The sequence below is a fragment of the Nuphar pumila genome, chromosome 4 (genome assembly GCF_984573655.1).
Source record: "Nuphar pumila chromosome 4, dmNupPumi1.hap1.1, whole genome shotgun sequence".
Classification (NCBI taxonomy): Eukaryota; Viridiplantae; Streptophyta; class Magnoliopsida; order Nymphaeales; family Nymphaeaceae; genus Nuphar; species Nuphar pumila.
Window position 1 is genome coordinate 35,884,747 of NC_143252.1, and position 119,214 is coordinate 36,003,960.

General features: G+C 37.4%; 6 protein-coding genes across 7 annotated transcripts; 4 read left to right on the forward strand and 2 right to left on the reverse strand.

The window, feature by feature from the left end:
* The first annotated feature begins 11,789 nt into the window (after positions 1 to 11,789).
* On the forward strand, positions 11,790 to 14,748 carry LOC149839984 (uncharacterized). Its single transcript, XM_090004303.1, has 5 exons — positions 11,790 to 12,063; positions 12,148 to 12,472; positions 12,556 to 12,659; positions 12,758 to 13,111; positions 14,175 to 14,748. The coding sequence occupies exons 4-5, from the start codon at positions 12,776 to 12,778 to the stop codon at positions 14,259 to 14,261; spliced, it is 423 nt and encodes a 140-aa protein (XP_089860429.1). The 5' UTR covers positions 11,790 to 12,063; positions 12,148 to 12,472; positions 12,556 to 12,659; positions 12,758 to 12,775; the 3' UTR covers positions 14,262 to 14,748.
* Positions 14,749 to 29,113: 14,365 nt separating this feature from the next.
* Positions 29,114 to 40,467, forward strand: LOC149839985 (uncharacterized). Its single transcript, XM_090002955.1, has 4 exons — positions 29,114 to 29,210; positions 30,448 to 30,629; positions 39,062 to 39,219; positions 39,880 to 40,467. Exons 2-4 carry the CDS (start codon positions 30,473 to 30,475, stop codon positions 39,985 to 39,987), a joined length of 423 nt encoding a protein of 140 aa, XP_089859081.1. The 5' UTR covers positions 29,114 to 29,210; positions 30,448 to 30,472; the 3' UTR covers positions 39,988 to 40,467.
* Positions 40,468 to 49,329: 8,862 nt separating this feature from the next.
* On the reverse strand, positions 49,330 to 50,613 carry LOC149839986 (uncharacterized). The gene has a single exon (XM_090004304.1). The coding sequence runs from the start codon at positions 50,542 to 50,544 to the stop codon at positions 49,591 to 49,593; it is 954 nt and encodes a 317-aa protein (XP_089860430.1). The 5' UTR covers positions 50,545 to 50,613; the 3' UTR covers positions 49,330 to 49,590.
* Positions 50,614 to 53,011: 2,398 nt separating this feature from the next.
* Positions 53,012 to 64,161, forward strand: PXN (Mitochondrial substrate carrier family protein). The gene is made up of 11 exons (XM_090002956.1): positions 53,012 to 53,356; positions 54,254 to 54,370; positions 54,497 to 54,571; positions 55,341 to 55,471; positions 55,723 to 55,777; positions 55,964 to 56,074; positions 62,160 to 62,228; positions 62,308 to 62,415; positions 62,500 to 62,568; positions 63,311 to 63,365; positions 63,770 to 64,161. The coding sequence occupies exons 1-11, from the start codon at positions 53,276 to 53,278 to the stop codon at positions 63,967 to 63,969; spliced, it is 1,071 nt and encodes a 356-aa protein (XP_089859082.1). The 5' UTR covers positions 53,012 to 53,275; the 3' UTR covers positions 63,970 to 64,161.
* Positions 64,162 to 69,489: 5,328 nt separating this feature from the next.
* On the forward strand, positions 69,490 to 72,241 carry LOC149839988 (large ribosomal subunit protein uL4c-like). Its single transcript, XM_090002948.1, has 2 exons — positions 69,490 to 70,351; positions 72,032 to 72,241. The coding sequence occupies exons 1-2, from the start codon at positions 69,502 to 69,504 to the stop codon at positions 72,067 to 72,069; spliced, it is 888 nt and encodes a 295-aa protein (XP_089859074.1). The 5' UTR covers positions 69,490 to 69,501; the 3' UTR covers positions 72,070 to 72,241.
* Positions 72,242 to 73,798: 1,557 nt separating this feature from the next.
* On the reverse strand, positions 73,799 to 92,464 carry LOC149839989 (serrate RNA effector molecule-like). Of its 2 annotated transcripts, none has more exons than XM_090002958.1 (12): positions 91,768 to 92,464; positions 89,542 to 89,651; positions 85,902 to 85,956; positions 77,810 to 77,879; positions 77,616 to 77,690; positions 77,494 to 77,541; positions 76,850 to 76,918; positions 75,955 to 76,761; positions 75,818 to 75,866; positions 74,604 to 74,878; positions 74,312 to 74,506; positions 73,799 to 74,131 (listed from the first exon to the last, which is right to left on the reverse strand). In XM_090002958.1, exons 1-12 carry the CDS (start codon positions 91,826 to 91,828, stop codon positions 74,071 to 74,073), a joined length of 1,875 nt encoding a protein of 624 aa, XP_089859084.1. In that variant the 5' UTR covers positions 91,829 to 92,464; the 3' UTR covers positions 73,799 to 74,070. The 2 variants fall into 2 exon arrangements, with proteins under 2 accessions (XP_089859084.1, XP_089859083.1); XM_090002957.1 differs by having other exon boundaries at positions 77,810 to 77,884.
* Positions 92,465 to 119,214: the final 26,750 nt, after the last annotated feature.

Below are 119,214 nucleotides of genomic sequence, written 5' to 3' on the forward strand. Positions count from 1 at the left end.
AATAATTGATATATTAGGCGACCTTTTGTAAATGTTGAAATGTGGTGAGGCTGGAAACAAAGCCAGCCAAAGAAAGTGACAATCGGACCAGGACAAATTAAGGTAGTATTTTTTATAGGCTCTCAACCGAATGAAGCAAAAAGAAACACGCCAAGCCATGTGCAGCGATTGTGTATCTAGTTTTCTTCAAAAATTTTCAATTTTTCTTAGATCAAATGTGACGGATGTGATCTACATGGTTTGATTAGTAAGAAACGTATTTTAAATCATGTGATTATGACAAGTAATTAGGTTTTTAAAGGGGTTAAAAAATCAACGGCCCACAATATACCAAAATTTCATAACTCAAAAGATCACATTCACAATCCAAAGCTTGATTCTTAGAAAACAAACCATGTTGAACACATTTATGCAGTTAAATTGTGAGTGGATACAACTTGCATCTATAATTTCTAGCTCATTAGTTTCATACCTTGATTAGCAGCCAATATTAACCCATTAAATGACATGCACATGCACATGTTTGAGTGTTAGAGGGTTCAAATAGTTTGTAAGCAAAATGTGACTTTCTAAACCTTCCAATGTACTTTTGCAAATTGTATTTTGTAAGCTTTGTTAAGTGGATGAAAAATGACAGAAATAAACTTTAAAAACATCAAAAGATACCCTTTTATTATAGTGTCTACATAGTACCATGAGAGGGTGTTGGGTGTTCTCCCCGGAACATGCACTGTAGCTCCCAACTGAGCGCCGCGTGGTGCTCAGTCGGGTGTACGGTCATGCCGTACATCACGCAGGTGGGTGTACGACCTGCCCATACACCCGATTGAGCGCCACGCGATGCTCAGTCGGGACCCAGACCATGCACTGTAGCTAAAGTGCATGTTTCGGGGAGGAACATATAACCTGCCCCCTAGTACTATCCATGTGTCAAGACTACAAGCAGATAGGGTAGTCAGTCTTAGATTCAAGTTTCTTATGGACTTTTTTTTTTAAATATTTATGTGGAGACACCGCCAAGAGATACCTAACTGTGTTGGCTCTGCCTGCCATACTTACTATCATTGTTCTGGCAGCGTAAAACTCTGCGAGCTTACACCTTTCCCAAGAGACTCTCCACAAGGAGGACACCCATGAGATTTGAACCTAGACAGCCTGCCTAGCAGCTTAGGTCTCGTCCCACTATGCCAACCCCCTTTGGGGAAGTTTCTTATGAACTTGAATGTGCTGATAATATATGCTTTGGGATTAGGAACTTGTATGGTAGAGATAAATATATGCTTAAGAACTTGCTGTGGTCACATTGATATCTTATTGAAGAAGTCAATGGTTGAATGTGTTTCCCTTAGGTGATAATCTTAACCATCAATTAAATCATTCAGTAGGACAACCTTGACGGTTAGATGGCAAAGATGAAAGATCATGAGGCACCTTGAGCAGCCCACGGTATGAAACATAGTAACAAATATCACCAATATTTTGAAAAAAAAATGATTTTAATGTGATTATTTTCAATGGCCAATATTATACCGAAAAAACAATGTGATACTTTTGGAAAAAATCCTATTAATTTTTTTTTCATTTTAATGTAATTTTCACATGATATTGTCTTAAAAATGTCGTTTGCAGTTTTTTTTGGTTATGTGTTCACTATATTTAATTATGTATATTTTACATTTTTATATATACCAATTTTTTTTAGGACTTTCTAGAGAAAAACTAGACTTTTTCTTAAAAATGTCGTTTGCATTTTTTTTTTGGGGTCATGTGTTCACTATATTTAATTATGTATATTTTACATTTTTATATATACCAATATTTTTTAGCACTTTCTTGAGAAAAAATAGACTTTTGAAAATAGCATGGAATTTTTTCTCACAGATTTTTTCGATAACCAAGATTTGTGACTAAGTTTGAAACCCTTCTCAAGGTAGTGAGTTCGACGCTTTCCTTGACAATATAGTAGTCTATCTCACAATGATTCATGGACTAGAGGAAGCGAGATTGATTCGACTCACATTTTGATTTTTTTTTTAAAATAAGACATGATGACCATTTTTTTAATTGTTGTAATCAATAAAATTTATTTTTTGAATAGTTTAACATTAAAAATGAGTTTTTATTAAAACATAATAAAATATCATTTAAAAATATTAAAATAATGTGGTACGTGTCAGTGTCCGACTCTGCACATATCACCAGAGAAACAAAACCAAAACTAGCGTGTCCATGTGATATAAACAGTAGTTTTTGATATGATAAATGTGTTATTTAAAAGTTAACCTGAACGGTGGGACCCATGCATTTCTTTCTAGCAAGCATGAAAAAACTTTAACCTCAACTTTATAGTCAATTTTGGTTCGTTTATTCAGAAAAAAAGTTGGATACAAGGACATCCGATTTTTTTTACAATAAAAGTAATATATATATTTTTCTTCCAATCATTTTTCCAACATGCAAACGGGGGCCTCAAGGATATCTCGATAGAGAGAGACTTCTTTTGTTTGTTTGTTTGTTTGATTGAAAGGCAAGCTGGGGTTAGGCAGACCCCACCAGTTATTCAATGTACCACTGGGTTTTGAACCTGCAACGCCCCTACAACAAGGAGACATTTACTGACAGCTCCTACCAACCACGCGTGGTGATAGAGAGAGACTTCTCTTGGGCTTAGGTTTTGCAATTCTTTTAGGGTGTATTTGAATCGCGGATGCATGTGGACAGGATGCACCGGGATGTCCATGCATGTCCGCAAACAGGACAAGACACACTGTCCTACCCTGTCTATGCATCCCAAAAAAATATTTTTGTTGTTTTGTTTTTGTCTAAGGGTGTCCGTTCGCCACTGTTCTGTGGGGGGCACGAAGCAATGGCAGGTACCAAATAAGCATCCATGGAACACACCAATATTGTGTTTGTGGATCCCGAATTTATGTTGGCGCACGGATGAACGTGGGTGGGGCCTGTACTTGGTGCATCCTGCAGTTGGGCGTGGACGGCCATTCAAACGTGCCCTTAGGGAGAGGTTGTTATACTCCCACCCAAAATAGGGACACTTCTGAGGGAAAGTGCTTGACGATGGGAGGAGGTATGAACCTATTTTGACAGAAAACCTGTTTTTTTTTTGCATTTATTATTGGGGTCTCACCACATATTTCTCATGGAAAAGTTAGAGTAAAGGCAGAATTTCCAAGAAAGAGGCTCTATTTCCTTTGAAAGAAAGCCTATTTCATAGGAAAGGACATGAAACAAACCCAGTGTACAACAGTACAAGTAAAAAGCAAGTCTAATTGATTTGGTTGGGCTTTTAACTGCATAATTTCATTTACAATTTTTGGGTTTTCAACTTAATCAAATGAACGAACAGTTTGCTTTCACTTTCATGACAATGTGAGTAAAGTCAGAATTTCCAATATTTATCAAATATTAGAGTGGTACATGATTTAAGGTGTTTGCCTAAAAAAAGTCTTTTTAAGTAATGAAACCGAGTTGTTAACAATTAACAAATGAGATTTGTTATTTTTAAAATAATAATTGAATGAAACCATGCAATTGATACTAAAAAGTTTGAACTATAACAAGTTGTAGACATAATAAAATTATGGAATATGAAGGCCAAGCTCCTACCACATGATGTTGATACAAAAAAGTATGTATTAGGTTTTTAATGAACTAGACCAATAATTATATAGAGTTTTGATTTAAGGTACACTTGAATCATACAAAATTAGGGTTGTAAATGGGTCGGATTCAGGAAGCCAAATTTGGAAAAATTTGACTGTCCTGGATCCGAATTGATCTGTCTTCCCAATGTATTTTGAGATCCGCGATCCGATCTGTTTGCAACCCTATATAAAACAAGTAACCACATTCATTGAGCTAAGGAAACTGATTCTCTAGGCGTTCTGGTGAGAACCCAGGAAGCAAAAAAGCTGGTTACTACCTTTTGCTCATTAAGTTTTTTTTTTGTTTTGTTTTTTTAAAGGGAAGCTGGGGTTAGCCAGACCCTACCATTTATACAACTATACAATTGGGTTTTGAACCTGCAACGTCCCGATACAAGGTGAAGTGCACTAGCTGCTCCTACCAGACAAGTGTCTAAATCTACTATGGTTCCTTTTGCACCTTTTACATGTGAATAGATATGCAAATGGGTCGGATCCAGTTTGGGGTTTTGTCATTTTTGGCTGTTCCGACACTATCTAAATCTGACTCTTCCATGTATTTTAGCTGATCCGAATCTAATCCGTTTGCATCCAACTTGTGAAGCACTGGGATTCATTTTTTTTACAGGATCCATCGTTTCCATAGAACATTAGGATTCGAATAAACTCTACTGAAACTACAATGGGTCTTGCTAGGGTCCGATTTGGGGCTTGTTGCTTAGAATCTGGACTCGGATCAATGTAGCCAATACCAAATCCCACTAATTAGTTATTGGTTAATCGGGCTCGGACCAGTGGGAAAAAGCTAATATCGAATCTGAAAAGATACATGTAATTGGACTCTGTCATGAAATTCCTATGCTGAACATGAATCCACTTACTAATCGGATCCAGTTTTCTTAACCAAATCCGACTAATCTAAATCGGGTGGAATATCTGATATATCCGACCCGTTGACATACCACCGCCCCACTTGGACCCACCCAAGAATCCAAGTTACCCGCCGGACACGAAACCTGGCGCCTCGAGCAATTTAATAGCGAGATTCGGGTCCGGTGCCATAAACGCAATCAACGGGATTTGAAGGTAGTTTGGCCCCTCTGCCTGTCCGGCGTACGTTCGCTTTTCGTGCTCCTTCTGTTTGTGGTTCTTAAGAATTCTTCCTGAAATCTGAGTCTGAGGGGGCGTCATCATCGGCTTGATATGGTATTTTTTCGATCTTTTTGTTGACGAAGCGATCCATTTTGGTTTCCCTGTTTGGGTTTTTTACGTCTCCGGATGCGTTGATATGATGGTTCTTCCGGCGAGAAATTAGGTTTTCTTATGATTTTGTTCTTCTTTTTCCCTTGTGCATGTGTTAAGATCGTCGGTTTCTATCTTATTTAGGGTCAGATGACTCAGATTTCGTAGTATCTTTCTCTATTATTGATAACAAAAGGTTTTATCTTGTTTTTGTATATTTCTTTTAATTTCTTCTGGTCAAAAGTGATTTTTGTAGCCATTGTCCGGGTTTTCCTCGTGGATTGTTTCATTCTATGGGTTAGTATTGTGCGAATCAGGTTTTTCTTTGAAATTTTGTGTTAATAAAGAATTGATCGGAATTTTTATTGCCGCGCTAGCCTTTTTTTTATTTTTATTTTTTAAATTTCTTCAGATCAAAAGTGTTTTTTGTAGCCATAGTCCAGGTTTTCCTTGCGGATTGTTTCATTCTATGGGTTATTGTAGTGCGAATAAGGTTTTTCTTTGAATTTTAGTGTTTTTAAAGAATTTATTGGAAAAGTTATTGTCGCGCTGGTTTCTGCCAGCTCGTTAATATTGTTATTTGTTGTTGATGGAGCGAATTTGCCTGTTATTGTTATTGTGTTTACAATTTTTTATTTTATATAAAACTTTAAATTTTGTTTGATCGTGAGGTTATTGCCAATCTGCTTTAAAGGAGTTTGAGCTCGCAGAATCAGTTTTACAGATAGTTTTATTGCTTTTCTCTTAGCTTTCTGGAATGATTCTTTTGTTTGTTGATCCTGGTTGTGCTTTTATGGCTATTATGAAAATTGATTTTTTTATGTTAATCAATTAGATCTCTTTTAGATTTAAAAGCGTTTTTTCTTATACACCAGGTTTTTTACATTTAATTGATGGTTTGTTTCTGTATATTTATTTTAATTTATTCATATCAAAAGTGATTTTTTTGCCATAGTCTGGGTTTTCCTCGTGGATTGTTTTATTCTATGGGTTATTGTTGTGCGAACCAGTTTTTTCCCTGCTGTTCCTCCCTGTGGCTGCTGCCGGGAGGTGTTGTCTCCCCTTCGGTCGCCGGCGACTCGCAACCGGCATCCTCAGCCGTCGACGACCGACGATCCTCCCTTCAGCCACCTCTTCGCCTCCGCTCTGAGTTCCGGCGACCCAGTGGCCCCCGAGCTTCGCTCCAGGTCTCCCCCTCTCTGCTGTCGACTGCGCCGGCCACCGGCGACCTCGCCAGCCGCCGCTCCCCGTGCTTTCCGGCAGGGGGGGTCGACCCCCTGCGTTTCCGGCAGGGGGTCGGGGGTCGACCCCCTGCGTTTCCGGCAGGGGTGGTCGACCCCCTGCCGGAAACGCAGGGGGTTAAACCCCCTGCCGTAAAGGCACGACAAGGGGTCAACCCCCCATGCCGAAACTGCCTTTCCGGCAGGGGGTTTAACCCCCTTCCCTGCCGGAAAGGCAGGGGGTTTAACCCCCTGTCGTGCTTTCAAACTAACAAATTGAAAACAAACTAACAAATTGAAAACAAATTGTTGTATTTGAAAATCATGTCGATAAAAGTAGAACTATTCTTAAATTTTTTTGGAAATCAAAATCCACTACTGAACTATGATAAATCAAGCTACTGATTTGCAATTTGTCAAACTGCTGTGAAAAGATTGAATCAAACTACTGGAAATTATAATAAATATGCTGTCATAAAATCAACTGCTAAAAAGAATGTCTAACTGCTGATATATATATAAAAAATTGACTATTTGCTGATAAAAATTTACTATTCCTTTGCTAAGTAGTTCAGATTAAAAATTGTCTATGGCTTTATGTTAGTCGACTGGTTCAACATGTTATAGCTGGTTTGTTAAATTAGCATCTTCTAGTTAGATTTGACTTAACATATATACTATTTTTCTTTTCTCTTCTTTCAATTAGTTAGAGTTGTTTTAATTTGTTTTAATTTTTTTAGTTAGTGTTTCATCTTGTTTCATGATTAGTTAGTTTGTTACTTAATTTGTTTTGTTTTTGTGCAGATTTTTCAACGGAACCAACTCGTGCTCGGCCACCTGTGGTAAGTAAATGACAAAAACAATGCAAATCGGGTAAATACCCGTGGTGAGTAAGTGATGCAAACGTATCACATGTTATTTAATTTATTGAATGCATCACTTTATTGTTCACACACTCACTTAGTTGTTGATATCTAGGACTGCTTTGTTGGAGTTCGGAGATCATGCTGAGCATGATTTTAATGTAGAAATATGGAAGTGTTCTTATTTTTGGAGTACGGAGTCCATACTAAGCATGGTAGTAGTTAGTGAGATATTGAAGTGTGTTTGCTGCAGGTACATGTTTGCCATTTATTTGATATGAATGATTATGATGTATTGCAATGTTTGATGTAATTGTATCCATGCTTGCATGTAGTTACTTTCAATTTGATTTTGACTTCCATGTGAAATTTTATAATAAAAGCATGCTTCAAATTATTGTATCATGTCATTAATAGTTTGCACATGAAAATATTAAGTTATCAATACATGCATCAAAATTCTTGTTATTGTTTGACATAGTATATTGCATGATAAATTTAATATTTTCTTCATCGTAGCATTCTGATTGTTTTTTTCTTAATTCGTTAGGATATTATTCGTAACATCATACGACAGAATGACTGCAAACCGTGAATGGATGTACCGTAGGATAGTGGACAATGAGTTATCGCATGAATATATGGATGGTGTCGATAGTTTTATTGAATTTGCAACGGCGAGTGTCAGTACGGTAGATCCCACAGGTCGGTTTAGGTGTCCCTGCAAGATTTGTAAGAATAATCGATTTGTAGAACCTCATGGCGTTAGACATCACCTATACAGGAAGGGTTTTGTGAGTGATTATCAGAACTGGACGTTTCATGGAGAAGAATTTAGAAACGATTTTGATGCACGGGTGAATGTGGTGCACGATAATCCATATACGAATTTGATATTTGATGCTGCAGGAACAAAACTGGGTTCTGCTATGAGTTCTAGTGATGTAAGAACTGCCGTAGATGAAGAATCATCAAACGATGCAGCTAGTAGATTTTATGATTTACTTAAAGATGCTGATGAGCCACTTTGGAACGGTTGTGAGAGTCACACTATCTTGTCTGCAGTTCTTCAACTAATGAATTTGAAGTCCGAGTATAATTTGAGTCAATCATGTTTTGACCGTTTGTGCATGATTGTGAAGAGTATGTTGCCTAAAGATGAGAAATTGCCACAAAATTTCTATCGTGCGAAAGTTATGGTCAACGCTCTAGGTATGGGTTACAAAAAGATTGATGCTTGTCCAAATCACTGCATGTTGTATTTCAAGGAGCAGGAAAATGACATATCATGCCTGTCATGTGGGCATCTTCGGTTCATGCCAAAGACAAGAGGCAATGGTAGCACGAGATCAAAGGAAGTTTCATACAAGTCGCTCCGCTACTTTCCTATCACTCCTAGATTGCAGCGATTGTATATGTCTTCAAAGACAGCTAAACACATGAGATGACATGCAAATAAAGTTTGACACGATGAAAACAAGATCACGCATTCTGTTGACGCTGAAGCTTGGAAGCACTTTGATCGTACTCATCAGAACTTCGCAATGGAAGTGCGAAATGTTAGACTCGGTCTATGTACAGATGAATTTAATCCATTTGGGGGTAGATCAACTCCATACTCATGCTGGCCAGTATTTGTAACTCCATACAACCTTCCACCAAGCTTGTGTATGAAACGTCCAAATCTTTTCCGACCTCACCTAGCCAAAATCTTGATGTATATCTAAGGCCATTGATTGATGAATTAAAAGTACTGTGGGATGACGGTGTTACCACGTATGATGCCCACAAAAAACAAAATTTCAACATGAAGGCCGTTGTTCTATGGACAATCAGTGACTTCCCTGCATATGATATGTTATCTGGTTGGAGCACACATGGGAGGTTGGCTTGTCCGTACTGCATGGAGGATTCCAAAGCTTTTAGATTGAGGCATGGAAGGAAGCCTTGCTGGTTTGATTGCCATCGTCGATTTCTACCCAGCGATCATCCATTCCGACGTCAAAAGAATGCATTTACAGCAGGCACAACTGAAACAGAAGGTCCATCCTCAAGATTGTCTGGCATAGAGATTTTAAGAAGATTGCGATACTTTCCAGATGTATTAACAGATGCCCGCAGTCCTACACCCTTCCGTGGATTTGGGAAGGAACACAATTGGACGAAAAAATCTATTTTTTGGGAACTACCGTATTGGCCGACCCTATTGATACGACATAATTTGAATGTGATGCATGTAGAGAAAAATGTGTTTGATAATGTGTTTAATACAGTAATGAATATTAAAGGAAAAACGAAGGATAATCCGAAGGCCCGTATGGATTTAAAATTAATATGTAAAAGACCAGAATTGAAACTCAAAGAGTATAATGGCAAAGTACTGAAACCAAAGGCGAAGTACGTGCTCGGACCTGATCAAATAAAACATGTATGTCAATGGTTGAGACAACTGAGATTTCCAGATGGATATGTTTCTAACATTGCTCGGGCTGTGAAGATTGACGATGGACAGTTATATGGGTTGAAGAGCCATGATTGTCATATCTTTATGCAACGATTGATACCCCTAGCATTCCATGATATGTTAGACAAACCTATATGGGGGATATTGTCTGAGTTGAGCGGATTTTTCAGAACATTGTGCGCATCGGAGGTCATTGTATCAGATGTAAAGAATCTCGAGGACTCTGTCATCACCACTGTTTGTCTGTTAGAAAAGATATTTCCGCCAGCATTTTTCGATGTTATGGAACATTTGATCATACATCTGCCATATGAACTAAGGGTTGGTGGCCCTGTGCAATATCGATGGATGTACCCATTTGAAAGGTATATGTTTTTTTATATTTGTCTCTTTAATGACAGATATTTAAAATTTGAAATGTATATTCTTGTCAGATGCATGTTCGACCTAAAAAAAAAGGTTCGTAATAAAGCAAGAGTAGAAGAGTCTATTTGTGAGGCGTACACTTTAGAAGAGATTTCAAATTTCTCATCTATGTACTTCGAACCTCATATTCCAACACATTACACATGCCCGCCCCGTAACGATGATGGAGAACAAGTAACTGTAGCTGACAAGCTGTCGATATTTCAACCACTTGGGCATGCATTTGGTAGTTGCCGATCAAGGCTATTGACAGATCGAGAGCAAGATGCAGCACATATCTATATTCTTTTTAATTGCTCAGCGATCGACCCATACATCGAGTAAGTATATGTATATGCAACTCAATTATAAATCCTTTTATGTTCTATATGTGGATACATGACTCGGTAATATAAGTATTTGTGGTTTGCAGAAGATTTGATCTGGAGTTGCGAAACGAAGTTTTACATCTCACTGATGCAGAAGTACAAAAAGAACGTGAAACTAAGTTTGTGGAGTGGTTGAAACAGTTGGTAAAGAAGCTAACATAAATTTTGTACTTATAAACAACACTAAGTTACTTAATTGATCGTGATCACAATCATTGTTTATGTTTGTGCGTAGGTTCGCAATGGTGATGTTAAAGATCAAGGAATATGTGATTTAGAAAATGGTCCGACCAAAGTTGTGCAATGCTACAACGGGTATATCGTAAATGGTTATCGATTCCATACAAAAGACTACGGTCTAAACAAATCAACGATAAATAGTGGCGTGTGTGTCAAGGGTAGCAGCTACGGTGAAAATGAACATGATTACTATGGTGTTATAGAGGAAATAATGGAGTTGACTTACTTAGGCATGAATAATAGGGTTACGGTATTCAAGTGTCATTGGTTTGATCCAACTGCAACAAGACTCGACAAAGCTTCAGGCATTGTGGAGGTGAATCATAAATTCAGGTTTGGAACATATGAACCATTCATATTAGCCTCGCAAGCTCAACAAGTTTATTATACTTCATATCCGAGTATAAAAAAGTCAGATAGAAATGAATGGTGGGCAGTTTGCAAGGTGAAATCCAAACTATACCCCGAGTATGATCAGTTACAGGAAGATGAGTTAGCTAAAGACAGTGATTACTATCAATCAGATGATGTCTGTGACTTCGCTTATGGTCACGATGTTGCGCATGATATGCATGTCATATCTCCATTGGCTGATGAAACATTCATAGAGGAATGTGATCCAAATGATATACCAAGTGGATGGGCAAACAATGAAGAAGAAGAAGAAGAAGAAGAAGAAGAAGAAGAAGAAGAAGAAGAAAGTCAAACTAGTGACGAGGAAGAATTCTCAAGCTAGTGAGCAAAATCTTATACTACAAACCTCTATTTAAATACATTGTAATACTTGATGTGAGTTGTATTGCAATACTTGGTGTGAATGATTAAAAATTTTATTTGAATGTATTGTAATACTTGATACGAATGATTCGAATGCATTGTAATACTTGATGTGAATGATTTCAATTATCTGAATGTATTATAATTTATGCAATTAACGAATGATTTGAATTAGTGCAATACTTGATGTCAATGATTTGAATTATTTGAATGCATTGCAATGCTTGATGTGAATGACTTGAATGCATTGTAATACTTGATGTGAATTATTTGAATGTATTGTATGACATATGTTATTTGTTAGAATATGGTTCGTGGAGGTTATAGTGGTCGCTCATCCAGTAGTAGTCAGGCTCAACCTTCATCTTCACGGGCTCCTGTGATAGGTATATCATATAACTAATTAGATGCTTGATTAGTTCAAATGCACATTCTGAGAATTTCTAATGTATTTTTTTACAGATGATGTTGCGCTTGTACACGACCCACCTACACCAGTTGATCGCACAAGTCAACAGCCAACACAGGAAACAGGGTCTTCTCAGGCTGGCACAAGAAGACTCATTCGAATAGTGTATATCGATAATCGACCGTAAGTATTTTGTTTTCAATTATTGCATATCTTTTAAATATTTTATATTGATATTTATTGTGTAACAATTCATGTGCAACACGAGGTTTGAGCCACAAGAAGTAGTACGGGAGATTAGGAATTCACTTCTTCAACATCTACCAGGACCAGTTGCTCAATGGAAAGAGTACCCAAAGGAGGTGTTAGACAGATTGTGGTCCTCATTCATGGTATACAGTTGTTCCTCATAGTTAATGTGTTTCATATTTAATTTATTTAAGCAATGTCTACTAACTTTCTGAAAATATTTGTAGACTTCGAATCGCTTTGCAACTACGGTGGAAGAAAATGATGCAAGGAAGGTGTGGCAGAAGGTGGCTGCCAATCGATTTGCAGACATGCTGCACACTATGAAGACTGCAGCAAAAAAAGCATCTGGTGTAGTAGATGATCCATTACTGTGGAAGGGCCATGGTCCTATTACTATCAGGAGAGATTACTGGGATGAAATGTGCGATAAGTGGGCGGGAGATGCATTTAAAAATCGCTCTGCGAAGGCTTCACAAAATCGATCGAAGATGCCCGAAGCCCATCTACACAGGTGGATCTAAGACATTTGGGAGCCACCTAAAGAAAATGGTAACTCATCAATTTATAATATTAATTTTATAAGTATTGTTGCAAACTTGTGTACTAAATCTTTTGTCATTTAACTTCGCAAGAAGCAGAAAAAGGAGGCAGTGTACCATATAAGGATGTGTTTGTAGAAACACATAAACGGAAGACCACGGGAGTCTTCGTATCAGAGAAGGCGAGAACGACAACGGTATGTATTAATTCTATTAATAATCATTGCAATATATATGCAAGTTATCATAATGTTATCATTAATTATTAATGAATACTTTAAACATGATTTTGTAGGAGGTATATGAGCAACAGATGGTAGAGCGATATGGCGAAGACGCTACTCAGCATCCATCATTTGATCCTACAGCATGGGTGACTGCAGCAGGTGAACCCAAAAAAGGTCGCGTGTTCGGGTTTGGGAGTAATATGAACACTTCACCAGTTATTGGTTCTTCCAGTTATGGCTCACCGACTTCTTGCGCCGACATAAGCTCCAAGCAGCCGACTATTCTTTCCGGTGATGATGTACGCGAGATCATTAATGAATCACTGAATAACTACTTCCAATACACCGTCGCCCCCTTTCTCCGAAATGAGATCAAGGCCGTTGTTCAGGATATGGGATCTTCGATTCCAGGTCCCTCTCAGGTATAATCACATATATAGTTTTTTTGACTGTCTTAAAGCACATCTGAGCATGGTAGAATCACATATAGAGTTTTTCTAGATGCCTTAGAACACATATGAACATGCTATAATCACATATTCAATTTTTTTACTGCCTTAGCACACATATGAGCATGATAGAATCACATATAAAGTTGCTTTGCCTGCCTTAGAGCATATATGAGCATGCTATATTCACATATTCAAATTTTTTACTGCCTTAGCACACATACGAGCATGATCGAATCACATATATAGTTTTTTGCCTGCCTTAAAGCACATCTGAGCATGGTAGAATCACATATAGAGTTTTTTTATATGCCTTAGAACACATATGAACATGCTATAATCACATATTCAATTTTATGACTGCCTTAGCACACATATGAGCATGATAGAATCACACACACACACACACACATATATATATATATATATATATATATATATATAACTTTTTGTCTGCCTTAGAGCACATATGAGCATGCTATAATCACATATTCAGTTTTTTGACTGCCTAAGAACACATATGAGCATATTATAATCACATATTCTGTTTTTTGACTGCCTTAGCACACATATGAGCATGCTATAATAACATATAGAGTTTTTTAACTGCCTTAGAACACATATGAACATGTTATATATCATTTATGATAGAATCACATATAAATTTTTTGGCTTTGCCTGCCTTAGAGCACATATGAGCATGCTATATTCACATATTCAAATTTTTTACTGCCTTAGCACACATACGAGCATGATCGAATCACATATATAGTTTTTTGCCTGCCTTAAAACACATCTGAGCATGGTAGAATCACATATAGAGTTTTTTTAGATGCCTTAGAACACATATGAACATGCTATAATCACATATTCAATTTTTTGACTGCCTTAGCACACATATGAGCATGATAGAATCACATATAGAGTTTTTTTATTGCCTTAGATCACACATGAGCACATGATAGAATCACATATAGTGTGTAATTTATTTCATTATATTTTGTTTATCAATACTGACTGTTCTTTTCTTGTGTAGGCTGCTAGCGATAATCAGGGTAGTGGAGCTGAAGGGACAGATAAAGACAATGAACAAGAAGACGCACAAAATCTTGGCGATGATTAGAGGACTGTGTTGAAGAAGTTCTATTTTTTTTATTTTTCCTAATTGTAATTGTTGAATTGTAAATAATTAAACTTTTTAATTTTAAGGTGGAACGATTAATTATTATAGATACTTGTTATATGAATTTTTTTGTGTGGTTTGTTTTTTATTTACAGGAAATATAAATTGTACAGGAAATAGAAATTGTACAGTTCTCGGTAATTAATTTTTAAATAATTTTTTTTGATTTTTTTTCGTGTTTGCGACGGATTAGCGACGGATGATTCCGTCGCTATTCATATTAATCTAGCGACGGCATAGCGACGGAATTAAATCCGTCGCCAAGCCGTGGTCGCCGTTTAGTACCGGCGGATTGGCGACGGAATATAGCGCTCGTTATTCCGTCGCAATTAGCGACGGACTTGGCGACGGAATTATTCCGTCGCCAGTTAGCGTCGAAATATTCGCGACGTAAGCATACTGTCGCCGCGTTGTCGCTAATCCGTCGCTAACATGGTTAGCGACGGATTAGCGACGAATTCGCGACGGAATATGGTCGTCGCTAATCTACTGCTTTGTTGTAGTGTTCAGCCAGACTGTCCCCGAGTCAGTCAAATCCAGTAGATCCTATCCTCAGCAGTCTAATCTAAGTTCATCAAGAGTTTGAATGGTCCAATTCTAGTTCAAAGTCACTTTTCACACACTCAGAACTTCATTTTAGCTCGTTTGAACTCAATTCAGTCCAAATTGAGTTAACCCCAGCTGGTTGAGCTAGTGCTTTAGCTTCGAATTTAGTTCACCTTAGTATAACTGGCTTCTGATTCAGTTCATTCCAATCCTGTCCAGTTCAAATTAGTTCAGACCAGTTTAATATCATGTTTTATCCCTGCAGGGCGAAAACAAAAAAATAAAAATTTACTTAGGACACTGTTTCTGACATTTTTCTAAACTGGGTCAAGTCCTAATTCAGACTCAGATCAATTCCTTCATCTAATATCTTATCAATATCTGAGGTCCAATCCATTTCAATTCGGATATTGGATCCAATGTTGAATCTAGTGTCTAAATTTCATCCCGGACCTGAATTTTTCATCTAATTCATTCAAAAATCCATATCTAGGATCAAATTTATTCTTTGAACCTAGAATATCCCATCAGATATCCAGGATCTAATTAACCATTTCAGTCTGGGTCCACCTTTTGATCCATTTAGAAGGTTAATTGAATCAATTTCTGAACTCAGATTTGTCCAACATCTGAGATTCAATTCCACTTCTTGGATTCTGATCTAGACCCAAGATCCAATTCCATTCTCTAATGGATCTAAGATCCAAACCCAAATCCCAATTCTCATCATAAATTTGGGTTTTGCATTTCAATTTATTTCAGAAATCCATATTCAGGGTCTGATTGCCATTTCAGACCAATTTCCTTCAATCGAGATCTAGATCCAATTTTATTCAAAACCTTAGGTCCTGATCCTTTCAAAATTTAATTTTTATTCTAATTTCAAAATCAACTCTCAAATTTTGAATTCAAATCAATAATTTTGCAAAAATCTTTTGAAAAATACTTTGGATCCAATTCATAATTCAATTTGGATTTCGAAATATCAAAATGGATCCAGATCCAGTTTCAAAATCTAAATTTTATTCAAAATCAATTTGAAGATTTCAAATTCAAAATCAAAATCCATTTTTTATTCCAATTTAAAAAATAAGCTTTGAATTTCAAATCTAAATTCAATATTTTTGCAAAAATTCCTCAAGATTCAATTTGGATCCAGTTTTAACTCAATTCGGATTTTTGAAGATCAAATTGGATCTTGGATCCAATTAAAATCCGTTATGTTCAAATTCCCTTTTTATTTTTCATCTTTATTTCACTTGCATTTTTTTAAACCCTTTTATCTTATTCTTAAAATAAAAAAGGAAAATAAATTTTCAAAGAAGGGGCACACTTGGTATTTTCAAAGTTAAATCAAAATCATTTTTTAATCTACTTTTAAAAAACCCCTTTACCTTTAAAAACACACATGTGCATCACTTACTAGGTGATGCCATGTGTCAAAGTTTTGCCAAAATACCCCTTTTACCCATTTGAGATTTTTCAAAAAGATCCACATGGGCACCCACTTGCAAAAAGGGGTGCCACATGTTCATTTTTTGACAAAATACCAAAACTACTCATTTCAAAAAAGTGAAAATTCCCACATGGGCTTGGCGTCAACTTGGGGGAAATATTTTACAACTTTTGATGCTCAAAATGCCCCCAAGTTAGGTTGTAAATAAACCCCTTGGGGGTCTCTTTTCCATAACTTAAAAATTTGAGAAATTGAGAGAATCAAATGAATTCTCTCTTTCTCTCCTCTTTTCTCTCTCTCTCTTTCCTTCCTCCTTGGGATTGACATCAATTGAGGAGAAGAAGATCCCCTCTTCAGCCTAAAGGTAAGTCTCTTCTTCCCTCTTTTTGATTTTTTTTCTTTCTTTTCTTTTACAATTTTTAATTTTTTGTAATTAGATCTTTTTCTTTTTTTCTCAATTTCCTTCTAATTTAAAAAAAATAGCAATGTAGATCTACCTTAGTTCCATGTTAATTTCCATTTTATGCTTTTGATTCATTCAATTTGCAATTTACTTTATGCATTTTCATTCTAGCCATTTAGAATTATGAGATTTGATCTTCAATAGATCAAATCTCATATTCAATGGGCTAAATCAATTTCAATTTATGCCCCAATGCTTTCGATTTCATTTTAGATGTTTTTATTTTGTTTTTGCATCATTTTCATCATCATCCATGATTTGAAATAATAAATCTCATGTTTGATCATTAGATCAATTCATTAATGAGATGCTATTCTACTCAATCATATTTAGATGATATTTTCAATTATGGTCTGATTTTAACATCATCAATTCGCATATAATTAGATGTCATTTTAAACTGATTTTTTTACTGCATCTTCATTAATGTGTTTTTGGGATCTCCACAAAAAATAAGATCAATCTGAGCTAATTTGACCCCTTTTACAAATCATAATTTGGACCTTGTCATTTGGCCTCGTCTAGCTTTGACCTAAAATTGAACCAACTTGTTGAAGTGATTTCTCCCTAACAGGGACGATCTCTCCAATATGTAAAAAGTGATGTCTCCAACATTGAATCTAGTTTGTTCATGCCAATTTTTATCAATTTTTATGGTGTCCCATTTTGTCAGAGTCATATCTCCTTAATGGGAGATCATTTTTGAGATCTGTAAAAAAGGTTTTCTTCATCTGAATGTCTACTTCATCTCTGTAACTTTTCATCAATTTTTATGAAGGATTTTTATTTCTTTTACATTTAAAACCGAGACCATGTTTGTTTGCAATCCCAAACATTGCTCAGACTGAGGACCAACTTACTGCAATCATATCTACCTAATGAAAGATCATTTTTCAAATCTGTAAAAAGGAGTTTCTTCCTTAAAATGTCTAGTTTATGCATGCCAATTTTCATAAACTTTCATTTCCTTTTCGTCTGCCATTCGGATAAAAAACTAAAACTCTATTGATTTTCTTTCACAGGCTTTTCTCAGGTTTTGACCTGAATTGTTTGGATTAGATCTCCCTAATGGGAAATTATTTTCTAAATTTGTAAATTGGGCCTTTTTCCTCTGCATGTCTAGTCTATCTTTGCAAATTTTCAGCTATTTCTATAGAATTTTCATATTTGGTTCTGATAAAAAATCAGAACTTTATTAATTTGCCTCATTAAGCATTACTTAAATTTTAACTCAACGTGTTTAGATTAACTCTCTCTAATGAAAACTCATTTTCAAAATATGTAAATAGAGTTTTTTTACATTTTAAGTCTAGTTCATCCATGTTAAATTGTATAAACTTTTATGTTCATTTGATATTTCAATTTTTCCAAAAACCGGGACTGGTTATAGAATTCCAAGTTCTGTAACCAGTGCATTTTCTGAGATAGAACAATGACTTATTGAAGTCATTATTTCCAAACCAAAATTGATTTTTCATTTCTATAAATTGAAGTTCTTTCTTGGTTGAATTGAGCAATGTTTCCCACAAATTTAAGAGAAATGAAGTCAGTTTAGTCTCTGAAACACCCAAATTACAAAAACATGTCTGCTAAAATCCAATTTCCGATTTCTAAAATTAATTCTCTAATGTTTTAGGCATATCTCAAGTTTTAAAAATGATTTTGAAGTTCTATAAAAGAGAATTATTTTTCAAACGTGTCATGAATCTATGGGTTCATTTTCAGTTTCATTTGATTTTTTTTTAAGCCTTCATTCACTCGAAATGCTCTGACAGAGTCTGTTTGTATACCATGATTCTATAAAATCCTATTTTAAATGGATAAAAAACCTTAATTTGGATTTTTCTTCAAACGTTTCTTACATTTTTCAATTCTAAAGTGTCCCTAAAATTGTTAGGAGCCCCCACATCAAGTTTTATAAATTTCTATGGTTATTTGGCACTTCATCCATTGCATTTTTTAAAACCAATTTCTTAAAAGACATTGTTTTGTTAAAGTAAAGTTAAATTGAGCATTTTAACACTTTTAAATTCAATTTTCAAACATAATTCATGTATTTCATGAATTAAAAATGTTTTTTATCAACTTAGAATGCCTTAACTTCATTTTAAATAAATTTTGAAGTTTATTTGCTTTTTTATTTCAATAAATTTAATATATTTTTCTGAAAATCCTCAATTTCAAAGTTAAATTCATTTTAAACTCAAGTGTTAAAATGAATTTAGATATTTTAAACCTTAATTTTGAAAATTTGAAATTCCAAAATATCATTTTCAAATATTTTGCAAAGCCATATGTCATTTGCTTTTATTTTGTTCAATTTTTCTTTATTTTTGGGGCATAAAAGGCTAATTTGATATTTTTTTTAAAATTTTTTAATAATTAAAGAAAATCCACAAATGCCTATATTTATTTCTAACATATTTGCTAATTTTGCAGGAATTTCTATTTTGTTTTTTTTTTCAATTATTATAATTAGTTCAAGGGATATAATAATTCTATTAATGAGAATTTTATTTTATGCTTAGTTTATTATGAATGAGCATATAGTTCAATTTTAATTTTATATTAACTTGTTGCATTTTTCTATTTTTTTAAAATACACTATGAAAACACGAATGACACGTGCACTATTTGATAAAAGATAAATAAAGCTAAGTAAAGTTTCTATTTACGATCATAGTCAGAATACGAATAATACTTAGAATTATTATTCTTTATTAAATAAAAATTTAACCTGCACTCTTAGGTCATTTTAAAAAATCATCATTTTTCTAAAATTAATTTTTCTTTTCTTCCTTTATTAGAATTTAAAATAAAGATTAATTCAAAATATATTTGTGCCTATATTCATGAATATATTAAAAATTAATCTTATTTTAATTTTATAAAGGCACAAAATCCATTTATCTTCTTTATTATAATTTTAATAAAGATTAATTCAAAGTATATTTGTGGCTATAGTCATGAATATATGAAAATTAATCTTGTTTTAATTTTATAAAAGTGCAAAATTCTCTTTAAAACTCAAATAATTTTCAAGAATAGAATATTCATCATTTAAGATAGAGTTGCATCATTATTTTCTATTTTTTTAAATTATTTAAGTTATTTTCAAATTTTCAAATGATTTTTTAAATAATTTTCAAAAACAAATTTCATTTCAAAACTCAAAGTCATTTTCAATTTTATTTTCTAGTTCAAAATAATATTTTGAGTTCATCTTCTAATTCAAAATATTTTTGAAATCATTTTCAAATTCCAAGTTACTTTCAATTCATTTTAAAAAAAATTCAAAATAAATTTCAAATTCTTAAATTTTTAAACCTTATTTCAAACTTTAACTTCAAATATCAATTTTAATTTTCCATTTTCAAACTCCAATTTTAATTTTAAAACTTCATTTCAATTCCAAGTTTTCAACTTTAAATTTTGCATTTTCGATTTCAAAATTCCATCTCAAATTCAAATTTTAATTTTAAATTCCAAATTCAATTCTCAATGTCAATTTTAATTCCAAATTAAATTTTGAATTTTAGTTGAATTTCTAATTCTAAATTTCAATTTTTAGTTTTCAATTCAAACTTTCGAATTCAATTACATTTTCAATTTCAAATCTTCAATTATTTTTTTTTTTTTGGAAAATCAAAGTTCAAATTTAATTTTCAATTTCAATTCTAATTCTGATTTTCAACTTCAATCTTAAAATTCTAAATTCAACTTCAAATTCTAAATTCAATTCTAATTGCAAAATTCAATCTTAAATTCGATTTTAATCTCTAATCTCAATCCTAATTTTTGAATCAATTTCAAAAATTCCAACTTTTTCTTTAATTCTATTTTTTCCCAACTTTTAAACTTCAAACCTTAGATTTCAATCTCAATTTCAAACTTCAAATTTCACTTTCAAATCCATTTTCAAAATAAAATTGAAACTCAAATTCATTTCAAGGTCCAAAATTTAGATTTAATTTCACATATGATTTCAAATCTAATTTTTAGTCTCAAAATCATTTCCTAAAATATGTTTTCAAATCTATTTGAAAATCACTTGAAAAATCCAAAATTCTAAAATATTTTCAAAAGCATACATATTTTCAAGTTCAAAATCATAGCACAAGCATGATTCTCTGTGCATCTTAGGACTTAAAATAATTTCTTAGACAAATTTAAGCAAAGCAAAGACATAAATTCGATCATTGGTTCAATTATCTCTGGTAAAGACGTCAGGAACGGTTGAACCTCATATCGATAAGTGAACCCCGTCTCTTCATTTTTCTGCATTTGAAAAAATGGAGGTGGGTTATTTCTAAAATCTCTTTTCAAAAGGTCAAGTGGACCCTGCGAGAGTTTTCCCTTCTTAACAAGAAAAAGAAAAATTTTGCAACGATCCTAGCAGTCTAGGTTAAAATTCTATGAGCGGTACCTCCCCTGTGTAAGCTGAAGCTTGGCCACTCTTTGGGATTGAAGGGTAAGCCCTCAGAGACTGTAGGTACGATAGGCTGAGGCAACGCGGTTAGGTCTCTGCTCCTGAAGCGGTTTCTCTGAGTAAAAAAAAACACTCGTAAAGCTGATCCCATGTAATAGGGATAGGCCTTGATGATGATGATTAATGGATCATTGACTTTCACGGCCATGGTGGAGGAAGTACTCGGTCAAGAATATGGCGTCTTTGGAAGGGATGGGTTTCTTGGTTGTCTTGGTCTGCAACACACATACGTCAAAGAAGTCTTTTAGAGGACACACAGGTGAGTCTCTAAACATGCATTCAGTGTACGCCCTTGTTAGAGTTTAATCTGGGTATCAGCAAGCCTATAAGATACAATTCATCTTTTTCTTTTGGGGATAATCTTGATCAAAAACCACCTAACGGGGGCTCCAGTTGTCTGGTAGGAGCAGTTAGTGCACGTCACCTTGTGTTGGGACTTTGCAAGTTCAAAACCCAATGGTAGGCTTGATCAATAACTCCAGCTTATCGTTCAAAAAAAAAAACTTAAGAAAACCACCTCACTCACGCACGAGCTCATTGATGTAACCCAGATAATGAAAAAAAAAACCTCATTAGCTCGTGAGCTCATTGGTGTAAAAAACATAGATCCCTCTAAGGGAGTACATCCACCATTGGCCTTACGGCAAGGGACACACCCATGGGTTTCAATCTCATAACATCCCTTCACGTTGGTGAACCTTACAAGTTGTTCTCCTGGGTGAGTGGGACCCGGGTTCATCTTTATAATAGCCATATAGAACCATTTATTTTTTGTATATTTTTCTTGTCGTCAAGTTGGTATTGACTCACTCCTCTATGTTTTCTTTCTCCTTTTTCTTCTACTCTTTGAGCCATTTAAAGGTCTCATGGTTCATGTTGGCAGGCTTTTCTTGTCAATTGCAATTAGAGATGGACAAAAGCCAGGTAGCTAGCTCGGAAGGTTAAGCCATATTGATGTAAGACCTACCATGAGCAGGGTTCTCATCTGGGTTTTAGGCCCTGACCCATTAAAAACCATGCCGAAACCCAGCCCATTTAGGCTTGTCTTAGATGGGTATAGATATGGATCAGCCTTTGCAACACCATATTCATTAGCCTGCCTGGAGTCCTTATATCTTGTAGTTCAAGACATTGAAAGCTCTTAAATCCTAATAAATAACTAACTATTTTGATTGTACCAATTAAATCTTGTAGTTATATATTCACTGAAAGCTCTTAAATGCTGATGCATTCCAAGCTATACCATGAGTATACTTTTATGTCTCTTAAATAAGCCTACCTGAGCTCTAGGAAGACTTTGGACATTCAATTTGGGTATGCTGCTCGGGTTGAATTTGGGTCTGTCCTCAAGTTAGGGCACACACACACAGACACACACATATATATATATATATATATATCATTGCAAAAGGGTGTTGTGTTTTTTGAGCTTTGGTTCTGGACCGCTGCTAACGCTCCAAGGGTCATGCTCAACATTAATAAAAACCTTTTTTAGGCAGCCGAGAACCACGCTCCTCTTGAGTTGGACTCCTATGAATTGCGCAGCTACATATTACTCTCTCTCTCTCTCTCTCTCTCTCTCTATATATATATATATATATATATATATATATATATATATATATATATATATATATATATATATATATATATATATATATATAAGAGAGAGAGGGGGGGGGGGGGGAGGGGTCGCAGCATTCGGGTCACCCTCACTTAAACCCCATTATTGGGGATTTCCAGGTCAGGGTGGGCACTTCCCAGCCTTGGCCAATATGTAGCTCTGCCCCTACGCATCCCAAGCTATACCATGAGTGTACTTTTATGTCTCTTGGAGAAGCCTAGCTGAGATCCAGGGAGCCTTTGGACGTTCAATTTGGATCTGCTTTTCGGGTTGGATCTGGGTCTGTCTTCAATTTTCATACATTGATAATAGGGTTGAGCAAGAAGAATATCAAGTTCACATGGACGGCCAAGATGCATTCGACTGCTTGTGCAGACTGCAAACTCCTAACTTATAGTGCAAAGCTCTTAAATCCTAAGATGTTTTTATTGTTCATCATAAAAAAAAAAATCAATGTTGATGTATTTGTGTTAGGCTGGACCCTAACCCTGTTCTTGGGAATTTCCCAATCAGTTGCCTACCTTGGCCAATACCGTCCTATCATTTTCTCATGTCTTATCATGTCGTATGTGACTGTTTTACATTGACTTGTACTGGAAAGAACAGTGATTTGACTCACTTATCCTGTCTTTTTTCATTATACTTACAATTTCATTGATTTTTCTGCTATTTTGGCTAGGTCTTAATTTGTTAGATTTTTTCCCGATCTCTAGTTTTGGATTGCATCAATTTTGTTGTCAGAGCAACCAGATTGTTATCCTCGATTCATTGTTTGAATGATCTAACATGACTTGTTGATTTCAAAATTTCACCAAATGTTTAACGAATAAGGATATCCCATCATTTGAAATAGGATGGGTTTTATCATAAATTCAATCCTAGCCATCTAGTAAAACCACTTAGCCATTAATTGAATGGCTAGGATTGAATGTATGATGAAACCCCTCCTATTTCAAATGATGGGATCCGTTCTCTACCTCACACAGAGAAACAAGGCTTACAACTTCTCGATGATCCCTTTGTCATCGATCAATTTTGAGAGTTTCAGCAGTCACCATCAGTTCTCCGGTCACCAATGCAGCTCAAAGCAGGTTATATGTTCTCTCCCGAAGAGGGCAGTTAGCTACATCTTGTGTTCGGGGGTCCCAATGAACACCACATATTTAAGCATGTGTGTCTCGTATCCCCATGTTTGTTAGCATTAATTAGCATTAGGGTTTGATGCGATTGCAAAGACTTAAGTACCCTCTCTTCCATTGGTGCCAAAAAAATGACGATTATAGAAAAGGAGTAGTTGTAAAGACTTAAGTGCCCCGAAGATGATTATTTAAGACCCAGTCTCTGCACTGCAGGATTATCCGAGAAAGAAATTTCCCTTGAAGGAGGCCATGAACATCAACCCTCTCACTCTCTCTCTCCCTTATCTTTCTGCTTATGTGCACATCCAGCAGAAGATTCTACATTGCTCTATCAAGCACCGACTGACCTGCACATTGATTATTGTGGAGCCTGATGCAGAGTTTTTACCCTTACAGGGGGAGGGTTTGGGGGCTCCTCCCAGCGTGGGTAGCATCGTTCAACTTGATGAGTTGTGGAGCCTGATGCCGAGTTTTTACCCTTACAGGAGGAGGGTTTGGGAGCTCCTCCAAGCGTGGGTAGCATCGTTCAACTTGATAAGTTGTGGAGCCTGATGCAGAGTTTTTACCCTTACAGGAGGAGGGTTTGGGGGCTCCTCCCAGCGTGGGTAGCATCGTTCAACTTGATGAGTTGTGGAGCCTGATGCAGAGTTTTTACCCTTACAGAAGGAGGGTTTGGGGGCTCCTCCCAACGTGGGTAGCATCGTTCAACTTGATGAGTTGTGGAGACTGATTTAGAGTTTTTGCTCTTACAGAAGGGGGGTCTGTGGGCTCTCCCCCGGCGCGGGTTCCGCTGCGCGGTCAGCGGTCCAGGGGGGGTCGCCCCTAGCGGGGGACTCGGGGGGCAACGCCCCCCGGACCAAAATTTTTTGGGGCCTTGTATAATTTTTTTTTTCTTTTCCTCTTTTAACTATCGAAAAGAGCAATAAAGCGTTTTGTTTAATCGTGGGGCTCATGTTTCCTTCGGTTGTTTCTTGCTCGAGGTTTTCCGCAATAAAGCGCTTTGTAGTGTTTTTCGCAAATCGCTATAGCGATTTGTAGTCTTTTCCGCAAATCGCTATAGCGATTTGTACTGTCTTTCACAAATCGCTATAGCGGAACCCGCGCCGGGAGAAAGCCCTCAAACCCCCCTCGTGTAAGGGCAAAAACTCTAAATCAGGCTCCACAACTCATCAAGTTGAATGATGCTACCCACGCTGGGAGGAGCCCCCAAACCCCTTCCTGTAAGAGCAAAAACTATGAATCAGGCTCCACAACTCATCAAGTTGAACGATGCTACAGTCAGTGTGCAGGTCAGTCGGCGTTTGATGGAGCAATGTAGGATCGTCTGCTAGATGTGCACAGAAGTAGAAAGAGAATGGAGAGAGAGTGAGAGGGTTGATGTTGATGGCCTTCTCCAGGGGGAACTCTTTGCCTCCCTTGATTTCTTCTCTAGAGAGAGAGAGAGAGAGAGAGAGGGTTTTACAATGTTTTACGGAGAAGAAAGAAGAAGAAGATGACGATGAAAAGTTCAAACAGACATTTTTGATGGCTCAGGTTCATTTCGCCGGATGACCATCGGATCGTCGGCTCACCATCGTTTCACCAGATCACCATCGGTGAAACGATTAAGGTTCGTTTCGCAGTGTAGACTTTGAAGAGTCAACATTATCCTTGACTTTCTGGATGAAGGACATGTTTGTCCTTTTTTTGAACATTTGTTTTTTCTTTTTTGAATGAAGAGCATTTTTGTCATTTTCTCAAACCGCCGTTTTATGAGAAGAATAGCAAGAAAGGGTACTTAAGTCTTTGCAACCACACCAAACTCCAATGCTAAGTGATGTTAACATACACGGGAATACGAGCCCCATGTGCTTGTATACGTGGTGCTCATTCAGACCCCCGAACACAGACGTGGGATTCAATGAATCATCGGGGGAGAACATACATCACCCTCTCGACTCCGCTTGTTTGGTAGGAGCAGTTAGCTCACGTCACCTTGTGTTGGGACAGTTGAACAAATCCCAATGGTATAGTTGTAGAACTGGTAGAGGTCTGCCTAATCACAGCTTGCCTTTCAAAAAGAAAAATTACTATTCAAAAAGAAAAATTACTATTCAATACGCCCGCACCACCACCACCTGACCGGCAAAGTTACTATTCATTCGCAGTTCGGACGTCGGATAGCCACCTCTAAGTAGTCTATCAACCCAGAGCCGTACCTGTGTTTTATGGGGCCTGAGGCGGAGGAAAAAAATGGGCCCCCTATTAATAGTAGGAGTTCGGTGGCTGTGCCTCCGAATTTTTTTTAAAAAATCAAAATATCAATAAAATTTGCATTCACATTAAACAAATATAATATTCCAAATATTTATATTATATTAAATAAAAATGTATAAAATATTTATATAAACTACCCAAACAATGGGCCCCTAAAATCTTTTTGGGCCCAGGGCCCTCATTGGCCTCTTTACAGGTCCGGCTCTGTATCAACCCCAACCATTGCCCCCCTTTTGATCGGTGGAGAAAGGGCAACTGGCTAAGATGGAAGTTGAGGATTTTGGATTTAAATTTTGTCAAACTATTATGGTGATAGCTTCTTGTAATAATTACTTCGAGAAGATGATCGATAGAAATACAAAATGAGGTGAGAGACTGTCGCTTTTCTGTATTTGCATCAAAACTGATATGTTTATATTTTAAATATACTTTACATCATATAGAGTTATTATAAGACAAATGGTTGAAGTGTTTGGTTTACATGCAATCGATTTAGAGTTCACATTCTACTGTACTTATTTGTTTTGAAAGGCAAGCAGGGATTAGGCAAACCCCTACCAGTTATACAACGATACCATTGGATTTGAACTTGCAACGTCCCAACACAAGGTGACCTGCACTAGCTGCTCCTACTAGACAAGCTGAGCCCCCGTTGGTACATTTTAGCTTTGAAATGTTGTATTTTTTTATAGTTCAAGTCTCATTCAAAGCGTCTGGAGTTTAAATCCAATTACTTGCAGCTTTGAAACAACGTATATATGTTCTTGTAAATTAACCAGCTCATGCTTGGCTCATTTAGCTCGGGCTCGTCAGAAAATCATGGCCTGACTTACCGCGAAATGCAGCTGAGTTTGAGCTGCTCAAGCTGGAATCGTTCGGCTAGTTTAACAGCCCTAAACGCAATATCAAAAATCTTGTTCTCGAGAAAACCTTGTCAGGGGAAAATACTCTAATATAGAAGAAGAAAATTTTTAAGAAATTTATTGGAAACTGTTTTTATGCATAAATGTATACTACTATGAAATATAAAAAAAAAAATTAAATAAAGTGAAACATTGCAAAACATGTTTTTATGGTGTTATTATGGCAATAAAAACACTGTATCAAATTTTTTTCAGCATTGGATCACTTTTTGAAAAAAATTCTCAAAAAGAAAAATTTCTAGACATATTTTTTAAATTCCTTGATATTTATGACAATGAACCTAAACACAACAAAATCCCGTGTGGATTCAGGAGTCTTCAGCATCTGGTTTGGATCAGCAATTAATTATTTGTGCTATATTGAATTAAACACATTTAAAGACAGGCAAAGTCCAAATTGCACTTGCATCTGCTAGGACAAGTACGTCTGCATTTCTAAGAAAAACTTACCACGGAAAATATTCAATTATAAGTATGGACGTGCCGCCGCAAAGGGGTTTGGCTCAGTGGGATGGGGCCTAGACCGCTAGACTTACTTATCTTGGTACAATAGGGACTTAAATGAACCGAATTTTATCCTATATCCGATTGAATTCAATTTCGTTTAGTTGTATTTGGTAAGCTAAAACAATATCCTATTTTAATGCGGATATGGTTTTGTTTTTTAGCTACCGAATCCAAGAAATATCCGAATCTGATAGATATCAGAATCCATTTACGTGTAAAAAATCAGATCTCCTATGAGCTTGTCACTATCTAAATCCGATTCCGAATTTGAATCCATTTGACCAACATCTTATTGATTGGCCTGGAGATCCCTGGATCTAGGGCTGCAAACAGATCAGATATGGTTGGATATCTAATCCGAGTCTGACATGTTATTTCTGAATATGGATCCTTTAAGTAAAATGAGAATGTGCATCAGGATTGGATTTGGATCTGTTCAATCAAATTACTTTCAGATTCGGATCAACATCTTAAGTCAGATCTGAATCAAAACCCAACCTGATTACATTTACTACATGTAACTAGCTTGTTTTTATTCTATTTTTTTCTGCATCCAGTATTACCATATGTATTTGGGATTCAGATTCAACCTTACCCTCTCGGATTCAGATTCAGATCTACTGCTTACATTTCGGATTCAGACTTAGATTCAGATCTAAAAAGATCCATCCTGAGTCTGACCCGTTTGCACCCCTACTGGATCTTGACTCGTGGTCAGACCTAACATGCTGCCAACACCAGATCTGATCCTCAAACAAACAACAGATCTAGGATCACTAAACCCCCGCTAAATCCGTCATCTAAGGAGGCAGAGAGGGTGTCAGATCCCCAGGGTCCGTGATTGCCTCGGACCTCAGATCCAAGGCAATGAAACACACTGACTTTCCAGGTGGGTCGGTAGTCTATTACGTCCACACTGGCTGAATATTTGAAACCCAAACGGTTTTTCCTAATAGGATAATGTGGAGATCTACTTATCTAGGGATGTCAATAAACTATATTTTATCCGATATCTGACCGAATCTGAATCCGTTTAGTTGGGCCAAAACAATATCCAATTATAATATAATGCAGATATGGTTTTGATTTTTTTGCTATAGAATCCAAGAAATATTCAAATTTGATGGATATCCGAATCCGTTTACATGTAAAAAGAAAAAGAAATGGATCTGTTATAAACTTGTCACTTTTCGAATCGGAATCCGAATTTGAATGTTTTTAGCCCATCCAATCCGAATCGGAACCGTTTACATTCCTACTTATGAGTCCTGGACTTGAACGGATCGCATATCCCACTGGTTATCTAATTGGATCTGGTGAAGGTCCATGAACCTCGACTTGGTGGACTCAAATTGGTCAGATGTAGACCCTGACCCATATCCATTTAACCTGGAGCCCCCCCTTTCCCAACTTCTTTCCCTTCTCCTAAAACCCTAAAACGCCTGACACTTCGATTCAGGAGCCTTCTCTGGTGCTCTGGTTGAAGGTACCACCTTCTTCTCCTTCTCTCTCTCTCTCTCGCTAAACTATGGGGTTTCCATTATTACCTCTGTTTTTGTAGTGATCATAGGCATTAATGGGAGATGAAACTTATCAATTTGTCATCCATATACTAATAGAATTTGTTCATATAGGTGCACACTTATGGGATTTCCATTCTGACCTCTGTTTCTGTAGTGATCATAGACATTAAAGGGAGGTGGAACTTATCAATTTGACAGCCATATAGTAATAGAATGTGTTCATATATGTGCATACCAAGTGTTTGGTATAATGCCTCCAACAATGTTAGACTTCTGATTGACATGGTTTCTGCATATGTTAAAGATGGGTGTTCTTCAAATGTTTCATGTTTTTTTTTCTTCTGAACAAGGATTGGAGGCTTAGCTTACGGAACAGATACGTGTTGCTTGTGCTTTTGGGGGATGGTTGTTGATTTGTTCAATAAGAATAACTTGCTAAATTCACGTGGATTTCATGAATTCCGAAGTGGGTTTTCTCTCTTGTGGGTGTATTCATGGAAGTTTCAACGAGGCTCCACTTTGGAAATCAGTAACCATCTTCATACTCTAAAAGCTCTAATTCCAACTATTCTGAGAAATAGAATTACATGATAAGGGAGAAACGATCGTAGTTTTTTTTGTGGGGGTAATGTTGTTGCAACATACGGTTGTATCCTCTGCTGATCTGTCTTGCTGATCCAATATTTTCTCATAGTCACTACGTGTATTAGTTATTTTTTGAGACAATTTGAATTGGATTGAATTCATCATCTGGTGGAAAACATTTATGTTTGAAGGTGATTAACATTTTCAACTGTTAAAAAATAGAAGTTATTCTTGATAAAGAAATGCATTGGATTTGCTAAAGGGGTATTTCCATGCACCCACTTATCCATAAAAACAGTAAGTTGCGAAACGTAATTGTACTGTAAAATTCAATTCCTCTACATTTTTGGATAAGTAGGTGCATATGGACACCCCCTAGGAGACTGGTGTTTTGAAGGGTTGGTAATGATGAATGCAACTTTGTGACAAACTAACTCTTGTATATTCTTTCTCTTTAAAGTATTTACAGGATCTCTTGGCTGTGTCCACAGTGAACTCTCATTTATCATACTCTTTTTTTTCAATTTCAGTTTGGATACCTACGCTTCCTTTCTAATTTGTATATCTCTTTATGTTGCGGAATCCAATTTTATTGTGAATTCTTTCCCAATGAAGTTATTGCAGAGTTTTTTTTGGAATCATGTTCATTTCAAGGCGTTTTGGAAGGGCCTTTTTTGCTGCAGCCAAATCTGAAGCTCCAGCTGCTTCTGCTGCTTCAACCAAGACAGCCCACAATCCGCTTGAAGAGTTTTTTGAGGCAGATAGAAGCCAGGAGGAAGACAAACCTGTTGTTTATGGTACCATTACTCGACATAATTTTTTTTTTCTGATTTAAGCCTTTCGTCTTATTTCACTCTCAAAGAAAAGTAATTTCATGTTGTACTGTATCTTGGATTGCATGTCTTTGATTGTGTTATATTCTGAGATTTATTTATTGAAAGTTTCTGATTAACGTGTTGAAACTTGAAACTGAATCTGCTTTCACTTTTTCATGCCATATTCGTCCTGTTCATTACATATTATAGCCACGGGTAGAGATTATCTATTTAATCCATGTGTCGTGGTGAACCTCACTGTGAACACCATGTGAAAAGCTATGTCACATGGGTGCAGGTTCGGCGATGCGACACTTTAAAAAAACTTGGGTGCAGGATGGCAACATTTTTAAAAATCATCAACTTCGGGTGCCGCCATATCTTCTTCTCCTCCTCCAAGTATGTCTTCTTGGATTCTTGATTCTGGAGCTTCCTTTCATATGACCCCTCTTGAAAATGGGCTTTCCGATTTGTGTAATAACTCTAAAAATTCTTATGTTTCAACCATTGATGATATATCATCTCCTTCTCAACTAAGGATTACTCTATACAAGATCTCTGGTCTGGGAAGCAGATTGGGCAAGGCCATAGGAGGGTAGATCTCTATTATATGAGTAACTTGAAACTTCCACTAACTCTTTTTGTAATCATGTCCAAGATAAAAATATTGAAACTTGGCACCAAAGACTTGGACATCCAAGTTTCTCAAAAATGTACTCCTTTCCTTTTGGAAAGAAATTTTGTAATGAGAAACATTTTGTTTGCAAGAATTGTATTTTTGAAAAAATGAAATCCACTCCTTTTCCAAATAGAACTTTTGTGTCCAAAAGACCTTTTGAGTTAGTCCATTTTGACGTTTGAGGTCCTTCTCTGATCATATCGAAAGGAGGATACTCCTATTATGTTACTTTAATTGATGACTACACTAGATATGTGTGAATCTATTTTCATAATTTAAAATCCGAAGTCTTTGACTTCTTCAAGAAATTTCATATAATAGTCAAAAATCAATTTTCAAGTAATATCTGTACTCTTAGATTCGATTCGGGTGGAGAGTATTTATCAAATGAATTTCAAAATTATTTGGAAACAAATGAAATTTGTCATCAAAGATCATGTCCTAGGATTGCTCAACAAAATGGTCTAGCCGAAAGAAAGCATAGACACATTTTGTAAACCACTAGAACACTTCTTATTTCCAAAGAAATTCCAAAAAGTTTTTGGGCCGAAGCCGCTTTAACTTCAACTTACTTGATAAATAAAATGATATCTTCATCCCTACAAAATACATCTCCATATGAAAAATTATTTGAAAGAACACCCTATTTTAATAGATTAAGAATTTTTGGGTGTAAATGTTTTGTTCTTACACATAAAAGAGATAATTTATCTCTTAAAGCTATTGAATGTGTTTTCTTAAGATATGGAGAAAATCAAAAGGGTTTTAGATGCTTCGACCTTAAAAATAACAAACTATATGTGTCTAAAGATGTAACCTTTTTTAGAAAATAAAAATGGTTTTGAGAAAACTAAAGATATTGCCGAAAGCGAATATGCTTTCTTATTTGATCTTCTCTCTCAAGAAGATGTGACTCCTCAAAAAGAGAAAATCTCTAATGATTTGTTGAATGATCTAGAGGATATTCCTCTTAACAATGTTGAAAATGAAAGTGATAGACCCATCCAAACCTATGTTAGGCGTGGTCAACAAGTTCCCATGAGTGCCTTAGAAAAATTCTCTCAAGGGTCCAACATAGAAGAAACCTCTTTAAGGAGATCCTGTCGAATATCCAATCCTCCTAATAGGTTTGTTTCCTATGAGTCTCTAACATCAAAGTATAGAGCATGTCTAATTGCGTTACACTCTTTTCATGAACCTTCACATTATAATGAAGCCAAAAACATTCCCCAGTGGGTTGAAGCCATGAACTTAGAACTTAGTGCCCTTGAAAAGGCAAAAACCTGAGAAATAACCTCTTTACCCATTGGAAAGAGATCTATTGGATGTAAATGAGTCTTTAAAATTAAAACTAAAAGTGATGGGTCATTAGAACGCTATAAAGCCCGATTGGTAGCAAAAGGATACACTCAAGAATACGGTATAGACTATGAAGAAACCTTTGCTCCCATAGCTAGGATGACTAGTGTTAGGACTCTCATTGCGGTTGCGTCAGTTAAAAAATGGCCTATTTATCAATTAGATGTTAAGAATGCATTCCTAAATGGTGAATTAAATGAAGAGGTTTACATGGATCCTCCACCAGGAGTATGTACAACAACAACAACTACGCCTTCATCCCAAAACAATTGGGGTTGGCGATATGAACCAAAAAAGAAAATCATTTTGTGTCTTCCACACGAATCCTTCTCCTCCAATCATTTCTATCCAATGCCATGTCCTCGGTGAGGTTCAAAGCATTTATATCCTTTCTTATCCCCTCCATTTATGTCTTCCTAGGCCTACCCCGACCTCTTTTAACTAATATATTTTCCCATTTCTCCATCCTTCTAACTGGAGCATCATTAGGCCTTCGCCGAATATGTCCAAACCACCGTAAATGATTCTCTCTCATCTTATTTTCAATGGGTGCAACGCCTACCTTCTTACGTATCTCCTCGTTCCGAATCTTATCTTTAATTGTATTTCCACACATCCATCTCAGCATACACATCTCAGCTACATTCATTTTCTGAATATGATGTCTCTTGGCAGCCCAACATTCCGTACCATATAGTATAGCGGGCCTAATAGTCGTCCTATAAAACTTTCCCTTCAACCGCAATGACATTCTACGATTGCACAACACTCCAGTTGCACTCTTCCATTTCATCCACCCAACCTTTATCCTATGATTTACATCTCCATCAATTTCTCCATACTTTTGAATGATAGATCCCAAATATTTGAAACAATCACCCACCGGTATTTCTTGCTCACCAAGCTTCACTACACTCCCATCACTACTTCGTTGCTTACTAAATCGACATTCCATGTATTCTGTCTTACTCTTACTCAACTTAAAACCTCTTGCTTCCAATGTCTGTCTCCATAATTCTAACTTAGCATTAACCCCAGCTCTAGACTCATCAATCAAAACAATATCATCAACAAACAACATACACCACGACACATTTTCTTGAATTGATCTCGTAAGCTCATCCATCACTATAGCAAATAGGAAAGGGCTTAAAGCAGATCCTTGATGTAACCCAACCGTTATAGGAAAATTGGTTGTCACCCCTCCACAAGTGCGTACATTGGTTACTACTCCTTCATACATATTTTTAATTATACTAATGTACTTGAGAGAAACACCTTTCTTCATCATTGTCCACCAGAGAACGTCCCTAGGTACTCTATCGTATGCCTTCTCCAAATAAATAAAAACCATATGCAAATCTTTGTTCCTCTCTATTTCTCTCAATAAGTTGTCTAAGAAGATGTATAGCTTCCATAGTTGATCTTCTAGGCATAAAACCAAATTGATTCTCTGATATCATGACAACCTTTCTCAACCTAGACTCAATCACCCTCTCCCAAAGTTTCATAGTATGACTCATGAGTTTTATACCACGATAGTTTGTGCAATCTTGTATATCACCCTTATTCTTATATAGAGGCACCAAAGTACTCTTCCTCCACTCATTAGGCATCTTATTTGTCCGCCAAATCTTGTTAAAAAGATTTGTCAACCATTCTAAACCTTTCTTTCCCAAGTATTTCCAAGCCTCGATAGGTATACCATCTGGGCCAACTGCCCTTCTTGATTTCATTTTCTTCAAAGCCTCTGTAATTTCTTTCTTTTGAATCTTGCGCATGAAGTCACGATTCATCTCATAAAAAGGAATGGAGAAGTCTCCCAGATCCTGAGCATGACTTTCATTAAATAGCTTATCAAAATAATCTTTCCATCTCTCCTTAATTTCCTCATCTTTGACTAAAACCCTTTGTTTTTCATCTTTGATACATCTAACCAAATCCAGATCACTCGATCTCTTATCTCTCATCTTTGCAAGCCTATAAATATTTTTTTCGCCCTCTTTGGTATCCAACTTGTCATAAACCTCCTTATATACCTTATCCCTCATATTCCGAACTACTTTTTTAGCTTCTTTCTTTGCTATCATATACTTCTCCAAATTCTCATTATCACGACTCTTACTTAGATTTCTATAACACTCTCTTTTAACCTTAATAGCTAATTTGACATCCTCGTTCCACCACAATGTATCCTTAGTCACCATTCTCATGCCACCCGCTATCTTATTCCACATTGATTCTGAATCCTCCTCGAGACACCAATCAACTTCCTTAACTAACCGCTCTACAAACATTCCTTGTTTAGCTTCTTTCAGTGCCCACCACTTAATTCTAGGATCTATCCTATGTCTATCCATTTTGCGGCATTGTCTAATTCTAAGATCTAAAATTAAGACTCTATGTTGTGTAGCTACACTTTCTCCCGGTATAACCTTACAATCGATGCAACAACCCCTATCTCTCTTTCTAAGTAGGAAAAAATCTATCTGACTCGTATTAACCCCACTTTTAAATGTTACTAAGTGAGACTCCCTCTTCCTAAACCAAGTGTTTGCTAAGATCATATCATAAGACAAACCAAAATATAAAATTCTTTCTCCACTTTCGTTTCTTGCTCCTATGGCATAACCTCCATGGATACTCTCAAATCCATCCCTACTAATGCCTACATGCCCATTAAGGTCACCACCGATGTAAAGCCTTTCTCCATAAGATATCCCTTGTAGTACTCCATCTAAATCTTCCCAAAATTGACACTTAATGAAATCATCTAAACCTACTTGAGGTGCATAAACACTAATAATATTAATAATAATCCGTACCTAATACTAATTTAATAAGTAAAATCCTATCACCCTTCCTACGGACCTCAACTACATTATCTATAAACTCACGACTCATAACAATCCCTACTCTATTCCTATTCCTATTTATTCCTGTATACCAAATCTTATATCCCCAAGGTTCTATCACTTTTGCTTTCTCACCTACCCATTTGGTCTCTTGTAGACATAAAATATGAATCTTTCTCCTACACATAACAACTACTAACTCTACCAACTTACCAGTTAACGACCCTATGTTCCAAGTGGCTAACCTAAATTTATGGTCTTGGACTAACTTCTTTACCCCCACCCGTCCAACAAAGTGAGGGAACCCTTGCCTATTTGATACCACACCCGGGCGCCGGTGTGACGCGTCGCTTCCGGGCGACGACCTAGCAACCCTTGCCCATTTATCACTGCCTCCGGGCCTATAAAGTACAGCGCGTCGCTCAGTAGGGAACGCCCCCAACAAAATTCTCATATTGGTTCATATACATATTGAGGAGCTTCGTATAGAGGTTCAGGATCATGAAAGACAGGTTAATGAAAGATTCAACACGATGCCAGACGAGATCAGGGCCTTGAACGAAAAACTGGACGGAAGATTCCAACAGGTACTCCAGATCTTAGACGGTATACAAAACTGTGAGGCATAGGGAAGCGCCTCCGGACATCCCGAAGGATTGGGTGGTCACGACACTGATGGTGGATCCACGTAGGGATCCTTTACTGCACGCCAGCCCTAGTTGGACTTCCCTAAGTTCACCGAAGACAATCCTACCAGCTGTGTTTTTCGTGTTGAGCAATACTTTAAGATTGCTAAAACACCTAAGCAAGATCGAGTTGCCTTTGCCTCGATTCACCTGGAGGATGAGGTCATCCGCTGGTACCACTGGCTTGATATGCAAATGAGTATGCTTCCTTGGGAGTCCTTCTCCCGAGCCTTGGTGATACGATTTGGCCCCTCTGCCTATGCCAACCACCATGCTACATTGTTTAAGATCCGCCAACAGGGCAACATCATGGAGTACTGGATGAGTTTGAACGACTGAGCAGCCTGATGATGGGACGGTCTCAGGAATCATTGATGGCTACGTTCATAGCTGGGCTTAAGTCAGGCCTTCATATCGAGGTCCAGGCTGCGAGGCCTGCATCCTTAACGTAAGGGTTCGAGTTGGCACGCGTGGCCGAGGAGAAGCTATCTTAGTTGAGATCCCATTGGGCCAAGGACAGGGAGACATCCAGTCAGATCTACTCATCTACACGTCCCAAGGGAACCAGACCCTTAGCAGGACAGCCCTTGGGCCTGTATGGGAGATCGAGTTGGAACGGCTAGTCGAGCGGGCCAAGGACCAAAACCCTTCGTCGGGGCATAAGTCAGAAGAGCTCTCCGTGGTGCAGGTGAAGCGTCTCATACGTGAATAGATGAATACGCATTGCCAGAAGGGCCTCTGCTACAACTGTGATGGTGTGTGGGTGAAGGTCCACCGGTGCAAGGCCCTCCACCTGCACCCATATGACAATGAGCTCAAGGACAACGAGGACAGTCCTGTTGAGTTGGAGGATGCAGGTGAGGCCAATCAAGGAACAAGGAGGATTTGTCTGACACAAAGGGGGTCAAACAGTTTGAAGCAATTGTTGATGCACAGGTAGCATCCAAAAGCAACTTCGACTTGGCCAACAGAAAGGACCTGCAAAATCAAGGCACGCGAGAAAACTCCATGCCTAGTATTTGAGACCCGAAGGTGACAAGGATCGGTTGCTGCAATAGTTTTTGGAGTTCTCGCCTTAAGGACAAGGCGAGTTTGAGAGGAGTGGATTGTTACAAACCGACCCAGACTTGACCCGATCCAGAATCCTAACTCGCCCAAGAGCCTCAGTCGGATAGCCTTGGAGAATGTCTAGCCCTCTTTAGTTTCTTGCTTCTTGGATTAGTTAGGATTCTTGTGTTTCTTGGATTAGGTCTCTTATCTTTTTTATTTCTTGATTTAATTATACTTCTTAGTAGGACACTCTATAAATAGGTATTGTATTTTTTATTTGGAATGAAATTTATCAAGTGAATTCTTTATTCTTTATTCTTGTTCTTGTTTTCAACCTTGAGGGATCAAAATTCTCCCTCCATACACCCCACCCTTCTTCCCTACGCAGGACACCATCTAGGAGAGTTTGATATTCTCTCTCTTACCCGCCGACCACCCTTACTGGGACTCATGTCCAGGCCTTATCCACACCTAGGCCTGTCAGAACTGCCCCTTCTGGAGGCCGGGTCCTGACAATGAGAAAGGCAATGGATATATCTTCTATTGCCTTCTGTCGAGGATCTTGCAGGCTAGTTAGACCTTAGTGTTCTTTCATTTGCTGATGTGGTCTAGGTGAGAAGTGGGCAATGGTGAAGCAGTGTTGTAAGGCAATTTGTGGCAGGTGTTAAAATTACATCCAGTGGTTATCTTTTAACTCATTTATATAGTTTTTCATGTAGGGCATATTTCCGGTTTCTTGTTGCTGAGTTCAAAGACCAAAATGACTAGAGATGATAACAGAGGTTCATTTGTACATTGTTATAAATTGAATAGAGACATACCTACAGACTCCAACACTTGCATGACTTTGATGTAGGGGTCTTAGAGTTCAGGATGAGCCAAAACAGTTAAAATTGAACCGTGGAAGATGGTTGGAGTTGATCCATTATGTACTGCAGCATGGTGGGAACATCAGAGTACGGTTGGACAATTTGTGAGCTCTTTTGATGGTCTGCTGGGTTCAGGTAATGTGTGGGAAGTGGGAGAAGGGAGGGAGGTGGCATCCACTCTTCGTATGGTGTCATACATTGATGATCGACTGGAGGAACTAAAGAATCATGGTTGTTTGCAAGGTCTTCTTCTTGAGGTAGCAAGACAGTGGAGTGTTTCATGCCTCCTACCTATCCTTATTGAGGGTGTGCTGCTATCAAGTTGGGTGCTTAACCTAGTCAAGGGTGCCTTGAACTGTGACATGCAGATTAGAGCAGCACCTTTTTGTTGTATGCTATGATTCTTTGTGTTCACAAATATTCAAAAGTGAACATTTGTTAAACCTCAGTGCAGGTCCCTATGTTTCAATTTGTTTACTTTTAGAAAGATTTCTTTCCGGGTTCGCGTCTCTTTTGATATTGATGTCTTTCCGGGTTCAATTTGCTTTCAAAAATTTGTTTACTACACCTGTAAACTGGTTAATGATTTTTGCATCAATATATTCAGTGTGTTTTTTCCTCAGCGAATTTTACATTAATCTTTAATTCTCTTTGAAACTTTTTGCATGCATTTGTTTGTTGGTGTATTAGTTTTTTTATATTATCTGTAAGCTTAATCATTTTAGCCATGATTGCATATTTAATCTCATTTCAAACATGAAACATTTATTCAAAGCATGCATTCATTTTCCCTGAATGGACATCCGATCCCAAACATGAGACCTATATTTATTTAAAGTTTTCATGAATGTACTCTTCAAATAAGATTACTACCTAGTTGCATCAAAATCGTGTATGTATTTTTTGTTTTGTTCAGGTCGAAGTTGGAAGGCCTCTGAATTGCGTCTTAAATCATGGGATGATCTTCATAAATTATGGTATGTTCTTTTGAAGGAGAAGAATATGCTCATGACTCAGCGCCAAATGCTCAATGCACAAAATCTACGATTTCCTAATCCAGAGCGCATTCCCAAGGTATGGCCCTGCCTCAAAACTCATAATCCATCTCCCTAGTGATTTTTTTTTTGGGGGATAGTCCAAGGGAAACCCCACCCCCCAAATTCACCAACTGCACATTGGCTGGCCTCTGATTGGTAAAACTCTTGAGATTCCCCCTGCTCATCGGGGAGTACATTGCCCATGTGAAATTTTGGTATCTATAAATCTTCTATAAATTGAGTAGCCTTGCGTACATGTAAGATGTAAAAATTCATAGACTTCTTGGATGATACTCTGCTAACCTCGCTATCTGTTCTGCTACTTGGGTGGAAGTAGAACCCCATCACTAATCACTCTGTTGAAAATTATAGAACCAAATCACTGCTAGCTCTGTGCCTCTGTTGACAATTAAGCGTTGTTTAGATGAGCTGCAGTTACATCAAAGTTGTTTATATGATTGGTAGTTACATCAACGCCATTAAGCATCTCACCTAAACAGGGCCTTTGAGCTACATCACAAAGATACCTGTACGACCGGACACGCGATCTATGTCCGAATCAGTGTGTCATAACATCTCTAGTAGTGTCACCAAGAATGAGCAGCCAAAATGTTGTCCCTATAACAGTCTTCAAGGTTACCACATTTAACTGAAATTATCTCATCTTAAGCAACGTGTTTTGTTGTGTGATTTTCAGGTGAGGAAGACGATGTGCCGCATCAAGCATGTGCTGACGGAGAGAGCAATGGACGAGCCTGATCCTAGAAGGACTGCTGAGATGAAAAGGATGATAAACGCTCTGTGAATGCTTTCAGACTCCCATTGTGATGCTTAGACTGGGACTTAGCAGTTGGCGTCTTTGGGGATTTGGAAAGAGTGGCATGTAAAACACTGGCCCCACTGGATTTTGGTGATACGGATAAAAGTTTGATGTGTGCATGCAGCCACCAGACTTGGGGGTTTTCTAGTTCTACAATACCTCTGTTTGGATAGGCTGGCCATGTTTTCCCGGGCATCTATTTCACAGGCATGCATAGTTATAGTTGCATATTGAAAAAAATAATTGTAGCTTTTATGTTTGGATGTAAACGGGTCAGACTCGATATTGTTGAGTCTTAGTTTGTTGGATTTGGACTCGGATAAAGAGCACCTCTATCAAATCCGAATGCAATTAGGCTACATGCGGATATGCATTTACATGTAACGGGGTCAGGTACTTGTCATTCTAAGTCAAGACTCAGATTTGGATTCGTATGTGAAAGTACTCTGACCAAATTTACCCTTATACTTTCACAATCTGACCAGACTTGTATTCACTTGGAGAGTGGAGAGAGGTTTTTGCGGTGTTTTTTGCAAATCCGACCATGTAGATATGTTCAGCATAGTCGATTTGCTAGAAAACTATACTTAAATTGTAATATGATTTTTCAGCTTAAATATTTATGAAATTTTTTGGCGGTTGACTTTCAAACATTATAAAAACCTAATTATGAAATGTGCAAACCGTTGACTTTAAAACATTATAAAAACCTACCCACGGGTCGGGGAATCGGATGATCCAAGAGTACATTCTTATCAAACGAAGCATATAGAACACATCTGTATGATTGCATTTAAAGAGGAGAAAAAAGCCTCAAAAGCTTGATAAATTAGTGATAGGCACAGGTCAGAGTAGGCAGCTACCCCTTATTATCAGTTGGATATCCAACCTAAACCCTAACCATTTACATCCCTATGGCGTTCCGGATCTGTAATAATGAACAGTTAGGGTGTGATTGCCTTGACCATCAAAGCGAACAGCAGCAGTAAAGTTGGTTGCACTTCCAACAAAAGGCCTAGGTTGCGTACCCAAACACTTGTATGAAGCGACACTTTTAGATCGCACTTTGCCACACAAAAGGGGTGCAACTAAATCAGGATCACATTTATCCGAATCCAAAGATTAAGTACAGTCCAAATCTGAAATTGATCCGATGAAGTGCATTTTAATCTTTTTATGGGGGCACTATTGGATCTGGTAAAAACAGGTTGAAATATGTGTATAATATGCGAAAAGTTTAAATGGATTAGAGATTATCCGGATTTTAATACAGAATTGTACAAAATGTTGATGGAGGTATCCGAACATAGAACTGGATTGTACTTTAGGATCCATATCAGAGGCTAGGTGTCGGATTTAGATTGGATCTTGCAGCAAGGAACCAGTCACTCACTGCTCATTCTACCATTTTTTCAGCCTACACATTCTGCCACCTCCAAACACGGAAGAATAGAAGAATTAGATCGGCAGATTAACAAAACATCCGTGTGTACATCATTCTTCTTCTTCTTTTATGAAGGAAAACCCTCACTGAGAACCGGGTCACTTAATGGGCTCACCTCCCTGCAAGGTAAAACTCCAAGTTGAGGATGCGACCATCCAGCCTTACGTGCCCCAACCATGATAAAGCAACAGAAGTCCCTATGCACCAGTGGGATTCAATCCTGGGCCTTCAACTTGACACAAGACCTTCCCTGACCACATTGGTAACCACCGTGCATCACTCTTCGACTATGTTGATGATGCATGAAACATAAACACTAATGAACTTCAATCCAAGTGCACAAGTTGCTGGCTATGTCACATGGATACTCCCAAAAGGATGCGGGACACACTACTTTTGTGCAGTTTTCCATTAGAAATTGTAGATGAGGGGACACGACACAGGCATACATTGAAGCATCCCTGTGACATGGTTGCTAGAAGGAATGAATAAAAAAAACAAAACAAGCAAACTTAAAAAGATGTTCTACAGGTTTATTACTTCAGTAAGGTCACTAGAGATAACTTTTATCTGGGTGACTTTTTCTGCTCAAAGAACATGAAGAAAATCTCCCGCCAACGCAAAAACTCTGAGGTTTTTCTTCCCTGTTTGATAGCATGTATGGGCCCCACACAAAACCCGAAAGTTTCTCCCTTTCAGCGCCATCAAACGCCCTCTAAGTGAAATCCCAAGTACTACAAAATATTCCAAAAAGTGCTCTTGAAATTTCCACCATTAGCATTAGGAAAATTAAAGACCCCAGATATTGCAGAAAAAAGAAAGGTGAATAGGAGGATGAATCTAACCCCTTTGGCAAGACCATAGTCGCCAATCTCATTCTCAAAAAGATATCAGCAAGGAAAAACTGTCATGTTTTTCAAAATTGAAGCTTTTCTCAGGAACACACACACATTATGCTGGAGTGTTTTCATCTCATTATTCTTGTAATAAAATTGTAGGTGTGTTTTAAAAATATCATGTTTTTTGAGCATAATGTTGACCTTTGAAAATACCAATATTCTTAATAAAAGCAATATTCAACACATTATCATTTCTCCTTGGGGCAGAACAGAAATAATTTTTTTGACAAGCTCAACAATATCTACCTCCAATGCCCACAAGGGCTTCGCTCATCTGGTAGGAGCAACTCGTGAATGTCACCAAGTTGATGGGACGTCACAAGTTGGAAACCCACCAGTGGTGTCCCTTGCCACAAGGTCGAAGCTGGGTGGACTCGGTTGGCAGGAGGGACCTCAAGGGTTTTACCAACCAGAGGCCAACAAATCTGCAGTCAGTGATCCAAGTTTTTTTCCCTTGGATTATCATATATATATATATAATCACCAGAATATGAGAACTAATTGTGAACAGTTATTTTTATGGATTTTTTGTCCTTTTCGCTTGAATCTAACCATACAGATGTGATCTACTTGGATTTATAAGAACCCGCTCTTGAATCATCCAATTTTGATGCATAAACATGATTTTTTTAAGGTTTTAAAATCAACAGCTCATAATCTTAATAAATATTCAAGCATTCAAAAATCACATTTTTTTCATGGAAAATACATGATCCAATGGTTGATTCCTAGCAAATTCACCATGTCAAGCACATCCACATGGTTGAATTTGCAAAAAAAGTGTTGGAAATGCCCATATTTCTGGTTTTCATATTCTAGTTACTATATATATATATATATATATATATATATATATATATAGAAAGAGAGAGAGAGGTGCGAAAATGATACATGCTAAATGGGTTTTTCTGCCCTTTTGGTGTTTTTTTGCAGTTTCGACCCCATAAATGTGTTGGGCATGGTCGATTTATGAGGAATCCAAACCTGGAACATGTGTTTTCGATGAAAAAAATGATATTTGGAGCCTCAAAAATTTACAAAGATTTTAGACCGTTGATTTTTTTACCCTTATAAAAACTCACCTATGTGTCGGAATTGAACACTTCAAGAGTAGATCCCTATAAAATCAAGTACATAGATCACATCTGTATGGTCAAAATTTAAAAATAAAATGAAAAAACCCTGAAAAACTCATTTAGCACATATCATTTCACACCTACCCATTACTCTCTCTCTCTCTCTATATATATATATATATTATATATATATATATATACACCTCCAACTTAAAAAAAACTAGAAATTCAAATTAAGGTGGGCACAAATGTATGTCCTTAATTTGAATTTCTAGTTTTGTTTAAGTTGGAGGTATATATATGGTTAATCTAATGTTAAACTAGTTGTGTTTAACATTAGATGGAAGAGGTGTGTGTGTGTGGTGGTGGGGGGGGGGGGGGGGGGGGGGGGAGGGTGTGGGAGAGGCACAACATTGAGATCAGGGTGGGCACTTGTAGGGGTGTCAAACAAACCAGACCCAGTAAAATAATAATTTTTTATCATTTTTACATTAAAAAATTATGGGTCTTAATCAGAACTCAGGTAGGGCCCGGGTCTCGTATAAAATTTCACAAACTATACCTGGATCCATGTATTATGGACCTTCGGGTCCAGATCCGGGTCTTAATCGGGTCTTCTTATTTGTCACCATACCCGGACCCTATAGGGTTTGGTCCCAGTCAGGTCCGGGTAAACCCGACCCGTTGATACCCCTAGGCACTTGCCCACCCTGGCCAGTATGTGGCTTCGCCACTGGACAACAGATGTGTATGTATTCTGTGTTGATTGGCCTACTATGAACCAGTGTACAGAACAAGGAGGCAGCGGCCCAAATCCAGTAATACCATCAGCACCTAAAATTAACACAGTCCAAAAATATATTTTCAAATCCCCAAGGCATTGGAATTCCATCACTTAAACTAACACATGCACACAACTTCCAGAAGTACAGACCATGCACCAATGACACATCATATTCCAACATGACAATGCCAATCTTATATAGCACTCCGCAAAAAATCAATATCAGGTTCCAGAAAGTTTTTAGAAAAAAAATTTAATAATAACCTTCCACAAATGCCTACAGTTGCTGTTGTCATCTCAGCAACTAACATGTCATCACTTTGCAAAGTATGAACCAATATCTTCTGATCATCATACAACTCTTGATTATTTTTTATGGCATTCCATTTATATATGATTTGAGTTTGTGATCGTAGAAAGGAAATGCCAACAAATTAAGGCTTGCATTTCTTATGACATTTAATGAGGAAAGAAAAGGATTCAATATGATGACGGCCTTGCAGATTATCATGAAATGCCATACAATCTCTTTTAGATTATATTAATCAAGTTTATGATCTCTCAAGGAACTTAATCTTCCTAAAGGTTTTAAAGATGAAAAAGATTTAAGTATTCACCAGTCAGACCAAGCAATTGAAGAAAACAAATTTTCCTCGAGGTATATATGTTGGATTTCTGTATGGCCTTGAATAATTCTTTAATGAAATCCATGGATATTTGAGTGAATAAATTTTGTTTTGTTCATGAACAAATTTATATCATTGCATCCAATTGTAACTTGTACAAAACCATTTAATAAACATGAGGCATGCCCATACATGTCATGGGTGATACATGTATGATGACATTGTGGAATCAAGCACTTCTTAACCGAACCAACTAGTTTTGGCCATGAGTAAAAAAATGAAGGCCCTCAACAAAGTAGCTGATCAATACTTAAATAAATTAACCATAATAAAATATATTGTGAACAAATAAATTAAATAGAGTTGAGAGACATACATTTGATCAAACAAGAATTCGCTTCACACTTCCAATGAACAGAGAAGGAAAAACACAATATTAGACCAACTTACTTTCTTGAGCCACCATAAAGAACTAACAAGTTCAAGTTTTTGTATCCGCCCTTGGTTTAGGAGCAAACTGAATAGGGCGGACTTTAGGGTTGCCTCTTGACTTAATTGCACAAGGTCACCGAGATGAATTTCAATACTTCTCCCAAAGTTGAAACCTCTATTTATAATGTTAGGGACCCTCTTATCTCTTTAAGACCGGGAGTCTCAATTGATTGTATCTCCAACCACACTTTTGAATCCATGACATACTCTCATTAGGTAATGTTAATTAATAAATAAGACTCAAAATTTGTAAAGATTTTAGAGATACCCTTGGTTGTCAAAGGTGGCGCCTATGCGACCTAGGTGCAGCCCCACCACCTTGGCGACTTGGTTTGGGCGTTGGGGCCCTTTTTTAGCGCCTAGATCAGTCTCCTTTTCTTTGGAGGGGTTAACCAAATGACACCTATAAAAGGGGAAAAGGGGACTCTCTCTCTCTCTCTCAGGTTTTTCAAGAAGAAGAAGAGGAACGCCCTCCTCTCTCTCTCTTGCTTTCATTGTCTCGGGTTTTTGCAAGAAGAAGAAGAGGACCAAGAGGTACGCCCTCCACTCTCTCTTGTTCTCGCTCTTCTTTTTTTCTTTTTTTTTTCTTTTCCTTCCCTTTTCTTCTTGTTTTTCCTTCCTCTTCCTTTTTTATTCTTCTTCTAATGGTTCTGATGTTATGTTTGTGAGTTATATTTCTAGTTGACTGTTTCTGAGTTATATATTTGTATGTGTACTTCATATATGATCTGTTTAAATGTTCTTTTTCAGAATTCACACTTCACATGCACCCACAGTCCACACATAGATGTTGATGCGCAGTTACACACATATATATCTGTTTTCTGTGTAAATATATATAATTATATATTAACATATCATAAACATATATTATAAATGTATAATATTGTGTTTGTGTGTTTCATTTATATATATACATATCTTATGTAATTCATATATAATCTATTTGACTCTTTTTGAGTTATATTTTTGGTTGACTGTTTAGTGTTTACGAGTTATGTATACATTGTATATTTTATGTATTTATAATTTTGTATAATATTAACATATTATAACTTATAAGCATATGTGTTTATGTATATGTATTTATTGTATAATTTATGTATTTGTTTTTCACATATATGATATATATGAGCATTGTTGCTTACTCATTTTAATTTAGCGAATTTACATGTTTTTTATTTAGATTCTTTAAAAACAACAATGTTTCATCTACAAGTACCAGCAGGTCCACTCCAAGTTCGACATTTCGAGAATTGGAAGATGTGCATAACTTGAAGCAGAAATCTAATGAACCAGCATTGAATTGGGCCTACTATAAGGATAAAAAAGATTTGAATTGTTTGCATCTTCCGTTGGGCCTACTCTTTTTATTCACATTGTTAGTTGTATGGTTTGGTTATTCAATTGTTCATTTATTCTTAATTTTTTTGAGCAAGTTATCACTTGCATGATTTGTTTTATTGTTCATTTTTTCTTCGTATTTGTCTATTGCTTATATTATGTCTATTGTTGACTTGTTAATTTTTTTGTATACATGATTTTATTTTTTGTATATTGTTTATTCACATTGTTAGTTGTATGGTTTGTTTATTAAATTGTTTATTTATTCTTCGTTTTTTTAGCAGATTATTTAATATAATTGTTTTGCAGTGTTCGACGATATGTTATGTTTTGTCTATTGCTTGTTGATTGATTGATTTTATCTTGTATATATGTTTGTTATTAATTTTAGCAGTTTGTTTACATATTTTGTGTGTTTTTTTATATGGAGTAACGACTAGGCCTCACCTAGTCTTTTTAGGGGCTCACCACCTAGGCTCCGCCTAGCGCCTTTGACAACTAAGGCAATACCAAAAATAATGTTGAATAATTATAAGTTTTATAAACATGCTTCAAAAGCATCATTTATAAAGAACCAATTTGGTAAATCATGATTTTGACTCAACATATGTATATTTACTATCATATATTAATATAAATCAAATGAAAACTGCATACAAAGAATTTGAACATTAAACTCAAGGATACTCTATATGCAGCAGACATTAAGAACCTTTTTTTTAGTGAAGCTTCTTCCTGTAATAGGCTTTACCATCACTTTTCTGAAATTTGTGTATATTTGTGATATAGGTTAGCTAATAATCCATGTGTCATCATTGATTGCATTGTCAATGATCGTTATATATATATATATATATATATATATATATATATATATTCCTTATAATGTTGCCCTCTCTCTTGATTCATGTTTGAATACATCACATGATGTATATTTATGACACTTAAGATCTAAGAAGATGGTCCGTACTCCTTTTCCTAAAGCAGAGTACAACAGAAATCTTTTGCAGATTATTCAAAATTCATGTAAATATTTGTGGTCCTCTTATTGTTCAAACAAAATATCGTAAGCCCTAATTTATCACTTTTATTGATGAGTATTCACAATATAACTTTACTTAATCAATCATAAATTAGATGGCTCAAGGACTTTCTTTGGGGTAGTAAGCACCAACTTGTTAGTTGGGACTTGGTTCAAGCACAGCTCAATCAAGTTGGCCTAGGGGTGAAAGATCTTATGTTATTAGATAGAGGCCTAATGGAACAATGGTGGTGGGCCTTATGCACATAGCACAAGCCATGAATTGACTTCTTACACCGCAAATATGAGATCTCACCGGATCCCCAGTGTTAGAGGATTAAGACCAAAGGAGGGGTTCTTAAATTTTGAGAGAATTGTTGACCACACTGGAGGACTTCAAATCAATGATAATTAAATGCATCTAGCTTTCTACTAGTCTATAGCTCATAAGGTGTATTATCAGTAGCTTTTGAAGGATTCTGATATAAAATATATGCAAAATTAAGAATTACTTCTTCCCAAAATCTCAAAGGGATGTTTGCATGACTCATCATAGCATGTACCATATCCATAAGTGTTTTGTTCCTCCTCTCAGCAACTTCGTTTTGTTGAAGTGTATAAGGAGTTGTAGTCTGATGGAGAATATGATTTTCCTTAAATTAGTTATGACTTGTTCATATTTATGATTATGCTCAATTATTACCAAACTATTTTTAGAAATTTATTACTTCCTCTTGTCATGATCATGTACATAAAATTTGATGACCATACACCTGCCCTTGTTAAAAACATGGTACGATGCATCTATCAGCCATGAAGGGTTGTTTCAATATAGCTAACGATCGAAGTAGCATTTATTTTGTGATATATATATGATTTTATTAAAAATATCATTTTCAACAAATCCTAATTTTCCATGTTTTCCAACAATACACGTGCCACAAATCAAGACTTACACACTTCAAATGAGCCAATTAGTGAGACCCACTCCAAGTGCATCAAATACCTAATGTTCACAATCTCTCACATAAAATGCCCTGATAAAAGTTTCCGTTTGGGAGCCGGTGCTGGAGGGGAGATGAGAGTGGTGATGGGAATGGAGAAGAAAATGGGTGATGAGAGCCGAGTTGTCAACCACATCCTTGTGAGGATGTAGTTGAAAAAGGCTCATCTCCGCTCTCTTCTCCACTCCCATCACCCTTCCCATCTCCCAACACCTGACATTCAAACATCAATGAGGGTAAATGGCGTAGTTAGAATTTATTAACTCCCAATCTCCCCTCCCATCTCCAGCTCCCAAGCGAAGCCAAATAACCACCACCACATGCTACATTCATAACTAAAGGATGACTGAAGCAAACCGATCAAAAAAAGAAAAGCACAAAGGACTGCATCCAACTATGTATTTCATAGGCAGTGACCAAACTCACAATTCATCAAGAAACCCAGATTTAAACATTTTCATCCTTCAGCATTCACCAACAATCAAGCGAGACTGAAGAATTACAAGCAGTGATCTTCATCAAAGGAAAAAAGCATAATTGCCAATGAGTCTCATATCAGGAAGCAGTGTCTCCATGAGAAATAAACCAGCAATACATTCATAACAAATAGCAGAGAAGGAAAGAAGGGGCGGTTGTAGAATGCAATAACAGCAAAGAGGCAAAGTTCATTAACCAACAATCTTTTGCAATTCGTGTCCACAGATTGTACAATTCTAATCTGTTTAGAACTCATCAATTTCAACCGAGAAGAAAGCAAACCATCATCTTTAGCAAAGAAACCGAAATAAGTACAAGCGTAATCACCAACCGAAGTCTCATATCAAAATATGTACATTGCAGAACCACCATGATATCCACTATAGACGATTTACCTCAACCTCTGCCTCCGACACCCTAATCAGTAATCAACATGGTAGTCAGAGAACCTGTCCCTCGACGTCAGATCCTTCTCCGCCCGCACCGAGACCATCTCCTCCTCGTGCTTGATCCCTTCCTCCAGAGCAAGCCCGGCAAAGGTGCCGGCAACCGCTCCGACCGTCAGCCCAGGCCCTAAACCAGTCTTTTCCGCTTTCCCTTTCTGAGCCCCGTTTCCATAATTGACACTATACATCGAAGAGGAAGACGGAGAGGAATCGAACGGTGCAGATGGGCCGGAAAGATACCCGCCTCGATTGTAATAGTCGGGCAACATCGGCGGCGGCGGAGGAGGAGGAGGAGGGAAAGGGCTAGGTTGGGTGTAGAAACCAGGGTAGTAATTGGGCCTCGGATAAGAGAGATCGACGTACTGATAAGAGGTGTAGCCGCGGAAGTCCGTCGATTGGGAGGGCGGAGGGAAGTAGGGCTGCGGCGGGGCAAGGGGCGGAGAGTATCCGGCGGGCGGAGGTGGCGGCGGGGGCAACGGCCGCTCCTTGATGGCGATCTTGATCTTGATCTTGCCCTGGGGGCGGCCGGAGGGGCGGAGGATCTCGAGGGTGAGGAGGCGGGGGAAGCCGTCGCCGCCGCTGCCGGCGATGGCATCCTTGAGGAGGAGGCGGGTGGAGCCGACGAGGGGGGCCTTGATGAGGTGGGAGGAGGGGTCGGCGTGGAGGACGTCGATGGTGAGGGAGGAGGAGTGGTCGAGGGGGCGGGGGAGGGCGAGGGTGAGGCGGTCGTTCCAGACGGGCTTGGTGCCGCCGAAGGGGTCAACGCCGGTGGGGAACCGATGGTCGGGGTTGATCCAGGCAACGGCGTAGGGGGAGAGGTCGCCGTGGCGCCAGTTGACGTTCTTCAGGTGCTTGGCGGAGACGATGGTCAGGTCGACCTCCAGAAGCCTCGTCGCCGGCGGGTTTGTCAGTACCCGTGGGTTTGCCATTGCTTGGTGGTGGTGGTGGTGGTGATGAGGGAAACGACGATGAAGGGATCAAAGAGATTCAGAATATGGTTTAGGTTGATCAAAGGAGAGAACGAAATAGTGAACGCTCCTTTGAGTCCAATTTTATGTCACACGGATACGAATACAGGATGCAGAACACGAAAATGTTTTTGTTTGAATTTTTATTAGGATTAGTATATAGTGACACGACACGACTGTAAAGTTAGGGTATCGATGCGAGAGTAGGGCCTGTTTGTGGTTTTGGGGCCCCCTTTTTTTAGGTTTTTCTTATCTTCTTTGTTGCTTTTCGTGTTTTCTACTTTTTCTTTCGAGTCAACGGGTCGGCACCAAACCTTATAGGGTCCGGGTATAGAATTTAATGGTCCGATTCATACATGAATCCGGATATAGTTTGTGAAATTTTATAGTAGACCCGGGCCCGACCCGAGAGTTTCGATTAAGACCCATAATTTTTTAATGTAAAAATAATAAAATATATTATTTTACCTTATAGTCTGGGTCTGATTCATGTAGTTCTTATGGAGTCCGAGTATGGTTTTTCTTATGATAGATCTGATTAGACATAGGGCCGGACCCGATACCATACCCAAAAATAGGATCCATGACTAGTTTCACCAGGGTTCAAACCAAACCCGACCGGTTGACACCCCTAGAATCTTGTTACAACTATCAAATATATGAAACATCTCGCAACAAATTAAAGTTTTTTTGTTTTTTTTTAATATCTTGAGATAATATTGATAATTGTGCAATGTGTGAAATATGATCAATAAAATGCATAAATCTCACTTTTTAAAAATGTTTTATTGAGTTATAGAATATCAATTTTTCTCAATTTATTACTCAAAGAAACCATATACGAAATCAAAGACTTGGTCAGGCTAGCTCAGCCTGCCATTCTTATTACCATGTTGTCCCAAAGTCGTCCCAACTCCCAAGGGTCTATGCTGGGCGTTGACTTGTACAAGTGGTGATACCTATAAGAATCAAACCTTGACTACCTGTCTAACAGCCAATGTCCAACCTCTTCAAGACTAATATCAGTAAATAATGGTGTTACTAACTAAAACCACCCTTCTAATGGAGGCTTAGATCAAAGAAGCAAGAAAAAAAGGTTACTATTTTACATGTGGTGAATCTAGTAAGAAACTATCAAAAGAAAAAAAAATAGTTTTTGTTTGATCCGATCCAACTTCAAATATGGCTAAGCCCAATGGCTCCTATATGACATTCCATGGTATACTCACGGATATTGCCGTGACATTTATGCTTCCCTGGTTCGGATCAGCCTGAACTTGACCAGAGTAACATGTAGGTCTGGTAGGGGCTATGATTTTTGCCTGATATCCAACCCGACCCAACAGTTTGATGTTTTATTATACTTTCTAAATTATGTGGATTGGGTTTAGGATTTTTAATTTCTTGAACCATATGATTTTTTCTACATTAATTTATATGCTAAATTATGAATCTTTAAAAAATAAGTAGAAAATTGAAAATTACTCATAATTCATTCCAAAAGTAAAAGCCTCCACAGTAAGTATTTATATAGAGAAGACACAAAAACCTTAATTTTAATACGGATATGAGATAGATCTGAAATCTAACTATGGTCTGAAATTCAATTCAATACCATATATATAATTAAATATAATTATAAACAAGAAAATAAAAAACAAATAGATCAACCCGAACATATATTGCTTCCATCCTACATCAACATCTCTCTTTGCATTCTTTGCATCTTCATAATTTGCATGTCCTTTTTTTCACCTTTTTAACTTTAGAACTTAAATTAATTTTCTTTTTTCTTCCATTTTTCTTTCTCTCACCGAATGGATAGATAAATTTTTCTCAACCACCTTCCCTCTCTTATACAATTTATAATTGGATTTTAAATCAATTGTTTTTCAAAACAATTTAGATAATCGGCCTATTCAAAATTGAACCAAATAGTTTTTTTTAGCGGCCTTTTTAAAAATTTGATTTTCTAAAAAAGTAAATCATAAAAGTTGACTCAAGAGTGGGGGCGATATACAGGGCTACAGGATCCGTTTGGATCTATTTTCATCATTTAATTTGGATCTTTGTTTTGGATTATGTTATGAATCTTAGTGTAATATTCAATAGTAGGATTAGGGTTTCTTCTTATGATTTATAATTGTTCATTATAGAGAGCGAAACAAGAGATTGATGATGAATTGTTAGTGATTTTTAGTTATTTTTCTTGCAAATTACTGTTATTTTTTGTTTTTCGTACCTGCACCTCAAATCAGATCCGGGTTCGGTTTCACATGGGTTAGAACCATATCCGACCCGTTGACAGCCAGTCTCACCCACCGTCTTTAACGCCCATCAGGGGCTCGAAAAAGGATATTCAAGAATCTTGGGGGTAGTTTCGTGAAAAACCATCATTTTCCGTCATCTCGCCGTTTCCTTCCTCTTTTACGGTCGCGCGATCGTGCTTTCTCCCTTTTGCCGTCTTCGCCGCCGCCGTTGCTTCCTTCCGTCATTCCTTCTGCAACTATTTCTCTCCTTTCCCGTATGTAGCCTTACTGAATTTCGTATTTTACCATCTAGTCCGTCCCTTCCTCCTGCACCTCTCTACTCGGATATCCGGGGATTTATCTTCCTTTCGGTCTCGGAATTTCCTTTTCTTATGGAAACTTAGATCTTTTTTTCCCTTCTATTTTCTGGGGGGAACGGAGAGATGTCCGAGGCGTTGATCAACGGTCTTGCCGGCGCCGGAGGAGGCATCATCGCCCAGTTTATCACGTATCCTTTGCAAACCGTAAGATCCCTTCAGCTTTTTACTCGATTTTGGTCTTTCTTTCTTTTCTTTTCTTTTTTTGGGGGGGGGGGGGGCGGAATAGAGTATGGATTTTGCATGTTTTGGGGTTTGTATTGATTGGAGTAGGAAGAAATGGAATTTCTTCTGATTATTTCGGAAAGTTATTTGGTTGGACGGTTGATCTATGTTAGAATGAAGCTTTGCGAATCTGTTCTTTGGTGTAAGAGGAGAAATTTTATATCTTTTTAGGGAATTATGCTTTAGTTTCTGATCTTGAACGCTTCTTATTAGCACGTTTTCTTGGAGATTTTTTGTCGTCAAAAGCGTTTATGGAGATCGAAGTTTGATTTATAAGCTTTATTATGCGAAAATATGGTGGGTTTTATGAGGATATCACTGATAAGGATTAGTTTATTATGGATGAAATCGGGGCAAACTAGTGGTAGGTTGTGCTGTAATTCGATGCCTTGCAGATTGACACCATCTTGTGGGAGGAAGTTTAAGACTTACAATTTTGCGGTGCGTAGCGTTTAGAAATATGGTGGCAGTTAGAAGATGGAAATCACGTAATTGAGATGCGTTTGTTGGGGTAGGAAAGAAGGGGTTCGCGATAGATCTCAGAAGAGAGAAAATTCGGAGAGTGGGTATTTTATGGTGGAATCCAAGCGCGACGGGGAAACGTGAAAACGAGCTGGTGTGAAGGAGTGGTATGATGCGGATCGAAAGATCGCCATGTTTAATTTGTTTTGATGCTGAGCTATAGCTTGAACTTATAATGGATTTTGTGTTTTGATATCTTTGGTAGAACAAGGTAATTACTTTTGCGTTATCCCAGAATTTTGATGCAAGCAGTCTTATTCTTAACTGAATAACTTGTTTTTATTGTTTCTTTTAAAGGTTAATGCTCGTCAACAAACAGAACGGCAGCCAAAAGATGCGTCAGGAGAAGAGTTATTGATCACATCCAAGAAGCTAGCAAAGAGGAATCTGGGAACTATAGGACATATGTGTCAGGTTTAATTATTTTCATTATTGTGATTGTAATTTTGAAATTGAGACTTGTTTACTGGAAACTTCAGAGTTCAGAAATAACATCATGTGGTTTATTTCCTTTATTTTTCTCCGATACAAATTCTACAGGTTGCCAAATATGAAGGATGGGGACGTTTGTATGGTGGCCTCATGCCTTCTTTAGTTGGTACGGCAGCATCGCAGGTATCACTTGCTTTCTCTTTTTAAGTCTGCTTGATTGGAGCTTGAAATTGGATTAATAATTTCCCCTCGATGATGTTCACTATAAATTGATGTGGGGTTGATTTACAGTGAAGGAGTTTCTATTTGTTAAAGCAAATTAGAGAGTTTGCTGCATGACATATTGAGCAATCTGCTTGATGTTCTGATTTAGAGTGTCACATCTGTTTGTCAACTCTCTTTTCTTCTCTAGACACTGATCATCACATTCATTGATAGGCCTGATCATCACATCCATAAAGGGTGTTTTTGATATATCATTAAAAATTAGATGGACATAAGGTCCCCATATTTTGGTTGGATAAGTTTTTGTTCTCTTAAGGATTGGGTTAATGGCTTAACGACTTGAATTTGAAAATTACTGGATCAGCTCTGAATGGAGACTCTCAGTAGCTGATGGACTTTGGTGACACCTAATTAACTGAAGTGGGCAATTTTGATATTCCAAATAAACTATAACTTTCTTGATCTTTTAGTTAAATAAGTCATCTGAGCAGCACTATTTGAAGTCTAAGCACAACACAATTGTGTTGGTACAAGAGAAGAAGGTTTCCAAATGTTTATGCTATTAAGTATGCAGCTTAACAATAAGTTGATTCCGTGATATCTGTGACTTTGAGAGTTTCCTATTCAATTGTAGATGCTATTTTACTAGGGCAGTTGGCATCATTTTGATTTTCTTTTTCCCCCCCTTTTTAGCGTGATATTATCTGATTTATTACTTTGTGCACAGGGTGTTTATTATTATTTTTATCAAATATTCAGGACAAGAGCAGAAGCTGCAACTCTTAATCGATTCAATAAAGGTTCTGGTGATGGAACTGTTGGGATGTTCTCCTCACTTGTTGTTGCGGCATTATCTGGGCAAGTCTCCTTGTATTCTAGGGCTGTTTCTTATATACAATGGTGTGATATGATGTCATGCTTCTTTCTGTTTGATGATCCCATGAAGTTCATGTTAGTTATACTGGAAATCCTTATTTGCTGTTTTGCATGACAACCAATCATCGTCTGTTTAACATTGCCATTGCTAACTCTTCATTTGTTAATATTATCAAACAGGTTTAGAATAAAAAAAGAAAGGTTTTCAGTTAGCATCTTTTTCCTTTATGCAGATGTGTGAATGTGCTTCTAACAAACCCAATATGGGTTGTGGTTACACGTATGCAGGTAATAAGCTTCTGGACATACACTATTCAAGTTGCTAATGAGACCTATTGATTTGTAAACATTATACTCTATTTCTCAAGTTAATTTAGTTATTAGTTTCAATTTACAAGGTTGTGCTTTGTTTACCTAAACCTGCCACCATCAGCTTATTTGCTACTGGATAGTGATGCTAAACTTTTATTGCAGACACACACAAAAGTTCTGAAGAAAAACCAGCCTGATATTCTGAAAAAGATCCCTCCTAAAGCAATCCAAATGTCTGTGATTGAACCTTCTCCTTTTGGAACAAGTCATGCGGTAGGTGCTGCTACTTCATTATGGTTTACATCAGCTGTTGCTATGTTAATACAAGTGCCAAAGTCTTTGCCATTTTACTAATACTCAGAGAGTGAATTAATGACACCAATACGGGAATAAACCAGTGTATGAGCTGCAAGAAGGTGTTAGATAGCATAAAGACTCTTGAAAAGTGACAAGTTTTACAATGGTAATCCAATAACAAATAGCTATAGTACAACTATACAAAACATAGGGCTTAAAACAACCGCCACTTTGAAACATTCCCACTTGTGATGTAAGCAGTGGCAATTGTTAGGGGGAAAAAAGGAATAAAAACACAACCTCAAGACAGAACTTGTGTACAAGGAGCTTGGGACAGTAAGCATTGTAAGAATTCATAGTTATCCAAAAATCTGAATGTGCCTAAGGTAGTAAAGGTGTCCCATCCCTTTAGGTATAAAATGATAGCAAACATGGTTGCTCATCACGTAATTACTAACACATAGTCTTGACAATGGAATAGAGTAGCTATGAAATGCAACTGAAGATGCATATCAACAATAGCGGAACAGAGACTGCCATATAATCAGTATTGTTGTGGTTGTGTTTTCTCTTTTTTCTACATTTCCGAGTGCTTACATAGCTTTAGCAAATGTTAGAACTGGTAGTTGAACACTTGATGTAAGATCTCCAGTTTAATAAGATCCAAATAATAAGTTTCAAACCTGAAGTATATGGCAAAAAATTTAGCAGATGACCAAATAGGGAAGTTGCAAAGATGTGTACTTGCATACCTGTGTGATATATTAGAAATATCAGGTTTTATGATCACAAGGCATGTCAATGTAGCCATTAACAAATGATAAATGATCTCAATGTCAGAAACTGTAATGTAACATCAAGTTGCCATGTGTAAGTTTTTGGAGCCAACCATTAATCTGCACTCCCCAGGTTCCTTTAACTTTGTCGGCCTTCTGAATACTGACATCACAAAAGGAGTGCACTGCAGAGACTGTGTGAGTGTGTTTGTGTGTGTGTGGGAGCATGTGTGTGTATGAAAAACTGCCTAAGGTGTCATTCTCAAAGAGTGCAGCTGCATGTTTTTGTAATGAAAAGAGGCGGAAGCACCAATAGAGCAAGTGTCACGCTTTAAGAGTGACCACTAGAGCCAAGAACACAAACATCGAATGTGCACACACAAAAACTCTCAAATATGGAGACTCCCGAAGTCATATATATATATTTTTTTTAACACGCCCCCTCAAACTTTACGGGGAGAAGACCGAAAGTTTGCTAAGGAGAAACATGAATCCTGGAGTTGGGAGCGCCTTGGTGAAAAAGTCAGCTAGTTGATGCTCTGAAGTAACATATGGTAATGAGATAGTCCCTCTGAGGTATTCGTCTCGAACATAATGGCAGTCCATTTCAATATGCTTGGTCCGCTCATGAAAGGTGTGATTACTAGCAATGTAAATCGCACTTTTGTTGTCACAGCAGAGCTTGGTGGGAGTGGAAATGGGGACGCCCATGTCAGCAAGGAGACTTCTGAGCCATACGATTTTCATAGTTGTCATTGCCATGGCCCGATATTCAGCTTCAGTGGATGACAGTGAAACCTTCTGCTGCTTCTTGCATCTCCATGAAATGATGGATTCACCTAAAAAAATACAAAGACCCGTTATTGAGATACGATCATTGGGATTTCCTCCCCAGTCAGCATCAGTAAAAACAGTTAAGTCAAGAGAGGAGGAAGAGGATAAGAAGAGTCCCTTTGATATAGTATTTTTGATATATCTGACAATTCTCAATACGGCTGCCATATGAACCGAAGTAGGTGCATGCTGAAACTGGCTTACTGCATGAACCGCATGAGCTATGTCTGGACGTGTGATGGATAGATAGGTGAGAGATCCGATTAATTGACGGTAGGGGGTTGGATCCTCAAGAAGAACACCATCTTCAAGTCTCAGTTTTGCATTAATGACTTCGGGAGTCTCAACTTTCTTTTCATCAGATATTCCTGATTTGGCACAAATTTCTGCAGCTAATTTCATTTGAGATAAGATGTATCCTCGCGGGGAATAAGCCACTTCAATCCCTAAAAAATATCTCAAATAACCAAGGTCAGACATATCAAAAGTTTCTTTTAACATGGACTTTACATCATTTACTTTGTCATTCCCAGTAATGATCATATCATCAACATACAGCAGAAGCATAATAATGGAGTCACCTGTCCTTTTAACAAAAAGAGCAGTGTCAGTATAACAAGAAGAAAATCCTAAATTTATTAATACGTTACTAAACCTATCATACCAAGCTTTAGGTGCTTGCTTAAGACCATATAAAGCCTTTTTTAATTTCAAAATTTTTTCATTTAAATCCATACCTGGAGGCGGTTCCATATACACTTCTTCATTTAAATTACCATTCAAAAAGGCATTTTTGACATCAAGTTGAAAGATTGACCATTTTTTAACTGCGGCTATAGCAATAAGGGCTCGAACACTAGTCATTCGAGCAACGGGGGCAAAGGTTTCATCATAATCTACCCCATACTCTTGGGCATATCCCTTGGCTACCAACCTAGCCTTATATCTTTCCAATGAACCATCACTCTTAGTTTTTACTTTAAAAACCCATCTACATCCAATGGGTTTCTTGCCATTGGGAGGATCAATGATTTCCCAAGTTTGTGCCTTTTTAAGAGCATTAAGTTCAAGTTGCATAGCTTCATTCTAATGAGCATATTGCTTAGCATCATTGTAATGAGATGGTTCATGAAAAGAGTGAAGAGCAAGTAGGCATGCTCGAAAGTTAGGCGAAAAAGAATCATAAGAAACAAATCTATTTGGTATTTTGGAAATCCGATTTGATCTTCTTTGAGAAGTCTCTTCGATGGACTCATTTTGGAAAAAAATTTCAAGGGCACAAGGAGGATTCCTTTCATTCCTTCTAGAGTAGACTTGAATTTGTCTTCAAACATTTTCTTCTAAGTTTTGATCATCGCTTGGATGTTCAACAAGATCTTCACTAAGGGATTCATTAAGATCAATATGATCATCTATGATGTTTTCTTTAGGCAATAAGTCAAATAAGAATGAATAATCAATATTTTCATTCGGTTGGTGCGAAAAACCACTTTCCTCTTCAAAGAATGTGACATCTTTAGAGATATAAAGCTTGTTTTTAAGTATGTCAAAACATCGATACCCTTTTTGTTTTTCGCCATATCCTAAAAAAATACATTCAATAGCCCTAGGGGAAAGTTTATCATTCTTGTGAGTTAAAACAAAACATTTACATCAAAAAATTCTTAGTCTTTTATAATCGGGAGACATATTGTAAAGTTTTTCAAATGGAGAAAGATTTTTCAAAGAGGACGAAGGAGTTCTATTGATAAGATATGTAGAGGTTAGAACCGCTTCGGCCCAAAAGGATTTTGGAATGTTTCTTGAGATTAATAACGTTCTTGTAGTCTCTATTATGTGCCTATGCTTTCTTTCCGCAAGTCCATTTTGTTGCGGAGTGTTGGGGCAAGAACGTTGGTGGAAAATTCCATTTTCTTTCAAATAGTTTTGAAAATCATTGGACATATATTCGCCTCCCGAATCGGATCTAAGAATAGATAGATTTCCCAAAAATTGGTTTTTGACCATTGCATGAAATTCTTTAAAGAAGGAGAAAACTTCGGATTTGCGACTTAGGAAGTAAATCCACGTGAATCGAGTAAAATCATCAATAAATACCACATAATACGAAAAATCTCCTTTAGACAAAATAGGGGAAGGTCCCCACACATCGGAATGAATAAGTTCAAATGGCCGAGTGGTAAAGTAACTTCTTTGTGGAAATGGAATAACTTTAGATTTCCCAAAAATGCAATCTTTACAAGTCATGTGATTGTCTTTACAAGTATTGTTCAAAAATGGAAAAAGAGACATTTTTACAAAATTTGGATGGCCAAGTCTCTCATGCCATATTCCAATACTTTTGTCTTTTACAAGATTGCACGATGGCTTAGATGGAAGAGTCAAAAAATCCATAAAGTAGAGGTCACCCCTTCTATGGCCTTGCCCAATCAGCTTCCCTGACTGGAGATCCTGCACGGTGCAATCCTTAGGTGAGAAAGAGACTTGGCATCCATGATCGGTGATTTGAGATACGGAAAAAAGATTTAAATTTATTTTAGGAACGATTCTTACTTTAGGAAAAAAAAAATTTTAAAATCAAGTGATCCAATACTTTCAATTTTTAGTGATGTACCATCGGCTGTTGACACACAAGAAGATATAGGTTCGGAAAAAATATTTGAAAGAGAATTTTTATGAAATGTCATATGAAAAGAAGCACCGGAGTCTAGTATCCACATACCTGGAGGAGATGAAGAGTAGGCAATGGCGGCCCCGGATGTTGAAGGAGAAGTCTTGAGAAGATGTTGGAGAACTTCGGAGATGTGATTTAGAGTTTCTTTGATATCTCCTTCTTTGGTACTTTCTTCCTTCTTCGGAGAAGTTTCCCCAACCGCGGCAACCTTTCCTTTGAGTTTTGGACAAGCCGGTCTAATGTGACCCGGTTCATTACAATAATGACATATTATTCCCCTTCTAGGCCCATTATTATTTTTGTTAAAATGGGGAGGTCTATACGCTTTAACATTTGATCCGGGCCTAGTAACGGCCAAAACTTCATCACTCTTGATGCTTAAGCCAAGTCGAGTTTCTTCTTGACATATCTCGGCGAGGGCATCTTCAATAGGTAAGGCTTTGCTTCTATAGAGAAGAGATGCCCTTACTTGTTCAAACTCCGGGCGAAGACCATGAAGAAATTGAAAGAAATGTTCTTTTTCAATTTGTTCCCTCCTTAATTCAATATCTTCCGGAGCCACCCACTTAGGCTCAAGAAGAGCAAGTTCATCCCAAAGGGGAGTTAAAGAGCTAAAATAGTCCCGGACACTCATGTCCATTTGTTTGGTGGAACGGATTTTTTCTTGACAAAAAAATTGTCGAGCAAGATCCTTTTGGGTATACATACCCTTAAGGAAAAACCAAGCCTCATTGCCCCTTCTAAATTTGGCTATATTAGCACAATTTTTAAGGTCAACATTGTTCATAAACCATGCCAAGATTTTGGCATGGTTACTTTCCCAATCCTCAATTTTGGATTGATGATCATTAATAGCTTTGATGCGCTCATCGCCATCTAAAGCCTTTTCAACTTCATTTTCGATCTTGGTGAGAACAAGAGAGGGTTCGGGAGTAGTTCCCATAACAAAACCCCAAAGTTTCTTACCTCTAAGATGATTTTCCATAGCGGAGGCCCACATGAGATAGTTGGACCCATTTAGCTTAAAAGAAAGCTCCACTTTAGAGTCACGTTCCATCGGCACCAACAAGTCCTTCCTTTCTTCAAAAAAATGAGTCACACGTTCCAAAGAAAAGGCCAATCACCAACCGAGCTCTGATACCATGTAATGAAAAGAGGCGGAAGCACCAATAGAGCAAGTGTCACGCTTTAAGAGTGACCACTAGAGCCAAGAACACAAACACCGAATGTGCACACACAAAAACTCTCAAATATGGAAATGACTTAAAGTCATAAGTTGGATATTATTGAAAGAAGGAAGAGAGGGGTATAAAACCCATACATAAGAAGGAGAACACCTCCTCAATTTATAGAGGAGGGAGGCCCTAAAGAAGAGACTACAAGGGGGCTCCCTTGTAGTCGTTGGGAGCTCCAATGGTCAGAAATCTGACCGTTGGGGCCCCAACGACTACAAGAGTGGGGCCCCAACGACTACAAGAGTGGGGCCCCTTGTGGTCATCCTAAAGAAAGAAAATAAAAAACAAAAAAGGAAAAAGTAAAAAGGAAAAAGAAAAAAGATAAAAAAAAAATAAAAAGGTACATTGACTGAATTACAAGAATACCCCTATCGGGTATTTCAATAGAATAGAATATGTATATATATACATATATGTATACATATACTTATATATATACGGATGTATATATATATATAAGTATATGTATATATATATATATATATATATATATATTTTAACAGTTTTCAGATCTTATTCATGCTTGGACTTACATTTCACAGGTCCAGGAAGTGTATGATGAAGCTGGAGTTTTGGGTTTCTGGAAGGGTGTAGTTCCAACACTAATCATGGTTAGTGTGATTCAGGGTTTGTTGGTCGAGGAAAGGTCCTAGCTCCTAGGAATTAAATCAAATTTCTTTTTATTTGTAGGTGTGCAATCCTTCAATACAGTTTATGCTGTATGAAACCATGCTGAAGTGGCTAAAGAAAAGGCATGCCTTAAACAAGAAAGGAGGAGATGGGGTCACTGCTTTGGAGGTACAGCGGTAGTGGAATAATAAAGTCTTATTTCTTTACAAAGATTGCCTTCATTTTTTGAATTCCTCACCTTTTCTGTCTTAGTTTTTCGTTCTTGGAGCAATTGCAAAACTTGGAGCCACTGTTGTCACTTATCCCCTTCTTGTTGTGAAGGTAAATGGTCTTGCTGCTGCTGCCAGTTAATATGATTCCCTAGCATTTTGTCCCTTTATGAAACTTTGTGAAATCTAGCTGCTAAATCCTAAACGAGTAATATCGAATATAATTCCTTACTAGGTGGACAATTGGTTCACCAATAATAATCATTGTCCCCTTTTTTGGGGGGGATGATTGTCAAATGATTTTGAAAGTTTTGGTCCTAATTAATGCATCCATCAAAGTTCTCATTTTTTCAAATATACCCATGACGTAACTACCTGTTAAACTTGTAATTGAAATAACTAGTTTCCCCTCACAAAAGTAACTAAAGCTCATTTTAGATCCAACCCTTTAGCTCATCCTTGTCCAGTCATCTCAAACATTGCATTGTGCCTTAAGGATGGAAGAATAAATTATATGGAGTGTATAGGGTAATTTTTCATAAGCTTCTATCAAGATGACATGATAAGTTTAACTCCATAACCAACTCTAACCCAATATTAAACTTGTAGTGGTAGAGAAATGACGGTATTTGGTCAAAGGTAGCATAAGTTAGGGGCTCATTCGAAAGCATACGCTGGGTATATATTAATTTTTATAAAACGTTTGGTGTGTATTAGAAAATTGTCCTTACTTTCGAGAGCCTAACATGGAGGGTAGATTATCAGTCAATACTTCGATATGGCTATTCTGAATATCTGATTTGTTTCATATACTGATTATATTTTTTTTTCTTGACTGGTTGTTGAATGTGCAGTCAAGGCTTCAAGTAAAGCAAGTGACAGGTGGTGACAAGATGCATCATTACAAAGGTCATCTATGGAATAACTTTTGCACTTAAACAAAATGTAAAGGCCCAGTAACCCCAGCCAAGCCCAAGTTTTTAAGTCAGATTTTTGCATCTGACGGACTAGGGTCATTAAGCATAAGTTTCCTTTTTTCTTGGATAAATCAGGCCAGGCAGCCCAAGTTGGTGCTGTGTTTTCATTTTCACAGCCTAGCTTGGGAATGGCTCCTGGTGGGTTCAATGCCATAACTATTCATTAGGTACCGTGACTCATCCAGCTATCATTCAAGCCAAGTTGATGATGAGTTGAATTTTGTTAATGTAGTCATGATCTAATTTGGGGGTCCTGGGTCGTGCCACTGATCTCAACTAGCGCTTTTTTGTTCAACTGTCACATGGCATGATTTTTCTGTTTGGATTGGGCCATAGGTACTATTGATGCTATTGGGAAAATGATTCAATACGAAGGCTTAGGTGGCTTCTACAAAGGGATGAACACAAAGATTGTACAGAGTGTGCTTGCTGCTGCAATTTTGTTTATGGTAAAAGAAGAGCTTGTGAAGGTAGCCCGGGTGCTTGTGACAGGCGACAATGGCCTCGTTGATAAGGTAAAAGTTAGTGGACCTTGATAAATATTTTTAAACTATGGTTGCATCTCAAATGGATCCATTTGTATGTGTCCAGTGAGATAAAATTGTCTCACTTCTGATATATACCTTGGAGGCAAATTGGAAGACTGTCAATTGAATGAATGATTTATTACCCAAAATTTTATTTAGGATTCTAAATGCCAAGTGTGGTCCTTGATCTTTCCGGAGTCTGGAAATCATTGTAAAGTAAATTGATTGCATCACTTAACTCGGCCTGGCTGAGGATTGGTAGCTTGCAGTTTATACTGAGTGAAAACCACCAACAGACTTGCCTGTGATTATCAGATACTCAATCATTCATCTGATTTTCTCAATCCTTGACTAAAGGAGTTGGTATTGGTTTTGGCTTTTTTTATCTGAATCTGAAAAAAAATTCCAAACCCAACTTCCATTTGAAACTTTATTTCATGTAAGAATGCCTAATGGGGGTACATAGCTAAACAGATATGGGTTTGTGATTGCTCATTCTATCTGTATTTAAGTCCAGATCTTGAATTTGGTTAGGCTGCGTCTGAATGTGGAGGATCTAGTAGTGCATATGCCTGACCAGGGTCCTGCTTGTTTATTAATCATTAAGTTTACATGGATGAAGAGATTTGTATCTAAATTGTTATGGATATGGATTAGAATAGTCTTAGGCTACAACTCAGAATTGTGTTAATACTTGATCCCTGCATATGGATTCAGACAAATATGACCGATGAGAGAATAGGCTAAACCTTGATTGTTCAAATTGGATCTAATTAGGTGCTGATCTGGCTTGATCTTATGTTATTTGGATCTGGATATGGTTCTAAATGTTTCAATTCATATTTAGCCCTTAAAAAAAATAAAGGGGCAACATTTTATCTAGCCCACTAGTTATTTTCTGCAAGTGCATGCAACTTGATATCGAACTTTGCTGCATTGCACGGGCTGGATCAGTGGCTGTGAATCTATGCTTTATCAGGTGTTCTTGGATCACTGGTCCAGGGCTGTTCATACCAAGTGGGATGCAAATCCTCGGATTTGTGTCCTTGATCAGAACCAGATCCAATCATATTATCTGATGTGGGTAGTACATATCCTATCGGGGTTCGATTCAGAACAATTGAACAAATATGGTCGGGATTAGTCAAATCTGGGTAAGAATGGATAAACAAACATGTTTGGATCTGGGTCACGATAGGGCATAAACCAATCTCTTTATCTTTTCCGCATGAAATTAGCAGGTGCTACAAATATATATTTTTTTAAATTCAGTAGCACAAAGGGCTCATAACATAATCAAATCCCAGACTCAAACTGTGATATTTGATTTCAGACCCATAAACAGACCGACTCTTTAATAGTCAGATACAGTGTTGGTTCAAGCATGACCAACTCGTATCCGATCCATTTGCATCCGTTAACAAGTCCTTAAGATGCTGGTCTTCCAAACAATGAATGGCATCCCAAAGCCGTGGGGATCCAAACCAACAATAAGATATTCTTTTTACCACACTATTGAAGGCACTACATTATTGAGCTGGAAATCATAGGTCCAAGCTTTGTAGACTCAATCACTGTATAAATGTGTCCATCATGGCTTCTTTGCTAAGGATCAATTCTTGGATTGTGTAATTTTGATCTAAAAATGTGATATTTTTAGTCCTAAAATCTTATCTCATTGTGGGTTGTTTATTTTTGAATTCTTTAAAAAACGTGCTTACATGTTACAATCAAACAATTCAAAACTTATTTTGAAAAATAACTGTATTGTACGTCTCAAAAATCTACAGAATAGTTTCTGTTCTCAGATTTATATTTCAGTCATCCAACATTGAAAACTCACATTTTTATTGCAGTTGGAAAAATGAGACACAAATCTTGAACTTTTCTGTTTTTAGTTAGAACAAAAAACCCCTCTAGGGTTATCGTTTTTTGAGATCCAAAATCGAAACAAAAAATGGTTATGTAGACTGTTACAACTGAATAGTTTGTGTTGCAGAAGGCATTTTTTTCAATCGTTAATCACATCGATGTGGTGGTGATTTTGAAAATCTAACGTCTTGATCTTCCTCTTATTTTTTCTATTTTCTTGAATTCTTGGCACAAGTAGCCAGAAAATAGCATATTATCATCGGGATAGGTGAAGTTGCGCTTACTCATCTTCTGTTTTAGGAACGTTCTTGGGGTTGTATCTGAGTGTCTATTCATCATTTTTTAGTGAATAAAATATTATTGAAAAAATATTTTCGTCTAGAATCTATATATATATATATATTTGGATTCCTTGATTTTCTAGGTCAAAAATCAGTGATAAGATAAAGTATCGCCAATGAAGTGTCATCGATTTGTGTTTCGCTGGAAATAATTACATTTAATGCAGTAGTAATTTTGCATATTGAAAATAAATTTTGCTTCATTGCGTGCGAAACTTTGTGAATTTCGTAAAATTTTCAACTTTTTTTGCAAACTTTTAAAAAAAATTGCAACCAACAACGCAAAATTCTTTACGAACTTCACAAGTAGTGATGCGATTTTTGTACTATAGATGTAAAAATCATAAGAAATTTTGTATGGAGGTTGTAAATTTTATTTTTGCAAAATTTCTTATTCACCTCAATCATTCGTAGGAGATGAATAAAAAAATCACTGGAGGAGGAGAGGGGGGGGGGCAAAATTTGGGGTTTGCAAAAATAAGGCATCCAGATGCAAAAAGGGGTTGAGAAACAAAGCATCATTATTTTACAAAATGAAGTTGCTCATACTTTTTTTACTCATTCTATTCTTTCACAAAATGAAGCCGCCCATATATTGCATAAATTTTATTCTTTCATAAAATGAAGTTGCTCATACATTGCATTCATTCCATTTTTTTACAAAATGAAGTCGTTCATAAATTGCATGAGAAAAAAATATCATCATCGTTGAACACATCTTAGGGACTTTCATAGTTCATTAGAGTGGAAGCCCTCCATCGATTCTACATCATCATCATTAAATTTTCAGCTTATCAACTTTTTCACTCACGAACAACTCGCATACTTTTGGTTTCCTATCTCATCAATATCATAAGATCTTGTCGCCGATGCTTTTATTGAAAAAACTCATCATCGATGAAGTACCACCAATCTTTTCACTGCTGATGATTTTATCGAAAAAACTCATCATCGATTAAATGTTGTCGATCTTCTCACCGTTGATGCTTTTACTGAAAAAACTTACCATCAATGAAGTGCAGCTCATGCTTTTATAGAAAAAACTCATCGTTAATGAAGTATTGCCCATGCTTTTGGGTTTTTTCACCATCGGTGAACCACTGCCACTAAACCACCACCGATGAGAGATTTTTGCAAAGCTGGAATGTCTTCTGAATATCGCCTAAAGAATTGAAGACCATCGGTTAGGGACCAAAAGAACCCTAGGATTACAAAAATAAGGCATATGCTTGAAAATAAGGGTTTTAAAAATGAAGCATCATTTATATGGATAGGAATTTCGCAAAGAAAAAGAATTTTGCATTATTATTAGGGGTGTCAACGAGTCGGGTTTACGTGGACCCAACCGGAACTGAACCAAACCCTATAGGGTTCGGGTATGGTGATAAATAAGAAGACTTGATTAATAACTAGATCCGGACCCAAAGGTTTGATTAATATGTGGACCCGGGTATAGTTTGTGAAAATTTATACCAGACCCGGGCTCGACCTAAGTTTCAATTAAGATCCTCAAATTTTCAATGTAAAAATGATAAAAAATATTGTTTTACCGAGTGTGACCTGAGTCTAGTTCATGTAGTTCTTATAAGGTTTGGATATGGTTTCTCTTATGGTTGATCCAATTAGACTCGGGTCCGAACCTAATAACATACCCAAAAATTGGTGCCCAATCTTCCACTTGGGTCCAAACCAAACCCGACCCGTTGACACCCCTAAATACCATTGTGATAGTCTTTGATAAATTTTCAATATAGGACTTTCTCAAGTTTTTAGTAATTTCACAAATACTCCTTCAAAATTTCACAAGGTATGAAATTTTTACAATAATTTTTTGAATATTACAATATCAATTGCGATTTTGTTGACGGGTTTTGCAAGTTCATCAACTTTTAGCGTTGTGACCTTTAAAAATTAAAAATTCTCAATTGTGAAGGGTAAAAGCATCCAATTTTTTTTTAGAACCTGCCGAATTGTTTATTTGGCGAATTTAGTAAATTATGGGCATTTCTAAAAACGCATCAAATTTTATTTTTCGGTTTATAAAGCAAACCTTGTAGATCACAATCATAAGGTTCCATCTAAAAGAACTTTAAAAGTATGAAAATAAAGTGATTTATATTCTGTACCCTCACTGGCACCCCCATTCTAATGTAATACATGGTAAAGATGGAAAGCCACTCAATCGTAAACCCGCACTATATTTCTTGCCCTTGATCCACGAATGTTATTCCACGATTGTCATTTTTCATGATTATTCAGGCCATAGTATAAGTTCAGGCAACCCTTGCAAGGATCCAAATAAAACACATTATCTCTCATCTTCGGACCCACTAGATTAAATACAAAGCACTTACTCATTAAATCAACACTTATTATAAGCTTAACACCACCGAAAACTCAACCCAAACAAACCAATAGCACTGAAACCTATCCACAAAACTGAAAAAAATGAAAATTTTAGTCAACTCAAAAGATTGCATTTTAAAGGAAATATAACATAAAAACAAATGAGGGTTTGTAAGAACCCGAATCTTTTCATTCATTCTCAATAAAAAATCTTAGAAACTAGTTAAGTTTGATAGCTCAATCTATACAAAATATCAATAAATTTTGAAATAGGTAAACATTGTCAAAAGTGCATGGGTTTTACTTTAAATATCGTGATATTATAAATTACATAAATTCTACTTTAAAATATATATATATACACACACACGCAGATAAAATGTATATACACACCATAAAAAAATAGTTTACATTAACAGCAAAAAAAACTAATTGTTATGACATTAATAGGGGAGAAAAACGTGTTTTTTGTTGAATTTTATAGACTTTGAAAATATCACGATGAAATCGCTGTCTTTGTAAAATATGGGCGATGTTAAACGGGTTGGGTCAGGGTTGACTTGGACCCACCCATATAACTAATAACCGGGTTCAGGTTTTTTTGGGTCACAAAAATAGGATCCCAAAACCAGACCAGCATAATTTTATAAATTTATATATATATATATATATATATATATATATATATATAATACTCAGGTCGGGTCGAATACCGGTAAAAAAGCTGGGTTGATCGGGTACCCGGAAAAAATCATGACCCAAATCCGACCCGCATATTGCTCGGGTCGGGTTCGAGTCGACTGGAAGATTATTCGGTAGGCACTTTCTATGCCTGTACCCGGGAATTCGGGTTCGGTCAGGTCGGGTACCCGATACAAACTGGACCCGTTGACAGCACTCGGCATGAGAAACGGATAACGTACATCAGTAGTCTCTCTCTCTCTCTCTCTCTCTCTCTCTCTCTCTCTCGGGGAGGCTAGCAATGGCGTCCACCACCTCCATCAGCTTCTTCTCCTCCTCCATCTTCCACCATTCCCCCTCACAATCCATAAAACTTTCCGTCTCCCCCAATCTCCACCCCTCCACTCTGAAATCCCAACCCTTAAAGCACATCCACCACCCAAAACCCGTCCAAGCACAGCTAGCGACCCTTCCAATACTCACATTCGCCGGAGAGAAGGTCGGAGAGACGACCCTAGACCTCAAATCGGCGCCTCCGGAGACCTCCCGGGCGGTGGTACACCGCGGCCTCATAACGGACCAGCAGAACCAGAGGAGGGGCACCGCCTCGACCCTAACGAGGGCGGAGGTGCGTGGGGGCGGGAAGAAGCCCTTCCAGCAGAAGAAGACCGGCAAGGCGAGGCGCGGCTCGCAGAGGACGCCTCTCCGGCCGGGCGGAGGCGTCGCCTTCGGGCCGAAGCCGAGGGACTGGAGCATCAAGATGAATCGGAAGGAGAAGAGGCTGGCGCTCTCCACCGCCCTCATCAGCGCGGCCGAGAACACCATCGTCGTCGAGGATTTCACTGACGAATTCGAGCGGCCGAGGACGAAGGAATTCGTCGCCGCGATGAGGCGTTGGGGCGTCGACCCGACCGAGAGCTCGCTGCTCTTCTGCACCGAGGTGTCGGACGACGTCCGGTTGTCCAGCCGGAATATCGGCACGCTGAAGCTGCTCACTCCTAGGACTCTGAACCTGTTCGACATCCTCAATTCGGAGAAACTGATCTTCACGAAGTCGGCCGTCGAGTATCTGAATAAGATGTATGGGGTGTCTTCTAATGCAGAAGAAGATGAAAAGGAGGAGGAAGAAGATGATGAAGCAGGAGAATTGGGTTAGGGTTTTGTTCTCTTGTTTGATATCTTTCTTTGGTGATGGTATTGTTCACGTGATTTTCTTATTGGTTGTTGGTGTTTTTTTTCTCCTGAATTTGAAGTTGGGTGTTTCAATTTTGGGGCATTTCTTTCTGCGTCACAGTTTTGGTTTCATTCTGAGAAAGGGTTTTGTTGATTTTGAGGAATCGGATTGGTGTGTTCAATATTGGGAATGAAAATTCTCTGGAAAATTTAGTTTGAACCAGGAAATGTGCTTCATATTGTGTTATTACTTACCATTGATTTCACGGTTATTTTTATTTGACGCTATATGCCTTCCTGTGGTTAATCATGGGATGTGTTGATTTTGAGGAATTGGATTGGTGTATTCAATACTAGGAATGAAAATTCTCAGGAAAATTTAGTTTGAACCAGGAAACGTGCTTCATATTGTGTTATTACTTACCATTGATTTCACGGTTATTTTTAATTTACGGTATATGCCTTCCTGTGGTTAATCATGGGTTTTGTTGATTTTGAGGAATTGGATTGGTGTGTTCAATATTGGGAATGAAAATTCTCAGGAAAACTTAGTTTGAAGTTTGAACCAGGAAATGTGCTTCATATTGTGTTATTACTTACCATTGATTTCACGGTTATTTTTAATATACGCTATATGCCTTCCTGTGGTTAATCATGGGGATGACAATCTAGAGCTAGAAAGTGTGCTTGATTGCTTTATTTCCCCCAAAACAGATGTTTCACTTATTTCACTGTATACAGTCAATTCTTAGTGCTTGAGCCCTTATATCATCTCCAAAAATATGTTGATCTGGTTAGTTATCATTATGTCTCCTAAATCTCCAATTGCCCATTACTGTCAACTCCATCTCTGGACCATTTTCTTTTCTAGTTCTGAGATACCCACAATGTGAAGTAACAATTCAATGACAGAAACCTTAGACTCCAGTTCCTCTCCACTCCTTAAGGAAAAGATGCTGAAACTGGAAAACCATTGCGGTGGTTACCCATGTGGCCAGCGGGGTCCTGTATCAAGCTGAAGGCCCAAGATCGAATCTCACTGGCAGCATGGAGGCTGCCATAGCTTTAGCCGTCAGTATCGGAATTGGATCGCTATCGTTTGGCCAATGATTCAGGTCTATCGGCCGATACCGATACTCAAGTGTATTGTTTTGAATTGGCCAAAAAATAATTAACATGTCAATCAGAACGTGACATGTGCTAAAACCATATTAAAATTTTAATTTTAAGCTATTTTTTACATTTATTAAAAATAGCCAATTCAGGTCAGTATCATATCAATTTTCTGGTGATATGATAGGTATCGGCCACCCATAGCACACCGATACTGACAAAAGAAAATGTTTACAGAAAACTGATTTTTTCTCCCACGAAGGAACCCTCACCGAGAACCGGGTTGATTAATGAGCCCGCCTCCCTGCGAACCCGGAGTTTTATCTCGCAGGGAGGAACCCGGAGTTTTATCTCACAGGGAGGCGGGCTCATTAAGCAACCTGGTTCTCGGTGAGGGTTCCTTCGTCATAAAAATTAAAAACTCAGCTTTCAGTAAATGTTTTCTTTTGTCGGATTAATAATATCCATATTTTTGTGCTTTATAATTGTTACTCTCCTCTGTTTCCTGCTGGTGCATCTTAGGTATTGTGTCAACTCCATGGCAGGGGATGAAGGAGAAGGCAGTCCTGAGGCATCAAGTTAATTGGTCTGGCATGTTTTGGTGGTTCTTTGGTAGGGCATTAGACTGCACAGTTGAGATCCATTTTGCAAACATCAAGGAGAATTCTTGTTGGGAACAGCCCATTGATTTTTAACTCGTGTACTTTGTATGAGATAAGAATTGTATTTAAATGAAGAACATGTGTTTCATTTCTTGTTGTGCTGCCCTATTATAACTTTAATTTGGCAAATTGGGCAGGCCTTCTGACAAAACAAGGCGATCTTTTGATGGAGGAAATAAAGTTTTATTTTTACATGAATCTATTTTCATATTAGTTTCCATTAAGATACAATACTCTAGCTACTCTGATTACTAATAGCTACCATGTTAGATTTTTATATTGTTTTTTAAAATATAATTTTGATTACTCTACCAATGTTGTAGTTTCAGACCCAAGTTCTCTTTTTCACAGTTATATATAATACGAGTAGCTCCTGCACTGTGTATGTCCTGAACTATGCTAAACACTTTTGAAAAACATAGTTATGTGTTTGTGCTTAGAGGTGTTCATCTTTGCTTATTCACTAAAAATCATGTTTTGGTTTGAATCGATTTAATGATAAACTTTGATTTTTATTTCATCAAGTTTTAATGCTATATAAGCCATTGATTTCCAATCTCTCCAAAAACACGTCTAAACATAAAAAAGACTATTATAATAAAGATATTTACTAAGCAAACTATAAAAAAATGCATCTATAAGTTCAGATCAAGCAAGCGCCCTAAATTGTCTTTTGAAGCCGTTTAGAATGGTTTGGGAGATAAAGCATTGATAAGCAAAATTAATTAAGTATTTATTGTTAAAAAGTGAATTTAGTGACAAAGGAAACAAGTACATAAAAGAGAAAAAGCAAGTCATAATAATACAGGTGAAAGTACAATTTTATGTTTGTTTTTTCACAAGCGAGGAAACGCCCTGAATCAGAGACTTGATGCCAAGAATTGCCTTGCTTTGGCACTAGCAAGAGACATAATGCCAAGGGCGGATCCAGGGGGGCCAAGGAGGGGCTTGAACTCCTTCCAAAGTTTTGAAAATTTCCCAAAGGGGTGCGAGTTAGGCCTCCACATGGTTGGTAGGAGCAGTCACTGCAGTCTCCTTGTGGTGGGACGTTGCAGGTTCAAACCCCAGTGGTACGTTGAATGATAACTGGTGGGGGTCTGCCTAATCCCAACTTTCCTTTCAAAAAAAATATATAGTAGCAGTAGTTACCAACGGGTGCTCCGCTTGTCTGGCAAGAGCAGTTAGCAAACATCACCTTGTGTTGGGACGTTGCAAGTTAGAATCCCAATGGTATGGTTGTAGAACTGGTAGGAGTCTGCCTAACCCCAGCTTCCTCTGTCGAAAAAAAATTTAGTAGCAGTGGCAGCTAGTTGAACCAAGGTCAAATGTTGTGATCAAATCACTCAAAATACAAAGCTGAGAACCATGGATAAAGATACTGTGCTTGGATACTGAAAAGAAAGACTAAAATTATCCATTTCCCTCTGTAGGCTACAGCTATTTTTTCTTTACTCACCGAAGCCAGGAAAACCCTGAGTGGAGCCCCACGACCACCCTGCCTTACGTGGCTCACCTCTATATAGGCTAGAGCTACCTGAATAACAAGGTCTTTTTTATCTCACCAACCACGGACACATTTAGCATCACGGGTTAACCCAGAACACATAAGCAATAATAATATGCACAATCAAGCTGAAAACACACACACACTAACAATTGAAGTAGCACTTTGCATTCAGAGTAATGGAAGCAGCCATGATACCCCCTGTTGTTTTGTGTTCATTAGGTTAGGCTCGAAGATAAAACAAAGAGACCAAAACAGATGATTCCATTCAAATGATTCGCAGCTCCACTGCTGCCAACACTCCCACAATCATGGGTAGATCTCTTGTAGTGCCACGATAACTGTTATTTGTGAAGTTGTATGAGCTACCCCTACAACAGATTAATTTAATCTGAAGATGATGGTACATCGAGAAAAGCTACAAACTACGGTAATCGATTACAGTAACTTCGTCTTCTGGGGCATCAAGATCTTGGTAACTGCATCAACAAGATGAGAAAAACGGTTAGAGAATTATATGCAAACTGCATTCCTTCATCATACCCTACTTCCAAATTTGAGAAACGAATCAATGAAAACAGGCAAGTTGCGGCATAAGCTAGAAGCTAGATATAACAAAGAAACAAACAAGTTGTCGATCTAAGAGGAACCATACTCACCTCCTGAGGCGTCTAGGATCCTGCCTGAAAGCTGGAGGGACAGCAATAATGGGAGCCGGACCAACAACTGATGGCCCTGAACGTGTTTTCCTGCCTCGGGGACCACCATTTCCTTCGTAAGGACCTGGACCACCTTGATCTTGCAACATTCGCATGGCAACTTCAGGTGGGGCAGGAACAAATGGACCAAGAGGACTGCAAAAACATCTGATACATAAGATCGACAAAATAGACAATCCTTGGACAGGATCATCCAGGCAAACAAAATAGCAAGGAGAAACAGCAAGCATACCCAGCACCAGGTACTGGCATCAAGACAGGCGGAGGCGGCGGCATACCATGCATCCCAGGACCACCATAAGCATCATACCTTGGAGAATCAGGATTTCCCCCTTCTGGGACACCAGCATTGGATGGATAATCACGGGATGGTGAGTTTTCGTCCCTATTGTATCTTTCTCCTCCATTAGCCCTATCAGCCCTGTCATGTTCCCTCCGACTACCACGATCATCTCTTGGACGGCCCACCCCATCTGAACCAGGCTTACGTCTTTGTGATCTGTCTTTCTGCACAAGCAGGGATGCAAACAAAATTATAATTTGATGGCGAGGGTGGCTGTTTGTGTGTGTCAATCACCATTAGTTCAATCCATTGAGACCATCAGTAGGAGCACAAAGTTGAAGAAATATATGTTAATGAGGGAAGGTCCCAGATAGGATTAAACAGAGATCAATGAATGAACTAAGTACAGAAAAAGAAAGAATTTATCTTAAACAAATCCTCCATATGCCAGAATGAATTTGATAGTTTAAAAAAAAAAGATTGTCCCCTTTTGTACCACAAAATGTATAAATGAAAACCAATATACCAGTGCTGAAAACAATTAGCTAGAAAAATCAAGTACTATAATAAGACATTTGAAAGCCATTGGCTATTAATACAAGGTGAAAAAGCATTCTTTCAGCATATGTTTTCTCACAAAACTAGTATTTGAAAATGAGCGTTAAAATAATTATGGGGACACCAATTCCATTTTCATCTTCCCAGATAACAAACTGAAAGTTTAAAAACAATGATCTCCTGTTCATATGTTCACAAGATTTTTAATAAATCGCACTTATTCCTACCTTTCAACTTCCCATCTCAGGCAAGAGGAAAAAGCCACTATAAGATTCAGGGGGGTATTTATCACCAATTTAATATTTCGAACTAAAGATTGCTGAGAAGTCTCGGAAATCTGCCCAGAATTGGAAGGCACGCCTATGACAATTATGAGCTTAGAGGCCTTCCAACACATACACAAGGCCACCAAAGTCATCGGGTAAGTGCATAAATGCAAAAGCTGAAAACCACTCCCTTTCAGAGGCAAACAGAGAATCACTCTTGATTGCTTTGATCAAAACATAAATGCATAAATTGTCAATTTCCAATGTGTGCATTAAAAATGTGTCAAAAAGCAAGTCAGACTGTGTATCATAAGATCATATCCATCATATGGCTCCTACCGGTCCAGGTTGTTGAGGAACAGGTGTACAACCAGGTGCATCTGGATCACTGAAATGCCAAACACGATCAACCATCAACATTCTAGAACTTGGCAATAGATCTTTACAGATAAACCAAACGAGGGACAGAGAATTACTTCATGTAGTTCTGAAAATAGAGATCCTCCCGCACTTTAGAAGTCAGTTCCATTACAAGGTCAGGGTGCTTCAACTTTAGATGTTTATGCACAAATTCTGCAGCATGGAAGAGTTTGCTGCAGCCCTTGGCTCCGCATCCATATTTCCACCCATACTTCTCATCTCTTATTTTTCTGACAGAAGGATCCAAGGCTTCAATAGCAGCAGCGTCAATTTTATCCTTCGCTGTCATTATTTCAAGTGGATCTTGACTTTGTAGTCTTCCTTGCCAGAAGGTGTCAAGCTTCTTTTCCCACTCTATCCCTGATGGTGGATTCAATTCATTATAGCTCTTACCCTCAGCCCTTACATGCCGCAGACCCTTGGGTTCACTAGTTTCAGTCATACCATAGTAATCTAAACCATGGATTCTCCACAGATATGTAAGAAGAGTATCCAATAGTTCAACACCTTCTAATCCCTTGACTGTTGATAGACCGCGTATAATAACAATAGGACCCATGGATCCACCATGAGATTTTTCAACCTCCAGCTTGTCTTGATCCACACTACTAAGGACATTATCTACAATGCCTTTTTCAGCATCAAGCTTTCGTACAAGTGCCTGTGCTTGTTCAACATCAGCATGAATTCTTCTCGGCTCAGCACTAACTGGGTGAGCCTTTGGGGCAGCTGAAAGAAGCTCATTTTCTTTGGCAGGACCTCTCCCATGGCGCCTTCTTTTGCCAGTGGCATCTGCTTCATCCTCTGAATTTGGCCCGCTACCTGGTTCAGATTTACTTGATAAAGCAGTGACTCCTGGACCACTGATTCCGTAAGAACGGCCAAAAGGTCAGGAATGCAATAATTTATCTTGAAACTTGAAAAAGACCAGAAACAAAATAGATATCTTACAGATCCACCGTTCCGCTCTGCAGCTCCAACAAAAACTCCTTTGCAGTAGCCCTTGCATTTTCGTTTTTCCTGATGACATAAAGATGAAACACTTCTGAGAACCAGATTGTGATACCGAGAAAAGATTGACCCATTTTTGTCATTGGGAAATCTATGCTATACTGAACTTTTGCTCAATATGGTTCCATTAAAACATCTAGGCTAGCCAACCAGGCATGCATAATAGGATATAGCAGATAAGCTTATCATATTTTCTTCCATGGATTGGCAAGCACTTGGTTTTCTCCTTCAACTTAACATGCACCAACTGAAACCATAAACTGCACCAATTTATACTCTCTTATAATCATCGAGCACGAGACAGACATGCATTAAAAGTGATGCTTTATTCAGCAATTACATCAAATTTCTCCTTTATATACCATAAAAAATAAGACAGTAATTAAAGATTTGCAGAAAACTGATCAGTAGCATCACACATGATCCCCAGAAACAATTTTCTGTAAGGCTGTTCAACTTGTTCACCATTTCATCAAATATTAAGTTAAGACTATCACGTTGAAATCCTGAGATAAATGAAGAGAAGGAAAATATGGTCTAAAAGACAAAACAAGGAACTTGGAAATATAAAAGGAACAGCTGACCTTTCAATGACGGTCAGTAGATTTGTTGGATGATATTTGTCCCTCAGCCTACATTTTTGCGCACATAAGAATGTGGATTGCAAACAGCTAAAAAAATGTAACTGCAAGGCATGAGTAAGTACCATTCTTCATCCTTGTGAGCATCAAAAAATGAACGCTTTTGAGTTGAGATATACTCTGACCTGTATTCCTCATACCTAGTTGATTACAAAAAAGTGCTTAAATTAAACTCCAAAGAAAGAATAAGAACAAAAAGTTTAATGTGTGTAAGTGCAGCATTCTATAGTTGAAAGATATAAACAACTCAAGTCAATACCTCCTTTCTGCTTCAGCAGGGAGTATATCATCTTCAAGCTCTTGAATGAACTGTTTGTACGTCATCAAACCTTCCCTGGAAACAGCATTGAATTTATAACCACATCTAAGAAACATATTTGTAGTTCCCGATTCATAAAATAACCTATTCTATCAAGAAACTGTTGAAGAGGGTAATATGGTTTGTATAATATGTATTTACTATATTATTAGTAATACCCATGGTCAAGTGTATATAGAATTATTTATAGGGGTACTTCATACTTTTGTACTTTTTCAAGAGGTTAGTGGTCAACAGAGTTTGTCTTGTAGTGTAACCAAAGGGATTGACTCCCTTTATGATGTATACCCATCATTTTCATTACGGAATGAAGATTTTCTTGTGTTTCTCACTCACCTTCCTCTGTAATTAAATGGTGATATTCCACAAAAACACGTGAATCTCTCAAAGAGTGTCTATTAGAGACACCTCAAAGACAACCCATAAAAGGGTATAAATGGAATAACACAATAAAAATAATAAATCTTTATTTCTCACAAGATATGCTTAAAAAGCAATGAACACAATGGAGGGGGAACACCTCTATTTATACAAGTGGGAGAGTGATGAAACTCTCCTTAAGAGTCGTTGGACCAACGGCTCTAAATATAGCCATTGGATATCCTTAGTCAAGTCCTAGTTGGGACTTGACTAGGATATGGTATCTAGTTCTAAACAAACTAGATAAAAAAAATACAAAATATATATATATAATATTATATTATTTATATATATATATATTATATGTTACATTTTAGATTTTATCTCCCCCTCAAACTTACAGTACAATGAGCGAAAGCTTGTTTATGAGAGTGAAATCTGGGAGCAGCAAAAGATTTGGTGAAGAAGTCTGCTAATTGATATTTGGATGTAACATATAGCAAATCAATGGTCTCGTGTAGATATCCCTCTCTGATATAGTGACAATTCATCTCAATATGTTTGGTGGATTCATGAAATATCTATTTGCTGACAATATAAATCGCATTCTTGTTGTCACAGCACATTCTTTAAGTGTGTGTTGCTTTAGCTCCCATGTCATCTAACAGTTGTCTGAGCCAAACAACTTTCATTGTCGTGGTTGTCATGGCTTTATATTTAGCTTCGATGAAGGAGAGAGAAACCTTATGTTGCTTTTTGCATCTTCACAAAATTAGGGATTCGGCTAAGAAAACACAAAAACTAGTAGTTGAGTGTTTATTATTGGGATCACTTCCCTAGTCAACATCAGTATAGGCAATTAAATCTAATGACGATGAGGCAAACAAGAAGAGACCCCGTGAAAGAAAGGACTTTATGTATCTAATAATACGCAAAACTACTCCCATGTGAATAGAGGTCAGAGCATGTTGAAACTGGCTAGCTATGTGAACAACGTGTGCTATATCTAGCCTAGTAATGAAAAGATAGAAAAGTGCTCTGATAAGTTGTCTGTAAGGAGTGAGATTATCAAGAAGTTATCCATCATCAATTCTTATTTTAACGTTGACAACTTCGGGAGTGTCCATTTTCTTATTATCTGTAATTCTAGACCTAAAAACAATATCAAAGGCAAATTTAGATTGAGTTATCAAATACCCACGAGGGCTGTGTCACATGGGTGCGGGTGCGACACAGGTGCGGCGTAATTTAAAAAATTTTGGATACGAGGACACGGCTATATATATATATATATCCAATGTATGCATATATGTGGATATTGTCCTCTAAAGTTTGGCACCAGCATGAGTGTTTTTCTAGGGCTTATGTTTGAGACTCATGCTATATATATATATTGAAAATATATAAAAAGATCTTTTTTTGTTTTTTGCCCTAAAAATGGACATTTTTGGACTCGGTCAACGTTGACCGAGTCCAAAATAAGGATGGACTCGGCCTCAATTCGTTGACTGAGTCTGGGCCGTGTCCGCACCTGTGTTAGGACGTGTCGACTCGGGTGCGGTGCCTCCCTAGCCGAGTCCGCGTGACTTAGCACGAGGGGAATAAACAACTTCAATTCCTAAGAAATATCTTAATAAACCTAAATCAGTCATTTCAAAATGAGTTTTAAGAAGTTTTTTGATGTTTTCAACTCCCTATTTGTCGCATCCGATGATGATCATGTCATCTACATAGAGAAGGAACACAATAATTCCTGCATCAGAATTCTTAATAAACAAAGCAGTGTTAGTCAAACAAGATTAAAAACCAATATCAAGCATCACATGACTAAACCTATCATACTAAGCTTTTGGTGCTTGTTTAAGACCATAAAGAGTTTTTTCTAAACAAAGAGCTTTACCCTTAGGAATACTAATATCAGGTGGGGCTTTCATGTATACTTCTTCATCTAGATTTTCATTGAGAAAAGCATTTTTGACATCCATCTGAAATATGAGTCATTTTCTAAAGGAGGCTAAGGCTATCAATGTTCTGACTATAGTCATACGAGCAACTGAGGCAAAAGTTTTTTTATAATCAATACCATATTCCTGGTCATACCCTTTGGCCACTAATCGGGCTTTATATCTTTCAAGAGTTCCATTATTCTTGGTTTTGACTTTGTAAACTCATCGACAACCTATAGGTTTATTACCTAAAGGAATATCTTGAATAGTCCAAGTGTTAGCCTTTTCTAAGGAGTCCAATTATGCCTTCATGGCTTCTACTCATTCTATATAATCTTGGGCTTGAGAATAGGATGACGGTTCTTCGTATGATTGAATTAATGCAATAACTGCCTTGAATGTGGGTGACAAAGATTCGTATGACACAAATTTTTCTAGAGGTCTAGATATTTTGGATGACCTTCTGGTTGGCACTTCAGAATATCTTTCTAATGCACATGGAAGATTTGACTCTCTACGTCTTGAATATTGTAGACTAACATCTATAGGAAAATGAGTTCTTGAATCCTCACCAAACGAAGCTTCAAATAGCTTCAACCAAATTACCGAAAATGATCACACACAAGAACCACAAGGGTTCACACAACAATACCCAAAAAAGGGTATACAAAAGAGAGAAGAAAAAATATATTTATTGAATGGGTAACACACCCTACAGAAGCATAAAAGGCAAAGGGGTAACACCCCATATTTATAATACATGGGAGAAGAGGAATAAGGGAGTCGTTAGGCTCCCAACGGCTTTAAATAGAGTCATTGGGGGTCCAACAACTCTCTCCTTTATGCTTTTTGACTTTAGTCAAAAAGGTATAAAGTCCAAAAGGTGTCCAAAAAAGAAACTAAAAGAAACCTAACTAAACTAAGAAACTAACCTAATCCTAACTAAACTATAAAAGTAAACTAAAAACTATGAGATTACATAAGCAGATAAGAAAAGTCCTCGAAAAATAGAAGTTTTGATATATTTAATAGTGCGTAAAACAACTCTCATGTAGAAAGTGGTAGGAGCATGCTGAAATTGGCTTGTTGTGTGAACGACATGCGCAATGACAGGTCTTGTAATGGAAAGATAAGACAGTGCCCCGACAAGTCTGTAAGGTGCTGGATTTTCAAGTGGTTCTTCATCATCAATCTTCATTTTGATATTTACAACTTCGGAAGTGTCAACCTGTCGTTCACCTGAGATATCAGACCTCTCAATAGTATCTAGAGCAAATTTAGATTGATTTAGTAAATAGCCTCTACGAGAATAAGCAACTTCTATTCCAAGAAAGAATTTTAGAAAACCCAAATCACTCATTTCAAAGTGTGTTTTGAACATTTTAATATTGTCAACTCTCTGTTTATCACTTCCAGTGATGATCATGTTGTCTACATAGAGGAAAAGAATGATGATACCTGCATCAGAATTTTCAACAAACAAAATCGTGTCAGTAAGACAAGATTGAAAACCAAAATCAAACATAACTTGATTAAACTTATGATACCAAGCCTTTGGAGCTTGATTAAACTTACGGTACCAAGCCTTATTTAAGCGAAGGGTTTTCCTTCAGGAATGTTAATGTCAGGTGGTGGGTCCATGTATACTTCTTCGGCTAAGCTTCCATTTAGAAATGCATTTTTGACATCCATTTGGTATATATGTCATTTCTTTACTAAAGCAAGGGTTGTTAGGATCCTTACTGTAGTTATTCTAGCAATTAGGGCAAAAGTCTATTCATAGTCTATTCCATATTCTCGGGAATAGCCTTTGGCAACTAATCGAGCTTTAAACCGTTCAAGAGTGCCATCACTCTTGGTTTTAACTTTGTATACTCATCGACACCCTATAGGCTTTTTGCCTGGTAGAATATTTTGAATAGTCCAGGTATTTGTTTTTTCTAAGGCTTTTAGTTCTGATGTCATAGCTTTGGCCCATTCACACTGATCTTTTGCTTCAACATAGTTGGAGGGCTCTTTGTAGGAGTGAACCAAGTCAATGTAGGCTTGATATTTTGGTGTAAAAGACTCATATGACACAAATTTTTTGAGAACTTTTGACACTCTAGATGACTTTCTAGTTGATATCCGTTCATGTTCTTTAGTATATTTTTCTAAAGCACATGATTTCTCTAAACTTCCCCGCTTGGAATATTGAATACAACTTTGATCATTACTAAATGGTTCTGTACTTATCGGATCATTTTGCTCGTCTTGACTTTCATCAATAACACCTTCATCAATCTTCGAGACTAAGTCCAACAAAAAGGAGTACTCATCTATTTTCGTAGTTTTTTCACTAAAAAACTTTTTTTTCTAGAAAAGACACATTTCTTGGTACATATAAATTTTCAAATTTAAGGTCAAAGGTAGAATTGCACGAAGAGAGAACTTATCATTTTTATCTGGAAAAATAAAACATTTACACCAAAAAAACCCTAACCTAGAGTAATCAGGATTTTGTTTAAAACGTTTTTCCACAAGAGAGATGTTGTTTAGTGAAGAAGATGGCACTCTATTAATGAGATAAACTACTGTTGTTAAAGTGGTTTCACCCCAAAAAGTTTTTGGTACTTGTTGTGTAATAAGTAAAGTGTTTGTTGTTTATATAATATGTCTATGCTTTCTTTCGGCTAAACAAATTTGTTGAGGAGTATAGAGACATGATCTTTGATGTATAATACCTTGTAGGTTCAAATAATCTTTAAATTCTTTTGATAAAAACTCTCCCCTTGAATGAGTGCGAAAAATTGAGATATCATTTTTAAATTGGTTTTTGACCATACTATGAAATATTTGAAAATATGAGAAAACTTCGAATTTATGTTTAAGAAAATAAATCAAGTATGTCTTGTAAAATCATCTACGAAGATTACATAATATATAAAACCTCCTTTTGATGTAATAGTTGTGGGTCCCCATATATCCAAATGTATTAACTCAAATGGTCGTGAAGAAACAATCTAAACTAACATAAAACGAGGTGCACACAACTCACCCCAACAAACACCTATGATTTTAGAATAACAAAGCCAAGAGAAATGATGCATCATATAATTAGTTTTTTAATTATATAATTAGTTTCTCAATTATATAATTAGTTTCTCAGTTATATAATCAGTTTCTTAGTTACTTTTTTATGGTTTTTTTAATCAATTTTTTAATCCTGTTATACTGTGTTTTTTGATAACTATATAATTTGTTTCTAAGTTATAAAATCAATTTCTCAGTTATATAATTAGTTTCTCAGTTACTTTTACATGTTAATTTCATATTTTTTAATATTTATTTGAGATTTTTTTTCTTATTGGTTGTTGCTTCATTAATAAAGCATTTTTTTATTTATTTGTATTTTTAGATTTTTTTATAGTTTTTTTAAAGTTTTTTAAAAAAAATTGAGGCTTCCACTTTACGCCTCGCCTTAGTTTTTGGTGGAGCACCTCAACGCTTTTCACAACATTGATATCACATAACCGATTTGAAAAAAAATAAAAATCACATAATCACCACACAAAGAACAAGTGCACTAAGGCACATCACATACAAGAGATTCAATAAATCTCAAAAGAGACAAGAACAATGTAAAATATATAAATCTTTTATTAATGAATAGCTCTAAAGAGCATACAAACAACAAGGGGCTGAACCCCTGATTTATACATAGGATAGGCCTTAGGGAGCCTCCATGTGGATGTTGGGAGGCGCCCAACGGTCATAATTATGACTATTGGGAGCAATCCCAACGTCTATATGCGGGATAATTACATCAAAGCCCTTACAAAGATTACTAAATAGAAAAAGTAAAAAAGCAGAAAAAGAGACAACATAATTACAGAAAAAGACAAAATTGCCCCTAGTGGGCAAGACATATTACAAAACAGTAATATAATATATATATTTTAACACATTCATCTTAACACTATCTGCTTTCAAACATTTCTCAACAAACTTGGGATGATTCCTCTAGCATCATCTCAGGTTTGAGGGGGAGTGTTGAAGAGTGTAATATGGATTGTATAATATGTATTACTATTATGCGTACTACCCATGGTCAAGTGTATATAGAATCATTTATAGGGGCACTTTTGTACTTTTTCAAGAGGTTAGTGGTGAAAAAAATTTGTCTTGTAGTGTAACCAAAGGGATAGACTCCCTTTAAGATGTATACTCTGTCAACCGCATATAACCTATAATTAGAAACATTCACTATGATTTTTTTCCCTTTGCACATAGCCAATTGGGGTGATGATGGAGGGTCCCATCAATACATGGAAAGAAAGGTACTAGAGCAAGCTAATCTCACATAGCATAAATAACCTAATCAAACTGAATAAAACAACAGGAAGGCTTCAATATGAACCCAAAAAGAGAATATATGAACGTCAATTTCTACCCCAAAACAAACAAGTTCTGAAGCACAAGAAATTTTGGTTGAAAATTTTCTCATGCCTTTTTTATAATTCGTGTCCAAAGTTCCAAACAAATCATTAGGGTGCGTATGGTATGCCAAGAGCAAGCTTACGTGTTAAGCATAAAAGATGGGCAATGAAGGTAGAGGCAGTTGTACCCCAATTTCATTAGCCAAAGGAACTATCATAAGTGAAAATCAGCCAAGCCAGCAGCAGATAACAATGCCAGCATGGAAATTCTGATTATAACTACATGAACTTTAGGTCACTAGATGTTTATGAAAAGATATGCATCAACCTAAGCAGACTTAAAGTTTAAACGAAAAAAAACTGCTTTTGCTCTTAAAAAACTGCTTTTGCTCTTAAAACTCACTCTACTTTTGAACTGGTGCTCGTAAACAGGTTAAGGCTAGCATACAACTCCCATGAAGATTGGTATGTTAGTTGCATCAGAACCTTATTTTTCCGCATTCTACACATCAGCAACCTAATGCTTGAAGCCAGAGATGTCTTTACTAAAGTACTAATGATGAAAATTGATTCAAAAGAATGTCATGTTTTCTTAAAATACATACCAGTACATACGGAATTGCATCACAAGATCATCTTTCCAATGTATTTAGGGAATAATAGATGATTTTATGCCAGAATATAGCAATATTTAAGATTGTAACATATTTTCTCCATAAATAAGCATATTGTAGTATTTACTTATTCTCCTATTCAAATATTTAGGGCATCTATGGAAAGATATAAAATATAATGAGGGAGATAAGGGCTGCAAAAGTAGTTTGGCTTAACTTACAAGACTGTTCTGTTTTTATGTAGTGGGGATGGAGGAAGGGAGCTGGTAGTTTGCCCTTTTGAGTTACAATTGAGAGAGTGGCCTGACATTTGGGAAAGATAATATAGTAATGTGAGAATATTTAGGTGTCCCTTTCCACAATTTCATTTATATTGAATCATACTATTAGTCTTGGTATCAGAATAGCTGATATAGTCATGATTCAATGGGTCAGGTCCACTTACTTTGTAAGACCTGTATAGTTCTTGCCTTCTTGGACACGTGAAAGACAGGAATTAAAGAAGTGGCCAAATTTCAGTAAAGATTCTGTGTTTTTAAGGCAAGAAACCAATTATGACAAGCTGCATAAATTCTAAGCATATTTGACAAACTATATTGATAACATCAACATGATGATGCAAAAAATTTATATTGATGCATGCTGGAGAAGCTACATGGATATCCATTTCATTTGGGAATATGAGAACTCAAACCTTTGTGTTCCACCAATTGTGTTTGGGCCATCACCAAAATGTGAATTAGACCAATCTGCATAAGCGATGATTTAAATAAGCAAATGGTTTCAACAACAATGTGAACATACTTCGAGAAAATTAAACATTTCAGAGAGAACCATATGGATTCACAATTTACATATGTGAATAAATAATGACCATATAGATCCACTGAATAATTGTTATATATCTCCAGCCTTTGAAGAGATTGTTCAACCACAAAACTATGTTAAATGGTTCCGCACTAGAGTCATCCATATCATTAGGAAAAAAGATGAAACAATCAATGAATGGAAAAAGTTGACCTATGAACAGCAGATAAACCACTACATGTACAGACATTTGCTACACATGGGAAACTGTTTAAGCTTGGTGAAGTGTCAGATGCAACGTTGACACAATATTATGATAGTTTTCAACATCTATTCTCTCTAACATGGCTGCTGGAGGATTCAGATAATATTAACCTAGATCAGACAGATGAAGTCATCCTACTTACAAGGCCGTCAACAGGAAATAGGTAAAAATTGGACAAAGATTTGGCATGCACAATCAAAGCTAACTTGCAGTTACAGGTAGAGTGTAACACAAGGTGTTTTTGCAGATAAAGCAAAGCTTAATTTTCCCCATATGGGTCAGAGGCAGCATAACGTTCAGGATATTATGAAAGTTTTGGTACCCATTCTCTGCAGTGGCCTAAAGGATTCAGATAGTATTGATGTATGCCAGAAAGCTTGCAGGAAAAAGGTGAATGTTGCATGAGGATTTAGCATGGGTAGGTGAATGCAACTTGCAGGTGCTCTAGGATTGTGAACATTAAGCATTCTGAGGATAAGATCCATTGTCCTGTCCATATGCTCAAGCAAAGGGAATTCTCGCATGAACAAACAAAAGACTGGTAAATGACCTGGGCTAGCACTAGACACAAAAAAACAGTCTATCTCACATAGGTACAGGTGTGGGTAAGAGACAGGTACAAAGAGTACATAAGGAAATTTCCAAAAGGATGGGTGTGTGTGTGTTTATATATACACACACATACACAAAAACATGCAAAAATGTAGAATACACTTTACAAAATGCTCTAGATATGAAGTTATACGCTGTTCTTTACAAACAAGAAGTCCAAATTATGCCAGAAGTTTAAAGTAAATTAATAAATAGCATGTTGATTGAAACATAAGATGGATAAAATGCATCAAGTTCAGTTTGACACCCATTTGACCCGTGCCTAACAATATCCAGCACCAGTACAGGTACCACATAGCTATGACTCTGGTACAGGGGGCGGGGAAATAACCTATTTTACATAGGAAAAAACACTTTATAATCCCTTCACCGATAGAGGCAAAGGAGAATATATTCAATGAAACATGTAGAACAGGCAGCACTGATCCTTTCAGAGCATTTTACATTGATCTTAATCTATTGAAATTTTAGTACATTTTTCAGATGCCGCTGGAGGGGAAGATCCCATATTGTACCAACATCTCTGCCACCACCATCTTGTTATCTGAACTTTTAACCAGGCCTGTATCTCATTTTTACTTGTTAAATGAGCTCTTTTTTCCTTTTTCTTTAGGTAGAGAATCACTTCATTCCTTGGCTTGGGAAGAAAAAATGGGGCATTGCTGAAATAGTGGACATAAGAACAACAACATTTATAAAGATATGTTGTTTTCTATGCCACATGATAAAAAGGACGCCGATACATGAGAATGATGATTTTCAGCCAGTAGAGGTGGCACATCAGCTAATGCCAAGATAACAAGGCTAAGACACACCACTTTGTAAATGCACAAGTATGGAAAAGAAGCTTCCATAACCAAACATTTATTATAACACACCAATATAAACAAATTTAAGAATGTCCAAGCCATAGCACACATAGTTAGATAAGACAGTACAAACACAAAGGTAGTTGAGAATCTTCAAGCCATAGCAAACATATTTAGAGAAGAGAGCCGATATAATAAAATTGAGATTGAGACAATACAGTATTGCTAAATCATCACTAAAATTAGCAGAATAACACATCTATTAGAAGAGTTATAAAATTAAAGCCTTCCAGCAATAATAACTCCATGACTTTTAGGAACCAAAGACCCACTTTAACTTCTTGGATAAACAAATCTCAACTATTCAGTGAGACCTCAAATACAACAAACAACAACAACAACAACTACGCCTTCATCCCAAAACTTGGGGTCGGCGATATGAACCAAAAAAGAAAATCATTCTGGGTCTTCCACATGAATCCTTCTCCTCCAATCATTTCTATCCAATGCCATGTCCTCAGTGATGTTCAAAGCATTCATATCCTTTCCTATCACCTCCATCCATGTCTTCCTAGGCCTACCCCGACCTCTTTTAACTAATATATTTTCCCATTTCTCCATCCTTCTAACTGGAGCATCATTAGGCCTTCGCCGAATATGTCCAAACCACCGTAAACGATTCTCTCTCATCTTATTTTCAATGGGTGCAACGCCTACCTTCTTACGTATCTCCTCGTTCTGAATCTTATCTTTTATTGTATTTCCACACATCCATCTCAGCATACGCATCTCAGCTACACTCATTTTTTGAATATGATGTCTCTTGGCAGCCCAACATTCCGTACCATATAGTAAAGCGGGCCTAATAGTCGTCCTATAAAACTTTCTCTTCAACTGCAATGGCATTCTACGATCGCACAACACTCCAGTTGCACTTTTCCATTTCATCCACCCAACCTTTATCCTATGATTTACATCTCCATCAATTTCTCCATACTTTTGAATGATAGATCCCAAATATTTGAAACAATCATCCACCAGTATTTCTTGCTTACCAAGCTTCACTACACTCCCATCACTACTTCGTTGCTTACTAAACTGACATTCCATGTATTCTGTCTTACTCTTACTCAACTTAAAACCTCTTGCTTCCAATGTCTGTCTCCATAATTCTAACTTAGCATTAACCCCAGCTCTAGACTCATCAATCAAAACAATATCATCAGCAAACAACATACACCACGGCATATTTTCTTGAATTGATCTCGTAAGCTCATCCATTACTATAGCAAATAGGAAAGGGCTTAAAGCAAATCCTTGATGTAACCCAACCGTTATAGGAAAATTGGTTGTCACCCCTCCACAAGTGCGGACATTGGTTACTACTCCTTCATACATATCCTTAAATCAAAAAGGAAAATAGCATCACACTGATAGAAGAGACCATAACTGTATGAAAGCAATATCATGCCTTTTAAAGATAAATTTCTACCAAATAATATGGTTCCAGAAAGATATTTCTCATAAAGAAAATGGCAGAAATTTTCCATGCTGATGGTTCAAACATGGAAAAGAGATAACCAGCAACTGCATGGACAATCTTGTCATCATCATAGCATGACAACCTATGCACAGACTCAGAGGTAAAGAACAAAAACAATTTTATGTAAACTTTTAAACATACCGAACTGAAGTTAGAGAACACAAACATGTTCCTTTCAAGATAATAAAAGCTTAAAAGTATGCTGCCTTTTTTTCAGCTGCGAAGTTCAAATATGGTGATCAGTCTAACTAACTACTATATTTTTGAGGTTGAACTTTTCAATTGAAACAGCAACAACCTTGATAACCGCCATATGAGCGATTTCCATGTCGGCCCCTTTCATCATGGTAACCAGGTCTTCCTCCCATTTGACTTCTATCATATCCTCCCATATAATCATAACCAAACCTGAAATGAAACTGAAGATAAGTAAATTTTGTTGAAAAGGAACTGAAAATATACAGGCACGCATCTTTGATACTAAGCAAAACATTATGGCATCCATTACATCTTCATCAGAATCCACCATTTATGAAAGCAGAGGACAGAAGCTTATCCAAAAATCTAGAGGGGGAAAAGAAAAAGGTCCAACAGTGCTTAGCACCCATGAAGATACTAGACAAGTTGATCTAACCACAAAAGAATTTTAGTGCAACGTTAATCAGATATCCTTAAAAAGCAGTCACTATTGCAGATAAGGATGTCATTTGAGTTGATACAAGAGGCACGGCTGAGTTGAGCTACTGCTTTAAAGCGCTACACTAAGACCCATGAGACCAAACAAAAGCACATCTATTTACAGTAATTTTCACAGCATTGAGCATCTGACGTACTCCATAGCTTCTCTATTGCATCCAACACCAAGTCCAAAATGGCATGTGAAAACTATTGCCAATACTAATAAATAAATAAAAGGTAGCCCAGATTCTTTCCCATAGACTCTTGAAGAATAAAGCTATAATGACATTTGTCATGAACAAGCAATCCTAAAACCAAGCCAACATCTACAATCACTGTTATAGCCCTAGGCATCAGCATTTGACAATCACTTTGGAATGTTGGTAAACTTTATTAAGGTGGATGTTGGTATTCGAGTTGCACTCATGGAATGTGATTAAGTTGATATGTATCAGTCCCTGATCATTCCAACTTCATCATAGGTGCCTCATGTCCAACTCTATGTCAACAGATAGCATCTTCAATCATAATAGTTCTCATGTTGTATGAGCCATGGCTCTGAACTAGGACTCTGCACTAGATTTGGCACCAACATCTCCTTTTTCTGTTATTCCAAGTAACCAGATCCACACTAATAGAAAAAACCATCCGAATGACCACCAATGCCTATATGAAACTAACATAAGGTATAGGATCGGCATATGGCAGCAGAAATTCGTTAACAAAATGCTCAACCATTCCAGGTCTATAGCTATCCACTTTTCTACAAATCATGACATATATCACCTGCATATGTATCTATACATCTGTCTTCTAGTTTTTGTCTGATGGATCACTTAGGCATGCTAAGCGCCTAACCAGGTCACGCAGGCCCTATGCAAGGGCTACTCTGTTTCTAGTACTTCCTTAGGTTCCTGAACCATGCATTTCCATTTTCTAAAAGAGTTTATATTTTAACCTGACATCAGTCTGTGCAACACAAACAATTCAGAAAAAGGAAAACCTAATGGTGGCACTTATAACCTTCAAAAGTTCCATTTTCAAGGTTGTTTCATGTCTTGTTTGTTCAATATCTTCTGCAATTCTTTGCCATTCGACCAAAAGAAAAAGTACCGTTCCACTTGATCCGTAAAATCATTCCATTCAAACATAGTAAAACAAGTTCAGTTTGATGCTTCAATGTAGTCACTGAAGAGTGAGAGGCAAAGCTCGAGTGAGAAACAGAGATGGACTGCGGATGCTAACATGGATGTTTAAACATCTAGCAAAACAAAACTCCAAATTTACAGAGCAGCATGATGCTGAATCTTCACCTATTCTTCAGCTAAGGAAGATGTAGCCCGATAAAAAGAGCTTATATGTATGACAAAAAATTAAACTGCAAGTATAAGTCATCACAGAGTTCAATTAAATGCTTTGATTCTGCCCCATTGAATCCAACTGTTGTTCTGTCCACCAAATCATGCCACCCATTTTTCTTTATTTTTCTCTCCAAAAAAAAAAATCATGTCCTCCAAATGTGCCAAAAACTAAATTTGTTCGATAGTTTACCCCCCTTATGTTCGCTAATTTTGGCCCCTATGCGTTTCTAATACTGAAAAGAAAGCAACCCTTATCAGTTTTATATAATATATGCATATAAAACAAATCTCTCAGATAACTTCGCATCAATCAAATCAGTAGAAAAAAACATTAATAAACTAAAACTTACGCTGTAACACAAAAAGCAAGAGAAAGGATAGAGATTTAACACATGCATCGTTGAAATTGAGCTATTGGAGCATTGGCTAACAAGCAGCTAGGTGGAATACTTAAATCAAACTAACGAATTCAAGAAAAATCTTACCTCCGGTCATCGGCACCAAAACCTCCCCTAGGGCTACCGCGGCGATGATCGTACCAGTCATCCCTCCGAGTCCGTTTGAACGGAGGAGGAGAATGTCTAGAAGGCGAGGGCCGACGATCCCGCGAGACGTACGACGGAGGGCTGGGGCTGCTCCGTCGCCTGTATTCCTTGTCCCGGTCCCTGGACGAGCCAGCTGCGGCGGCCGAGGGCGACCGGTTTCGCTCGTAGTAATCGCCTCTCCGATTAGGGAACTTGTCGTCTCGCTCGTCCCTCCTCTCCCTGGAGTCCCTATCCCTCTTCCTCGATGGAGGTGGCTCTTCCGCTGCCTTCTCCTTCCGCTCCGGCTGCCGCTCCGGCTGCCGCTCCCGCCTCCGATCTAGGGTTTCCGGTGGCACATCTATCACCTCCGCCATCGAAGAGACTGTATGGGATATTAGAACCCTAACGACAGAACAAAATCCCCAGAGAAGACCAGAATCGGAGATCGGGATGAAGATATTGAGGGCGGGGATTAAATCATTAATCCCTAAGAACGAACGCTTCAAGTCCCCTCTTTCAATAGAGAGGATGAAGAAATACCTTCTTTGCTAGGGTTTCTGTGAACCACCCCGCTTCTTCTTCTTCTTCTTCTTCTTCTTCTTCTTCTTCTGGGATGCTGAAGCGCCGGCTGAGCGGAAGAGAGGGAGTGACTCCACCCGACGAGTTGAGACCAACGATATTGACATAAATGACCTTTCGCTTCATGGATCGGAGGCCCGCCTAATATGAATCCGGACCATACTTGCATTGGTACACGGTACCACTCCTAGCGAATCACGTATCAGGCCTACGAGTACCACGTACCGGTACGAAACTCATCTCCACAAGGAATGAGGCGTTTGGGTGCACCTAGTTACCCAGATAAACAGGATAAGCTGAGGAATGGCATTGTCACCTATAATAGAAGATCCCACCTTCTCCGGTTCATGTTCATATCGATAAGTGGTTGCATCTAGGGGTGTCAACGGGCCAGGCTTACCCGGACCCAACCCATACCAAACCCTATAGGGTCCGGGTATGATGACAAATAAGAAGATCGGTCGAGAGTCGATTAATACATGGAGACGGGTATAGTTTGTGAATTTTTATACCAGACCCAGGCTTGACCCGAGTTATGATTAAGACTTGCAATTTTTCAACGTAAAAATGATAAAAAACATTGTTTTACCAGGTATGGCTCTTTTCTTGTTCATGTAATTCTTATCGGGTTCAGGTATGGCTTTTCTTATGGTAGGTCTGATTAGACTTGAGTTTGGACCCGATACCATACCCAAAAATTAGGGTCAAGTTTGGTTTTACTTGGGTTTGAACCAAACTCAACCTGTTTGGTGTCTACTTTTTTTAAAAGATATTTTCAATAAAATCAAGTATAATCGCACACCAAATCTAAATAACCAGCTCACACAAGTGGTGAAGTCCGAGTCAAACCACAAGAAACGGGATAAGAACAAATATTTCAAACAAATCACACTCTTTATGGTCCCAAAAATAGAAAAAAAATACGAAAGCAAACACGCACAAAGTCTATTACAAAAGCACGAGCGAAAATAAAATTTAAATAGATTACAACTCGAAAATGATAGAAATGGCCTAATGCCCTAACTATAAAAACTTCAAATATAACCGCGAGCTAGTTGCCTTTAATCTGTGTGCAAGGAATTTTAGTGTCCACTTCAACCACCTTGTCTACCTTGGTGCTCGTCGAGGCCACTACCGACGGCAGTTCCTGATTTTGGATTGAGTTGAGAAAATAGCAGATCTCTCCTATGATGGTGTTGTGCCCCTAAGGTTGCCCATAACGTGATGAGTGATGCCAGATGATTGTTGCACATGAAAGTCATGTAGAGAAGAAGAAGGGAAGAAGAAAGAGGGAGAGAGAGTTCCCCACGTTGGAAAAGAAAATGATGAAAGAAGGGGAGCGGTAGCTCCTAAGGAGAAGAATCCCTCTCCTTAGGGTTTCTAACCTATTTATAATGATAACTTAAAAAATAATTTTTAAATTTCTAAAAGCACTTTTAACATTCTTTTTTTCAAAAACACTCAAATGTAATACTTATTTCTAAAACTAAACTACAAATACCATTATTTCATAACAATTCCAAGGTGGTGCCCCTTATGGAGGGCTATTTTAAACTTTTTAACTTTTGCCCAATTGGATTTGAGATTAGAGCACGTAAGATTTGGATATTGACTTTGGACCTTCGCTCCAACTGCTTTGAAATAACTCTAATTGCACTTGATTTGGATGAAATTTACACCAAAAACTCCTTGCATACAAAAACACCAAAATTCCTCAACCATGGGTATTTTAACATTAAAATTAATGTAATTCATGCATACATTATATAAAAATACATGTAATTTATGCATGATTAAATTGTTTCTTATTTAATATTTGCTAGTCCTCTAGCAAACTACTGTAAACTACCAAAAAACATAAATAAAGTAACCAAAATAACTAACTAGACTAACTCACTTTCGTAGGAATCACAATTGTATTTAGGATATGCAATAAGCTCTTTAAACTCTTAGGTCACTCTATTGAACGAGTAAGGTCTCGTAGGGGTTTACACTGATACTACCCACAAACATCCATTCACTATGTATACTTGATTTAAAACATAGGTCCATAGAGTACACATTACACCATCATTAATCTTATGTGTCATTAGAGTTTGTTAAACATAATGACTAGCCACCACAACACAAACCTTTAGATGCATGTAATTAAAATCAACATCTATCATATACTCATGAGGATCATAATACTTGTAGATATGCCTCTTATATAGACACCTTGATGTCAACTAATCACACCTCGACCATTTTCTTTTGCCACATATGCTTCCCTCATGCTTTATGTAATATGAGTGTTCCTTAGGCTTTTTACATGGTCCATGTAGCGAGCTTTGAGCTGATGGCTCCCAGATCAGACGACCTTAAGGCACCAAGTGCAGAGCACTCCTTAGACTTAATTACTCGAACCAAGTAGGCTACAACCACTGACTAAGCCTGAGGCTTAGTTCCACTTTGTTCCATTTTTGCGTTAATGCAAACACTTTGTAGAGTGCCTGAACCTAGTTACTCTGATCACATGGCTTATTATGCATGCAGTTTTATGGTCTATAGTGCTCCATATTTTTATCTTGGTGTATTTCACACTTTTTTCTTCTTCAAGAGGTCATAACCTTCTTTACTTTAACACTCCAGAACATATAATCTCATAAATCTATTCAGACATTCAATTACAATCTGATTTGTCTAAGAAAGATCATGGGTAGGGCATTTAAAATGTCTAACATGCTTTTAACCCTTAACATAAAAATGAAATAAGTTCAAATGTGCATCCTAGAACCTAACTGTGGATTTTAACAATATATACAATGGCAAGTATACTTCAAGTGTATCACACCTTCCCCCATGCGTGAAATTCAATGTCCTCAGTAGTATGCCATAAAAAAATAAGACTGACATACATATGACAATGCACACTATGAAGAGAAAGCAACATAAGGGAAAAGAATATATACGATCGACTTATTTTTCAAGATACTACCGGTTCTGTCCAATGCTCTTAGGAGTCCATATTGCTCATTTTAACCATGCCTACCCTGATAAATCCACATGCTTCACCTAAAATACTCATAAACACTCAAAACTCAAGGTGAGTAGTCAGTATATACAAGACAAAAACAAATAATAAAAAGAAAAAAAATCCTATCTACCATGAGTTGCCTCTCATGAAGCACTGTATTTATTATCGACAGCCAGACAAAGAGACTGCTAGCCCTTGCAGTCAACCAGATCAATGGACTCAATGTCCTGTGCATTTGTGAGGCTTGAGATATAGGGCTTTAATCTTTGCTCATTCACTTTAAAATCCCCACCCATTTTGGGATCCCATAAAGTGACTGCACAATGGGGGAGCACCTCAAGGATCTCAAACAAACCAGCTTCTCTGAAACCAGCTGAAGCCGCAAATTGAAAAGCTAAACTTTCTACCCAGGCTCAAATTCTTTCCTAAGAATATACTTGTCGTGGAAGGTCTTAGTTTGAGCTTTGTAGATTTTGGCATTCTCATATGCCTCATTTCACAGCTCCTCGAGATCGCTCAACTGTAGTTTGCATTCTTTGCCAACCTGGGCCAAATCAAAATTGAAAGTCTTGATTGCCCAATAAGCCCTGTGCTCCAACTGAACAGAGAGATAGCATGGTTTTCCAAATACCAAATGGTAGAGGGACATGCCAATGGGGGTCTTGTAAGCGGTCCGATAGGCCCATAAGGCATCGTCTAATCGCTAGGACCAATCCTTGCAGTCAGGACGAACCGTCTTCTCCAAGATCCACTTAATTTTTTTGTTGGAAACCTAAACTTGGCCACTAGTTTGTGGGTGATAGGAGGCGGCTATTTTATGATGTACCGAGTACTTTCGTAGAAGGAAAGCAAGATGTACATTTTTGAAGTGCTTACTCCCATCACTGATCAAGGCACGTAGAACTCTGAACCTACTGAAGATATTATGCTCGATAAAATTAAGCACTACTTTATGATAATTAGTTCAGGTAGCCACAACCTCCACCCATTTGAAGACATAGTCCACCGTAACAAGGATATAAATATAACCAAACGATGGTGGAAAAAGGCCCATGAAGTTTATTCCCTAGACATCAAAAATCTCAACAATCAAAATGGAGATTAAGGACATCATGTCTCTCCTGGACATGTTTCCTAATCACTGACATCGCAAGCATCTACGACAAAACTCATGTGAGTCCTTATGCAATGTGGGCCACCAAAATCCAAATTATAAGACCTTGGCGGCAGTCTTTCAACTGGAGAAGTGACCTCCACATGCCAGGGAATGACAAAAGGTTAGAATGGACTTGACCTCCTCCTCTAGGACACACCTCTGAATAACTTGGTCTACTCCAAGCTTGAATAGCGCTGGATCCTTTCATAAATAGTACTTCACCTCTACCATAAACTGATCTCTCTCAGATTTGCTCCAATGCGCAAGGAGCTTTTTGGTCACCAGATAATTTGTAATATCAACAAACCACGAAAGAGGCTTGATATGCAAGATCTGCTTATCCAAAAATAAATCAATTTATCCCTGATTAGTAGATGAATTTACATTCAGCCTGGATAGATGGTCTGCTACTATATTCTCACTTCCGCTCTTATCTCAAATCTTGAGATCAAACTCCTGTAACAGCAGAATCCATCAAATAAATCATGGTTTTGTATCTTTTTTACTCATCAAGTACCGCAAAACAGCATGATCTAAGTAGACAACCACTTTGGAGCCTAGCAGATATGACCAGAACTTCTCTAATGCAAATACTATGGCCAGGAGTTCCTTCTCTATGGTAATGTAGTTCAACTGTGCATTAGAGAGAAACTTACTGGCATAGTAAATGACATAGGGCTTCTGATCAACCCTTTGCCCAAGAATGACTCTCACCACATAATCGAAAGCGTCACACATGATCTCAAAGGGCAATACCCAGTCTGGATATCGAAGAATAGGGGTAGAAATCAAGGCATCCTTAAGAGTTAAAAATGCCTTCATGTAATCTTCATAAAAGTGAAAAGGTCGCTTCTTTGCTAGAAATGCGTACAACGGTCTGGAAATCTTATTGAAATCCTTTATAAACTGTCCATAAAAGCCAACATGCCCAAGAAAGGATTGCACTTGTCTCATTGAGGTAGGTAGAGAAAGTTTGGCGATTGAATTCACTTTTTCCTTGTCTACCTCAATACTCCGTTTGGACACAATGTGTCCCAACATAATTGTAAAACCCATGAATTTTAATGAATTTTTAGTGAAATAAAAATGTGTGTTTATGTGAAATAATATGGTTTATGAAATATTCAATGCGATTTTGAGGCTTGCGGGCCAGTGGAGCGAACCCGGTAACGAATACTAGAAAGGGTATTTGGATCCGGATCTTGTCAAGATTCGATAATCCAACCCGGTTCACGGGGCCCAATGGAAAACCCGATGGTTTCGGAATGATAGCGTGAGATCCGAAACACATTTAAAGTAAGCGAGTGCAAGTTTAAAACCAACGGGTGAAAAGTCCACTTGAAAATGAAAGAAATCCATCAACAAGGAAAAACGTCCAAATATGACATAAAAAGAATTTTCTTGCAAAAGTAAATACCAAGTGGTGCTGTGGTGTAGTGGTAGGACACATGGTTGTGTGAAGCCATAACCCAAGTTCAAAACTCATGGAGCGCCCACGTAGAAAAACATTATTTTTTTATGAAATCCGGAATGAAACTAAAAGGGATTAAATACAATTTAATCCACACACTTTGCAAGGAAAAGCAATGTAGCACAAATGGTAGGGCTTGTTACCCCTTAGGTTGAAAACCCAAGTTCAAAACCTCTTGTGCATGGATTTTTCCTTTTTGGCACAAAAAGAGGATGTTGAAAAAAAAAAAAAGGGAAAAACATGGGGCTAAAGGCTCCTACATTTTTCCAACCCAAAGAGCAAGAGGTAACTTATTGGGAGGTAAAGATGCTCTTCCCAATGTTTTTCCACATTTTTAGGAAAACTCCCCACCATAAGAGGAGGAAGGGTACCACTAAAGAAAAAAAAGATGGGAAGTTGAAGATACATTTGCTAATGTGAGGGAGGGGCAAAGTTGGGACTTCCAGGCACCCACTAAAAAGGTGGGCTGGAAGTTGTTTTTGAAAACCAAAACTCCCCTACGTGGGGAGAGAAAGAATTAAAGGTGGAGGAAGAGAAAGAGTTTCAGATCTCTCTCTCTCTCTCTCTCTCTCTCTCTCTCTCTCTCTCTCTCTCTCCATTTTCGTGAGTTTGGACCTCCCTTGCTGGACGTGTAAAACTTCTATTGCTGTGCAAGTGGACCTCCATTAGCGACGGGGTGCGTGGCTTCAACAAAGACAAGGAAGTGTGGTGGTTGCCGTCGCGAAACTCCAAAGAGGTAAGGAGCGTTATCTTTGTATGTAGGGTTCGGGGTCCTGTAGCAAAACCATGTTGCAGCACCATTGAAATCAAGTAAATAGCACCATCTACATGTGCGGGCGTTGGGGTTTCGGGGTCCATTCATGTATGGATTCCACCTTTCATTTTTTTTTATGGTGTTACCAAACGTTCAGCCATTGGCTACGTCATGGTGGACTCAAGGCCACCATGATGTTTCTTCCAGCATACACATCGCCCAGTGCTGGACTGTGAACACCCCCTACAATGTACATGGTGGCAGTATGAGGTGTGTTCCACTTCATAAAAAAAAAATGAGATCGTTGGATTTTAAGTAGAGGTTTTTGCTTTGATGACCTTGTCAAAATGTTGCTACTAAATCTATCCTACCGTGCCATGGCCAAAACTGAGATAGGAAATATGTAGTAACTAGAGATTTATTTGCTACTTGTGATTTCATGGTGGATTCTGAAATGGGGAAACGAAAACTGAGAAAAACTGGAAACTGTGTATTGTATGCCTAATTTGCTTATAAGGTGTTACAAATGCTTAACACAGTATCATTGCTTACTTTAGATTTTATATCAGACATGAAGAACTCAAATAAAGCATACTTAGGTGTATGTCAACTGTGGTGTTGCACACCTTGATTAACAAGCAGTAGCATTTGAAAAGGGAAACTCATAACGACCTGTACGGTGATTTAATAGAAAAAAAAAAATGATGAGGCTCTGCTGAGCCGACCCATCGCTGAGTACCTGTTTGCAAGGTCTATGCGGACATTATTGCCAACGGATCTTAATCCGATCTGGTGGGTTCGGTTGCTTCTTGGATTCAATATTGATTTATTTATTTATTTTCAGATTTAAAGCTAATGTGTGTGCTAGTTGGCATGATACCTGTTGTTAACTCATGTTATAACATAGGCCTGCTCTTTCACGCATGTAGCTTCATGTGAATATAGGTCAATTCAAGCTGAAATATATTAATCCAGTGAATTGCATGATATTGGATGGTGTTCTCATGTTTGGTACCATGATTCCAGCGTCTGAAAAAAAAGGGGACATATCCATTTGATGTTGAACATAATTCAAAAGACTGAACTAGTTCTTGTTTTGCTTAAACAAAAACACTTTGTAGGATGCAAAAAGAAATGGATGGGTTCATTGCTATGGATAAAATATATAGTTCAACGTCTGTATACCTTAATGCTTCTATTGGTTTAAAATAAAGTAAATATGCAACCATGACTTAAGGTTAACAACATATAAAGTTACTTCTTATTTCTTATTCTGGAAAATTAATATTGGATGGTTAGTTAGCCATGAGTGTTCTACAGCATATTGCCAACACTGTAATTAAATAGTAGTAGCACACATATGAATAACAAGGTGACACACAACCGGTTGAAAGGGGCTGAACAACAACACGCACATGTTATTATAACATATTATGCTTCTTATAAAAAAAAACAATAATAATAATAATTTTTGTTGGCACCCAACATTTGGTTGGTTTCTGTTGGTTGTGGGAGAGGCTCGGTTGGGGACCTGATTTGGTCCCAACCTGTGGCTAGGCCACTCCTGTCTAATCGGGTTGGGCCAGGGGTCTTGTGACGTTACCATCTTCAGTTGCGGACTGGAGGAGCTGGCATTGCGTACTACCTAGGAGTGACACTTGGCTGGAGCAAAACCGTAGGTTACCTCTCCTTGGTGACCGCAACGGTGCAAGCCTTTGAGCATTATTGGGGTGACCTTTCGGGGTCTGCCATAACTACGGGACCCGCTGGTGACAAAGCACCATTGACTCGGGTGCTAGCTGGATCCTACATACGTAGGTGTGACAGACGGGACCAATGGGTCCCGTTTCTTGTCAGACAATTTGTGACAAGACGAGCACTACTATAACGGCTTGTTTCAATAAAAGTAACAGGAGGCTATGGTACCAAGGATTCGGGTAGTCGCCATGACGCGATGAGTTGCGATGACCATAACCAGAGAATACTCTAGAAAAGAATATATAAAACAAATAAATTATGCCACAAAGTTGGCTTAGTTCATGGAGTACAAATGCCTACACCCTAGCTCATAACTTCAAAAAAAAAATGATGACTGTGAGCTCCGAGTCGAGCCATGTTTCGAGAAATGCTATCTTGATGGTGCTCATGGCACCCTGACAAAAAAAAATTTAAGTCCATACAATGTGTGTGAACCCCAAGGCGGGTTCAGAATTTTGAGAATCATCTTTGGTGCGATGACTCGCACAGGAAAATAATTGAGAAATCAAATATGAGATTTCTGAGGCTCTGGGTATACCTGAAAGAAGGTATATGTTATCAGACCCCTCGTAGTGCGATAGCTCGCACTTGGTTATAAAGAAAATGTAAAATGAAATATAAAACCTTTGAGACTCTGGGTATACCTGAAAGACGGTATATGTTACCGGATTCTCCAGGCTCTGGGTACACCTGAAAGATGATGTATGTTACCGGACCCATGATCTACCTTGGAGAGGGTAGGTGGTATGAGCTTCATAGACGTTCATGTTTTCGTGAGAGTTAGGCATCTCACCGTATGGTCTCGGTCCGCTACGAGGTCTATGCCTGTGCGTACCCACATGGTAAGAGTAAGATAAACATTAAGTAAATTAAGTTAAATGAAATACTCCTTCTTGAAGAATCGTGAACTGTTGATATGACTTTCGTAAAACTTGTAGAATCTACGGCTTATGCTATTGTGAATAAATGTATCTTTAGTTCAGTTATCTTTTGCACTGTATCATGAATTAGAAAGCATAATCATTTTCTTAGAATGATATAAATTTCCATGTTGGTTATATCTATAGTTGTTGCACATAATTGTACACATGACACTGAGCACCACATATAAATATAATGCTTCTTACGCAGACAGGGGAGTCTGACCCTTCTGCTTTAAATATTTTTCAGGTAGTTTATAAGGTACCGTTAACCATTAAATGGTAATGAATTGTTTCTGTCTGTCCTGGACACACAGGTGGCGACTCTCCTTGATGACGACTGGAAGGAGGGACAAAGGTCGCAGAAGAACAAAATCGGGGTTCAAAAGCCCGAATTCAAGAAGAAGTTTGGTGGGAGGCGATTCCACCCTCAGAACAAGAAGCCACGACACGAGAATGACACCAAACACAGGCCAGGACGGAATCAAAGGTGTCAGAAGTGCAATCGCTTTCACCCCGGACAACAATGCCCCCGGGAGACAGGAGGGTGTCTTTACTGTGGAAAAATGGGACACTATATCAAGGAGTGTCGGAAGAAGCTAGCCGATGATGCACGACGTGGTACTGGAGGACAACAACCTCAACAACACCGTGCACCACCACCACAGCCTCAGGCGGCTCCACAACGCGTAGCAGGACGCGTGTATGCCACCACAGCTGACCAACTGGAGACGGGGAACCTTGTGCAAGGTACCGTGCTTGTTTCGGGCCAAGCTGCCCTTGTCTTATTTGATTGTGGAGCTTCACATTCCTTTATATCTGTAAATTTTGCAAAACAACTTAGTAATCCCACTGAATCATTAAACCATGAATTAGTGGTATACAACCCCATAGGGCTTAATGAAATTTGTGTGAACTATATGCCAGAAGTAGTCAAGAGATATCAGTTTTTCAGTGTTTACTGTTTGAACTCTGATTAGTAGATTTACATTTCTGTTATGGGATGTAATTAATGAATGGTATGTTTAGTACTTCTCTGTTTTACCCTGTAATGCACCCGATTTGTGTTTTTCGCACTTCCGCTATTTAAAAAAAAAAAAAATTTACTCCAAAATTTTTACTATAAAAAGTTGGGGCGTTACAATAATGCCCTGCTTTACTATGAAATGACTCTTTTCTCAACTCAGCACCAGATTTGTCTTCATGCATTGTTTAAGCACATGAGTTAGTTTTTGGAGACAATCATCAAAAGAAGAGCCATATACAGAGAAGTCATCCATAAAAATCTCTAGGATGTCATCCCCCATATCCGAGAAGATGACCATCATGCATATTTGAAAAGTGGTCGGGGCATTACAAAGCCCAAATGACATACGTCTAAAGGCAAAGGTGTCATAAGGACAGGTGAAAGTGGTCTTCTCCTGATCCTCTGGATGTACGATCACTTGATTCTATCCTGAATATCCATCTAGAAAACAAAAATAGCTCTGGCGTGTGAGTCGCTCGAGAATTCGGTCGATAAATGGCAACAGAAAGTAGTCCTTCCTCGTTACAGTGTTCAACTTCTTATAATTGATACAAACTTGCCACCCTGTAGTGGTTCTCATTGGGACACTTTTCCTTTTTTCATTAATGGTCACAGTGAGTCCTGACTTCTTAGGAACAACCTGAGTCGGGCTCACCCACTAACTATTAGAGATGAGATATATAATCCCTGCGTCCAACCACTTGACCACTTTCTTCTTTACCACCTCTTCCATGTTAGGGTTTAACTTTCTCTGCATTTTTCTAGAGAGTTTTATACCCTCTTTTATTATGATCATGTGCATGCAAAAAGATAGGGTCTATACCCTTTAGGTCAACCATGGACCACCCTATCGCCCCTTTATACTCTTGTAGGATCTGAAGCAATTAGTGCTATTGAGTGCTCGCCAGATCTACAACAATAATCATGGGTAGTGTCTGTTTGTCACCTAAGAAGGCATACTTGAGTGAAGTCGATAAAGGCTTTAACTCAAGCTCAAACAGACACTCTATTGAGGGTTTGTTAGGTTTTTCTGCTAGGTCTGGGAGAGGCTCAAACTTCCCGGTCCAATTAAGCATGCATGGTGAGACAAATAACCTTCCATGATATCTACACTATCTTCTTTGAGCAATTCATCATCCTCATCTTTAGGTGGATCATTCAATGTCCAAAGGGGCTCTGCTTCAACCAGGTTTTGGACTATATCTATCTGCAAGCAAGTATCCTCACCAGCAGGCCCCATGGCAGCATTGAAGATGTCCAGTCTCATCTTTTTGTTGCCAAATCCATGGCCTCAGTGCGGAAATCGATGAATGCATTAGCTGTAATCAAGAAAGGCCATCCCAAAATAATGGGTGTCTGCCTAACGTGATCCATGCCCTCCATATCTAGAATAATGAAGTCAACGAGAAAGTAGAAGTCCTCCACTTTAACCAAAACATCTTCAAGAATCCTTTGTAGAACCTTTATGGATAGATATGCAAGCTGCAAGGTCATAGGTGTAGGCTTCATCTCTCCAATCTCAAATGTGTCACAAAAAACCCTGGTAAGATGTTAACACTTGCCCCAAGATTAAGCATGGTATGCTCGATAGTGATGTTCCCTATGACACATGAGATAATAGAGGCCCCTAGGTCCTTGAGCTTAGGTGGTGTCTGGTGCTAAAGCATTGAACTTACCTACTCTGTGAGATAAACTCTCTTAGGTATATTGGACCTAGACTTCCTCTTCTGAGTGCAAAGCTCCTTCAAGAACTTCGTATAGGCAGAAACCTACTGAATGACATCAAGCAAGGAAAGATTAATGTGTACCTGCTTGAATAACTCAAGCATTTATTATATCTTGATTCCCTGTTTTCCAAGGGACTTGGGCTTCTCTAAGGCTTCAAAAAAGGGGGCTCTAGGGATATATGAAGTGGATGACTCAGGTTGAGAAGCCTCACCACTTTCCTTGGGTCTTTCTATAGAGTTTGACTGGTAATTAGTCTGACTCTTAGGTTTCACAGTCATCTCCTAGATAGGGTGATACTCCTGCCCACTCTAGAAAGTCATAACGGATTTGGCCTGCTCTTAGTGAGTCTCTGTCATATGCAGGCCAGAGTGAATGGGTTCCTTACCTTTAGGTTTGACTATAGGATGACTAGGTAAAGCTCTCTTGTTGCGCCTGTTTGACGCCTTGGCTAGTTGTCTCATTTGAGTCTTAAGCTTTGCTATCGACTATGTATGGGAGTTCAGATTAGTCTTTATGTCTGAAAAGGCTTGAAGGAGCTTCTCCTCAAAAGATTGACTTATTAAAGTCTCTCGATGAGGGGCCTGAATAAACAAAGGGTGACTGGGAGGAAGAGTGAGTTTCTGGTAGCCTTGTTGGTAGCCACTTGGTTGAACCTAGGTCTGGGCCAGAATAAGGGCTTGGTTTTATGAATTTTTCCATGAGAAGTTGGGGTGGTTTCACTAGTCTGGGTTATAGGTGTTTAAGAATGGATTGTTTGCAGGTCTGGTAAAACCCTATGCTGCCTAAATCTGTTCATAAATAAAGGGTCAAAATATCAACCTTGTTTTGCAACTCAAGGGAGGCTCTTACTTTATACATCCCCCCCTTTTTGGGATACTCAAGCACTGGTGTCGCCCTTTTTTCTCGTGAAGTGGAAGGATAGTGTATCAAGTTTTCACTCAAAGTTTCAAACATCGTCCATGCCTCGTCATCACTCTTGAGCATAAATGTACCCCCATAGGCTACATCAACCATTTGACGATTCTTCTTTGTCAGCTCATCACAAAAGTACTAAACCAGTTGCCATTTAGGCACCTGGTGGTAAGAGCACTTCCTAAGAAGGTCCTTTAACCCCTCTCAGGTCTCGTAGAATTGTTCTCTCTCTAGTTGGTTGAAACTGATGATAGCCTTTTAGAATTTGTTCGCTTTACCAATCGAGAAATGTTTTTTTAAAAATTCTTTTTGCATCTGATCTTAAGTGGTAATCCAAACCGTATTAAGAGACTTCAACCAGTGATTGGCTTTGTCTTTGAGAGAGAATAAGAATAAGGTTAGCCTAAGTGTGTCATCTTCAAAGTTGTTGATCCTAACAGTGAAACATATCTGTAGGAATTCATTGATATGATGGTAGGGATCCTCGTTGCTAAGGCCATAATAAGATGGAAGCATTTTAATGACACTGACTTTGATTTCATATTGGTCCACTCTTGCATTAGGTCTTGCAATATGGGAGGTGAGAGTATGTAGGAATGAAGTACTCCCTTAAATGATGGATTTGGGTGGGGTCTTCCGCCATGGGTCTGGCTCTACAAGATCTTCTAAGAATTAATTTGGGGTTATCAACCGGATCAACAAGCCCAGGGCCTAGAGAGTGTCGCCCCTGCATACACTGTTGAGTTGGATCCGGTATAGCACGCATTCTAAAGGCTTTCTACTTAACCTAACATACAAGCGCAATCAAGCCAAACCACGCAAGCAAGTACTACAAAAGCAAATAAACACACAATCACACACTTGCAACAATGGAGTTATCTTAACAACAATCAAACTAGATGCTCGATCACCTATAGTTTGGATACCCTATTTAGGTGGGCCGAGCAATAAAGTAAGATAACTCTAAAGTTCACAACCAAGCGTGGATCTAACAATCTTAGTTAATTTAACCAAAGCAAACTAAACACTCCTAATATATAAAACAATGAAGTAAACTAAACAATCCTATGCAATAAACTAAAATAAACTAGCAATCCTAAGTAAACGTGAACAAACACTAGGCAATAAAGTGAATACTTAGACCTTAATTGTCGTTCACTGGCAATGATGCCAAAAATTTGGTGTCTACTTTTTTTTAAAATATTTTAAAAGATATTTTCAATAAAAATTAAGTGTAAATCACACATCAAATCTAAATAACCAGCTCGCACAAAAGTGGTGAAGTCCATGTCAAACTACAGAGAACGAGATAAGAATAAGTATTCCAAATAAATCACATTCTTTATTGCCTCAAAAATAAATAAAAAAATACGAAAGCAAACACGTACAAAGCCTATTACAAAAGCACAATTGAAAATAAAATTTAAATGGATTACAACCCGAAAATGATAGAAATGGCCTAATGCCCTAATTATAAAAACTCCAAATATAACCGCGAGTTAGCTTCCTTCAACCTGTATGCAAGGAACTTTAGTGCGTCTACTTCAACCACCTTGGTGCTCGTCGAGGCCACTACCGACGATAGTTCTCGATTTTGGATTGGGTTAAGAAAAGAGTGGATCTCCCCTATAATGGTGATGCATCCCAGAGGTTGCCCACAATGTGAAGAGTAATGCAAGATGACTGCTGCACATGAAACTCACATGGAAAAGAAGAAGGAAAGAAGGAAGAAGAAAAGAAGGAAGAGGGAGAGAGAAATCTCCACGTTGGGAAAGAAGAGGAGGAAAGCGAGGGGGGGGGGGGGGAGCAGCAATTCCTAAGAAGAAGAACCCCACTCCTTAGGTTTCTTGTCCTATTTATAATGCTAACCAAAAAAAATAATTTCTAAGTTTTAAAAAATACTTCTAACATTCCTATTTTAAAAAACAATCAAAAGTAATACTTATTTTTAAAACTATATTATAAATACTATTATTTCATAATAATTCGAAGGTGGCACCCACTATGAAGGGCTATTTTGGATTTTTTAACCTTTGCTCAACTGGATTTGAGATTGGAGCATGTAAGATTTGGATCTTGACTCTGGATCTTTGCTCCAACTGCTTTGAAATAACTCTAGAATGCCCGAATTGTACCTAATTTGGACGAAATTTACACCAAAAACTCCTTGCACACACAAACAACAAAATTTCTCAATCATGAGTATTTTAATATTAAAATCAATAAAATTCATGCATACATTGTATAAAAATGCATGTAATCTATGCATGATCACCGTTGTCACTCTAATTGCATCCAAACACTGCCAAAACAAAAATATCAAATGTTAAAAGAAACTTGTTTCAATTATTTGAGAAATGTGTACCATATTATGAAAAAATGTTAGCATAAAATGGATCGTGAATGAGCCACTTATTGAATGCGACCTTGGACGATCCAAATGACGTTTTGGTGAATGCGGGTGGTCGGCATTCTTCTCAGTCAATTGATGCCCTCAATGAGCCCAATCAACAATGTCAAGAGGTGAGCAAGACCCTTGAACCCAGAGAGATAGATCACACATGAATGTGGCACTCAACAACCACATATGCCCTCATGGTAGTCCTCATCAAGCTACTATGAATCTCTCCTATTTGTAGGGAGATCTAGAAGAGGGCCATAATGTGTTCATATTGGGTACTAGTGGAGGTCTTTAATGGGCATGAATAAATAGTTATGAAACCTCATAAGTGTTTTGTAACCCCTCAAAACCCAAAAGTCTCTCATGTATGTCCCTTGATATGTCCATGTCAATATGGGTCATATCTAGGTTAGATCTGATCTAATTCGATCCAATCCAAAATCCAATATTCTCTCAATTGACCCATTGACATGGAAAAATATATAATCAGGGTTCTTTACCGTTATCTCGACTTAATTTTCATGTGGGTTCACATGCTATCCTGTATCACAAGAATGAATCATATGAATTATGTCGATGAACATCTCTATATGAGATATCATATTTTCATGTACTAGAATATTATTCATTTTTAGTGTTTAACATATTAAGAATACATTTAAGAATGTGTTGGTCTTTGACCCATTCTATTGATCATTTTAATATTGTTATTCTTCTATTCTCGCTTCACAAAATGAGAGACACTTTACACATAATCAACAATACATAAAACTATAGACAATCAATTTAGTTTCATAAATGTGATCACATATAACCACAATGTATTGTCATACATTAGAAGAAATCAAATAGACTCATCCTCATTAAATGTTGAAAATATAATCTCGGTGCTAGCCTTTTAATAAGAGGATCTGTAGTCATTTCTTTTGTACTGATTGTATCAGTACACACTAAAATATTCTTGATTATTTCTTTAACAACAAAGTACTTTAACTCCATATGTCGACATGAGGTGAAACTCTTGTTATTATTCGAAAATGATACAACAACTTCATTATCACATAAGATCTTTATTGACCTCCCAATAGAGACCACTATATCAAGACCCATAATAAAGCTTCTAATCCATATGGCTTGAGATGAAATCTTGTTTAAATCAATAATTTTTGTCCCAATAGATTTCAGAAATTCTTTCACTGTTCTGTAGTGAGAAATGATACCTTAAATATTCTTAGTCACTTGCGATTGCAAAAGCAACAAACTAAGGTTATTTAAGCGCTCTCATTTCTCATAGACATCTTTCTAAGTACTCTCACTTCTCATAGACAACATTTAGAGCGACTGTTTTATTCTTTGTATGAGTGAGAGATTAATCACTCTATACACGATTCATATCGAAAAGGTAAATATGCGACCCTTTATTATTTATCTTTTTTAAGGCAAGCATAATAGAGTCATTATTGTTTAACTTTGGTAAAACAATAATACTCTAAGCTGCTTTGCCTTCTCAATTAACAAGGAATTGACTTTAATTGATGGAACTAGTAGATCATGTAACCAAAGACAATTCAACATTGTATCTTTGGGTATAAACATACTTAATGGGTTGGTGTACATATCTATTATTACACCCTGTGTGAATTTGAAATACAATGACCTACCTTTGGGTAGAATTATTGTTTCATAAAGTCACATACATTCTTAATACCGAATTTCAAGCTCAACACAGTCTAAGAAACCCTCAATCAATAAAACTCAGATCACTTTGCTGATAACCAAAGTGAGTTGATCAAAATCTTTTACCATAAATTCATGTACAACATGTCATAACACAAATAAAATGCATATATTCACAATCTCATGCTTAAATAATCATGGATAACTCAAAAATGACATGAAATATACCTTATATCATGTTAAAGTTATAAAAAATTATGAGATCAATGACAAAGACATGCATTTATAAGTCCTTAAAGGCACTGAACCGATCACTAAAAGCTCTGAACTTGTCATAAAAACTCTGAATTGGTCTAGAAAACCACTGAACTGGCAAGGAAAACCCCCAAACTGATCATAGGAGGCTCGAATCGGTTTTATAAACCATTAAACCGATCCTAGAAAGACCGAACAGGTCCCTAAAAAGCCAAAACTGATCCCAAAATGCATGAACCAGTCTAAAAAACCAATGAATTGGTTTTCAAAATGTCTGAACTAGTTTTAGAAACCCCAAAATTGGTCTCAAAAGGACTGCATCGATTCCTAGACCGATTATGTCCTTAATGGGTCAATTGGTCCAGTTCTAGACCTGATCTGACCCATGGTTACTGACCCGATCCACCCAGGAACAATAATGGGTCATGGACGAAGTTTCAACGGATTGAGACCTGACCCAGACTCAACCCGTTGAGACCTGACCCAGACTCAACCCGTTGAGACCTGATCCAGGATCCATTACGTTCCTGGGTGGACTGGGTCAGTAACCATGGGTCGGATCAGGTCTAGAATTGGATCATTTGACTTATTAAGGACAGAACCGGTCCAGAAACTGACACAGGCATTCTGGGACCAGTTCAGAGGTTCTTGAGATCCGTTTTGGGGTTTTTGAAACCAGTTCAGACATTCTGAAAATCAGTTAAGCAATTTTTGAGACTGGTTCATGCATTTTGGGATACCTGACTTTTTACGGATCTGTTCAATGGTTTATGAGACTGGTTTGGGTCTCTTGTGACCAGTTCAGACATTTTTTCTTATGTTATACAGGTAAAAAATATTTTGTTACCTTTATAGATGATTACTCGATATATGTTTCTCTACTTATTATTTGAATTTTTTTTTAGGTTTTTAAGGATTTCAAGAAAGAAGTAGAGAAACAAATTGATAAAATTATTAAAGTGGGCTTATAACCTAATGTTAACATAAAATGGATCACGCAAGCGTCACTTACTGGATGCAACCTTAGACGATCTGAATGACGCTTCGGTAAATGCGGGTGGTCGGCGTTCTCCTCAGCCAATCAACGCCCTCAATGAGCCTAGGCCAAACTGTCAAGAGGTGAGTAGGACCCTTGAACCTAGAGAGAGAGATCACACACGAATGTTGCACTCAACAACCACATATGCTCTTATGATAGTCCTCATCAAGCTACCATGGATCTCTCCTATTTATAAAGAGATCTAGAGGAGGCACATAATGAGTTCATAATGTGTTTATAATGGGCACTAGTGGAGGTCCCTAATAGGCATGAATGATCAGTTATGAGACCATGTTAATAGGGGTAATCTCCCAAAACCCAAAAACATCTCCCATATATGTTCCATGATATGCCAATGTCAATATAAGTCACATCCAAGTTGATATGATCTAATCTAAAATCCAAAAAGAAATATTTTTGTTACATTTATATGAATATCAAGTTGGTTTCTATTGGCATTGTGCACACAAACAATAATTTCATTTTATAGACACTATTTTTGTTAAAATTTTAAATATTATTAATGTGTAAAGTTTATTAAGCAATAATGATTGAATTACATATTGTTTTTAGACATCTTAATTTGTAAGTATTCTTATAAAAAATATATTTTGTATCACCTTTTAGAAACTTGTGCTAATTCTTTTACTCGTATTGATGTTTTCTGGAACCCTATCAATCTGTTTCGAAAAAAAACATACCCAACATTTTTAAGCCTTGACATATTCGAACAAGAACTATGATTCAGACATCAGTCGTAAATCTTGTTATAGTGATTTTATAATTTTTAGAATAAACTAAAACAAAACATTTTTTTCTGGAAAAATATCAGTATATTTTAAATATTAAGAATATAATGAACATATATAAAAATATAACAATGTGATTTGTAGTGATATGATTTTTTAGAATAAATAAGAAAGATATTATTAAGCAACATACAAAATATACTAAGTGGATCCATACAGGTTTCACATAAAGATTTCAGTTGGAATATATACAAAAGATAGAGAAGTTTTGAGATCAGTTTCATAAAAAAAGGTCCCAAAAGGCGACCTCCGATCCACTTTATGTCCTGATTCGGCCATGCTGCGTGGGCCGAGTGAAACATGTCCGATTGAATGGCCAGGAGAACGCAACCCACATTGTTATACTTATCCTTGAAAAAACTGTCATTTGGCTCCTTCCAAATTTGCCACCATATTGATAAAAGCCAACAAGTGTTCAGCAGTCTTTGAGTCATGTTCGCACATACAACATTGATTAGGAAACTACACCCCCCACTTATGGATATGATCAGAAGTATTAACATGACCAGCTGATAAGTTCCATGTCAAAAGTTGCACCTGAGGTGATGGACTCACCCCCATATTGTTCCCTTAGCGTATGTTTGATCGCTTGTTCAGGGTTGGACGAAATGAACAAAAAAACAGAAGGTTCTGTTCGTTCCGTAACAACTGTTCCAAGTCCAATATTTGTTTTTGCCGTTCTCCCATCTGTGTTCCAAAGTCCAACTTACGGACATCAGGAACAAGCCATCACACTAAAAAAAATGTTTAAAGAAAATCAAAGAAAAAAAAATAAAAAAGAAAGAAGAAGAATACCATGTTATTCCAACCTTGTGAAAAATGGATTTCAGAAAAGAGATTTCAAGCCTAGAGGCACGTTCTTATGATCGCTATCTTTAGAACTTCAATCGCCCCACTCCAAAAATTCCGAAGATGCAAAAAAGGGTTTTGTTACGACTGAGTTCCCAGGATACAACTAGGCTTGAACCTCAAGAGAGTCAATGCTTCGCAAGAACAGATGACCTCTCCCACACATGAACTCTGCAAGCCAAACCGAGAAGAAAGAAAGGAGAAAACTGGAGAGTCAGAAATTTTGATAAGATATTTATAGACTTGTGAGAAAGGCCAAAACGTTTTGAGATAAATGAGATTAATGGTCATAATCCAGACGGTTTGAAAATAAGATGAAAAGGTCCTTGAACGGTCACCCACCTTTGACTGTCAATCAAAGGCCTTTAAAACCGTCCAACAGTCACAATGCAACATAAACTCAATATAAATGCTATTAAAACCTTTCAAACGGCCAAATATCTCAAAACCGAAAATCCAAAACAGACATTTGCACCTCATATGCACCTCGCACCGCTGCGAGCGTGCGAAGTGCGCCATCAAAACACCACAATGCGCCTCAAGCGCCCTTGCGTGCACACGCGCAAACAACGCGTCCATTGCTGCACGATGCGCAACAACGTCTGCAATCTACCTAAAGACTCAAGGCTTACCAAAGTAAAGAATAGATGACAAACTCTCTATTTAAACCTCTTGAAAAACTTTTCTTTCTTAGATATGGGACTAAACTTTTTCAAAACACTTTTGGTAGTAAACAAAATCATTAATATTTTAAAACTTTCCTAACAATCCCCCACTAGTTTTAAAATATATTTGGCTTGCATAGAAACTTATGCATCAATGAGAGTGTCTGCAAGACTTGAACCCCCACTATTGAAAGAAAACCTAAATTAACCAAGGTGCTAAGTGGACTTACCTTGAACTTAGCTCCTTATATTGTTAACGGAGTTTTCAATTATACATAGGTTTCCAAAAGTTCGATTGTGTGGATTTCATGTTGACACATTTAGAGCCTTGTGCTTTCCTGGATTCATGAGTGCTCTAGACAATTGCCAATTCTTATAAGAAACGACTCACATTTCTACACTCATATAGGTGAGTTTGTCTAGGTGTACTGTAACACACACCCTAGCCTTAAGGTCTACAAACTCATTAAGAGTTATTAGCTCAACCCTTATATTAGTTACAGCTCATAAGCACACATAAGTAATGGGCTTACATAAATATGCTCAATATCTGTCATTCACCAATTCGTTTTCCATTGAACCTATGCATGTGGGATCTCCAGCGCTCTAGGTTGGGTATCCTTAGGTGATGACTTAATTGGCTTAATTTCCATTCCCCTCGATGTTTTATTGATGACATCTCTCGAAAGGCCTTTCGTAAATGGGTCTGCCAAATTTTGACATGACTTCACATATTTCAATGAAATAATATTGTCATCAATCATTTGTCTTATAAAACTGTGCCTTAGACTAATATGTCTAGACTTTCCATTGTATTTCATATTACCTGCTTTATATATAGCTGATTGGCTATCACAAAACATTGAAATAGCAGGTATAGGTTTCTCACCTAGTGGAATATCCACTAGCATATTCTTAAGCCATTCAACTTCTCTACAAGCAGATGCCAAAGCAATAAACTCAGATTCTATTGTAGAATAAGTTATATAGGTCTGTTTCTTAGACCCCCATGCAACTGCTCCTCCACCAAGGGTAAAAACCCAACCACTCGTAAACTTGGAATCTTCAAAGTCAGTATTCCAACTTGCATCACTATACCCTTCAATAATAGCAGGAAACTCAGTATAGTGAATTCCATAGTCTAAAGTATGCTTTAGATATCTAAGAATCCTGTTCACTGCAAACCAGTGTTGATGACCAGGATTATTAGTGTATCTACACACTTTACTCATTGCATAGGCAATATCAGGTCTTGTGCAGTTCATTGCATACATAAGGCTACCTACAACACTGACATATTTTAATTGTTGAACACTTGCACCAACATTAGGAGTCAATTTCATATTTGGAGCATATGGGGTGCATGCTGGTGAACTATTAAGATATCATACTTTATGAGAATTTTCTCAATATAATGTGATTGACATAATACAATGCCATTTTTATTTCTTATAATTTTGATTCCTAAAATAACATATGCAAAACCCAAGTCTTTCATACAAAACAAGGAAGATAAAAATCTTTTTGTTTGATTTATGCATTCACTATTGTTACCCAAAATAAGCATATCATCAACATATAAACAAATAATAATAATTGAGCTACTATCTACTTTACTGTAGACACATTTGTCCGCATCATGAATTTTAAAACTATTATGTACCAGAGAACTATCAAATTTTTCATGCCATTGCTTAGGGGCTTGCTTTAATCCATATAAGGATTTCTCAAGTTTGCAAACTTTGCGCTCTTGCCCTAGCACTACAAAACCTTCAGGTTGCTCCATATATATCTCTTCATCTAATTCTTCATTCAAAAAGGCCGTTTTCACGTCCATTTGATGGATTTAAAGCTTATATATGACAACCATGACAATCAGAATTCTAATAGTAGATACTCTGGTTACAAGAGCAAAAGTATCAAAATAATCAATACCTTCTTTTTGTTTAAAGCCTTTTGCAACCAAAAGCGCTTTAAATTTATCGATTGTACCATCAACTTCTAATTTCTTTTTGAAAATCCATTTGCAACCAATAGTTTTGCAACCAACAGGTAAATCCACTAATTTCCAAACATTATTAGACATAATTGATTCTATTTCATCATTAATAGCTTCTCTCCAAAAGACAACATCTTGAGAAGACATAGCCTCTTGAAAAGGCACATGATCATTCTCAATTAGAAATATATAAAAGTCAGAACCAAAATTAGTTGGTTTTCTAATGTGTTTACTGTGTCTAACTTCAGTTTCTTGTTCATCAGCACAATCATTAAAATATTCAATCATGTCATTAATAAGATGTTCATCTACTGTAATGCGATTGCCATCAAGAAGAGAATCAAATGCATTTTTATGTTCTATGAAAGATGCATCTCTAGATTCTATAATAACATCATTAACAATGTCCAGAAATCTATATGCTTTACTATGTTCAGCATACCCAACAAATGCACATTTAAATGCTTTAGGTCCAACCTTCTTCATTTTATTTTCTGGAATTTTAACATATGCTAAACAACCCCAAACACGAAAATAACTAAGATTAGGTTTCTTACCAAAACACAATTCATAAGGTGATTTTTCAGATTTGGAATAAGGAACTCGATTAAGAATATAACAAGCAAAAAGTATAGCCTCTCCCCATAAGTTGGAATGCAAACCCGTATTAAAAAGCATAGCATTCATCATTTATATAAGTGTTCTGTTTTTCCTTTCTGCTACTCCATTTTGTTCAGGAGTTCTAGGTGCTGAAGTTTGATGGATAATGCCATTATCTCCACAAAATTTATCAAATTCTCCTCCTAAGTATTCACCTCCTCTATCTGTTCTTAAATGTACAATATTTGTTTTAAATCTATTTTGTACTTTAGTAAGATAAATAAGAAATTTGGAAAATGCTTCAGATTTATGTTTCATCAAATAAACATAACAGAATTTTGAGTAATCATCTATAAAGGTAATGAAGTACCTATTGCCACCACGACTTAAAACATTATTCATCGTATACACATCGGAATGCACTAATTCAAGCAATTTATAATTCTTTTCTACACTAGGAAACGAGAGTCTAGTTAGCTTAGTTTGAATGCATGTCTCACATATGTTTATGTTCTATTCTAACATGACAAGGAAGAAGACCAAAGTTATTCATATTATAAATGCAACGATAATTTATATGTCCTAATCTTGAATGCCAAAGAAAATAGGAGTCAATCATATAAACAGAAGTAGTAGCTTCATTTATGCTCATCTTGAACATACCACCAGTGGCAAACCCTTTACCTACAAAGATTTTCCCTTTGGTCACAGTTACAATCCCAGACTCAATAACAATTTTAAAGCCATTTCGTGATAGTAGATCTGCAGAGATTAAATTTTTCCAAACTTCTGGAGCATAGTGGACATTCTCAAGTGTTAGGACTTTCCCGGAGGTGAACTTAATTTCCACACTCCCTTTTCCCAGCACCTTAGTTGAGGAAGAGTTTCCCATAAAGAGATTGTATCCCTCTCCCACTACATCATACGACTTGAACAAGTTCTTGTCGTTTGCCACATGAATATTACTTCCAGTATCCAAGTACCAGTCCTTATTTGAAGCCACCATAAAGGTTTCAGAGATTACAACAACAAGCCTCTCTTCTGACTCATTTGGCTTAGGACCAGTCCTCTTCCATTCTCTGCATTCTCTAGCAAAATGGCCGAACTTGCCACAAACATAGCAACTAATTTTTTTTATCAGTTGTCTTTTTCCCTTTCACGAAATTCTTTTTGATTTTTTGGGTTTTCATGATTTTGCCACTCTTGTTACTAACAAAATTCACTTTAGGATAACCTTCTTTAGGACTCGAATTCTTTTTGTCACGAAGACGAGTCTCCTCCTCGATTCGGATGTCCTTAAGAAGACCATCTAAAGTGATTTTCGCATTTTTATGTTTTAGGTGATTCCTATATTCTTTCCAGGAATCCAGCAGTTTCCCAATGATGACAACAACTTGGAAGTCATCATCAAGATACATACCTTCTCCTTTGATCTTATAGGCTAGAATTTGCATCTCATGAATTTGAGCAAGTATCGACTTATCATCAACAATAGAAAAATTAACATACTGATCTACGATAAACCTTTTGTTACCAGCATCTTCTGCATTGTACTTGATCTCGAGAGCATTTCATAACTCTCCAGCCGACTCCAATGGTGAATACAGGTCAAAGAGAGAATCGACTAAAGTGTTCAGGATATGTCCTTTGCATTAGTAGTTGTCAGTATGCCACTTCTCTCGCTCTTTCTTCTGTTCTTCTGTCTCAACTTCTCCAGCAACGATAGTGGGACAGGGCTTTTTGAGGACATAGTTGATATGCAGCTCAGACAGCAAGAAAGAGACCTTCGATTGCCACCGCTTGAAGTTTGACCCATCAAATCGATCAAGTTTTTCAAGGTCACGCCTAAGTAGATTGATGGAGTTGGATGTCGAACCAGAGACCATAATGAAGTTCTAAAATTGTTATTCCAACCTTGTGAAAAATGGATTTCAGAAAAGTGATTTCAAGCCTAGAGGCACATTCTTATGATCGCTATCTTTAGAACTTCAATCGCCCCACTCTGGGAATTCCGAAGATGCGAAAAAGGGTTTTGTTACGACTGAGTTCCCAGGATACAACTAGGCTTGAACCTCAAGAGAGTCACTACTTGGCAAAAACAGATGACCTCTCCCACACATAAACTCTACAAGCCAAACTGAAAAGAAAGAAATGAGAAAACTGGAGAGTCAGAAATTCCGATAATTCAAAAGACGAAAAAGGAAGAGATTTATAGACTTGTGAGAAAGGCCAAAACGTTTTGAGATAAATGAGATTAATGGCCATAATCCAGACTGTTTGAAAATAGGACGAAAAGGTCCTTGAACGGCCACCCACCTTTGACTGTCAATCAAAGGTCTTTAAAATCGTCCAACAGTCACAATGCAACATAAACTCAATATAAATGCTATTAAAACCTTTCAAACGGCCAAATATCTCAAAACCGAAAATCCAAAATGGACATTTGCACCTCGCACTGCTGCGAACGTGCGAAGTGCGCCATCAAAATGTCACAAAACGCCACAATGCGCCTCAAGCATGCACGTGCACGAACGGTGCATCCGTTGATGCACATCGTCCACAATCCACCTAAAGACTCAAGGCTTACCAAAGTAAAGAATAGATACCAAACTCTCTATTTAAACCTCTTGAAAAACTTTTCTCTCTTAGATATGGGACTAAACTTTTTCAAAACACTTTTGGTAGTAAACAAAATCATTAATATTTTAAAACTTTCCTAACATACCCTAGTCAAGATTTTAATGAAGAAGGAAAAGAGAAGAAGAAAAAGATCAAAGAAAATAAAAAATAAAAAAGGTGAAGAAGAAGAAAACCCTAATAAAGATTTTAATCAAGAAGAAGATTTTAATAAAGCTCGCCGTTTGAGGTTAAGGATCATTTCATCATCGGATGAGACTAAGAAAGAGGAAAAAATCGATCTGAAATGATTTGGATATCGCCGGGGAACCTCTTTTCCAAGAGTAGTGCTCGTGCCAATCTAATGGAGAATCACCCAATTTGTATTTTCGCTTCAAAAAATCCAACAATGGCATTTTTCATTTGCAAACACTGCCATCATCACCGACACAAGAAAGTTATATTGAAGTTTGATAGTCTCTTTGATGCCTAAACCACCACGTTGAATGGGGGAAGATGTTCTTTTCCAAATTACAAGTAGTTTAGAGGGGCATGAGCTGCCCCCAAAGAAAATCGGCGAAAATCTTATTCAACCTTGATTCACATTTTTTAGGCATGTGAAAGATAGCAATGTGTTGAATCGTTAAACCATTTAACACACGACGAATAAGGGTGACCTTGGACGGTTTTGATAGGTAGAGATCTTCCCAAGATTCTTGTTTCCTCTAGAGCTAATCATAAATCCTCTGTGGGACTTCTTTGTAAGATTTTGTATCTGAGATAATCCATTGGGAGCATTAGTCTACACCCAAAAAGAGTTTCAGAAAGTATAGCATGAGTTGGGTTTGCATTACTCACAACTAATTTGCACTTGTTTTCACTAATTTTTAGACCAGAGATTGTTTCAAAGGCCCTCAACAACATCCAAATACAAGTTATTTGCAACGGCCATGCTAGGCCAAAGATCAAAACGCCATCTGCATATTGAAGCAAAAGAGTGTCCCCAAGTCCAACAATGGGTAGTTGCTGGCATAGTGACAAACGTTTTTATCGGCAATTTCTTGTTTTTCAAAAACTCACAAAAAATTGAAAAAATTCCATAAATCTCGCATTTTTTTGGCAAAATCTTGGCAATAAAAATATAAATTAAAAATATAAATTAAAAATGTAAAAAGTT

Coding starts and splice junctions, on each gene's coding strand:
- LOC149839988 (XM_090002948.1), top strand. CDS start 69,502: ATGGCGTCCACCACCTCCATCAGCTTCTTCTCCTCCTCCATCTTCCAC. Junction 70,352..72,031: donor TGATGAAGCAGGAGAATTGG/GTTAGGGTTTTG, acceptor ACTCCATGGCAG/GGGATGAAGGAGAAGGCAGT.
- LOC149839984 (XM_090004303.1), top strand. CDS start 12,776: ATGGTAGAGCGATATGGCGAAGACGCTACTCAGCATCCATCATTTGAT. Junction 13,112..14,174: donor CGATTCCAGGTCCCTCTCAG/GTATAATCACAT, acceptor TTTCTTGTGTAG/GCTGCTAGCGATAATCAGGG.
- LOC149839985 (XM_090002955.1), top strand. CDS start 30,473: ATGTTCATTTCAAGGCGTTTTGGAAGGGCCTTTTTTGCTGCAGCCAAA. Junction 30,630..39,061: donor AGACAAACCTGTTGTTTATG/GTACCATTACTC, acceptor TGTTTTGTTCAG/GTCGAAGTTGGAAGGCCTCT. Junction 39,220..39,879: donor ATCCAGAGCGCATTCCCAAG/GTATGGCCCTGC, acceptor TGTGATTTTCAG/GTGAGGAAGACGATGTGCCG.
- LOC149839986 (XM_090004304.1), bottom strand. CDS start 50,544: ATGGCAAACCCACGGGTACTGACAAACCCGCCGGCGACGAGGCTTCTG.
- LOC149839989 (XM_090002957.1), bottom strand. CDS start 92,180: ATGGCGGAGGTGATAGATGTGCCACCGGAAACCCTAGATCGGAGGCGG. Junction 74,507..74,603: donor ATGCCAGTACCTGGTGCTGG/GTATGCTTGCTG, acceptor ATGTTTTTGCAG/TCCTCTTGGTCCATTTGTTC. Junction 74,132..74,311: donor GATCCTAGACGCCTCAGGAG/GTGAGTATGGTT, acceptor TTGTTGATGCAG/TTACCAAGATCTTGATGCCC.
- PXN (XM_090002956.1), top strand. CDS start 53,276: ATGTCCGAGGCGTTGATCAACGGTCTTGCCGGCGCCGGAGGAGGCATC. Junction 54,371..54,496: donor CTATAGGACATATGTGTCAG/GTTTAATTATTT, acceptor CAAATTCTACAG/GTTGCCAAATATGAAGGATG. Junction 62,569..63,310: donor ATCCCCTTCTTGTTGTGAAG/GTAAATGGTCTT, acceptor TTGAATGTGCAG/TCAAGGCTTCAAGTAAAGCA.